At 57.7% G+C, this 135,225-nt stretch overlaps 8 protein-coding genes across 17 annotated transcripts in view; 5 read left to right on the plus strand and 3 right to left on the minus strand.

The window, feature by feature from the left end:
• Positions 1–2,812: 2,812 nt before the first annotated feature.
• Positions 2,813–26,797, plus strand: LOC128836841 (uncharacterized). 2 transcript variants are annotated; one of them, XM_054027504.1, is made up of 6 exons: positions 2,813–2,932; positions 6,658–6,729; positions 7,483–8,789; positions 11,495–11,621; positions 22,236–22,349; positions 23,541–26,797. In XM_054027504.1, exons 3-6 carry the CDS (start codon positions 7,737–7,739, stop codon positions 26,174–26,176), a joined length of 3,930 nt encoding a protein of 1,309 aa, XP_053883479.1. In that variant the 5' UTR covers positions 2,813–2,932; positions 6,658–6,729; positions 7,483–7,736; the 3' UTR covers positions 26,177–26,797. The 2 variants fall into 2 exon arrangements, with proteins under 2 accessions (XP_053883479.1, XP_053883478.1); XM_054027503.1 differs by lacking the exon at positions 6,658–6,729.
• Positions 26,798–34,743: 7,946 nt separating this feature from the next.
• NUDT8 (nudix hydrolase 8) lies at positions 34,744–45,084 on the plus strand. Its single transcript, XM_054028741.1, has 5 exons — positions 34,744–34,816; positions 39,029–39,297; positions 40,226–40,358; positions 41,358–41,435; positions 44,527–45,084. The coding sequence occupies exons 2-5, from the start codon at positions 39,035–39,037 to the stop codon at positions 44,746–44,748; spliced, it is 696 nt and encodes a 231-aa protein (XP_053884716.1). The 5' UTR covers positions 34,744–34,816; positions 39,029–39,034; the 3' UTR covers positions 44,749–45,084.
• A 939-nt stretch (positions 45,085–46,023) lies between these two features.
• NDUFV1 (NADH:ubiquinone oxidoreductase core subunit V1) lies at positions 46,024–51,278 on the minus strand. The gene is made up of 10 exons (XM_054025555.1): positions 51,154–51,278; positions 50,333–50,415; positions 49,524–49,694; positions 48,931–49,114; positions 48,493–48,682; positions 48,068–48,280; positions 47,533–47,699; positions 47,357–47,438; positions 46,658–46,803; positions 46,024–46,417 (listed from the first exon to the last, which is right to left on the minus strand). Exons 1-10 carry the CDS (start codon positions 51,223–51,225, stop codon positions 46,334–46,336), a joined length of 1,392 nt encoding a protein of 463 aa, XP_053881530.1. The 5' UTR covers positions 51,226–51,278; the 3' UTR covers positions 46,024–46,333.
• A 7,235-nt stretch (positions 51,279–58,513) lies between these two features.
• GSTP1 (glutathione S-transferase pi 1) lies at positions 58,514–61,748 on the minus strand. The gene is made up of 7 exons (XM_054028294.1): positions 61,658–61,748; positions 61,534–61,572; positions 60,832–60,938; positions 60,286–60,373; positions 59,826–59,929; positions 58,945–59,052; positions 58,514–58,761 (listed from the first exon to the last, which is right to left on the minus strand). Coding segments are annotated over exons 1-7 (636 nt in total). The 5' UTR covers positions 61,659–61,748; the 3' UTR covers positions 58,514–58,572.
• Positions 61,749–77,431: 15,683 nt separating this feature from the next.
• Positions 77,432–86,284, plus strand: LOC128836716 (calcium-binding protein 2-like). 3 transcript variants are annotated; one of them, XM_054027250.1, is made up of 7 exons: positions 77,432–77,735; positions 81,033–81,203; positions 83,021–83,051; positions 83,463–83,597; positions 84,340–84,449; positions 85,000–85,147; positions 85,406–85,521. In XM_054027250.1, the coding sequence occupies exons 1-7, from the start codon at positions 77,454–77,456 to the stop codon at positions 85,429–85,431; spliced, it is 903 nt and encodes a 300-aa protein (XP_053883225.1). In that variant the 5' UTR covers positions 77,432–77,453; the 3' UTR covers positions 85,432–85,521. The 3 variants fall into 3 exon arrangements, with proteins under 3 accessions (XP_053883225.1, XP_053883226.1, XP_053883224.1); XM_054027249.1 differs by lacking the exon at positions 77,432–77,735 and adding an exon at positions 78,749–78,852 and having other exon boundaries at positions 85,408–86,284; XM_054027251.1 differs by lacking the exon at positions 81,033–81,203.
• Positions 86,285–88,597: 2,313 nt separating this feature from the next.
• On the plus strand, positions 88,598–97,137 carry CDK2AP2 (cyclin dependent kinase 2 associated protein 2). 5 transcript variants are annotated; one of them, XM_054028460.1, is made up of 4 exons: positions 88,598–88,686; positions 95,501–95,601; positions 95,687–95,819; positions 96,761–97,137. In XM_054028460.1, the coding sequence occupies exons 2-4, from the start codon at positions 95,587–95,589 to the stop codon at positions 96,826–96,828; spliced, it is 216 nt and encodes a 71-aa protein (XP_053884435.1). In that variant the 5' UTR covers positions 88,598–88,686; positions 95,501–95,586; the 3' UTR covers positions 96,829–97,137. The 5 variants fall into 5 exon arrangements, with proteins under 5 accessions (XP_053884435.1, XP_053884436.1, XP_053884433.1 ...); XM_054028461.1 differs by lacking the exon at positions 88,598–88,686 and adding an exon at positions 89,066–89,169; XM_054028458.1 differs by lacking the exon at positions 88,598–88,686 and adding an exon at positions 89,176–89,555.
• A 3,221-nt stretch (positions 97,138–100,358) lies between these two features.
• Positions 100,359–129,996, plus strand: PITPNM1 (phosphatidylinositol transfer protein membrane associated 1). 3 transcript variants are annotated; one of them, XM_054028087.1, is made up of 24 exons: positions 100,359–100,662; positions 105,782–105,874; positions 106,039–106,253; positions 106,716–106,837; positions 107,480–107,704; positions 108,449–108,760; positions 109,431–109,526; positions 109,819–109,926; positions 110,956–111,017; positions 111,497–111,741; positions 113,729–113,918; positions 114,233–114,340; positions 114,986–115,146; positions 115,916–116,103; positions 121,024–121,194; positions 122,001–122,150; positions 123,457–123,605; positions 123,771–123,881; positions 124,331–124,447; positions 127,081–127,229; positions 127,544–127,693; positions 127,868–128,051; positions 128,336–128,464; positions 128,784–129,996. In XM_054028087.1, exons 2-24 carry the CDS (start codon positions 105,797–105,799, stop codon positions 129,036–129,038), a joined length of 3,675 nt encoding a protein of 1,224 aa, XP_053884062.1. In that variant the 5' UTR covers positions 100,359–100,662; positions 105,782–105,796; the 3' UTR covers positions 129,039–129,996. The 3 variants fall into 3 exon arrangements, with proteins under 3 accessions (XP_053884062.1, XP_053884063.1, XP_053884064.1); XM_054028088.1 differs by lacking the exons at positions 121,024–121,194; positions 122,001–122,150; positions 123,457–123,605; ... (5 more) ...; positions 128,336–128,464; positions 128,784–129,996 and adding an exon at positions 117,825–118,081 and having other exon boundaries at positions 115,916–116,162; XM_054028089.1 differs by lacking the exons at positions 121,024–121,194; positions 122,001–122,150; positions 123,457–123,605; ... (5 more) ...; positions 128,336–128,464; positions 128,784–129,996 and adding an exon at positions 117,825–117,914.
• Positions 129,997–132,227: 2,231 nt separating this feature from the next.
• Positions 132,228–135,225, minus strand: part of AIP (aryl hydrocarbon receptor interacting protein) — a 10,167-nt gene continuing 7,169 nt past the window's right edge. The window contains exon 6 of the mRNA XM_054027111.1: positions 132,228–135,225. This exon is cut by the window's right edge and continues 350 nt beyond it. The gene's annotated coding sequence lies outside the window, so the exon portion shown is untranslated.

Here is a 135,225-nt window from a genome sequence, read left to right on the forward strand (position 1 = left end):
CTGTAGTCCCAACCTTTGTACACCTGTGCAATAAAGATTTAACAACTCAAGTTGTCTCTGTTAGAATTTTTATTTTATGGGGAGGGTTACTGTGAACACAGTAGAATAGTTAGCAGACAGTCTAACCAGCTCTGCCCTCTTTTAGCAATGCCCCAATATACCATGTTACAGGTATACCTTTTTACTTGGCCAACCCCACAATTGCTGAAATGTAAAAGCTCCTTTTACCACTCATTCACAGGATTCCATCTGACACTATTAAAGGACAAAAAGGAAAAAACAAAGTTGCCCAACTGAAAAAGGGCAGAATTAAGGTTATGCTGGCAACCTTAACTCTTCATTTCCTGGTTTTCAGAAGTCTGAATTTTGTCAACTCAGCATTCTGAAAGGGCATACAACCAAGCTAGTTTAACTCAGCCTGAATGTAGTTCTTTTGACATTGAAATCTGGATTACCCTTGTTGAAAAGATATCTTTGGTGTGTGACATTGTTCTTGTAGGTTAAAAGTTCTTTTGGAGTGTGTGTAGGATTTTACGTGGGTCAACCTGGTCTGCTGCTGACATAATCCGGATGCTGTTGGAGCACGTGGCAGCCCTTGATCATTACAGCTAACAGAGTGGCTGCTTTTTATTTTGTTTTCCTTTTTATCCAGCCCCTTTGTAATTTTGTAGTTTTCCCATTGTGATCTAAAGAATGTCCAGTGGCTGAACACATCTCCTTTTGTGTCTGCTTGTTCAGGGACAGGGATTTGGCAGGTCACCAGGATTTTTGTTAGGCTTGGGAGGATGAGAGTTTTATCGGTAAATGTCAGTAAACGTCAATTTCTCCCAACACACAAACAGATGAAAAATGATTGCCACCAGTTATAACTGAAATTTACAGATAGGCAAAATAAGAAAAATGCTGCTGGAGGACTACTTAGAATTCAATTTAAGAATATTTACATTGTATATTTTGACATGTGGCATTGCCAATTTGTGTTTTAATGGTTATAAAACTTTAATTTTTTGAATTTCAACATCTGTCATTAAATAAGTATTGTCTGACCCACACATGCAATTTCCTGAAATTGCGAAAATGTAAATTGATAAAAATAGAAAAAAAAAATATTTAAAACCCACACATTTGTGCAAATATGGAAACTGAAATTGACAAAAATCTAAAAAAAAAAAAGCTTTAAAATAAGCACAGATATTATCCAGTGAAATTAGAAAAAAGAAAATTCAGTCCCGACAAGTCTAATTATTATTTCCTCTTTGAGTTTTGTTTTTCTGCAATATTCTTAGTTTTGAATCTCAGGTACCTCCTGACACCATGCTCAGTTTTCTAGCATAAGAGAAAGAGCTAAGGTAGCGCGACAGTCTGGTTTTATTCCTTCCACCACATCTCCAGTCCTCTCTCATCAAGCAATTACTGACCGTGGAGTTCTCTGCATTCCTAAACATTACCCTATATGAGCATCCTATCATACAATTGTAACAGCCCCCTGCGCTGGGGAGAGACCCCGCTAATGTGCTGGCTGTAGGGCAGAGCCAGCCTGTGGGGGCAGAAACCCTATCAATGTCTGCGTGGAGGAGGGGGCATGAGGGCAGATCACTTAGCCCCCAGTAGCCCCCCTATGACGATGGAGAGACCCCATCAATGTAAGGAGAGCTCCACAGAGCCAGTGACAGCCACTGAGCCATGGTGCTGGGGAGCCAGGGATCTGAACTGGGCACCCGGTGCTGCCCTGGGTCTGCGATCAGCCAGTGGGGGAGGGGCGGGGTGTCAGAGGCAGCCCCTGAACTCATGGGGCCCTGACACCCCCCAGCCTAGTTTGTGCTAGTCCCTGAGGCTGGGATGGCTCAGTCGCAGCACTGTCCAGCTGCTATTAATTGTAGGTTTTATTTCTAATCACAGTGGCTGGGAGCAGTTGGCACCACTCCAGCCCTTAGTCCCCAGGGAGACCTGGTTATGACTCATCTGCCAGTTTAGAGCTGGCTATTCACCCTGGGGGATGACTGGAGATGTCTCCTGGTCATATACTGCCAATACAAACACAAGTGCTGGACTCAGTGCAACGGTGCACTGGGCTGCCCCCAGCATCCCAGAGTGGCTGCATCTTAGCGCCAGGCTGAAGGATCTCTGCTTAAACAGCCTCCACACCCCACCCCAGAATCAGCTGCATCTCTGCACCATGCAAGGTATAAACAGCTGGCATGCCCCACTCCAGAGATGGCTGCAACTCAACATTGGACAAAGGATCCCTGTATAAACAGCCCCTGCAGCCCACCCTGGAGGCAGCTGCATCTCATATTGGGATGAGGGGCCTTGTATAAACATCCCTAGTGCCCCACCCCAGAATCAGCTGCATCTCAATGCCTGGCAAGGGATCCCTGGATAAAGGACCCCCAGCACCCCAGAATCAGCTGCCTCACAAAACTGGGCAAGGGATCCCTGGATAAACAGACCCCGTTCCCCACCCCAGAGTTAGCAGCATCTCAGCTTTGGCTGAAGGATCCCCGTATAAGCAGCCCCGGCACCCCACCCCAGAGGTACCTTTATCTTAGGATGGACTGAAAGAACCTGTATTAAGAGCCACCAGCGTCAGCTGCATCTCAGCACCCGGCGAGGGCTCCCTGTATAAACAGCCTCCATGCTGACCCCACCCCAGAAGCGGCCTCATCTCGGTGCTGGGCAAGGGACGTCTCTGGGCAGCAGGACCCGAGAGCAAGCTGGGGGTGAGCGAGCGAGTGGGGGAGGCGCAGCAGCACCCTGCAAGTTGCATGATGGGAAAAAGTCTCCTCCCTCCACACACACACACACACACACTCCCGGCATCCGGTCCAATAACTTCTGGCTGGGCTAGAGCGTAGCCCGGAGAAAGAGAGGGACAGACAGATCCCCACCAGGGAGCAGCCGCCCGGGTTCCCAGCGTGAACCCCCAGCCCAGGTAACCACGGGCCCGTATTCCCAGCCTGGATGGGTCTCCCAGCCGCTCCCAGCCAGCGGATCTGGCTCTGCCTTTGTCTGGGAGCTGGAAGCGACCTCTGCTTCCTGCCCCCCCGCCCCGGGACGCACCGAGGCACAGCTCAGGGAGGGAAGCGGAGAGCCCGGGACCCGGGGGGAGCCCGGCCCGGTTGGGTGAGTGCGGACCGGACAGGCGAGCGCACGCAGGCACCAGAGGCAGAGTGACGGGGGAGGGTGTGAGCAGCGCTGGCGGCAGGCAGCAGCAGACTCCTTCCCGAGGGGCTCCGTGGGAGCCGGTTGGGAGATTTGGTTTTGGTTTTTGTTTGTGGAAATGAAGCAAATCGTATTCTTAGGGGGAGGGGGAGATGGGGGCCCCAAAATATTCCTGGTGGCAGAGGGGCAGGAGAAGAGATGGGAGAGCCCACACCTGTGAAAGAGACCAGGTGCCTGTGACAGAGAGAGAGAGTGTGTGTGTGTGTGTGTGTGTGAGTGTGACAGGCAGAGAGCATGTACTCATGTGACAGGGAGAGAGCGTGTGTGTGGGTCTGATGGGCAGAATGTGTGTTTGTGTGACGGGCAGAAAGTATGCGTGTATGCACACATGTAACAGGGAGCGACCGAGTGTGTGTGTGTCGTGGGCAGAGAGTGTTGGTGTGCATGGGTGATGGGCAGAGAGCATGTGTGTGTGCATGTGACAGGGAGCTAGCATGTGTGTGTGTGTCAGGCAGTGTGTGGTTGTGTGATGTGCAGAGAGCATATGTATGCACATGTGATAGAGAGAGTACATGCGTGCGTGCCAGGCAACTTGTGTGTGTTTGTGTGATGGGCAGAGAACATGTGTGTGCGTGCATCACATATGACAGGAGAGAACATGTGTGGGCCAGGCAGAGAGTGTATATGTGTGTTACATTAATTTATTGAAATATATGGACTTAGAGTCACAGGTGTCCAATATTAAACAAGGTTCAGGGTTTGTTAGTAATAGTACTTAGTACCCTGGCAAACACCCCATTAAAGAGTCTTTTAATCCTTTAATAAAGATACAAAAAAGGAAGGGACAACAGTTAATGTTTGACATGTAAAGTACCAAATAAGGCTTTTGTTTTAACAAATTTTCTTTTTTTTTTTTAAAAAAAGCTGGAGGGAGTTTCTAAAAGGAGTGCTCCCTCTCTTCCCCCCCCCCCCAACGCCATCATTTGACAAACATTTAGATGATATTAAAGATAGTAATAACTATTAAAAAGTTAAGAGAAATGGGCCAGAGCTGTTATCATTAGTGAAGTTTGATTTTTGTTATTTAAAAGGCAAAGCAAGATGTGCACACCTCAGGGGACAGAAAAGAACAGCAGAGAGAGAACATGCAGTTTCTGTCTGTGTCATTGTTGACTTTTACTTGCAGTTTCACTGTTGGGTGTGACGGGCAACACGTGTTTTTCCATCTGATCAGTCACACTAAGACTTGGCAAACTTGTACCAGTATCGGGCTGTTTAGGGGATTGCTTTTAGCTGCCTTTTTGGTCTGAGGTTTACAGCTGTATTGCAAAATATACAGCCTCGGCTGGCTAAGCCAGACGATTATTAAATAGAAGGCAAAAGAAGAGGGATAGGAAAGAGAAATAAAATGGGGAAGGAAAACACCACATAAGAGTGGAGGGACAAAGTCTTAGGATCAGGATGACAAAGACCCAACAGTGTCATGGTGGATCCTGGTCATCCAGGAGACAATGTGGTTGGGCAGTCATGATGATAAATCTTGTTCCTTCCTGATCTTCTCTCTTTCAGTCTGCCTGCATCCCACTTTGCCGCTTTTCCTCCTAAAGTCTCTCCTTTTTTTTTTTTTTTTATTAAGGACCTCAATCCAGTGTCTGCACACCCCATCCCCTTTTTGGGGTGGATCTTGGGTGAGGGGGCACTGTGACAGACTGTTCTTGTGCTTAAGACAACACAGCACACAGGTTAGAGTCAATACATCTGCCCTCGGGTGCAAGGCAACCTAATGGGCAGAGTCAGGGGCCACTCTGGGAAGGGGAGGTTGACAGCTGGGGTAGGGGGCCCAGGCTCTCCCTGCTCCACCAGGTCCCAGCCCAGGGCCCTCTCAGCAGTGAGTGTGGTCATCCCTGAGTCAGCAGGGATCCTACTGCAACACGCTGACCTTTCTCAGGTGGGAGATACCAATCACTTCGCCCCCCAGGGCCACTTCCGACTGTGTCTCCTGAAACTGGGATCTGTACGTCATCAGGGTCTCCAGGCTCCTTGCACAGGTCACTCCCTGGGATTCTGACTCCAGTCAGCCCACCATCAACAACAGGTCTCTGGTCTGGTCCTGGGGATCCCGCAGTCAGGTGCTGAAGCAGCTTCTGGACTGGAGCCTCCACCAAACATCCTTCCCACTCAGTGGTCAGCCTAGAATGAACTGGGCTGCTCCCTTTTATACTAAAGCAGCAGTTGGAGCATGCTCAGAATGGTCTGAGGGGTGGGACTTCCTCCGCCCACAGTGTGGGGTTAACCCTTTCTTGCCTAGTGCGGGGTATGCACACCCTGTCACAGACTCCAAAAGGGGAGTGAGGGGTGGAATAGCCCATCCCCTCATTATTTTGTCCACCAATAGGCCCAAATCTGACACACCGATTTTGGTTCATTGACTTTTGGTCCCAGGCATGACTGTAGCACAGTTTTGAATTATATCAGTAGGCCTTTTTGTTTAGATTAATTCAGGCTTTCTGTCTCCCTTTTGCACCTTTTCCCACCATCATATATTGTTAGAGGTTATTGTAACATGTTTGTAAACTTTTGTTTACTTTTTCATAGTTAGGCTCACAATAATTGCTAGGCCCCAATTGTTCCAACAGTGTGTGTGTGACAGGCAGGGAATGTGTGTGTGTGTGTGAGAGAGAGAGAGAGAGAGGGTGACCAGATGTCCCAATTTTATAGGGACTTTGTCTTATATGGGCCCCTATTACTCCCCACCCTCTGTCCCGATTTTTCACACTTGCTATCTGGTCACCCTAGTGCGAGATGGGCAGAGTGTGTATGTAAGAGAGAGAGAGAAATGGGAAGAGAGCATGTGATTACAAAGACAATATTTTAGTGGGGAGAAGGTCTATGACGGGCAGGAGCATGTGTGGAGGACATGCAAGAGAGGTGAAGGCTAAGAACACGTGGGGGTGACACTAAAACAAGGTGCACATGAGAAGCGTGTTTGGGTGAGGGGTGGCCATGTGGGTGAGGGGACGTGTGTGTGTGTGTGTGTCAGGAGGGATACAGTGGGAGGCGTGTTCATATGTGAGGAGGCAAAGACTCATGAGGGGACGTGTGTGTGAGTGCAGCGGGGAAATAGGTGTGTGTGGGGGGGACGGGACACGGATGCTGCGATCCCATTCTCCTCGCCTGCGGGTTCAGATTAGTTGAATGCTGTCAGAGCCGGTGCATATCCCTCCCCCGGGTCCTTGCACAAGGAGGGTGGATTGTCATTCCCACCAGCCAATTTGCCCATGTAGACAGACCCTAATAACCTAGACATAACCCCATGTCCCCCAGCACTGGGCATGGAGGAGCCTGTCTGTGCTGGGTGGGGCAGGGAGCTGAGGGAATGGAAGGTGGATGGGGAGGTTAGAGAGGGGCCTGTCTGTGCCGGATGGGTGCAGAGAGCTAGGGGTATGAGTGTGGGAGATGTGCAGGGGTCTTTCAGTTATGACTTTTCTCTGGAAGCTCTGCATATGTGGTATGAGCCATGCAAATCCTGCCGGCACTGGGAACTTTCACTCACTCCCTTGTTCAAAGGTAAGTGCGGAAGAGCGTTCCCTGTTAACACAGTGTGTGAGCATCCCACAGGCCTTCATGCATTTATCCTCACACATCACTGTGAGCCAGGGCAGTGCAACTGCCCCCATGGTACAGGTGGGGAAACTGAGGCACTGAGCGACTAAGGCCTGGTCTACCCTTCAAAGCTTTACGGGCACAGCTTGGGAAGGGGATGGAGGGTGTGATACTATTACCGACATAGCTATATCAGTAAATGCCCTAGATGCAGTTACACTGATAGAGCTTATACCAGACACCAAACCAGCATTAGCTATATCAGTGCTATATGTTTTATACCAGCATAACTGCATCCCCACTCCAGGCTATTGGCGGTGTAGCTATGCTGATGTAATCGTACCACAAACCCCACCTCATGTAGACGAGGCTAGAGTGACTGTCCCAGACTCACACACGGAGTCTGACAGAGCAGGGAACTGAACTCGGATTTCCCACGTCCCTGGCTCGTGCCCCTCATTTCCCCATCCCCCCTCTGGGATGATTCTCTAAGAAGGAGAGGTGGTCACTAGCTGGCTGTAAGAACACAGCTTTTCTGGCAGGGAAGGGTGCGTCCACACTAGGAGGACAGGAGTGTTAGTGAACACGACGCACAGTCCCAGGGACAACTCGGCCATTGTCATTTTTACCAGGAGTTATCAGGTTGAGCTAAGCAGTCAAATCCCTCGGTACCACGGAATTGCTCCCTCACTGTCTGTGTTTCCCTTGCTCTCTCAGGAGCCCCGGGAGAAGCCCCTCTTTCCAGACAGCAGCATTGCCGGCTCCAGGAGGTCGCTCTGGTTTTACGAGACAGTTTGTGCTTCTGGGCCCTCGGACCTGATTCCCCACCCGGCTCACATGGTGTCAAAAACGAGACACTGAGGTAGGAAGCCAGAGGCTGGATGCTTCCTGCCAGGGGCATGAATGAGACAGAAAGGCCTGGGGTCTGGGCTCATCCCCTGCTGGGATAAGGACACCCCCGGGGAGCAGCCATGGCTGCAGGGCCGGGGGCAGAGGGGGCCCTGGACCTGCAGTTTCAGATCCAGGTGGAGCAGTCGGTGTGCCGCGCTGGGCTGACGGAGCAGCAGGTCTCAGCTGGGCCTGAGCCAGATGCGGGATTGGAGCGGTCGGGCGGGCTGCCTATTGTGGTGCAGTCCGGCACCATTGGGGAGCTGCTGAGATGGGTGGCGCCACAGCAGGCCCAGTATGCGTCGCAGAAGGAGATGCTGCAGCACTGGGAGGACGTCTGGCAGGAGGTGCTGCAGGCCCTGTGCATCCTCCCGGAGGTGGGGCCGGCTCCGGTCTGCGCCCTCAGGCCTGGAGAACCAGAGCCTCCTCCCAGAGTTGTGCCAGCACCGACTTGTGCACGTAGGTGTGAAAACCCCACCTCCCAGGGGGGCAGTGAGTCACCCAGGGGTCTGGAGCAGGCTGGGATCGAGCTGCCGGAGGAGACGGCACCGTGTCGAGAGGAGCAGCTGTCAGCCACGCAGACCCCTGCCGAGGTTAAGCCAACTCCAGCACCTGCATGGAGAACCCTGGAGCTGCCACAGCTGGCCCCAGAGGACGATATCGAGGTCTATCTGGCCACCTTTGAGCAGGTGGCTGACGCCTGCCAGTGGCCGAGAGGGGAATGGACAACCCGACTGGAGCTGTACCTCACCGGGAAAGCCCAGCTGGCCTATGGCAGCCTAGACATCACAGAGACAAGTGACTATGGGAAGGTGAAGGCCACTATCCTGCGTCGCTATGGCATCAGCCCAGAGACACAGCGCAGGCGCTTCAGGGAATTCTGCTACCAGGAGGCCGAGGGGCCCCGGGAAGCTTACAGCCGCCTCCGGGAGCTTTGCCATCGCTGGCTGGAGCCACAGAACCGCACCAAGGAGCAGATCCTGGAGCTGCTGATCCTGGAGCAGTTCCTGACCATCCTGCCGGAGGAAATGCAGAGCTGGGTCTGGGAATGTGGTCCTGATACCGGCGCCCAAGCGGTGGCCCTGGCAGAGGGGTTCCAGGTGGGGCAGCCAGAGGCCCAGTGGCTGGGGCTACAGGTGAGAGTTTAACTCCGGTTATCTCAGTGAGGGACCAGGGTGGAAAGGGGAGACAGACTGTGGAAGCCACAGGGGAGCCAGGGTTCCTGTATTTGTCCCTGTAAAGCCTTGCTCAAGATTCTCCATGGAGTGTGGGTGCTTCAGAGTTTGGGTGCCCAACATGAGTCAACCAGGGCTTCCCTGATGGTTCAGGTGCTGCCCAGTTACTGCTGTGTTATCCTTAGCACATCCCCCCTAGAAACCAGGCCCCACCCGTCTCCCAGCTGGACAACTAAAAACTGTAGTGCCCCAAGTTAGTGGCCACTCATGGGCATCTGAGCGCCAGAGAACATCCCTGAAATAATTCCTAGAGCAGAATTTTTAGAAAAACATCCAGTCTTGATTTAAAAATTGTCAGTGATGGACAATCCACTCCTCACTCTTGGTAAATTATTCCAATGGTTAATTACCCTCACTGTTAACAATTTACACTGTATTTCCAATCTGAATTGGTCTAGCTTCAACTTCCAGCCATTGGATCACGTTAGTCCTTTCTCTGTTAAACTGAAAAGTCCATTATTAAATATTTCTTCCCTATGTCAATACTTACAGACTGTGATCAAGTCACCCCTTCTCTATGGCTAGGTCTACACTATGCGGGGTGGGGGGGGGTGGTTTCGACCTAAGATACGCAACTTCATCTAAGCGAATAGCATAGCTGAAGTTGCGTATTTCAGGTCGACTTACCTGGCTGTGAGGACGGCGGCGAGTCGACCGCTGCCGCTCCCCCGTCGACTCCGCTTCCGCCTCTCGCTGCGGTGGAGTTCCGGAGTCGACAGCAGAGCGACCGGGGATCGATTTCACGTCTACACTAGATGCGATAAATCGATCCCTGATAGATTGATCAGGCGGGTAGTGAAGATGTGCCCAGATTGAGCTCCTTAAGTTTATCACTATAAGGAAGGTTTCCTTATCCTTCAATCATGTTCATGGATCTTCTCTGAATCCTCTCCAATTTATCTACATCCTTCTTGAATTGTGAGCACCAGAACTGAACAGAGTGTTGCAGCAGTGGTCGCACCAGTGCCAAATACAGAGGTAAAATAACCTCTCTGCTCCTACTCGAGATTCCTGTTTATGCATCCCAGGATCACATCAGCTCTTTTGGCCACAGTGTGACACTGGGAGCTCATGTTCAGCTGAATATCCATCACGACTCCAAAATCTTTTTCAGAGTCACTGTTTCTGAGGATAGAGTCTCCCCTCCTATAAGGATGGCCTCCATTTTTTGTTCCTAGTTGTATATATTTACATTTATGTGTATTAAAATGCATATTGTTTGCCTAAACCCAGTTTACCAAGTCATCTAGATCACTCAGTATCAGTGACCTGTCTCTTTATTACACCTCTACCCCGATATAACGCGATCCGATATAACACGAATTTGGATACAGCGCGGTAAAGCAGCGCTCCGGGGGGAATGGGGCTGCGCACTCCGGTGGATCAAAGCAAGTTCGATATAATGCGGTTTCACCTATAACACGGTAAGATTTTTTGGCTCCCGAGGACAGCGTTATATTGGGGTAGAGGTGTATTTACCACTCCCCTGATTTTTGTGTCATCTGCAAACTTTCTTAGTGATGATTTTTTGTTTTCTTCCAGGTCATTGTTAAAAATGTTAAATAACGTAGGGCCAGGAACCAATCCTTGTGGGCCCCACTGAAAACACACCCGCTCAATGATGATTCTCCCTTTACAGTTATATTTTGAGACCTAGCAGTTATCCAGTTTTTAATTCATTTAATGTATGCCATGTACATTTTATATCATTCTACTTCTTTAATCAAAATGTCATGTGGTACCAAGTCAAATGCCTTACAGAAGTTTAAGTATATTATGTCAACACAATTACCTTTGTCAGCCAAACCTGAACTCTCATAAAACAAAAAACAAGATAATTTGACCGGACCTATTTTCCATAAACCCATGTTGATTGGCATTAATTACATTACCCTGCTTTAATTATTTATTAATTGAGTCTTGTATCAGCCCCTCTATTATCGGGCCCAGGACTGATGTCAGGCTGACATGCCTGTAATTATTCAGGTCATCCCATTTACCTGTTCTATAAATTGGCACATTAGCTGTCTTCCAGTCTTCTGGAACTTCCCCAATGCTCCAAGACTTATGGAATATCAACACTAACGATCCAGTGAGCTCCTCAGCCACTTCTTTTAAAACTCTTGGATGCAAATTATCTGGGCCTGCTGATTTACAGATGTCTTACAAATAGCTTCTGTTTAACATCCTCCAGAGATACTAATGGAAAGAGTGTTATCATCAACATATGACGAGGCTAAATCATCTGTTTTTCTTTTCCCAATACAGCACAGAAATATTTACTGAACACTTCTGTCTTTTCTACATTATTATTGATAATTCTACCATTTCCATCTAGTAATGGACCAGTACTATTGTCAGGATTCTAACCCCCACCATGCTCACCCCAATTCTGTGGGTCCTGTTTCCTTGGCACTTGGCCCTGACCTGCTTCTGTGCCTGATCCCCTGATTTCAGGGATTGGCCCTGGAAAAGCTGGCACTAAGTGGGATGGAGGAGGACTGGCAGAGGTTGGGAGGGAAGGGCTGGTCCCTGGCACAAGCATTGGTGAGCAGGGGATAGCCTTGGAGTGGCCTGTGCTGAGGAGGATGTATTTGTGGTTGCAGGTGCCAGTGCAGTTTGAGGACGTGGCTGTGACTCTGAGTGGGGCAGAGTGGTTGTTGTTGGATGAGGAGAAGAAGCAGCTCTACAGGGACGTCATGTACGAGAATTACCAGAGCATCAGCTCATTGGGTGAGTTGCATTATGGTCCAAACTTCTTGCCCACTGTGGAAGCTCTGGACAGAGCTGCCAGAAAATCATAAACCTTTTCCACTGAATTTTATTTTTTAAAGAAACTGAAAATATTTAAAAAAAAAATTTTTCCCCAAAAATATTCAAAATTGTTCAACAAAACCCAAACTGAAAATCTAAATCTTTGCCTTTTCTTTTTCCCCCTCCTCACTCTGCTTTTAACCATCCTTTCCTCTCTCCTTCTGCTCCCTCTTTCCCCCATTTACTATTTTGCTACTGGGGAAAAAAGGGAAAACTGGAGATAAAAAACAAAAACTGGAAACTTCTTTTGTTGAAAAACTGGAAAATTGTCACTTGCAAGTAAAGTCTGTTTTTCATCCAAAGATGTTGCAGAACAAAAAAATTTGACCACCTCTGGCTGGCTTTGAGCAGAGCTAGACAGAAAATTGAGAATTTTTTTCAATAGAAAATTTCAGTGGCAACTAATATTTGTTTTAATTTTTGTTGAAGTTTTCAGTGGAAAATTTATACTTTTCAATGTAACCCCAACATTTTTGGTTCAAAAACTGCCCCCAAAAATTTAAAAATCAATAGAATCAAAATAATAGCCAAAATCTTTTGGCTGAAAATTTTAAATTTTGGGGACTTCGATGTTCAAATTTTTCTTTTTAAATTGACTAACGTACACATTCTCTGCTAAAATTTTTGCTCAATCAAACCCCAAATTTTCTGTCACAGAAAGAGTCTGGATGGATAGTTTTTGAGCAACTCTCACAGTGAAGTCTCTGCTACCCCGAAATCTGGCAGGCTGCAGAGAGATTAGTGATCAACCAGAATTTTTTACCTGTGAGAAATTTCACGTTTCTGAAATTTGAACAAAAGTCAGAAATTAGCGATTTCCCATGGAACCAAAATGTTCGGAAAATTCTGTTTATGAAAGAACTGAAATGGAATTTTATAAACATTTCTAGCTGGAAATAATTTTTTTTTTTTTTTTTTTTATAAAACTGATATTTTCACAAAACCTTTGCACCAAATATTCTTGGATTTCAGTCACTGAAAACCCTCAAATAAGTGTGTTTTTTCAACAAAAACCTGAAAAAGTTCTAAAAAAATCCTCCCCCTTAAAAAAAATTCACAGTGGGGAAAGAAAAATAATTTCCTGAGCCACAGGCACCGACTTTCTGATTTTCCTGGGGGTACTCGACCCCCCACTCTGCCCCAGGTCCCGCCCCCACTCCACTTCTTCCACCAAGGCCCCACCTCTTCCACCCCCTCCCCCAAGTGCGCCCCACCCCCGCTCTTTCTCCTCCCCCACCCAGGGCCTCCTGCCTCCAGCTTCTCCCAGCAAATATCTCCGAGGGTTTCAGCTGCAGGGGGAGCAGTTGCTGCTGTGCTGGTGAAATTCACCCCTTGGAAAGCGTGACCCTTCTGCCAGGTGTTGGTGGCAGCTCAGAGGGCCAGGGTCAGTTCTCCAGCGGGGTGGTTCGGAACTTACTGGCTGGGACACCCACCAAAATCCCAGCTTGGCCCAGGCACTTTGCCAGGCAAACTGTCCCAGGCCCAGCGTGTGGGGCTTGGACATGTGGAGAGCTTTGTGCCTGGGGGTGAGGGCAGGGCCCAGGCTGGAAACAACCAGCACTGGATCAGCCAGCCCCAGCTAGTGAGTCTGGCTGCCTTGCATAGCCTGGCCCTCTGCCCCCTCAGTGCACTGAGCTGTTCCCTGAGTGCCACCCCAGCACTGGAGAACCCATGGAGTCAGTGCCTATGTCCTGAGCAGCTCTGCGATGGGCTGGATGCAGGAATCAGTGGGTGAGACTCTCTGGCCTGGGTTATGCAGGAGCCGGTCCAGTCAAATCGCTGAAATTCCGTTTCACTCGACATTTCAAAATTTGTTTTCCTTCTGAATTGGAACAAAACCAAATGTTCTTGAAATGAAACACAAATTGTGGAAAAAAATATTTAGGCATTTATTTTATTTCTTTTTTCTTGTCAGTGTTGTACTATTTGCATTATTTTTACCTTATTTCATGACATGTAGAGCACACTATGGCATATCCTCTTGTGAGAGAGAAGTTGGGTGAGGTAATTTCTTTTATTGGAACAACGTCTGTTGGAGAGAGAGACAAGTTTTGAACTTACACGGAGCTCTTCTTCAGGTCTGAAGGTTACAACACCACTGCATACAACATGTCCTCTCATGTCAAGTCATATCATAATATGGCATATTATGACATAATATTCAAAATACTTTTATTTTATTTTTTAAAATATTAAGGGCAGTGCCTGCTTAGTACAGATTGAAACATCTTATTTTCTAGATCAAAGTGTCTCCTGTTTATGTTGTAGTGAAAACATTTAACACCTGTGGAACTAACATGATGTGAATCATAGAATCATAGAAGATTAGGGTTGGAAGGGACCTCAGGAGGTCATCTAGTCCAACCCCCTGCTCAAAGCAGGACCAACCCCAACTAAATCATCCCAGCCAGGGCTTTGTCAAGCCGGGCCTTGAAAACCTCTAAGGAGATTCCACCACCTCCCTAGGTAACCCATTCCAGTGCTTCACCACCCTACTAGTGAAATAGTTTCTCCTAATATCCAACCTAGACCTCCCCCACTGCAACTTGAGACCATTGCTCCTTGTTCTGTCCTCTGCCAACACTGAGAACAGTTGAGCTCCATCCTCTTTGATACTAGGTAGTTGAAGTACACATAGTAAGAATACTATGGACAATAATCCATTTTTCCATCCAACTCGATACAATGAATATCTTATATGAGCTGCTACCATCCAAAATTTCAAACAGTGCTTGGTTTGTTTTATTTATGTTATTCCTAATTTTAATTAATTGTGAATTTTTTCTTTAATGATTGTTTTAGCTGTAAAGTTAATAGTTTATATGCATGAAACACTGGAGTACTTTGTTCAATGAGATCCCGGTAATCTGGGTTGCTAAGAATGGCATTTGCAAAAACATTGGCGATATTGTCGTATGCCCAATAACTGTGGGTACTTGTTCCTTAATGCAAAAATTTGGATTTGTGCCCATACATCCAAGATGACCATAATAGAATTTCTTGTGATTAGTTACTACACATTTCGTAAAAGATTTCCATTTGGTTAGTTGCACTGGGCAGGATACCAGTGTTGCATTGCGTTGGTACCTTTCCAGCTGGTCACATAGTGGAGTTGTTACCTCAAACACATTATACCTACAGATCCATTGATGCCCCTTTTGAGAGCAGCAAGCAATCCATGGGACTTTCCATGTTTGGACATTTTGGTGGAGGTACTTGGATTGTTTCTTATAGATGTCCTCTTCCAGGTGGCCTATGGAATGGACAGCCAATTGATCACAGCATCCTTATCTGGATCGAACACTAGGAATGATACTGTGAACGAGACATATAAGGATCGTAAAATGTCACAGGTTTCATTTAAATAATGTGTCATAATTTGGATGCGACGTCACAGATCCCAAGTTTCTATTTGAACCAAAAGATTTTTATATATATATATAAAATATGGTTTGGCATTCAACTTTCTCTCCTCCATGTTTTGAATACAATGTGGACAATACCAATTCAAAATTGATTGATCTCTGATTAATTTGGGTACTTTTCTTAGTTCCAAGAATTTATAGGTATTATTAATAGTGTCTATTACATATTCACCATAAAATGAACAAATAATTTATTTTCCAAGTGAATGATTTTTCCATGATCATTATTATATTTTATCAATTGATCAATCTTATTTCGAGTTTCATTAAACAAATTGGTTATTTCATGCATATTATACACCATAAATCGTTTTATTTTGCTAAACCATAAAGTCCTTTAACATGGGGTTAATAACTTTTTTAGCTTCTTTTTTGAATCACATAATTGATATGCCTTTTGATTCTTTTAACATTAACCTTTATTTCAAATTAGCACTTCTGTACTAATAAACCTGTGATACTGTTCAGAACTTCAAAAAGATTCATTTATTGTTTTCTTCTGGCAACATAAAGATTAGTTTGTATTTTGATTCCTAAATTGGTAATAGTTTGTACTCACTGTTGATAAGCATTAAACTTATCTATGAGAAGTACTGAAAAAGTTGCAACCTTAGTATCCTTACAATAACTAAATTCACTTATTTACCAATTAGATTAAAGTTAATACAACAGGGATATGAATGAACTGAACTTGATTAATTAAGACCCTGTATAGATGTAGCTGTGAGACCACTAACAGGGCCTTCTTGCAAACTGAACAATTCACAGGGTTCTGTGAGTAATGGTCTTTTCCATTACTGTTGCTTGTACCTTTAAAATATTTATTAATAAACTTTTACAATAGCCGAAGACTTAATTTGGCTACAAGCTTCATATTCTCCTTTATATTTATAATTTTGGTTATATATATGTGGTCAATGTTTCAGTTTTTACTGAGCTTGGATATTCAATTTTGTTTTTCCATGATCCATATGGGATTCCATACTTATTGGTGAAGATTTACCTTCACTTGCAATATGTTTTATATCCTCCCACACTGGATTTCTTAATTAAGGGAGAGATTTCCCCCACCCCCAATCTACATAAGGCATGTGTTCATTTCTTTTTGTGTTATATTTAAGAACACGTTTCTTATCTATTACTTTTCTACCTTTTGATAAAATTTGTTATGCGTGGTTGGAAGAAGTATTTGACTAACTACAGGAGTACTTGTGGCACCTTAGAGACTAACAAATTTATTTGAGCATAAGCTTTCGTGGACTACAGCCCACTTCTTCGGATGCATATAGAATGGAACATATATTGAGGAGCTATATATACACACATACAGAGAGCATAAACAGGTGGGAGTTGTCTTACCAACTCTGAGAGGCCAATTAATTAAGAGAAAAAAAACTTTTGAAGTGATAATCAAGCTAGCCCAGTACAGACAGTTTGATAATAAGTGTGAGAATACTTACAAGGGGAGATAGAGTCAATGTTTGTAATGGCTCAGCCATTCCCAGTCCTTATTCAAACCGGAGTTGATTGTGTCTAGTTTGCATATCAATTCTAGCTCAGCAACTCCCACCTGTTTATGCTCTCTGTATGTGTGTATATATAGCTCCTCAATATATGTTCCATTCTATATGCATCCGAAGAAGTGGGCTGTAGTCCACGAAAGCTTATGCTCAAATAAATTTGTTAGTCTCTAAGGTGCCACAAGTACTCCTGTTCTTCTTTTTGCGGTTACAGACTAACACGGCTGTTACTCTGAAACTTGACTAACTACGTTTCTTTGGTTTTGGATCTCCAGTGGAAAATCCTTTCCATAATACAAACTTTCGATGCTAACCATATCCTTATCCTTCAATGCTAACCATATCCCAATCTATACGGACCTGATATATGACTTTGTATCTTATGTATTTTAAAAGTTGCACTATTAGTTAATGCTGAAAACAATGTTTTAACCCAAATCTTAATTATAAATTTTCCTTGTGCTAGCTGATAATTCCATTTGAAGAAAATTTCAGTTGAAAAGCGTTGATCTTTCAGTTCTTGATCTGGTTTTATTTGTTCCTGAGCCCAGATCACTGTTATAATTGCATCCTGAGCAACAGGCAAGTTTGAGTTTAGTTCCAACATAAAATTTTGATTGGCCTTGACTATACTTGGTTCTTGTTGTACTGGACAGTCTGTTTGGTTTGAAGTGCAGTATTAAGGCAATAATACAGCATCAGTGTTGTTAAGACATGCATTTTTTTTCTTTTCCTGCTACTGGGCTGGCTTTCTCTGATCCTTTACTTCCTCTTTTGTGGTCAATGTGTCTGATTCTTGTGCCTGTGGAGAAATATTTCTTTTCCGGTACAACTTACATTCTATCATGTTAATAGAATTAATCTACCTTTTTTTTTTTTGGTTTCTGATTCTGTATACAGAGGAAACTGAGTCTATTTATAATATAATGTGGCCCAGTTCATTGGTTACATAAATTGTGTTCTGTTACAGCATATTCTCACCTGATCTCCAATTTCCCAAGCATTCTCTCTTTGGCCTTTATTAAAATAAACCTTTGCCTTCTGTTTGGATTTTCCCAATTTGATAGCTGATTTAAGTGTTTTTTTTAGTGCTTGCACACAGGTTTTCCGTTTGACTTCCTCTAGCTGTGTGCCACTGGTATGCCACAAAAGATGCTTTGCCATTCACATGGTTTGCCCAGTCATCACCTCAAAGGGTGTATGATCTGTGGAAGCAGTGGGAGTTGCCCTGAATGCCATTAAAATGAGTGGAATCTGGGTATTCCAACTGCATCCATTGGCATCTACCAGTTTCGGCAGCATTAGTGTGATGGTGCAATTTGTTCTCGTTTGCATCCCTGATGATTGAGGTCTATATGAAATGTGCAGTTTTGTTGCACTCCCAACAACTGTACACATCTTTGGAACACTTGGGCCTGGTCTACACTCTGAGTTTAGTTCGAATTTAGCATTAAATCGAATTAACCCTGCACCCGTCCACACAACGAAGCCCTTTACTTCGATATAAAGAGCTCTTAATATCAATATCTGTATTCCTCCCCAGCGAGGGGACTAGCGCCGAAATCGGTATTGCCATTTTGAATTAGGGATAGTGTGGCCGCAATTCAATGGTATTGGCCTCCGGGCGCTATCCCACAGTGCACCATTGTGACTGCGCTGGACAGCAATCTGAACTCAGATGCACTGGCCAGGTAGACAGGAAAAGCCCCGCAAACTTTTGAATTTCATTTCCTGTTTGCCCAGCGTGGAGAGCACAGGTGACCACGCAGAGCTCATCAGCACAGGTAACCATGCAGTCCGAGAATCGAAAAAGAGCACCAGCATGGACCGTACGGGAGGTACTGGATCTGATCGCTATATGGGGAGAGGATTCCGTGCTAGCAGAACTACGTTCCAAAAGACAAAATGCCAAAACATTTGAAAAAATCTCCAAGGGCATGATGGAGAGGGGCCACAATAGGGACTCACTACAGTGCCACGTGAAAGTTAAGGAGCTCAGACAAGCCCACCAGAAAACCAAAGAAGCAAACGGAAGGTCTGGGGCAGAGCCACAGACATGCCGCTTCTACGCTGAGCTGCATGCAATTCTGGGGGGGGGAGGGGGGCGCCACCACTACCCCACCCTGGAGCATGGATTCTGAGGAGGGGGTAATCTCAGCCATGCTTGAGGATTCTGCGGATGGGGAAGATGTTCTCTGAAATCGTCGAATCGACCTGCAGTGAAAGAGCTCATCTGAATGAGTGGAAGGACGCGGTATCAAAGTACAGGAAAGATGCCAGTGAACGTGAGGACATGAGGGACCAACGTGAGGAGAGGAGAGATTCTCGAGATGAGAAGTGGCGGCAGGAAGATCAAAGGAGGCAGGATGCAATGCTGGGGCTGCTGCGTGAGCAAACAGACATGCTCCGGCGTCTGGTGGAGCTTCAGGAACGGCAGCAGGATCACAGAGTGCCACTGCAGCCCCTGTATAACCCCCCTCACCATGTTCCATAGCCTCCTCACCCAGACGTGTAAGAACGCAGGGGGGGAGGCTCCGTGCACCCTCCCACTCCACCCCAGTGGACAGCCCAACCAAAAGGCTGTCATTATTTTGAACTTTTTTAGTGGCCTTTTCCTTCCCTCCTATCCTCCTCCCAAACCCCACCCAGGCTACCTTGTAAGTTCTCTCCCTCTTTTTATAATCCATTAATAAAGAATACATGATTTTTAAACAATAGTGACTTTATTTCCTTTGAAATCAAGCTGTGATCAAAGGGGGAGGGTGGGTTGCTTACAGAGAACGAGTTAATCAAGGGGGCGGGTTTTCATCAAGGAGAAACAAACAGAACTTTCACACCGTAGCCTGGCCAGTCATAAAATTGTTTTTCAAAGCTTCTCTAATGCGTAGCACTTCCTGGTGTGCTCTTGTAATTGCCCTGATGTCTGGCTGCACGTAATCAGTGGCCAGGCGATTTGCCTCAGCCTCTTACCCCGCCATAAACGTCTCCCCCTTACTTTCACAGAGATCGTGGAGTACACAGCAAGCAGCAATAACAATGGGAATGTTGGTTTGGCTGAGGTCTGATCGAGTCAGTAAAGTGCGCCAGCGACCCTTTAAATGTCCAAATGCACATTCTACCACCATTCTACACTTGCTCAGCCTGTAGTTGAACAGCTCCTGACTACTGTCCAGGCTGGCTGTGTATGGCTTCATGAGCCATGGCATTAAGGGGTAGGCTGGGTCCCCAAGGATAACTATAGGCATTTCAACATCCCCAACGGTTATTTTCTGGTCTGGGAAGTAAATTCCTTGCTGCAGCCATTTAAAGAGAGTAGTGTTCCTGAAGATGCGAGCGTCATGAACCCTTCCCAGCCATCCCACGTTGATGTTGGTGAAATGTCCCTTGTGATCCACCAGTGCTTGCAGCACCATTGAAAAGTACCCCTTGTGGTTTATATACTGGCTGCCCTGATGCTCCGGTGCCAAGATAGGGATATGGGTTCCAAATATCACCCCACCACAGTAAGGGAATCCCATTGCATCAAAGCCATCCACTATGACCTGCACATTTCCCAGAGTCACTACCTTTCGTAGCAGCACCTGAGTGATTGCTTTGGCTACTTGCATCACAGAGCCCCCACAGTAGATTTGCCCACTCCAAATTGATTCCCGACTGACCAGTAGCTGTCTGGTGTTGCAAGCTTCCACAGGGTTATTGCCACTCGCTTCTCAACTGTGAGGGCTGCTCTCATCTTGGTATTCTGGTGCTTCAGGGCAGGGGAAAGCAAGTCACAAAGTTTCATGAAAGTGCCCTTACGCATGCGAAAGTTTCGCAACCACTGGGAATCGTCCCACACCTGAAACACTATGTGGTCCCACCAGTCTGTGCTTGTTTCCCAGGTCCAGAATCGGCATTCCACGGCTAGAACCTGCCCCATTAACAACATGATCTCCAAAGTGCCGGGACCTGTGGTTTGAGAGAATTCTGTGTCCATGTCCTCATCACTCTCATCGCCTCGCTGCAGTCGCAGCCTCCTCCTCGCCTGGTTTTCTAGGTTCTAGTTCAGCATAAACTGCACGATAATGCGCGAGATGTTTACAATGTTCATTACTGCTGTCTTGAGCTGAGCGGGCTCCATGCTTGCCGTGGTATGGCGTCTGCACAGATCACCCAGGAAAAAAGGCGCGAAACCGTTGTCTGCCATTGCTTTCACGGAGGGAGGGGTGAGGCTGTACCCAGAACGACCAGCGACAATGTTTTTTGCCCTATCAGGCATTGGGATCTCAACCCAGAATTCCAATGGTCAGGGGAGACTGCGGGAACTATGGGATAGTTATGGAATAGCTACCCACAGTGCAACGCTCCGGAAGTCAACACTAGCCTCGGTACATGGACGCACACCGCCGAATTAATGTGCTTAGTGTGGCCACATGCACTCGACTTTATACAATTGGTTGCCCAAAATCAAATTCTGTAAATTCGGAGTAATCCCGTAGTGTAGACATACCCTGGCTCAGTAAAATGTGTTCCTCTGCCTGACTCTACCCTAGCGGGGAGTTTCCAATGAGAGAAGACTTGTTTCACCACGGTTTTTTTGTTTTGGCTAAAGCAGCATTTGCCTTAAGGGGAAATACTTCCCACCCACCCCCCCATTTGGAGAATGGATCAATAGCAAGAAGATATTGGTTTCTCCTGATCATAATAATACATTTCTGTGATTTTTATTTTGGGAGGTATTGATGTGAAAATCTGGGTTCAGATTTTCCCTGGATTAACATCTGGGCACACACGAGGGTTCCCAGAATACAACAGGGCATCCGGCAAAGGAGATAGGGTCCATGTTATACCTTTGTCATGCAGTAACAAAGTCCAGTGTGCTAGCTGAGCATTAAACACCCGTCCATCCTTGATTCGATTAGAAAGCAAGAACTGGAGAGGGGTGTGTGTGTGTGGAATGGAGAGCTATTGGGTTTAAACCAATTAAAAATGCAAAACGCTTGGTTGTCCAGCTGGTGACCAATAAATATTTTTCACAAGTGGAATATTTAGGTTCCACTAGGCTCATTCTTTTAGAGCACAGGCTACTGGCCTAAATTTTTCCATGACTCTCTTTAGAAACTACTGTTGAAAGTGCAATTGCACTCAGAGACCTTTTAAGTGATACGGTTTGCTGGGATCTGGAGATGCTTGAATTACTGCTCACTTCAATTTTACAAACTGAACTGATCTGATCTGCCCTGGCCCAAGCAATCCCCTTTCTTTCAGAAGTTATACAGTGGACCTGCAATGAAAGCAAAGTTAGGAATGAAGTCTTGATGGTATCCTACCGATCCTAGAAAAGATCATAAAGAAGTTATGTCAGTCGGCATGTGCATGCACTGTTTGTACTCCCTGCGTGTCTGAGCTGGGGATCCTGCTCCAGCGGAGAGTGCTCTGGTCTGTCTCTGTGGGTTCAGAGTTGTCAGCGTTGGGTTGTGCCTGCCCCTCCTCCCACTAGTCATATGACTTTCCCATTGCCCTCTTTCCAGCAGAGAGGGCCCTTTGTACCAAGCCCTTGGGCTCACTGACGGCACCCTGATGGCTTCTCTTCTTTTCCCCATGGGCAGGTTTTCCGGTTCGCAAACCCACCCTGATCTCTCAGCTGGAACGAGGGGAGGAGCCGTGCATCACAGATCCCCCAGCCCCTGAGGAGCAGGAGACCCAGAGGGACGTCCCAACAGGTGAGGGATGAATCAGCCAGCTCAGAAAGCAAAATCCTGGGATCCCAGCCACAAGCTCCCATGGCAGTGCCTCCTGGCTGAGTCTGCAGAGCCATGGGGTAGACAGAGCTCAGCCACACAGCCAGGAGCTCCCCCAGCCCCTCCCCAGGGTCAGATCCACTGAGCCATGGCGGAGGCAGAACCACGAATTCCTGGTTCCCCAAGTTGCACTCTGTCCAATTTGGGTTCTGTCACAGACTCCCCGTGTGACCTTGGGCCAGTCACTTAGTCCCTGTGTGTGTCAGTTCCCATCTGTAGACTGGGGATAACAGTCCTGCCCTGCCTCCCAGGCGTGCATGTGAATAAACACATTAAGGATTGTGCGGCACTTGCATACTATGGTGCTGGGGCCCGTCAATACCAGAGATAGACAGACACTAATAACCTGTGTCTGTTAAAGAGCTGCACTGGGCTGTGTGGACGGCCTTGTTCTGGTTTTAACCAAGCTTCTTTTGGTTCAGTTCCATGCAAGTGGGAACAGGTTAAGGGTAAACCAAAGTAGGCGCCTCCAGGTGGCAGATTGCCCTGCTTTAGATAACGGGGTTACTTTGGCGCTGGCTGGAGATTTTTTTTCCATCACAAAATGACGATTTGCCAAATTTGAAACGTTCCATGGAAACATCTCAGTTCTGACAGAATTTGGGCAGAAAGCAGGCCGGGGACTGACAGAAACCTGCCTGGTGTCTCTCCGGCTCGTCCCTCCCCAGCACTTCAGCAGCTGCCACTGGTCTGGGGTTTCTGAACTACAGAGGTGCCAGGAGCCTAGAAGCCCTGGGATACCCGGCTCCCAGGGCCATCAGCAGCTGGCCTGGTGGCTGCCCCGGAGCCGGGGCTCCCAGGCGCTCCTGACTCCACGGCACCTGCCTGGACGGGCAGCCAGGAATCCCAGGGAACACATTTCATTTCACACACACACACATTCCTGCAGCTCGGTGTGTCCCAAACCAAGTATTGTGGGGTTCAAGTTGTGGGGAACATTTCCAGTTTTTGTTTTTTTGTCCCAATTCGGGACAAACTTTTTTCCAAAAACTCGAATATTTTTTGTGAACTTTGAATTCCACTTTCCCGCCACTGTTAGTTTCTATCCCTCTGCTGGCTTCCCCCCGCGCCTGGGGCCTGGCTCACGCACCACTTCTCTCTTGGTTCCCGCAGACACTGAGGAGCTGTCTGTGCTGCACCACGGGGAGGCGGAGGCACCTGTCAAAGCACCTCCAATGCCCAAGGCCTCACCAAGTCGACCCAAGAGGAAAGCGGCCCAGAGCCCAGGCCGGAAGAGAAAGAAACCCTCTCTGGATGGAGAAGAGCCAGCAGCCCCCTCTGAGGGTGGGAAACAGCAGCTCCCCACCTGTCCCATGTACATGCAACAGCCGCTTCCTTCTGTGCGCATGCAAAAGCCTTTCCTTCCTGTACGCAGGAAACAGCCACGGCCTGTTGTGCACAGGGAACATCCTGTCCCTTCTGTGTGCCGGGAACAGCTGCCCCCTCCCCTGCGCAGGGAACAGCCGCCCTCCACTCCTGGCAGGGAACAGCCGTCCCCCACTCCTGGCAGGGAACAGCCGCCGCCTCCCCTGCGCAGGGAACAGCCACCCTCCACTCCTGGCAGGAAACAGCTGCCCCCTCCCCTGCTCAGAGAACAGCCGCCCCCTCCCCTGCGCAGAGAACAGCCTGTCTCCCCCCTGCACAGGGAACAGCCGCCCCCTCCCCTGAGCAGAGAACAGCCTGTCTCTCTCATGCGCAGGGAACAGCCGCCGCCTCCCCAGAGCAGAGACGAGCCTGTCTCTCCCATGCGCAGGGAACAGCCGCCCCCTACCGAGCTGCCCCACCTGCCATCCCTGTCTAAGTCCTGCAGCAAGGAGCCAGCGGAACAAGATTCCCCTCCCAGCAGGAGCCCGCCCCCCTCTGAGAAGTCCTACCAGTGCCCCTTGTGTAGTCAGAACTTCAGACAGAGCTCGGACCTGCAGCGGCACCGGCGCATCCACACGGGAGAGAAGCCTTTCCACTGCCCGGTGTGCGAGAAGAGCTTCCGGCTGCAGTCCAACCTGATCGTGCACCAGCGCACCCACACCGGGGAACGGCCCTACCAGTGCGGGGAGTGCGGCCGCGCCTTCTCGCAGAGCTCCAACCTCCTGACCCACAGCAAGATCCACTTGGGCCAGAAGCCCTACGCCTGCTTCGAGTGCGGCAAGAGCTTCCACCACAGCTCCAACCTCATCATCCACCAGCGCACCCACACTGGTGAGCGGCCCTACGAGTGCAGCGTCTGCGCCAAGCGCTTCAGCGACCGCTCCACCCTGGTGCAGCACCGGCGCCTCCACACGGGTGAGCGCCCCTACGCCTGCTCCGAGTGCGGCAAGTGCTTCAGCCAGGCCTCACACCTGGTCAAACACCGACGCACCCATGCGGGCCCCTGCACCAAGAATAGCGCTGCCCCCAGAAAAGCACCAGTCACAGCGGTGGAGAGAAACAGCCCCAACAATGGGGCAGCCATTGGGGAGAAGAGAGCTACCCCTGCTCATGGGCTGAGTGAGAGGACTGCCACGCCCCAAAATGGAGCAGCTATAGGGGAGGAAAGAGCAGCCCTGAAAGATACACCCACTGTGGGGAAGGATAGAGCCACCCAGGAAGTGGGTTCAGAGGGGGAGAAGGACAAAGCGGCTCAGAAAGTTGCTTTGGCCACAAAGGAGATAGCCGCCCCCAAACACATGCTGGCCAGGGGGATGGAGAGGGCGGCAACAAAGGACCCGCTGGCCGCAAGGAAGGAAAGGGTGACCCTCACACCTGGGCTGGGTGAGTTGAGAGCTGCCCCCATAAACAGGCAGGGCACAGGGGAGGACAGAGCCACTCCAAAAGACGTGCCAGCCATGGGGCGAAAGAGAGCACTGACTCCAGGTGCACCAGCCGTGCATGAGGAGAGAGATGCCCTGAAAGATGCACTGAGGGCAGGGAAGGACAAACCAGCAACAAACCACCCATCAGCTGTGGAGAAGGGGAGAACTGCCCCCAAACTTGCGCTGACCATGAGGCAGGGAAGAGCCGGCCCCAAACACACACTGGCCATGGAGAAGGGGGGAGTCAGCCCCAAACACACACTGGCCATGGGGAAAGGGAGAGCCGGCCCTGAACACGCATTGGCCACAGGGAAGGAGAAAGTCAGCCGCAAACACGCACTGGCCCCGGGGAAAGGGAGAGCCGGCCCTGAACATGCAGTGGCCAAGGGGAAAGGGAGAGCCGGCCCTGAACACGCACTGGCCACGGGGAAAGGGAGAGCCGGCCCTGAACATGCACTGGCTATGCGGCAAGGGAAAGCCGGCCCCAAATATGCACTTGCCAAAGGGAAGGGGCGAGCTGGCCCCAAACACGCACTTGCCACGGGGAAGGGGAGAGCTGGCCCCAAACACGCACTTGCCACGGGGAAGGGGCGAGCCGGCCCCAAACATGCACTGGCCACGGGGCAGAGGAAAGCTGGCCCCAAACATGCACTGCCCACGGGGAAAAAGGGAAATGCCCCCAAAAACACATTGGCCACGGGGAAAAAGGGAAATGCCCCCAAAAACACATTGGCCACGGGGAAGGGGAGAGCCAGCCCCAAACACGCACTGGCCACGGGGCAGGGGAAAGCCGGCCCCAAACACGCACTGGCCACGGGGCAGGGGAGAGCCGGCCCCAATTACATACCAGGCACACGGGAGCACAGACGGCAGGGGAACCCTCTCATGTCACTGCGTGATAGGGGCAGGGATGGCTCACAGAGGGAACAGACTCTGAGGAGCTCCGTCACTGCACGGTAGGGTCCGGGCTGGCTTCTTTGGACATGCATTCAGCTGGCTTTTCACTGACTGGGTGTGAAACCCCATCAATGTGCAGGAGGGCAGTAATGCCAATGCCATAGGCTCACACTTAGGCAGCAGCGGAGAAGCCGGCCTGGCGTGGGATGCACTAACAGCTCGGAGAGGACGGGCAGCACGAAGGCACTTCTGGCACCGCAGAGCGTGTCCCCCCCCCCCGGGACCGGAGCTGACAGAGCAAGTGGCTGGCACGTAAAATGCAAACACAGACATCTCTCGCTTGGGGCAGGGGGAGGAGGAGGCTGAAATCTTGGCAGGCAACCGGAAGGGAGAGTTGGGTGAATTTTAAACTCTCAAATTGGGCCCTGAGCCAAGGGAGTGTAAAAGAAGCCCTAGAAATCTCCCTTTTTGTGGAATTAAAATGAGACGAATGGTTCCGGTGTGACCAACTCTTGTGATCTGTGGGCTGTCTCTTAAAGCCCCAGCTCTGCTTTTATATATAAAAAGAAAATCTGTGTCTAGCCCAATGACTGGGGAGAAAAATCAAGGAAACTCCAACCCCATTGGCTACGATGCAAATCACTCCATGTTAATTTATTTTATTTTATTAAATCTCACGATTTTTTAAAACGGCTTTTGTGATATTTTGGGTCTGACGCCATCTTTCTTTGAAGGCTTGGGGCTTTTGGGGGAGGAGGGGCTGATAAAGCCACAGGCGGCAGTTTTAGAAGCCCAGCGAATGTATCCTCCAGCGTCCATTGCAACCCACATGCTGCATCCCAGGTGAGCCCTAATGGGGAAATGGCCGAGACGTGGCAGCCCCATTCTCAAGGGGTATCTGCATCGTGCAATCTTATACCTGCATAACACTGTCCGTGAATTAAATGCTGCTTCGAGCCCAATATCTAGGACCCTGCCAAATTCACTGTCCATTTTCACAAATTTCACAATCAGAGCATTGTAAAAAATCTTGAATGTCACAGTTTCACCTATTTTAAATCTTAAATTGCACGGTGTTGTAACAAACACAAATATGTATTTAAACACAGCAAAATATAAACAGGCACATCCCTGAAGATTCAGCATTTCTCAAACTGGGGGTCCTGACCTAAAGGGGGTCGCAAGATTATTGTAGAGGGCGGCCGGAGAGCAGCGGCTGCTGGCCGTGCGCTCAGCTCTGAAAGCAGCGCTGCTGACAGCCGGAGCACAGCAGTAAGGGTGACAACACTGTGACCCCCCTACAATAGCCTTGCGACCCCCTTTTGGGTTGGGGCCCCCAGTTTGGGAAAAGCAGTGTACTTCTGTATACTTTTCCCCTATAGTCTAGGGAACTTTTATAATATAGGTAAAAGTACACAAAAGACCAGATTTCACAGTCCGTGATGCGTTTTTGAAGCTGTGAATGTGGTAGGGCCCTATTTATAAGCTATATTAGCTGACTAGATTGTGCTCCTTGGGTCTTTCACTGCCCCTTTCTCTGAGCCAGTCTTAAAACAACTCGGTTCAGCAATAAAAGGGCTTCACTGGGCTACCCCAGGGATGTACCAACAGAGGAAATCTTTATAACGTAGGGTACACTCCAGGGGATGAATACGTGTCATTCCCAGTCTCACAGGGATGCTGTGAGGGTCTTGTGACTAAAGAGCAGGCTAGGAATTTCCTGAGTTGATTTTTTAAGAAAGCATTTTTAAAAAACACGTGTGTGACAATGGACTGTAGATGATTTTATCTCCTTCGAGAGCGAGATTACGGTCTGGAGCCAGCTTCTGGAAGCCCTGATTCCAGGGAGTAGCACCCACTCCGAGGGCCTGATCTGTTGAAGGTTGCTGGAAAGATGTAACAGAGCTTTGGACAGACCCGTGGTCGCATTGTGTGCAATGAGACGACTCCCACGAATGAGGTTTTGCAGGCCTGGCTCCTACCTTTGCCCGTAGCTCCAGGTGTCGTGACATGCTGGAACGCCTTGGTCAAGGGGTGCGTCTTTACGGCAGGGTTAGCCCCCAGGTCTGAGTACTTGGGTTAGCCTAGCCTCAGTGTTAGCCACCACAATGCAAAGCCTGACTTAAGTTACTGTGTCCTGATGGGTGCTACCCCCCCCCCCCACAAGTGTTGTTAGGACTTCTGGAGACATATTCCATGGTGCTTTGAGCTGCAGCAAGCTGAGCTGCTCTATGATTTCCCCCCCCCAGAGCATTGTGGGAGAATTTTTGACCTTCTGGGCCCATGGGGGCATTGTGGAAAGGCAGTGGAGGACTATCAGCACTGCAGCGGGTTAACCTGCGTCCTCACTGCAAAGTGGGCAGGTTAGCAGCCTGAATGAAAGCTGCAACAGGGCTTTAACACCCCCTAGCAGCCAGGCCAGCAAGCCCGCCTGGGTTTAAAACACCTACATCGATCAGGAGAGAGGATTTTGCGTATGGACGGGGTCAGAGTAAGGACAACAGCTGGGTAAGAGCAGTGAAGACAGACCCTGTGAAACACAAGACAACGTACTAGTCGAATCGGCAGAGTCTGTAACCTGCCTGTCCTGGCGGAGCGTGGCTGATGGCATAGGCTTCGACTTCTGCTCCCACCGGTGGGTGCTCGACCCCCCCCTCTGCCCCCAGCCCCACTCCGACTCCCCCCCTGCCCCACCCCCATTCCAACCCCTTCCCCAAAGTCCCTCCCCCAGCTCCGCCCCCTCCCTGCCCCTATTCCGACTCCTTCCCCCAATCCCCGCCCTGGCCCTGCCTCTTCCCCACTTCCTCCCCTGAGCGTGCCAAGTTCCCGCTCCTTCCCCTCCCTCCGGCTGTTTTGCGGCGGCAAAGCGGGAAGCACTGGGAGGTAAGCAGAGGAGCTGGCAAGCCTGGGAGGAGGAGGAACATGGCGCGCTTGGGGAAGAGGTGGGGCTGGGGTGGGGATTTGGGGAGGTGTCCAATAGGGGCAGGGAGGGGGCGGAGTTGGGGTGGGGCCAGGGGGCACGAGCCCACTGACCTCAGACTTCGCCAAAGCAACCCGGTGGGCAGGAAACCACACATGGGAAGTTCCCAGTGGAAATTGTCGGCGTTTTATAGGAAACTGGAAGTGAAGGGAGCACAGCTTGAAGGTCTGCTTGGGATGGAAAATGAAAGGTGACTGGAAAGGGAAAATTGGCTGTTTATGATACTCAATTTTTTTCATTTTTTTTCCATTAGAAATATGGATTCCTGACTTCTGATTTTGCTAGGGGGTCCCTTGGGGAGGCGGAGAATTTAGCAGGGTTATATCACATGAAAGCACAGACTGAAATCTGAGGCTAAAGTGTTGCGGTCCCAATCACATGCCGAGGCACCTGTCTCTATCCGCAATGCCAATGGGGCTGCCCAGCCAATTCTCATTGCAGGCTGGTTGCATCAATAGCCTGTATGGTTCAAAGCTCTCACTCAGGCTTGGCAGAAGCCCTGTGGGTAAGAGATTCACCCCCTGCTAACTGAGGAATCATCCACCCCAGTTTTCTCCTAGCAGTTCGCCGGCAAAAATCAGCGAAGGCAAGAATTGATCACCAGGGCTCAGATTTTCCAACTAGCACCCAACTGGTAAGATTAAAAGAACAAGCAGAGAAGAGCTCTGTCTGAACAAAAGGGGAAGCCCTCTAACATCTTCTTCCCACATCTGAAGGAGCAGGAAGAAAAAAGCCCAAGGTGTTATTTCTCTCTTTGCAGGTCACCCAGGGTGGTGCCCTTTCAGAGCTGCTGTCCTTCTCTAGCATGAAACCTTCTTCCACTTTCATTTGATTTGTTTTAAAATTAGGATTACAGGTTTTAAATATCAAAATGATCTATTCATAGTAATGATATATATTGCCCTTACTGTTCTGTTGATGCAAAAATATTGCTACACAGGCTGTAACGCAATAAAACAAAGTGACTTTGGGTTCTTTTGACTCATTATTATACTTAGCTGGGACCTGATTTTTTATATTTGCATTAATTTGATTATGTTTAACAATTTATAACACAGATAAGAACCCAGGAGTCCTGAGTCCCAGCCCCACATGCCAGACAGCATTCTCACCGCCACTGGACGGCAGCCCCTGTGGATAGGACACCAGCTCTGCCGCCCCATCTCGCAGCATGGTCAGCAAATCTTGGGGGAGCTCCTCACTTGCATGGGCACCCGTCAGGTTCCCTCAGGCTTCCACGCCGAGCAGCTCAAGGATCGAGCTGTCGTCCCCCTGCACCATCCTCCAGGCAGCGGGATGGGAAAGAGAACACAGCACAGTGCCAGATACAGACTCTTATTGCCTGCTGGAGCTGTGGGCACGTGGAGGGAGAGATGGGCAGCAGGAGATCAGGATGCAGGGAGAGAGAAGGGTTTGGCGCAAATGGCTACATTACATCTGGGGTGTGTGTGGCTCCCTGCACCTAAGAGGGGGAAGGTGCAGCCTTGTGGGTTCAGGGACCCCACATACTCAGGGCACAGACACACACCCCAGCATTCTGGGTAAGGAGTCACTGATGCCGGCTGGGAATAGCCCTTAGTAACCTGGCCAGGGAGTCAAGGAACAGGCCAAGCACAGGCCTTCCCCATGGTACAGCTCCGCCCCACACACACCAAGGGGGTGAGCCACGGGAAGGAGCAGCACAGCAGCAGGAGAAACCACAGAGAGTGGTGGGGGGCTCTGAGCAGGGGCTGACAGTCTATGGGGCCATGGAGAAGCCCCGGGAAGACTAGTGGGCGGGGGGAACTGGGTGTCTGAACCACCACATCTCAGCAACTCTGGGGTACAGCTAGGGGCATCTACCAAGTCTTCCCCGATCATGGGCCCAGCACCAGCACACCTACTAGATTATGAACTCACCTGCACCTGGGATTGTTTGGATCAAGCAGTGCCATAGCTGGAAGGGCCATTTATGCATAGAGAGCCCCTCCCATGGGCCGGGTTGTGTCAGGCAGGGTGTAAGTGGTGCAGTACACAAAGGAAGGATCTGGAGTATGCTGGAGCTGTCAGTCAGGTCGTGTTGTAGATTTCAGGTTCAAGCTTTTAGAGCAGGGGTGGCCAATCTGAGCCAGAGAAGGAGCCAGAATTTACCAATGTACATTGCCAAAAAGCCTCAGTAATATGTCAGCAGCCCCATATCAGCTCCCCTCCCCCCATTCCCAGCACCTCCCGCCCACCAGCAGCCCCGCTGATCAGTGCCTCCCCTTCCCTCCCCCCAATCAGCTGTTTTGTGGTGTGCAAGAGGCTCAGGGGGGTGAGGAGTGAGGGCACTGCAGGCTCAGGGGAGGGGGCGGGAGGGGTGGAGTGGGGGCAGGGCCTATGGCAGAGCCAGGGGTTGAGCAGTGAGCATCCTCCGTCTAGCACATTGGAAAGTTGGCATCTGTAGCTCCAGCCCTGGAATCAGTGACTATACGAGGAGCCACATATTAACTTGTTGGCTACCCGCGGCTCCTGAGCCATAGGTTGGCTATCACTGTTCTAGCGTACAAGTTTCAGGAATGACACGAACTGGCTCGCAGAGCCTGAGTGGTGAGAAATCGAGTTTTGCAGGGAAACTCAGAAACATTCCCTCTTCTGCCCCTTTGGGCAGTTTCTTCAGTGGCTTGTCTCGCATGTCTTTTCCAGAGCCCTTTTGGGAGAAATTGAAACTGCTCTGGGATCTGCACTTGGCAACTTCCCCCCCAAATCAGGGATACACAGCCAGTATCACACACACACAAATATTCAAAAATCCTGTGCCTGTCCTACACACACGCACACACCACGACCTTGAAAAAATAATCCATGCTGGGTTGTGTTTACCTTGGAGCATGTGATTACTCTGGAGAGGCGATTTCAATAATACACTGAGCCACCACATGCAATGAGGCATAAACTGACCGCTCTTGTAGCTCAGTAGCCCCTTCCCTGAACTGACACAAATGAATCTAGCTGTTCAGATTTTACCTCTTTTAGCTGCTGTTTATATCCCCCGGTCCACTTGGCAAATATTATAGAGCGTGCAGCAGGCCGCTATGACCACAGGAATATTTTCTTAATTTAGGTCTAACCTGTCATAAAGGCAGCACCAGCGCGCTTTTAATCTGCCAAAGACATATTCTATGGTCAGTCTGCACCTGCTCAACTTATTGTTGAAGCTCTCTTAGCTTCTGTCCAGGTTTCCCATGTAAGGCTTCATGAGCCACAGGACCAAGGGTCTCCCAGGATCACTATAGGTATTTCAATATTCCCCGCTGGACTCTTCTGGTCTGGAAAGAAAGGCCCTGCTTGGAGCTTTTTGTACAGGCCAGTGTTCCTGAAGATGTGTGCATCATGCACCTTCCCAAACCACCCTGTGTTGATGTCAGTGAAATGCCCATAGTGAGCTACAAGCGCCTGCAATACCATAGAGAAGTATCCCTTTCTATTGATGTACTCCATCGCAAGATGGTCTGTAGGACAAAATTGAACATGCATGCAATCTATCACCCCGTCATAGTTAGGGAATCCCATTTCATAAAATCATAGAATCATAGGACTGGAAGGGAACTCAAGAGCTGATCTAGTCCAGTCCCCTGCACTCATGGCAGGACTAAGTATTATCTAGACCTTCTGCAAAGCCATCCAATATGTCAAGCACATTACCAAGAGTCACAGTCCTTCGTAGCAGGATGCAATTAATGGCCCTGCACACTTGTGTTACCGCAGCCCCAATGGTCGACTTCCCAACGTTAAACTGATTCGTGACCAACCAGTAGCAGTCTGCAGTTGCCAGCTTCCACACAGCGATCACCATGTGCTTCTCCACCGAAAGGGCAGGTGGCATAACCCAGAGGAGAGGGCTTGAGTGCCTGAAAGGCTGGTGGTGTTAGGGGGCTGACACCCACCTACCACAGGCAAGACTCCCTCTCACTGGGGGGTGGGAGGGGCGTAACAGGATGACTCAGACTCCTGGATACCCCAAGAACTGCCACAGCAGGGTTCCTGGGAGGCAGGGACACAATTCCCAGAGGGAAGGGAGGAGTTCTCAGGGGAAGCAGGTAGGGTTCCCAGGGGCAGGGTTCCTGGGGGAGTCTCAGGGCCCATACTGTCAGCAGTCTGACCTAGGGGCTGGAGCCCAGAGTAGAGTCAGGGTCATAGTCAGGAGTCACGCCAAGGGTCCCAGCTGGTCAGTAACTGGCGGCAGGGTGAGGAAGCAGGGACAAGGGACAAGGAGCAGGAGCCAGTCCAGAAGGCCGGGGTCTGCTCAGCCCAGCAGCAGCTGCTCAGAGAAGAGATTTGGCAGGAGCAGGATGCCCATATGCCCAGAGGGTCTGTGGGAAGTCAGCAGCATGTGCTGAGTCAGTGGGAGCAGGCCCTGTCTGCGGGGGATCAGCCGCAGTTTCCATGCTGGGCCTTGCTGTGGGTGGCACGGGCTTGAGAGCTGCAGGGCCTGATCAGGAACGGGTGGGGTTTCTGCAGGGTGGGGCTCCTGCAAGAACAGTTCTCGGGCAGAGGGGGGCTCAGGGGGCTCCCAGGATGCGATTCCCAGAGGCCAGGCAGCAGGGTTCAGGGGGCAGGGGGTGAGGGGGCTTCCAGGGGTTGGGTTTGTGGGGAGGAGTGTGGGGGTGGGATTCCCAGAGGCTGGCCGCAGGGCTGGGGAGGGGTGAAGGGGTTCCCAGAGGTGGAGTTTGGGGGGTGGGATTCCCAGAGGCCAGCAGCAGGGCTGGGGGGGGGGAGGTGAGGGGGCACTGGGAGGGCGGTTGTGGGGGGGGGGTGGGATTCCCACAGGCCAACAGCAGGGCTGTGGGGGAGGTGAGGGGACACCAGGGGGGTGTTTGTGGGGAGGGGGTGGGATTCCCAGAGGCCAGCAGCAGGGCTGGGGGGGGGGGGAGGGGAGGGGACACCAGGGGGGTGTTTGTGGGGAGGGGGTGGGATTCCCAGAGGCCAGCAGCAGGGCTGGGGGGGGGGGGAGGTGAGGGGACACCAGGGGGGTGTTTGTGGGGAGGGGGTGGGATTCCCAGAGGCCAGCAGCAGGGCTGGGGGGGGGGGAGGTGAGGGGACACCAGGGGGGTGTTTGTGGGGAGGGGGTGGGATTCCCAGAGGCCAGCAGCAGGGCTGGGGGGGGGGAGGTGAGGGGACACCAGGGGGGTGTTTGTGGGGAGGGGGTGGGATTCCCAGAGGCCAGCAGCAGGGCTGGGGGGGGGGGAGGTGAGGGGACACCAGGGGGGTGTTTGTGGGGAGGGGGTGGGATTCCCAGAGGCCAGCAGCAGGGCTGGGGGGGAGGTGAGGGGGCACTGGGGGGGTTGTGGGGAGGGATTCCCAGAGGACAGCAGGAGGGCGGGGGGAGTCTTTGGAAAGGGGTGGGGCTCTAAATGGTCAGGTGCTTCAGGGCTGGGTCACTGCCCCCAAGCTCGCCCCCAGACCCCCTGCCCCAGCGCTGCCCAAGCTCCCGCCCCACGTGCCCGCCAGGAGGCAGCTAGCGCAAAGCCCAGCCCAACCCCCAAGAGGGCGGGGCCAGCAAGGGGGCGTGTCCGCGCCGCAGCTCGCACTCCCGTGATCTGATTGGCTGTTAGCGGCGGGCGGCGGGGCTTCTGCCGCCATGTTGTTCCGGGGCGGAAGTCGCCAAGGGCGGTCCGTTAGCGGGCGGAGAGGCTGGTTCAGGAGCCATCTTTGTGGAGGGCAAGGCGGGCGGTTTGACCCCGCGGTGTCCGAGGAGCTGCCTGGTGAGCCTCGGCCCTGCGGTACCTGCGGGCGGCGGGGGCCTGGTGCCGGCTGTGCGCGGCCAGGGGCACCCCCCAGCACGTGGGGCCAGACGCTGCCGCGCGAGCCCCTGGGAGTTGGGGCCGGGGTGCAGGAGTGGGGGGAGGGTTGGAGTGGGGTGTGGAGGGTGCAGAGAGATGGAGGGGGGTGCATGGGGTGGAGGGGGCAGGGGTGGGGGATACAGAGATGAGGGGGTGCATGGGGAGGGGATGCATGGGGTGGAGGGTGCAGGGGTGGGGGACACAGAGATGAGGGGGTGGAGGGTGCGGGGGTGCAGGGGTGGGGGATACAGAGATGAGGGGGTGGAGGGTGCGGGGGTGCAGGGGTGGGGGATACAGAGATGAGGGGGTGGAGGGTGCGGGGGTGCAGGGGTGGGGGATACAGAGATGAGGGGGTGCATGGGGTGGAGGGTGCAGGGGTGGGGGATACAGAGATGAGGGGGGTGCAGGGGGAGGGGATGCATGGGGTGGAGGGTGCAGGGGTGGGGGATACAGAGATGAGGGGGGTGCAGGGGGATGGGATGCATGGGGTGGAGGGTGTAGGGGTGGGGGATACAGAGATGAGGTGGGTGCAGGGGGAGGGGATGCATGGGGTGGGGGTGCAGGGGGGTGGGATGCATGGGGTGGAGGGTGCAGGGGTGGGGGATACAGAGATGAGGGGGGTGCAGGGGGAGGGGATGCATGGGGTGGGGGTGCAGGGGGGTGGGATGCATGGGGTGGAGGGTGCAGGGGTGGGGGATACAGAGATGAGGGGGGTGCAGGGGGGTGGGATGCATGGGGTGGAGGGTGCAGGGGTGGGGGATACAGAGATGAGGGGGGTGCAGGGGGAGGGGATGCATGGGGTGGGGGTGCAGGGGGGTGGGATGCATGGGGTGGAGGGTGCAGGGGTGGGGGATACAGAGATGAGGGGGGGTGCAGGGGGGTGGGATGCATGGGGTGGGGGTGTGGGGGGTGTGTGCATGGGCTGTATGCACTGTTTCCTTGGCTCCCTCCAACAGAAAGGGAAAGGCCGGAGCCTGGGCCTGCCCCTACCCTGCTGGGTGTGGGGAATTCCCTGCGTGCCTTCTGCAAAGCCAACATGGGACTCCCAGCTGCAGAAGCCTGTTGGCTCCTGTTGGTGGGGAGCTGCCCAGCCCGGGCCCCTGTCCCTTGGCCAGGGTGGCTGGAGCGCGGCCGCTCCACCTGGACTTGGTGCACACGGTGACTCCAAGTCCAAATATTTCAGCATGAGCAAAAGGTGGAGAAACCACTCGGCCCAATTCATGGCTATTGTGAGAAAGTTTGCGAAGGTGGCGAATTGCGACAGAGCTAGAGAAATCGCAAAGAACAAGCGAGTGGGCCAACCGAGCTCTCAGGTGGGAACCTTTTTGCTGAATGCAGTGGAAAGAAGGAGGAGACGCCCAGAACGGACTGACTTTGGCTAAACATCTGTGATTGTTAGACTCAGACTCTGAGGATGAAGGTACTGATATTGCTGCATTGCCAAGTACATCAGAAGGAAGCTGGATCCAGGTCAGCCAAAGACAAGGAGCAGGAACTATTACGTTTTTTTCAATCATAAATGGTTTTGTAACAAAAACAATTCCAGAACTGAAACAAAAGAGTGACTGGAAAATTGCTAAATTTTTTTATAGCTGTAATATTCCCTTTTCTGTTGTTGAGCATCCAACTTTTCAAGCAATGATCAGCTGCCTATGGCCAGGCTACCAAGACCCAGTCAAAAGCAGGTAGCAGGTGAACAGTGAAATGCAAGTATCAGAGGGGTAGCCGTGTTAGTCTGAATCTGTAAAAAGCAACAGAGGGTCCTGTGGCACCTTTGAGACTAACAGAAGTATTGGGAGCATAAGCTTTCGTGGGTAAGAACCTCACTTCTTCAGTTCCCTTGCATCTGAAGAAGTGAGGTTCTTACCCACGAAAGCTTATGCTCCCGAAACTTCTGTTAGTCACAAAGGTGCCACAGGACCCTCTGTTGCTTTTTAGTGAAATGCAGTTACTGATGGCCTGAGGGGTGGAAGCATGCAACAAATTACATGGAAAAGCAGTTACATTATGGCTGGCGTAATGTGCACAACCAGCGATTGCTAACTGTGTGCAAATAGGGAAGACTGTGGTTCGTGCATCAGTGGTTGATACTGGATGGAATGAGAAGACTGGACAGTACTATGCTACGCTGGCAAGAGAAGCCAAGGCATTAGCAAATGAACTGTACGGTTGCATTGTGAAGAGCTACATGACAGAAAACAAGAAAAAGATGCAAAGGCTGATGAGTGATTTGGAAGAAGATGACGGCACTTGGGTTGATGAGTGATTTGGAAGAAGATGACGGCACTTGGGTTATGTATGGATGTGCATCATATTGACTCAATCTACTTGGACAAGAACCTACACCAAGTACTTTGATGAAACGTTGTAGATTGACAAAAGTATTTTGGTAATCGCGCCCAGCCTGGAGCTTGGTTAAAAGAATGCCAAATCCCCAGTGACACGATGGAACAATCAGATAACATGCCTGGAAACAGCAACAGAGGGTCCTGTGGCACCTTTGAGACTAACAGAAGTACTGGGAGCATAAGCTTTCGTGGGTAAGAACCTCACTTCTTCAGATGCAAGAAAGAAGAAGTGAGGTTCTTGCATCTGAAGAAGTGAGGTTCTTACCCACGAAAGCTTATGCTCCCAGTACTTCTGTTAGTCTCAAAGGTGCCACAGGACCCTCTGTTGCTTTTTACAGATTCAGACTAACACGGCTACCCCTCTGATACATGCCTGGAAACGTATGTTAAAAATCGGCCATATTATCTCAGGATGATTTAGTTGGGGATTGGTTCTGCTTTGAGCAGGGGGTTGGACTAGATGACCTCCTGAGGTCCCTTCCAACCCTCATATTCTATGATTCTAGGATTTTGAGAAATCATGAGGCAGAATTTGAAGATAGAGCAATCAGTATAATTAATACTCAAGGAATTTACCAAGAAGCAAAGAACTTGATCGCTCAGTTGAAACCAGTTGCTGTGGCACTTGACTCACTCCAAAGGGACACACATCAACAGTTGCTGTTACAGGCGAAGTATGGTTGGATCTGCAGATAAATGAAGACCTTGCACCACATAAAGCAAAAGTACAAAAGAGAGGTCATGAGTCAATTACTCCTGTACACATGTTGATCAACCTCCTTCATCCAAAATATGCAGGAAAGAAATCGTCAGCTGAACAAGAATATATTGCAAGGCAGTGGGTGCTCGGCAAAAATCCGGACGTTGTGCCATATTTACTTTCATTTAAAGCAGAAGAATCTCTGGATTCAAAAATCTACGTTTTCATCCACTATGAAGAAAAAGGATGGAAAAATCTGAAGGCTGCTGATAGTCCATCTAACGTCATAGAACGGGTGGTGCAATTGCATCAGTGCAAGTGCAGTAAGCATAGAATTCATTTTAAACTTTGGATACATCCATTCATAACTGAGGAATAGGCTCGGTCTATCCGCTGCATCAAAGTTGGTCTTCTGCTGCAGAATGCTGCATGGCCAAATGGGCCTAGACTGGTAGCCTGCAACTCTGCATGCTTCTGATTGCGTAATGCGTCAAGCCTTCACCTCTGCGTTACTGTCGCTTTCATCTCCTCAAGTGGCTTTGATTATTTGTATAATATTGAAAACCGAAATGAGTCATGACTTGTATGATTTCCTTGAGGAAAATACCAAACCAAATTGGACACAGGCATTCCGACCTTCCTAATTACATCTATTCGTATTATGCCCAGTGCAGTTTTACTTTTTATTTGTCCAACCCTAAATTAATCACTGAATCTACTGCCTTATGGAACCACAATTTGAATATGTAACTAAAACCAAGTATAAAGTGGTGTGCATTACTGAAACAGTGTTTAAAATGCCTTAAAGTGGGACTAAGTACTTGAATTCATCTGTCACAGACCCACGGGATCGGTGCTAGGCCCCAGTTTTTAAACAGTGCTTGGAACCCTTCAGTGCACCAGACCTCCAAGGGGTCCCACTCTTCCTTCAGGGCAGGCCACCCGGCCTCACTGCCTCTGAGATGGAGCTTCTGGCCTCCAGCCCCCTTGCTCCACCCAGTGAGCTCTGCCCTGCGAGCTGACGGGGCCGTGGTTCGGTGAAGGGCAGCTGGCCTCAGTTGCGCTGTCCTCTCGCTCTCTCTGCAGGGTGTGATGTTCCCTGCCCTGCACCATCTCCGCCTGGGCGCCCGCCTCACACTCGGTGCCACGAGGGCAGGTGGCTCTCCCCGGGGGTACCTGTCCCAGGAGAACGAGCAGCGGTGCCGAGGGCTGCTGGAGACCTCCACCAGACGCTACCGGCAGGAGGCGGTGGCAGCGGCTGTGCTGGTGACACTGTGTTCTGTGAGTGGGTACCCTGCGCTGCTGTACACGCTGCGCTCCAGCACGCTGACGGGCCATCACAAGGGAGATGTCAGGTACCCCGGCCCTCGACTCACTGAGTGCCCTGCAGCCCTGCTCCCCAAGCCCTACCTCCACTGCATGCACAGCGGCCGGTGCCCCTCAATTCCAGCCTGAACCCCCTGCCATCCCAGCCCTGGGCTCCCCCCAGAGCTCTGCCGGTGCCCCTCAATCCCAACCCACAGACCCTGCCATCCCAGCCCTGGGCTCCCCCCAGAGCTCTGCCGGTGCCCCTCAATCCTGACCCACAGCCGCTGCTATCCCAGCCCTGGGCTCCCCCTAGAGCTCTGCCAGTGCCCCTCAGACCCAACCCACAGCTGCTGCTATCCCCACCCCTCCCACAGCTCTGCCGGTGGCCCTCAATTCCAGCCTGCACCCCCTGCTATCCCAGCCCTGGGCTCCCGCCAGAGTTCCGGTGCCCCTCAGTCCCGACCCACAGCCCCTGCTATGCCAGCCATGGGCTCCCCTCACCCCTTCACAGCTCTGCTGGTGCCCCTCAATCCCAGCCTTGGGCTCCCTCCCACCCCCCTCTACAACCCTACCGGTGCCCCTGAATCCCACCTACATGCCCCTATTATCTCAGCCCAGAGCTACCTCCACACACCTCTGCCGGTGCCCCTCAATCCTGACCCACAGCCCCATTATCTCAGCCCAGGGCTCCCCACCCCCCAGCCCTACCGGTGCCACTCAATCCCACCTCACAGTCCCCTGCCATCCCAGCCCTGGGCTCTCCTCATGCACAGCCCTGCCAGTGCCCCTCCACCCCCCCGTTGTTTCGATAGTTAACGGAAGCTCTTCTCTGCGGTGCTGTGATAAGTCTGTGCCCCTTTCGCCAGTCCCTGAGCGTCCGGTGCCAGGGTGGAAGAGGCCCCTCCTGCCTGCCACAGCACCTGGGGCAATGGATTCTGCCTGCCCTCTAAGGAGACTCTGGTTTTCTTGCTGCAGTTTCCCGGGCGGCAAGTGCGACAGCTCCGACCAGGATGTGATCGCCACAGCACTGAGGGAGACGCAGGAAGAGCTGGGCCTGCACTTGGGGGCTGAGAGCGTCTGGGGGGTCATGAAACCCCTACCCACCGGGGTAACACCACTCCGCTCCCCTAGCAGTGTTAGGGAATCACTGGGGCAGGGCAGTGTGAGGGAAGGGGGGGGGAGGTGTCTCTCTGGGGCAGGGTCCTGTGAGGGGAGTGGGGGATCACTTTGGGGCAGGGCGGGTTTCTCTGGGGTGGGATCATGTGGGAGGAGCAACATGAAGGGTGGGGTGTTGCTCTGGAGCAGGGTCCCATGGGGGGCAGCCATGTGAGTTGGGGTCCCCTTGGGGCTGAGGTCCACTGGGTGTGGTAATGTGAGGGGAGGTGCTATGAGGCAGGAGGGTTCTTTTGGGGAGGGGGTGTACTGCACAACAGGGAAGGGTCCTATGGGGGGGTGCACTGTAAGGTGGGGATGTCCCATTGGCAATGTCTCTGAGGTGGGGTGTGTCCTGGGGTGGGGCGCTGTGAGGTAGAGGGCCATAGGGGCATCTCAGAGGAGGGAGGCTACTGTGAGATGAAGGGGGAGATGCTGAGATGGAAGGCTATGGGGGGGATCTCTCTGAGGCAGAGTGAGTCCCGTGATGTGGGGGTGGTGAGGCAGAGAGGCTATCGGAGGGGGCCCTCTCTGGGGGGGGGGTCAGCATTGTGAGGCAGAGGGTCTATGGGGGGTCATCTGAGGAGGGGAGAATTCAGGGGGGTGGTGCTGTCAGGAGGAGGGTCCATGGATGGTCTCTCTGAGGAGGGGGGTGGCACTGCAAGGCAGAGGATCCATGGGGGGCTCCCCAAGTAGGGGGGAGATTCTGGGTGGGGGCCAGTGCTGTGAAGCAGAGGGTCCATGGGTGGCTCTCCAAGTAGGGGTGGGTTCTGTTGGGGCTGTGTTGTGAGGCCGAGGGGTCTCTTAGGGAGGATTCCAGGGCGGTGGTGCTGGAAGGTGGAGGTGGGTCCTGTGGGCAGGGGTTATCTCTGTGAGACAAAGGTGGGTCCTGGAGCGGGGAGGTTCCTAGGGAAGCCAGTGTCAGTGGTGGGGTCTCACTCTGGTTTCCTTCCAGAGGGGACTGACTGTTGCTCCTGTCCTGGCACATCTGGGCCCCTTGGAGTGTATGTGTCTGAGCCCCAACCCACAGGAGGTGAGCCCCACGCAGACCCCACCCTGCCATGGCTGTGCCGCTTGCAGCTACCCTTAGCACGTGCAGGGCCCCCACCATCCTTCGGGTCCCTGGCCAGAGGGCAGCGCCCCAGCCTGGTTAGCATGCTGGCCTCCTGCAGGGAGGGAGATCAGCAGAGCCCCTGGCCTATGGGCAGCTGGGGCCAGTGGCACCGTGGACCTGGCTGCCTGCCTCAGGCTCCCCCTGCGCGGAGTGACTCATGGTCTGGCCAGAGTGGAGCTTCCCAATCACCCTGGCTGAGTTCCTGCCCTGCCCTGCCCTGCCCAGCCCAGAGACCCTCAATCCAGCAACCCAAGACCATCCCAGTGCCCCTTGCTTGGGGACCCCTCTGCTGCCCAGCAGCTCCCCTCCTGCAGCAACTGGAGCCCCCCACCTAGCAACCCATTCGGACAGGAGCGCCGCCAGCTTTTCTGCCGCATTAGGTGGCGGAAGGTCCCGCCGCTGAAATACTGCCGGTTGTCGCCGCCCAAATTGTAGTGCCCTAGGCGACCTAGGCGGTCGCCTAATGGGTTGCGCCGGCCCTGCACTCGGGCAGTGGTGTCCTGGCTGGGGGAGAGCCCATCTCCTGCAAAGAGACCCTGAAGCCTGCTGGGCTACACTTAAATGTTAGGGTGAGCTATGGCTCTCAGGGGTGTGAAGAGTTCCCCTCCTGCCCCGAGCACTACAGCTGCACCAGCCTAGTCCCTGGAGCGGACAGGGCTAGGTCGACAGAAGACTTCAGAGGCCCTAGCAGCCGCTGCTCAGAGAGGTGCAGTTCCCGCAGCGATGGAAAAATCCCTCCGTGTAGGAAGTGTCTCTGCTACAGCGGCATAGCTGCAGCACCCTTAGCGTAGACATGGCCTGAGAGTTCACTGAAGAATGATGGGGAATCCACCCTGCCCTGGGCACCTTGTACCAAGCATTATTTCCCCTCCCTATTAGCCGTTTGTGCCTCATTTTCAGTCTGACCCCAGCCCTGGGGCCTCACTTTGCCTGTGTCCTTTGGAGATCCTTATAGACCAGAGCAAGTCGCCTCTTCGTCTTCTGTGACTGTGGGAAATTTTTGTAATATGTTTATGAATGCTATGTGTGCCTCAGTTCCCCGGCCACGTACTTTGCAGTACTACCCAGTGGTGGAAAATGTTAAATGGGAAATTGTGTTTCCAGTAGTCCCATGGGAATTGGTCCTTGGCCCTACGCTATTTAACATTTTTGTCAGTGACCTGGAAGAAAAAAACAGAATCATCACTGCTAAAGTTGAAGATGACACAAAAATCAGGGAGTGGTAAATAACAAAGAGGACAGGATCCCAGATAGCGAGCGATCTGGGAAACTGGGCGCAAGCAAAGAATGTGTTTAAGTTACAGGTAAATGTATACATCTAGGGCCAAAAAAAGTAGGGTGTGTTTACACGATGGGGGACTGTATCCTCAGAAGCAGTGACTCTGAAAAGATTTTGGAGTCGGTGTGGGTGGTTAGCTGAACGTGAGCTCCCAGTGTGATGCTGTGGCCAAAAGAGCTAAGGTGATCCTGCCTAATCTTGAGTAGGACAAAGGAGGTTATTTTACCCCTTTAGTTGCCACTGGTGTGACCATGGCTGGGTCCAGTTCTGGAGCCCACCCTTCAAGTAAGATTTGGATAAGTTGGAGAAGGTTCAGGGAAGATCTAAATGATTACCTGCCCTATAGTGATAGACTCAAGGTGCTTGATCTATTTATCTTAAAGAAGATTTTAAGGGGCGACTCAATCACAGTCTATAACTACATACATGGGAAACAAATAGTTAATAATTGGCTCTTCAGTCTAGCAGAGAAGGTCTAACAGGATCCAGTGGCTGGAAGTTGAAGCTGGACAAATTCAGACTGGAAATAAGGTGTCAATGTTTAACCGTGAGCATAATTAACCATTGGAACAATTTACCAAGGGTCATGGTGGAGTCTCCATCTCTGGCAATGTTCAAATCAAGACTGATGTTTTGCTAAAAGCTCTGCTCTAGGGATTGTTTGGGGGCAGTTCCCTGGCCTGGGTTAGACGGGAGGTCACGTGAGATGATGACAACAGGCCTTTCTGGCCTTGGAACCTATGGAAGAAGAGTTAAATTTGCATGTGGGGCAGCACAGGAGACATGAGGTGTGGGTGGCGTTTTGCTGTGTGGGGCGTAATGAACAAGGAACGGGCTAGAACCGAGCCATATCAATGCCTAAGCCAAAAAAGACAATAGGAAGCCCTAGGGCCGAGAACGTGCACACGTAGCAACCAAGAGACATGAGGAAGGAGGTTTCCCCCACCCCGGCAGGGACGCAGAGCCGAGGCCAGCTCGAGAACTGAGGAGAGAGAGGCCGGGAAGGGATAGGAGGGGGCGTTTGAGAGACACAGTGTGCTCACGTGAGACAGGACAGACAGAGCCTGAAATGAAGGCCATGCTGGTTGATGGCACTGGCTTGGCCAGATGGACAGTGTCTTAACCTTTATTTCTCTCTGCTGCCCCAAGAACCTCCCCAGACTGGTTCCAGGTGACTAATAAACCCTGCTGTGTGTGGAAAAGGCTGCCTGGTGTCGCTGCAAACACTGGTTGGGGTGAATTAGTCCCTGCAGGGTGTAAAAGTCTCTGAGCAGGGGTCTTGCTCAGTGGGATGCGCTGGGCAGAGCTCATGGGATGGAGCCCAGTGGCTCCCTCTCAGAGGTAGTGAGGCCACATGGCCTGCCCTGGAGGAAGAGTGGGACCGCTGGGGAGGCTAGCACACGGCAGCTCCTAGGGGGAACGGGCAGATGCTGTCCTGCTGCAACTGTATCTGTGCTCGAGAATACACTCCTCTAGGGGGGAGGGAGGAGGCGGACATGGGGCCAGAGAGGCTTGTCAAGGAGGGAGCAGCCGTGGTCCCAGCTGTTCCTTTCCTGGGTCCCTACTCAACTGTAGGAGGTACCACGTGCTGGGGGCGTAGGGCACTCGGGTGTGCTGCTTTCCTAGCCCAGCCCAGCCCAGCAAGTGGGCTGAGGGCCAGGCGCAGTGGTAACGGGACCCTGCCGGGCAGGGCAACACCAACATGCCCTTTCTGTCTCTCTTTGCCGCCAGGTTGAGGATGTTTTCACCATCCCCTTGTCTCACCTGCTGCAGGCCCAGAACCACGGTTACACCCACTTCTGCCAGCAGGGCCGCTACAGCTACACGCTGCCCGTCTTCCTCAACGGCCGCTACCGGGTGTGGGGGCTGACGGCCATCATCACGGACCTCACGCTGGAGCTGCTGGCGCCCAGCGCCTACCGCCGGAGAACACACCCACCCAGCACCCGCTGAGCCCTCAGCCCACCTGCGCTATGGCCTGCCCTGGCCCCACAGCATGGACAGAGCCAGCTGGCCGGGCTGGGCGAGGGCCCCCTGGAGGCAGAGAGAGCCAGCGGGGCAGGCTAGGCGAGGTGTCCCCCCCATCTCAAGGGCAGAAAGAACAAGGGGGGCAGGCTGGGCGTGCCCCCCCCAGAGGCATGGGACAGAGCTGAGGGGGTGACCCCAGCAGGGAATTGGGGGCAGTTACACGGTGTCTGGAGGGGGGATGCTGACGAGACCTGCGTGAGCCATGATGCTGGCGGCTGCTGTATTTCATGTGGGGTCTACTCATAAACAAGCCTCCCTGAGCTCAGCGTGCCCTCTCAGTGCTGGGGGACCCAGGGCCAGGTCCTGCCCCCCACTGGGCCTCAGCTCCTGCCCTGCAGGAGACACCAACAGGAACTCACAAACAGCCCCCTTCACCCCACCCCTGCCAGCAAGGGGGGCTGGAGCCAGCAACAGAGACTGGGGGAACCCCTGGTGCCCCAGCCTGGCCCCCTCCCAACCACATGTGGGCCCCAGCCAGGGCCTCTGGGGCCAGTCCTCACATCCACCAGACACTGTGGATGCCCCGCCCACACCCATTGCCCCCGGCTCTGCCCCACCCACACCCATTGCCCCCGGCTCTTCTCCCCCCACCCCCCCACATGCAGTGCCGCTCCCCAACCACACACCCCGCCCTCCCCCCACATTGCAACCTGTTCACTGGGGCCCGGTTTGGGTGAAGTGAGGTCAGAAAACAGCCCAACCCCGTGGGCTTCAGTCGGATCTGACCCCCACCTGCTGCCCTTGGGGTTGGCACAGCAGCAGCCACCTGCCCGTCTCTTGCCAGTTGCCGGCCACACTGCGTGTGCTGCAGAGTGAGCGTGCCGACGAGTCACAGCACCTCGCCGCCGCGCACCCAGGCAGGAGCGGGACATGGCCACTGCCACATCGAGCTCCCAGGCAGGAGGCAGTGTAGACAGATTGCAGGCACAGGGCCTGGGGGCAGGAAGCCCCCAGGACAAGGAGGTGGCAGCAGCAGTGGCTCAGGCTTGGGGAAGTGTCAGGTCGGGCTTTCAAATGAGACCCAAGCAGAGCTCAACTGGTACCAGATCACCCCCAAGAACAGCCAGACTGTCACAGCTGTAAGGGAACCCAACCTGCCGCTCTCCTGGCAGGGAAGGGGTGGCCGTGTGAGGGACGGCAGCCTGTGGCTCGGCGCCCGGCTGCGCCCTGGCGTTACACAGATGCACGTTCACACAGGAAGGAGATACCGGCTGCCACCACAGCACGTTTATTGGAGAGCTCACCCAGCAGGGGAGGGTGAGAAGACAGCACAGCCAGGGGGGTCTCCCCCTCACGCAAGAGAAACCCCAATAGACACACAGGTAAGTCACCCGCCCCGCACACGCGAGAAAAACCCATCACCACCCAGAGGCACCGAGGGCTGCCCCCATGCGGATCCCAGCCAACGTGTCAAGTGCTCAGCCCCTCCCGGACGTCGTCATGGGGGAGGGGCACTGACCACACACAGAGAGGCGGGATCCGGTCCCCTCCATCACCGGGCACCCAGCCCTCACGCAGACGCTTGCCGAGCCTGGGTCTCCTCGTGACGCCGCATCCGCTGCTCCAGCTCTGGGCGGAAGTGACGGATCAGCCCCTGCAAGCAAGGAATGAGTGCGCAGGGCTGGCAAGGTAGCGCCCCACCCCCATCCTGCATCTGCCACCCACCCCTCACCACACACAGAGCAACCCACCAGATGTACCCCCCCATCTGCAGGAGCCTCTTCCCCCCAACTGCCCTTCTGCCAGGCTAGTTTATGAGCACACCCACCATCTACCCACACACCTCTCCCGTCTGCCAGGCCACCCCCTGCCCTGGTGCCCAGCCGCCCGCTACCTGCACAGGCCAGGCGGCCCCGTCGCCCAGGGCGCAGATGGTATGGCCCTCAATCTGCTTGCTGATCTCCCAGAGCGCGTCGATCTCGGCTGCCTGCGCGTTGCCTTGCACGAACCGCCACATCACCTTGTTCATCCAATCCACACCTGGGGGTGGGCACCACAGCCAATCACAGCCTGCACGCCGGGGGAGAGGCTCCATCCACAGAGCTGCCCTCCCCCGATCCCACCCACAGGCCCTGACAGCTGGGCATCATCCCGCCACACCACAGATCCAGCCAGTCCAGCATCCTCACCCCCACTTCCACCCATGGTCCCAGCTAGTCGGATATCCTCCCTCCCCCACCCTACCCCCACTTCCACCCATGGTCCCAGCTAGTCGGATATCCTCCCTCCCCCACCCTACCCCCAGTGACCCCAGCCAGCCCACCCGGCATCCTCCCCACCACCCCCAGTGACCCCAGCCAGCCCACCCGGCATCCTCCCCACCACCCCCAGTGACCCCAGCCAGCCCGCCCGGCATCCTCCCCAACACCCCCAGTGACCCCAGCCAGCCCGCCCGGCATCCTCCCCAACACCCCCAGTGACCCCAGCCCGCCCAGCATCCTCATCCCCCACCTCTGATCCCACCAATGGGCAGTCTGGCATATCTCCCCCCAGCCGTACCCAGATCAGCAGCAGCCCAGCTCCCAGCACTCACCCTCCCTGCAGGGGGTGCACTGCCCACAGCTTTCGTGCTTGTAGAACTCGATGAGGCGGGCGATGGCTCGGACAATGTCTGTCTGGGGGAGGAGGAGAGGGTGAGTGCCCTGCTGCAGGAACCAGGCCAGCTGGCGGGCAGGGAGAGGGGGGTGCCACAGGGGGCAGGGGCCTTACCGATTTGTCCATGACGATGACGGCAGCTGTGCCGAGCCCGGTCTGCGCCTGCACCAGCCCGTCGAAGTCCATGGGCACCGTCTCACACACCGACTTGGGGATGAGGGGGGTGGAGGAGCCTCCTGGGATCACCGCCAAGAGGTTGTCCCAGCCCCCACGCACACCTCCTGTGCACAGAAGGGGCAGGGTTAGGCCTAGGCGCTCCCCCTCCCCACAGCAAACCAGATCCATGATGCCCAGTGCTGTCCCCTTCCCCCCAAGCCTCCTCCTAGTGCGACCTGCTACTCCAGGATCTGGGTGGAAGCGACGGATCAGCCCCTCTGCACAGGCCACAAGCAGGGTTAGCAGGCCAGCATCTGTCCCCCCCAGCCTTACTTTTGTAGGGCGAGCCACCCACAGCCGCAACAGCTGGAGCTAGACCTGTGGGGCAGCCCGGAGACGAAGTGGCCTAAGACGGGAAGTGGGGGGGGGGGGGGGAGGTCCAGCCCTGTCGCTCACCCAGCAGTCAGGGGAGGGCCAGGGTTTGGCATCTCACCCGCATGCTTCTCAATCAGCTCCTTGAGTGGCACCGACATCTCCTCCTCCACCGTGCAGGGCGTGTTCACGTGCCCGGAGATGTTGAAGAGCTTGGTGCCCGAGTTGCGTTCACGCCCAAAGCTGGCAAACCAGGCTCCCCCGCGCCGGCAGATGGTGGGCGCCACAGCCACCGTCTCCACATTGGCCACGGTAGTGGGGCAGCCGAACACCCCTGGGAAGGAGAGGGCAGTGACGTGGACACAGAGCAGGCTGGGTTATCCTGGTGCCCCCAAAAACAGTGTGAACCCCCTGCCCAACAAGCAGCTGGGCAGGGGGACCCAGCTAGAACACCCCACTGTCCCTCAGTCCCCTAAAGAGGGCAAGCGAACCCCCACTAAGGCATCCCCCATCTCCCCAACAGCACAGTTCCCCGGTGGGTCGTACCAATGTCAGCCGGGAAGGGCGGTTTGAGGCGTGGCTTGCCCTGCTTGCCCTCAATGGATTCGATCAGCGCTGTCTCCTCCCCACAGATGTAGGCCCCGGCGCCCCTCACCACAAACACGTCGAAGTCGTAGCCTGAGCTGCAGGCGTCTTTGCCCAGCAGACCTGCCTCATAGGCCTCGCGAATCGCCACCTGCAGGGAGACAGGTCAGCACAGCTGCTCCCCCGGCCCTGCTGCTCCACACCCACCTGGCCTGGCTCCCTGGCCTGCCTTGCCCTCTGTGCCCTGCAGAGAGACTGGTCAGAGCAGCTGCTCCTGCCATCACAACCCCAGCCCTGCCCTCTGTGCCACATGGGGAAATGGGTCGAAATGGCAGTTGCTGCCCCCACCCCCAGGCTCTGTGGGTCAGTGCACCTGCTCCCCCTACAGCTCCTGCTTACCTGCAGGTTGGAGGCTTCATTGTAGAACTCCCCACGGATGTAGATGTAGGCAGCCCGGGCCCCCATGGAGCGCCCTGCCACCAGGCAGCCCTCCACCAGCTTGTGTGGATCATGGCGCATGATCTCGCGGTCCTTACAGGTGCCTGGCTCCCCTTCATCCGCGTTCACCACCAGGTACTTGGGCCTGGAACACAGACCCCATCGGACCGACCGCAGAAGCCCTCCCCGCGTGAGCTACCATCCCACAGCAGACCCAGTTCCACTACCTTGCTGCCAGCAGGGAAGGCTCGTTGGGCCAGCACTGCCAGCTGTCCCCACCCCAGGGAGCCAATGGGGCCCAGACACGCTGCAGCTCAGCGGCCCCATGCCCTGCAATGGGACTGCCCCCGGGGTAGAGGTATTCTGGGAACGCTTGTTAGTGCTGGGGGCTTGCAGCCAGGATGTCTGGGTTCTATGCAGGCCCCAGCACTGCCCACCCCCCAAGCCCTGCCCCACAGGGATGTTTCAGACTAGGAGAAGGAGCTGTACCGCCCTGAGCCATTGTCCACCCCATGCTGTAGAGGGCCCAACAGTGGCAGCCCTGCCCCACCCACCTGCCATCTGAAGGCTTGTTCATGAAGCTCCATTTGAGGCCTGTGGGGAAGCCAGCCCCGCCCCGACCTCGCAGGCCCGAGGTCTTGATCTCGTTCAAGATCCAGTCGATCCCTTTCAGCAGGATCTCCTTGGTTTTGTACCAGTCACCCCGGCTCATAGCCCCCTTCAGCCTGGACAAGAGAGAAGGCAAAACAGCTGGCTACATTATGGGGATCAGCAGTACCAAGCCTAGAGCACAAACCTAACAGATATAGGCTCTTTTACCTCCCTGGGGCACCAGCTCCGACCCAGCCCCAGGACAGGGAAGGGGGACTGGCAGACTCAGGGTTGGGGAATGGAATGCAGGACCTCGCCCATCCAGGGGGCACTGACTCCAATCTGATTCCAGGGCGGGGGAATTGGTTGGCTCAGAGGGGTGGGGAATGTGCAGGGTTTTTCACCTGTAGGAGGTGCCAGCTCCAATCCAGCCCCAGGCAGGAGGAGGGGGTCCAGCAGGTTCACCTGGGTGGAGAATGGGACATGGGGCCCTTTCATCTTTGGGGGGCACTGCCTCTGATACAGCTCCCTTCCTTGGGAAGACAAGGAATGAGACATGGGACTTTTCCTCTCTAGAAGGTGCCAGCACCCATCCAGCCCTAGGGCTGGGAGTAGCAGGGGGGACTGGAACATGGGATCTCCCCAACCCATCCCCAGGCTGCTAGTGCCCACTGGTCCACACTCCAGCTGCAACCAGAGTAGAAGTACACGGCAGCATCCAATGGTCCAGGAGCGAGGAGTCATATTGTAGGCTGTGCAGCTTGGATCTCACCTCCAGTCATGGCGTCCGTAGAGATTTGTGAAGATCCGGTCCTCGTCCTTCAAAGAGCCAAACTGGGTTTTCTTAGGCGCTGTCTGCAGAAGACACATTGCCAAGGTGAGTTGCTACCAGCCCCACAGCAAGCAGCACCGCTCCCTCATGGGCAGGCATTAACCTGGGACCACCCCCCAGCACTACCCCAATCTAGGGTGATCAGATGTTCCAATTTTATAGGGACAGTCCCGATTTTGGGGTCTTTTTCTTATATAGGCTCCTATTACCTCCCATCCCCGGCCTAATTTTTCACTCTTGCTGTCTGCTCACCCTACCCCAATCCTACCCAGGGCTGCCCTGGCACCCAGCGGTAGCAGAGGAGGGACAACGTAGTGGGGGATAGCTCAGTGGTTTGAGCATTGGCCTGCTAAACCCATAGTTGTGAGTTCAATGCTTGAGGGGGCCCATTTAGGGAACTGGAGTAAAAACCTGTCTGGGGATTGGTCCTGCCTTGAGCAGGGGGTGGAACTAGATGACCTCCTGAGGTCCCTTCCAACCCTGGTATTCTATGATTTTTTGTAATGAGAGACAGTGTTGCCTAGTGGCTAGAGCAAGGGCTGGGACTTGGGTTCTATCCCTGGCTCTGCCACTGCTGGGGGGGGGGGGGGCAGTCTCGGGCTGGGGCCAAGCCACTGCCCAGCTCCGGCCCCAGCCCTGCCCTGCCCTGCGGGGGCTCCAGGGCACTGGCGGGTGCAGGGGCGGGGCCGGCGTCACTCGGCTCCAGAGTCATCGCCTGGGGGGGCGGGGAGAGGACGGCCCCAGGCCCCGCCCCCACTCACCGAGCCGGCGGCGGCGGAGAAGCGGCGCAGGGCGGCAGCCCCGCGGGGGCTCAGCAGCTGCCGCGCGGCCATGGCGGGCGGGCGGGGCCGGGGCTCGGGCCTGTCCGGGCCGCGCGCTTCCACCCGTCACCTTCACCCAGCTGTGGGGGGGGGGAATGTCGGCGTCGCGCGTAAATAACGTCACGTCGCCGGGACCCACTTCCGGCGCAGCGGGCCCGGCGTCACGTTCCCGGAAAAGAGGCGGCCCAGCGCGGAGCCTGCTGGGAGCCGTAGTCCGGGGGCGGGGCTGGGGGAGCCCAGGAAGCCGCGCCCTGAGCACTGGCACGCGCTGACCGCGTGCTCTCGCCTCTCTGGCCGCTGATTGGCCAGGGCGCTCTGCACCCTGCAGCCCGGCGCGCTGGGCTTGGTTGGTCTTGCCAGCGAGCGGGAGAGCCCAGAGCCCGGGGAGCGGGGTGGGCACCGCCACGTGGCGCCGGGAGTGACAGACAATGGGGGGACGGGGGGGTTAGGTCAGCCAGTCCCTCTTCCATTTTTTGTAAAATCACCAGGGACCTCACACTTTTTCACCATTGACACTCGTGTCCGTGTACGGACGCGTTGCTGAGCCCTGCGGGCTGGGGCGGCGCGATGGATTTTGCCGCCCAGAAGAAAGAACACACAAAGACTTAGGAAAACGAAGAAAAACAGGAGCGAAGGCGCTATACCACGGAGTGTGCTGGACCGTAAACAAAAGACGGCGGCCTTCCGGCTATTACCAGCCAAGGGGGACGCTATGCAGGGTGTCACTCCTAGGACGAGTCCCATACGAGTATGAGCGTGGCAGGATTGCTTCACGACACTGCCATCGCCGACCTCACATTTTTCCCGAATTTATCGGCAGTGCAATTATTTATTTATTTAAATAAGGGATGGAGGCACGGTCAGAATTTTACCAGTAGCAGCTCGCCAACAAAACGCTGCCTTAAGAGACTGATAGCAGATGTATTTGTAGAAATAGTCATTTTACCAGTGCAATTATCGTTCTTTTCTCAGCCCTGGCTCCCACCTGTCAATAATGAACAATTAGCGAAGGGTGAGGGTGAGGGTATGCGTGTAGCCAGATGGGTATATTTTTGTCATATTTGAACGAAAATGTCTCTGTTTAGCGAGAATCTTCTTTTTTCCCCTATCTCCTTTATTTATCCACCAAGTTTGATAAAATCTGAAATGGGGTCAGTATTTTCTTTTTCAGAGGCCCCTCGTACTGGTAGGCCCAATCTGTAGTTTAGTTAGTTTATGTGTTAATCTGGCACTGACTGGCCACAGCTGGAGAGCGCTGGGTGATGGAGCAGGATGGCCCCTGTGAAGTGGGCTGGGGGCTGGGAGTGCTAATTGCAACTCCTGTTTCATGGGCTGCCTCTGCATGGTGAGGGGGACCGGGGTGGGCGTTGGCAGGTATGGGGCTAGCCTGGTGCTGGGGCAGATAACAATCCAGGCTTTGGGAGCATCTCCTGATGAGCTATCCCTCCCCATCTCCTGGCCAGGCTGTGCTAATCCCCTTTCCATCTCCCTCCGCCAGCCCCGCCACGCTAATCTCCTACCATCCCCCCTAATCCTCCCCGTCTCTTTTGCTGCTCTTGTCCAGAGCCTTGCTGTCCTTCAGCTCCAGATTAACGAATTAGCACTATCCGGCTGTGCTAACCCCCTGTTAAATGGACTAAGAAGTGGCTAATGGACGGCGCTCAAAGGAGTGGTCAATGGGGAATCGCCGTCCAATAGGCGCTTCTGCAGGGATCGGCACTAGGCCTGACCCTATTTAACGTTTCCATCGACCCGGCAGCAAATATTAAACCTCTGCTGAGGAGCTGGGCGGCTGGCGCCACTGGGGGTGTGGGAAAGAGTGAGGCGGCCGGGGCAGTCAGACAGCGCCATCGGGAGCGCCTGGTAAGCTAGGCGCATTCGAACAAAATGCGTTGTAACCTGGCCAGATGCAAAGTCAGCGTGCGGGAGCAAGGCCTGCAGCCCACACCTACAGACCGGGAGTCTGCAGAGGATTTAGGGGGTAGCACGAGTCTCACACAAGCCCCCTCTCTCCGCTGCTCACTAGACTGCTGGGGGCGGGGTGGGATCCAGTTGCTGGGTTTCCAGGTGTTTTAAGCCTCAGTCTCAGTCTGGGGGTCCCTAAGCCAACTCTTGGGGTGAAGACCCTCTGGCTAGCACCCCCTCCTGTCCAGGAGCCCAGGCCCTGGGCTCAGAACTGGGCCCCTCCACCCCGTAGCTTAAATCCCTCTCCCCTATGAGGTTGCCAAGTTTCTAATTGCACAAAACCGAACACCCTTGCCCTGCCCCTTTCCCGAGGACCTGTCCATTCCCCTGCCCCTTCTCTGAAGCCCTGCCCCCACTCACTCCAGCCCCCCTCCCTCTGTCGCTCACTGTCCCCCACCCTCACTGGGCTGGGGCAGGGGGTTGGGGTGCAGGAGGGGCAGGGGCGGCTCCAGGCACCAGCACAGCAAGCACGTGCCTGGGGCGGCAGGCCGCAGGGGGCGGCGTGCCTGTCATCGTGAGGGCAGCAGTGAGGCTGCCTTTGGCGGCATGCCTGCGGCAGGTCCGCCGGTCCCACGGCTTCGGTGGCAATTCGGCGGTGGGTACGGCGAAGGTGTGGGACCGGCAGATCACCTGCAGAAACGCTGCCGAATCTGTGTGACCGCGGACCACCCGCAGGCATGCCGCTGAAAGCCGCCTGACTGCCATGCTTGAGGCGGCAAAAAACATAGAGCCGCCCTTGGGGAGGGGGTGAGGGCTCCCACTGGGGGTGACGGGTTCAAGGTCCGGGAGAGGACTCCAGGCTGGGGCAGGGGTTTCGGGTTGGGAGGGGGTGAGGACTCCAGCTAGGGGTACAGGCTCTGGGGTGGGGCTGGGGATAAGGGGTTTGGGTTGCAGGAGGGGGCTGCAGGCTGGGGCCAGGGGGTTTGGTGTGTGGGAGCGGGCTCAGGGCTGGGGCAGGGGGTCGGGGTGCAGGAAGGGGTGTGGGCTCCAGGAAGGGGTGTGAACTCTGGGGTGGTGCTGGGGATGAGGGGTTTGGGGTGTGGGCCCCAGGAGGAAGTTTGGCTATGTGAAGGGGTTCTGACTTGGGAGAGGGGATTGGGGTGGGGGTGCAGGGCCTGGGAGGGAGTTAGGGTGTGGGAGGTGGGGCAGGGAGTTCGGGGTGTGGTCTCTGGCCAGGCAGCACTTACCTCAGGCAGCTCCCATTCGGCAGCGCTGCCCTGCCTGCCCTGGCCTTGCGCTGCGCCCACAAGCGGCCGGCATGTCCAGCTCTGGCCCCTCAGTGGAGGTGCTGCCAGGTGGCTCTGCACAGTGTGCACTGCCCATGCCTGCAGGTATCGCCCCTGCAGCTCCCATTGGCCAATGGGAGCTGTAGGGTTGGCTCTCAGGGTGGGGGCAGCGCGGGGAGCTTCCCTGAACACCCCTGTGCCTAGGGGCCAGACATGCCGTCAGCTTCTGGGAGCTGTGCGGGAGCCAGGGCAGGCAGGGAGCCTGCCTTAGCCCTACTGCGCCACTTACCAGACTTTTTACGGCCCAGTCTGCGGTGCCGACCAGAACTGCCAGGCTCCCTTTTCGACTGGGCGTTCAGGTCGAAAACCGGATGCCTGGCAACCCTACTCTCCCAGCACTCCACCGAAGGGGTGAGCCGGCTGGGTTCCCAGAGGCCTGCGGTATGTGAAACAGAGACACACGCAGCCCCTTTGAGTCTCCCCCATGGCTTCCCTTGAACAGCACAATAGTCAGACAACAACAACCTTGTCGAGCATTTCCCTGCCACAGCATCCTCCCCACTCGGGCACATTCTTGGGCTAGGATCAAATTCCTGTGGGCCAGCCAGGCCCTTGTGCTACAGAGCAGAATTTGTCTGCTGCCATTTGGCGCTTTCTCCCCCAGCTCAGCTCCTCTCACGTGGCTGTCTGCACCCTCTGTCCTGCCCAAACTTCCTGCGTCTCACCCCAGCTCCCTGGGGGTCTGTTTAATGTACCCCCCCCCTTTGGGGTCTTTTTGGTGATTTCCCACTGCCCCCAGCACAGCTGGGGAGGAAGGAAGTGTCTTTGTCCAGCAACCCCCTTAGCCAGTCCTGTTATGATCTGAGCATTCCCCATTGTCCTGGGCTGGGATGCAGTTCTGCTAGACAGTGGGGCACAGACAGGAGGGTATTTATGCTTTCCATAGCAACAGCGTCCCACCATCACCTGACCAGATGAGGCCCTAAAATCATCACAGGGCAGGGCCAGCTCCAGCCACCCACTAAAGAAGCAGGTGCTTGGGGTGGCCAATATCAAGGGGCGGCACTCCAGCCGCTATTGGGGCGGCACGTCTGTTGCCGCCAAAGAGTGGAGCGGCGCGATTGCGCTGCCACGACTTTTTTTTTTTTTGCTGCTTGGGGTGGCAGAAAACCTGTCCCAGGGCCAAACGTCCTGTCATCCGCTCCCGGTGTGATGCTGTGGCTAAAAAGGGCTGGTGCAACCCTGGGCTATATAAACATGGGAGCGGTGAGCAGGAGCACGGAGTTGGATTTACCTCTGCGTCTGGCACTGGGGAGATCCACACTGGGATGCTGCGTCCAGTTCTGGGGGCCAGGTTTTAAAACGGATGTTGAAAAAAATTGGAGAGGGGGCAGAGAAGAGCCACCAAAATGATTCGAGGGCTGGCGAAAATGCCTGACAGGGAGGGACTGACAGAGCTCAATCTGCCTAGCTTCTCAAACCCACGCCTGAGAGGTGACTCGATAACAGGGGTGAAGTTCCTTCAGGGAGAGAGAATACCAGGTACAAAAGGGCTCTTCGATCTAGCGGAGAGAGGCGGGGCCAGACCCAGTGGCTGGGCAATGGAGCCAGGCACGTTCCCCTTAGAAAGGAGGCACAAACATCCAACAGTGCAGGGGAGGAACCCCTGGAGCAAACTCCTGAGGGCCGGGGAAGAGGCTCCATCGCTGCTGTCTTCAGAGCCAGGCTGGAGCCTTTTGGGACAATGCTTTGGTCAAACACCAGTCACAGGGCTCAGTACAGGGGAAGCGGCTGAGCCAATGGGCCCATCTGGCCTCTCCATCTCAGTCCCCTAGCACCATCCCCGGGGCTGGCGTGGTCCCTGGGCGTGGCCCACAGCAGCTCCTCCTTCCACCTTTTCCCATTGGAGGGAAGATCCCCTGGCCTTGGGGTCCCCATGGGGAGTCTCCTGGGTGGCTGCACCCCCCCCCCCGCCCATGGCAACCCCCTTCCATATGGCTGGGAAGAGGAAAGGGCACCATGCCTCTTAGATCCCTCTGGGGTGGCTGTGACCAAGGACCCCCCCACCTTAGGGAAGGGGTGGGGTATGTGCCCTGGGCAGTGAGACAGAGCAGTGGGAACGGATGCGGGGGGAAGGGGATCCCAGCACCACGGCACATCCACAGTGACAATTCTCTCACCACACCGGGCAATGGGACCCCTGGCTGGGAGTGCCAGTCCTGCTATGGAAATGCCCTCCCCCCGCAAACCAGACCTGCTCATAGGGCAGTACTGACCGTGTGCCAGGGGAGCCTGTCCTAGCGGGCTGGGGTCTGTCTATGCTTCACCAGCAACCCCAGCTCCCACCCAGCTCCTCCCCTTGGCAGCCAGCCTGGATGAGAGATGCCCAGGGGCAGCAGTGGCTGAAAACAGGGAGACATGCTGTGACAAAGGGGGAATTCTTTGTAATTTTTTTTTATGAATCCTCTGTGTGCCTCAGTTTCCCCCGTAGTTTGCATGTGGCTACCCACTGGGGGAAACAGGATGAAGTTTGCTCTCAGGGCAGGCTAAGAGATGTGGCAGGAGGGTTGCCTAGCTGTCTGAGTGGATCATTAAAGAAGGACCAGTGAGGCCGACCCATATCAGCGGAAAATGTGAGGAGACAATGGGAAATCCAGTCACAAGGACCGGGACACCTAGCAACCTGCGCCCCAGCGGGAGGATTTTGCCGCCTCTCAGCAGGGAGGCTGAAGGAAGGACTGTGCTGGGAGGTGGGGGAGAAAGGTTAGCTGCTGGAGGAAGCCGGGGGGCTCTCTTCTGGGAACTGAGGAAAGAAGGAAGTCAGAGGCACAGTCTGAACATGGAGTTTGGGTGAGGTTGGGGGCAGGTTCAGGATGGCTTTAGGGGCAGGGTTGGGCTTGGCTGGTGAATTGTGGCTCGACCAGAATGGATGATGCTTTAACCCTCGGGTCTTCCTGCTGACCTAGGGCCTCGCTGGGCCGTGGAACCGGTTTGACAATGCTGCCGACTGTCACTGCAAACAGGGGCTGGGGTGTCGGAGCCCCCGAAGAGCAGCCAGGTCTCTCCAGGGGTATGGCTCAGTGGGACACGCTAGGCAGAGCTCGCCGGGTGAAGGAGGGTGGAGCCCAGAGGCTCTGCCGCTGAGGCCACGTGGCCAGCCCTGCAGGAAGAGTGGGGGCCCTGGCGCACTGAAGGGCTCCTCCACAGGACAGTGTAAACGCTGGGGCCTAGCGCTGATCGTGGGGAATCTGTAACACAGGGGCTGCCAACCGCCCATGGGGCCACGCCAAGGGTAGGTCCCATGGAGGAATCACACACCCACTCTAGGGCTGCCTGGATTCTATCCCCAGCCCTCAAAGGGTGGGTAGAGTCTAGTGGGTTAGGGCAGGGGGCCAGGACCCCGCACAGCTGGGTTCCACCCCTCCCTGGTACAATGCGGATAGCCCCGCTAGCACCAGGGGCCGAGGGGAGGCAGATGATCGGCCTTTTCATTTAGACTGAAAGAGAATTGGATTTTATGGGCTGAGAACCTGCTAGAGCAGCCCCAGCCCCTGCACAGGGTGACCTGCCCTCAGGTGTGCTCCGCCCTGCCTCTCCCCACCCTGGATCCCTTTGGAGGGGGGTTTGCCCTGCCTCACCCTGAGCCCTCAGGGCTGGTGTTTCCAGGCTTGTGGGCATGCAGCTGGCAACACAGCCTGCCCCCAGCAGAGCCTGGGCTGAGGGAAACAGGGCAGGATAAATGCAGGGCACATTATGGGCACCAGTCTGGGTCAGGGCACTGGCCCCAGTGGCTCCTGCACATCCCCCCCCAGAGGTGGCTGCATCTCCCCGCTGGGCAATGTCCCATCTTGGGCACAGCCACCAAGCAGAGTAGCACTGGGGCTCTGGGAGGAGGTTGCCCATGTGCCTGGGTAACACTGCCCCACTCCTGCCCCCCAGCTGCACACAACAGCAGCACCACGGGACCCAGGTCCCAGCACGGTCCTTGAGCCCTGGGCAACAGGTGCCTGCTGGAGCAGTGTGTGGGGCTGCTTCCGGGACTGGAAATGGGTTTCCTCTCTCATGCATTAAACATCAACTTTCCCCTGCCCCCCAACAACACACAGGGGCCTGGTCTGGGAGCTGTTTATTGAGCCACGGGAGTGCCCCCTCCGTCCATCTATGGGGGTCACTGCTTGCCATTGCCATTGATGGGCCGGTCACGGTGGGCAGCCGACTCCAGGTAGGTGCGCAGGCGGGGCCGGGCACTCACCCGCTCCACATAAGCGGCCAGCAGAGGGCAGGAGGCCAGGCAGCCGGGTGCCAGCACCAGGTGGTTCCGCAACAGCTCCACCAGGTTATAGTCTGCAAAAGAGATCTGGGGAGAGAGGGCAGAATCAGCACATGGCCATGCCCCCAGGCAGCTGAGGAGACCCATCGGTTTCAGGGCCAGGGACAGTAAGACCCTGGTCACCTGGGAAGGAGGAGACTGATGGACAGATACCCCAGCCACTGTGGGGGGCAGGAGTGGGGAGACAGCCCCCGCCCCAAACACACTCACCTGATCTCCGACGATGAAGGCCTTGCCGGCGCGGTTCTGGGACAGCAGGGTCTCAAAGGGGCGCAGCTGCGCTGGCAGTGCCTCCACATAGGCCGCTTTACCGTTCTCCTGCGGGAGACAGGGGTCAGGGCCCAGCTGCTCCCCCAGGAACCCACCCCCACCCAGGGCCGGCTCCAGGCACTAGATGAGAAAGCACTTGCCTGGGGCGGCACATTGTAAGGGGCGGCATTCTGGCCAATTTTGGGGCAGCCAGCCCTGCAGGGGCACGAACTAGCGATCCCCGCCGCTCACTGTGCCGCTGGGCTCCCCGGGACATGCCACTCCCCGCCGCCTGCACCAGCCTCCGCCTCCCGCGCCGCTCTGAGCCCGGCCCGGCCGAGCCGGCTTTAAAGGAGCGGCTGAGCCAGCAACTCCTGCAGCCCCCGGGGGCTCCACCTGCCCAGCCAGGAGAGGCACCCCAAGGCCGGAAGGCTGCCTACGGGCGGAGGGAGCGGGTGCGTGCCGCCCTTCACCCCCCTGCAAGCCCCCTTGACTGCCCTCCATGCCGCCGGGTTTTTTTTGCCTGGGGCCCTGCCCCCACCACAACCTATCCTAGTGCTGGACCCACCCCCAACACGACAGGGCCCACCCTCAGCTGGACCCACCCCCACCAAGACCTGTCCTAGCACTGGACCCACCCGCACCACAATGGGGCCTGTCCCCAAAGCTGGGCCCATGCCCTCACGCCCCATCCTAGCGCCAAAGTCAACCCTGCCCTCACTGCAATGGGGCCCACTCCTGCCTCCAAGCGCAGGAGCCACCCCCACACCCCGACCAGGCCTATCCCCCAGTGCTGGAGCTGCCCCCTCCTGACCCCACTTCTCCCTCCGGCCTTGGCTCACATAGTTCTGGTAGATGAGCTGGATATATTTGAGGCGCAGATCTTCCACCCCGTCATTCACCATGTCCAGCAACGCCGCCTCCCGCTGGTCCTTTCCGTATAGCCCTGCCAGAGCAAGGGCAGCCATCAGCAGGGGGAGACCTCCCGCTACCCCCAGCCCTGCCACCCGCTGGTCCTGCCCCTAGAGCCCTGCCAGAGCCACCATCAGCAGGGGGAGACCTCCCCCTACCCCCAGCCCTGCCACCCGCTGGTCCTGCCCCTGGTGCCCCGCCAGAGCCACCATCAGCACGGGGAGACCTCCTCCTCCCATCCCCCTCCCCACACCTGCTCCCTACACCCAGCCCTACCTCCCCAAGCTCCTTCCCATATAGCACTGTCAGAGGAGAGCTGTGGCCAGCACAGGGAGCCCCCCTACACCCAACTCCCCCCAGCTGCCCAGTCCCTCCCTCCCCCAGCCATACCATAGGTCCTGGCCAGGTGCCGCAGGAAGGCGTTGGACTGGTACAGGGTTAAGTCGCCATCCCGAAACTTAGGCAGCTGCCCGAACAGCTGCAAGGAGCACAAGGTGAGGAGTCACAAGCCCCAGATTGGGCCAACAGGGTGAGGCCGTGGGACGGACGGACAGACACAGCAAAGCAGCCACCCCAGCGGGGCAAAAGCAAGATGGGCCAGAAAGCCATCGGGGGAGGGGACTCTGAACCAGTGCTCCAACCTCTGCTGGGATCCCTCTCATCACCCGCCAGGGGGTCATGCCTCTCCCCCCGCGAAGGGTTCCCCCACACCTGCCATCTCCCCCAGTAACCCCTCCCCACTCCCATGGGGTCACATCCACGATCTCCCCTGAGATGCCCCCCCACCTCCCCTGGGATTCCCCCATCCCCACAGGGTCACTTCCCCCAGCAGGGGATCCCCTCTCCCCCACAGGGTCACTCCCCCCACCTCCCCCACTCCACTCAGGGACACCCCCCCACCACTCTGGGCCAGCCACCCCCAGGGGTTTCACTCACACAGGATTTCTTGAGCTCTCCCTTCTGCCACAGGTCCATGGTCACTACATCCTCCTGCCACTCCTGCCCCTGGTCGCTCAGCAGCATCCGCACGGCCTCGCAGCGCCCTGCGCCACGGGATGGGCAGACCCTCACTGGCTGCCCCCGGGCACAGACAGACCCCTCCGGCGCCCTCAGCCCCCCAGCAGCCCTCCTGGGCATAGACAGACCCCTCCAATCCCATCCCCCCCACAGCTCCCCAGGGCACGGGCATCTCCATCCTCCTCACCACCCAGCCCACGGGGTCATGGACGCCCCTGCCCCACGCCCCCCCACCACCCAGCCCCCACAGGGCAGAGATCGGGCAGAACAGACACCCCCAGCCAGCGCTGCTCTCTGCATCCAGGGCACCAGTAGAGCTAGAGGGGACGGGGGTTGTGGGGGAGCCCAGGGCAGGGGTAGCAGGGGCTGTGGGTCAGGAGCGAGGGACACCGGCAGGGCTGGGAGAGGGAGCCCAGGGCAGGGGTAGCAGGGGCTGCGGGTCGGGAGCGAGGGGCACCGGCAGGGCTGGGAGAGGGAACATAGGACCGGGGTAGCAGGGGCTGTGGGTCTGGAGCGAGGGGCACCGGCAGGGCTGGGAGGGGGAGCCCAGGGCTGGGGGCGAGCAGGGGCTGCAGGTCCGGATCGAGGCCCCCCCGGCTGGCTGTGCCCCCCAGCACTCACCGCGCACGGGGAAGTAGGTGATGGTGAAGGGCCCAGGCACTGCGGAGAGAACAGAGCGGAGTTAGCGGGGTGCGGGGTCTGGTGCGGGACGGGGGGGACACACCCCAGGGCTCCGCGGACTCACTCTCGGGCTCTCTCGCTGCAGCTGCGGAGCAGATGGATCCCGCCCTGGGTTAAAGGGAGCCAGGGAAGTGCTGAGTCACCTGCCCCCCGGTGCCTTAAAAGCAGAAGAACAAGCCCCACCCCGCCCCCCCCCCAGCCAGGGGGGCGGAATTTGCTGCTGGGCGGGGACTGTGCAGCGCCTAATCCGCTTCCCAGGCTCTGGTCTTAAAGCGCCAGGCTGGCCAACGCCCGCCCGCCGTGCATGGCGCTGCTACGGGAGACTGGAGTCCGTGACATAGTTTACATCCCCCCCAAATACACTCTGCAGACATTTCCAACTCCCCACTCCGGCTCTGGGTCTGCAAAGCTCGGCGCTGTTCTGTCCTAGCCGCTGTCCCCGCGGGTTCACGCCCTGGCACTACCGACTTCACAGAATGTGCTTTTCATTACTCGTGGCCCATCGTCCTGGACCTCCGTTCCCGTTGTGCAGCTGGAGGCCCCAGGGCGTCTTGTGACTACCGGGGAATGGCTGTTCCTACTTGGCTCCTCGCTCCAGGCAGCGATCACACTGATTCTAGGGCAGCACTTCCTGTTTGCCTGGCATTCTACACTTTTGTTCTTTTTTTAATTGTATTTTACTTTTTTTAATACCCAGGGTTATTCTTTGGCATCATCTGACGTCCAGGCTGAGTGATTTCCTGGCTTGGTGTCCAAACTTTTTCAGGTTTCAGAGTAGCAGCCGTGTTAGTCTGTATCCGCAAAAAGAACAGGAGTCCTTGTGGCACCCTAGAGACTAACAAATTTATTTGGACGTAAGCTTTCTTGGGCTAAACCCCACTTCATCGGATGCATGCAGTGGAAAATACAGTAGGAAGTAATATATACACAGAGAACATGAAATAATGGGTGTTGCCATACCAACTGTAATGAGACTAATCAATTAAGGTGGGCTATTGTCACTACAAAAGTTTTTTTTTTCTTCCTGCTGATAATATGATATGATTATGGCATAATTATGGTGTATTTTGTACAAGATAAGTCATGTGAGGTGCCATTGGAGAAGTGATGATTTGCCAAATATGATTATCCTATTTGTGTGCATGTATCAGTTTTGTATCTGAAGTTATGATAGTGACTATGTGTCTGTATTTCAGATGTAGTTACACCTGGGTAGCGGCCACTAGACAAGATGCTTTCAGTCTAGATAGCTGGGGATGAGAAGGGCCCATTCCTGGTAATGGGCCATTAGGGAAAACCATCGGTCTTAGGAGATGTTTATCCACCACCTGAGCCTTTCTGAGGACACTCCAGACAACTGGTGAGTAATGCCTGCTATGACTCAGCAAGGTATGCAAGCGCATGTGACCAGGTCACATGATTCCAGACTCCATCTTGGGATGTCCGTGTTTTTCCACAAACTGAGTTTGGGACAAAGGGTTCCCGCCATCTGCTAACGCTCTATTAGGCAGGAAGTGGCATTATCTGTGGTTATTCACTCCCCACCTAAGAAAACTCCTGGAAATATATAAGGAACAAAGATTGAACTAGGGGAAGTGCTGGATCCAGGCTAAAGGGGTTTCTAGCCTGTGCAAGAAAGGGCAGCTTGCTCCTTAAGAATCTGCAGCCCACTTGTACCATCAGTTAGTGTGAGAATCGGCTGTTCATATCCAATCTATTTCGTATACCAAGCTTAGTTTGTGTTTTTTGTTAATTGCTAGGGAATCTGCTTTGATCTGTTTGCTAGCCCTTATAATCACGTAAAATCTATCGTTTGTAGTTAATAAACTTGTTTTTGCTTTGTCTAAAGCAGTGAGTTGGAATGAAGTGTATGAGAATCCTAGCTCAAGGGGCAAAGGCTGTTGCATGTTCTTCTCCACATTGAGGAAGGGGGTGAACTTTATGAGCTTACACTGTACAGTTCCCTGTGCAGCACGTGACGGTATTATTTTGGGTTTTTACTCCCATGGGGGTGCATGCCTGGGGAGCTGGGAGTTGCCTTAGCTGTAGCCTTTCTGTTGTTGGTTGATTGCAGGGGCTGGATAGAGAGTCTGCATGTACTGCATCTGGATGTGTCCTTACTTGTGTGAATGCTAGTGAAAGTTCAGGCTGGAGGGCTTTGCAGCTTGTCACCATAGCATAGTGAGAGAGGGAGCCCAGGCTGGTGGGTCAGAGAGCTCAGTGGTACTTCAGTTCCAGGTGCACCCCTGCGGGAACCCGTCACAGTGGCATGGTCAAGTAGGGTGATATGCACGACTTGTTGGTCTGAGTGAGATTTGCACTTCATACACGGGTGGTGATTTTAAGTGGGAGTTTAAGTGTAGTGGCTTGAGATTAGTCAAAGTGGTTACCGGTTGTTATTTTCTGTTTGCTTATTTCAGGCAAGGGAGGTAGGGATAGAAAAGCAGCAAGATAAGTGAAAATAGTGAAACCATTGTGAATTTGGAGCTGTGCAGAGTGCAGGCAGAAGAAAAAGAGGGAGAACCCCAAAGACTGTTGGAGATAAAAGAATTACAGAAAAAAAGTAATTGAAGCCCAGAAGCAAGTCATGAAAGCACAGAATGCAAGGCAGGAAGCCACACACCAGAGTGTTTTGGAACTGAAACAGATAGAGGAAGACAAAGAAATTAAGATCCAGAAATTAGCCGTGGGGGTGGGGGAGAGAGAGAGAGAGAGAGCAGCAACTAAACTTGCGAAAGAAGCAGAACCACATAAAAGATTTATTGAAAAAAAGGATTGTACATTTTTAAAAAAAGTGTAATCATTTGCGTATTAAGCTGAAACCCCAGAGGAAAAGGATAAAGTCTCAGGTACTGCTGCGCTAAGGGAGAGTGTCTCTCTAATTCCTCTGCAGCAGTGAGGAACTGTATGCTTCCGGGGTGAGTGTGGTTGAGACCAGCTCTCGCACGGTATCTGAAGGCAGCATTTCCCCAAGAAAGGAGGTCAGGGTGGTGTTGCCTGCCAGTGAGAAAACTGTCCAGGGGTTGCTGGCTGCAGATAAGCAAGGGACAGACCTCACATGCATAGGGAGATGTGTCCTAGAGGGAAGCCCAGTGGAGGGTGGTGGAATTGTAGAGACCACTTTGGTGGGTGAGGGTTCCATTGACTCTGTAGCTGGAGGCAAACCCAACTCTGAGAGGAGGAGGAGGGTGTAGTGCCTGCCTGTGAAAGAACTGTTCAGGCTGTTAGCTGCGAGCTCATCACAGCTGGATAGGGGATAGATCCCACTCTAGAGAGCACAGAGGTGCGTGTTTGGGGGGGGGGGTCAGAGGAGGAAACTGAAAAGAAATTAGTGGGAGTACAGGGATGTGTCCTCACTGATCACATGGCGGGAGGGGTTTGCCCAGGAGAGAAATGCCAGGTCAGTTTCTGTGCAGCCAGGCACCCAACCTGTGACTCCGGTTTTAAGAGGGAACTGTGTAACTGATCTCCCAGAGTGGAGCAGTCACACAACAGACCTCTTGGGGATAATGAGAGGAGTGACAGAGGATACCCCAATCCAGGTCCCACTTTTGCAAAATGGTGTTCCTGATGTACTTGTGGAAACTAACTCTGTCTCTTTAAGACAGGATGAGACTCCTACTAAAGACTTGAGTGTCAGTGAAAATGCTAATGACCCACCTGAGCAAGGGGAGGAGGAAACAATTTCCTGGGTGGGTAAGATACAGCAAGCAGCAAAGGAAAAGCTGCTGGAGGATCACAGCCCGCTAGGAAACGAGGGCGGGGAAAGTCCCGGTGCTGGGAGGGTAAATCACAAGGAAATCCTAGGAGCGGGGTTGTGGATTTTTTTGCATGGGCATAACCCTGGAGATCAAATGCAGCTCCACAGAGGGGCGACACAATGCAAGGTCCCCTCATACCCTTGCCTCACCAAAACCCCAAAGACATATATAACTGAGAACCCTTTGTGACATTCTATACCTTGGGGGTGTGTCCTGGAACTCCCATAGTCCTCATTTTTATATAATGGTGATCTTACATATAAAACATGCCTTGTAAGGTACCAGGGGAAAGGTTATGACTTGCTGAAAGTCATTTCTCTCTCCATATATGTGTATCGTTAATGCATATGAAGTTATGAGAATTGTGTTGTATAGTGGTCACTAAAACATGCTGTAAATTGGGGAATCAGGCAGATATCAGCTCCTGAGAGGCAACAGCAAGAAAAGTAACCAACCCCCGGGGCGGGGTGTCAAACAGCCATCAGCAACCATTGTACGATAGCAACAACCATAGCAAGGGGGCTACAATGCAATGACTCACCTGCATGAGGCCCCACTAGGAGAATTGCTCAACATTGCCTGGGGACTCAGCAATGCTCTCCCCCTCTCCCCAGATGTGCCTGGACTTGTGCTCCCCAAGCACTTAGGACTCAGAGTATAAAATCGAACACAGGGGGCCCATGCTTGGCCTTTCTCCCACCCTACTGATACTGCAAGCAACAAGGACACTCTGAAGACTCCAGCTGAGGGGCTTGGCCCAGATTTCAAGGGTGAAATCTGTGTACTATGAACTGCAATATGCAGTGGGGTGAGAAAAACTGCTGAATCTAGTTGTTGCCCAGTCTAATAGGGTTGAGAGTTCAGACTGCCTGGTTATATTTTATTTCTTTTGGTAACTCTCTGACTTTTTGCCTATCACTTAACATCTCTTTTGCAGTCAATACACTTGTTTTACTGTTTATCTTTACCAGTGAGTTTGTAGGAAGTGTGTAGGCAAATCTGCTCAGGTTTTGTAAAGGCTGGTGTATACCCACTTTCCATTGATGAAGTGGTGAACCACTTCATAAATTTGCACTGCCTACCTTGAGCAGTGCAAGAAGGTATATTCCTGAGATACAATGCTGGGAGCTGGGGGGATTTGGCTAGTGCCTTTCTCTGTGTGATTCATGAGTGGCTCTGGGAGCATTCATGCAATCTAGCGGGGTGTGGGGCTCCACTTTCTATTGGGCTGAGTGATCACAGCACCTGGAGGGGTTTTCTGCTGGTCACTAGCAAAGCATAGTGAGAGACCGCCTAGGCTGGAGAGAGTTAAGGGGGAACAGCGGTCTCACAGTCCCAGGCTGCACCCCGGGGATCGCATCACACCCTTCTGAAGGGGACACTGGAAAAAAACACTAACTGGGAAGAAAGACCAGTATCTGAACACCTGCTGTGGTTCAGGGAGCAGTTGGAAAAAAACAATGAGAATTAAACAAACCAGACTGTTTAAACAGAAGGCGTGGTACTTGGAAACACCTCCCTGTCATGAATTTGCTGGTACTGTTAAGTTTCATAATACACAGTTTGTTGGTTATATTGAATCCTTTGAAAAGGTGTAACATGCATGATTGTGGGGAAGAACTTTTGAACATGCCAGGAGTGGAATCGGGGAAGTCCTATAAGGATACTGCTTCTCAACTAATACCTGTAAACAGGATTAGAGCTTGGCACAGCAGAAAAAGCATAACAAACCCAGTCTGCTGTGTGGAAGGGGAAACTGAGGCACACTATCTCATGGCATGGGTGGCTAAATGCCAAGACACCTACACTCTAAAATATATTGATATCTGCACTGTGTTAACAATGCTACACACAGGAATGTTTTCAGGCAACCTGGGGAAAAAAACACAAAAGAAACTGGGTGACAGGAGAATGTTTGGTAACACTTGAGAGTTGTAGAGCCAAAACCTAAAGAGGGCATTAGGCATACTGCCTCCGCATTAGTCAGTGACTAACCCTCTGGCAGTGATCTAAGGGGCGAGGTGTTGCACCGTGCCCCGTATTCTTCACAGTGATATTATGATATGATTGTGGCATAATTATGGTGCATTTTGTACAAGATAAGTCATGTGAGGTGCCATTGGAGAAGTGATGATTTGCCAGATATGATTATCCTATTTGTGTGCATGTATCAACTTTGTATCTGAAGTTATGATAGTGACTATGTATCTATATTTCAGATGTAGTTACACCTGGGTAGCGGCCACTAGACAAGATGCTTTCAGTCTAGATAGCTGGATGAGAAGGGCCCATTCCTGGTAATGGGCCACTAGGGAAAACCATCAGTCTTAGGAGATGTTTATCCACCACCTGAGCCTTTCTGAGGACACTCCAGACAACTGGTGAGTAATGCCTGCTATGACTCAGCAAGGCATGCAAGGGCCTGTGACCAAGTCACATGATTCCACTTTGGGATGTCAGTATTTTTCCACAAACGAAGTTTGGGACAAAGGGTTCCCGCCAGAGGCTAAAGCTATGTAAGAAAGGGAGTGACATGATCATCTGTGGTTCTGCCCTCCCCACCTAAGAAGACTCCTGGAAACACCTGAGGAACAAAGACTGAACTGGGGAAGGGATTTTTAGCCTGTGCATGAAAGATGTGGGGCATCCAAGCTGTAAAGAAAGGGAGTTGTCTTAGCTGTAGCCTTTCTGTTGTTGGTTGATTACAGGGGCTGGATAGAGAGTCTGCATGTACTGCATCTGGGTGTGTCCCTACCTGTGTGAATGCTAGTGAAAGTGCAGTCTGGAGGGCTTTGCAGCTTGTCACAGCAGCATAGTGAGAGAGGGAGCCCAGGCTGGTGGGTCAGAGGGCTCAGTGGTACCCCAGTTCCAGATGGCACCCTGGGGGGAACCCGTCACACTTACCTCACCTAGTTTGTCTTTTGGTGAAACTAACATGCCTTGTCTCCACAATGTTTTTACGGTGGGGTAGCTAATACATGTTATTCATAGCTTGATTGCTCGGATAATGATTGTGTGGCTAATGCTGCCCCGTTGCCATCAGGATATGATGGAATACAGCCTTGTGTTCACACCCCACACACTATTGTGAATAATGTTTGTACAAAGTATGCCTGGTGAGGTATCATTTGAAAACTCATAATTTTCTGGTCAGTATTGTCCTGATAAAATAGGTGTGACAACATTGTATGGGAAGTTATAAGATTTTCCTGTATAGTGATTTTGAGAGATGTTCCAACCCCCCCAGTCCTACCCAAACAAAAGTCAGCAAACAGGTCTGTCCTAAACAAAGGAATGTATGCTTGCCTTTATTTGCATTTAAGCCATAAACAGAGTCATGAAGCAGGAAGGGAAACAAAGGAAACTCAAACAGATGAAAAAAAACTCTTTGACTCCTGGTTCGTGGCTGGAAATGTTTTTCAAGAGTGGGACTGGAACTATAACAAGCCGGGAAAACACCCCAAGCCACCCTCCCTCTCTGCCCACTTCATTCGCTGCACCTAAGAAGACAATTGAAATAGCCATTGGACACTAGGGTAGGGGTCCTGACCTGAAAGTTTTGTCAGTAGTCTGCTGCAGCATGTGGTGAGAAAGTTTGCTTTGCAACTGAGGTAGTTTCTTAAGCAGATACTAGTAAGTTTCTCTCTATTTTTCTTGTAACCATTTCTGACGTTTATGTCTCATTACCTTAGGCGCCGAGTTTCTAATCTGCTGGGGGAGGGGGTGTTCCCCCCTGGCTCTGCCCAGGCCCTGCCCCCACTCCACCCCTTCTCCCAATGCCCCGCCCCACCTCTTCCCTGCCCCTTTCTTCCCCCTTCCACTCCCCCCCCTCAGTGTCTCCTGACGCCATGAAACAGCTGATCCGTGGGAGGTGCTGATTGGTGGGGGCCCCCATCAGGCAGGATGCCCTGGGGGGAGGGAGAGGTGTTGATGGGGGGGGCTGCCGGTGGGTGCTCAGCACCCACCATTTTTTCCCCGTGGGTGCTCCAGCCCGGGAGCACCCATGGAGTCAGCGCCTATGCTCATTACTTGTACTCACTTAAAATCTCTCCCTCTCTGTAGTTATTAAACTTGTTTTACTGTTTTATCTAATCCAGTGTGTTTAAATTGAAGTCTCTGGGTAACTATTTAAGGTAATAAGCTGGCATATTGTTCCCTTAAAGGAATAATGGATTTAATGTATTTGTCCTGTCCAGGAGAGGGCTGGGCAGTACAGGACATACATTTCTGGGGGAAGTTCCAGGACTGGGAGTGTGTTGGGGTCACCCTGCGATATAACCAAGGCTGGTGAGAGCCAGGGTGGAGCTGGCAGGCTGCAGTTACACACAGACACTCAGGATGTGGCTTGCATGATGGGAGTCTGTTTGTGAGCAGCCCAGATGGGAACTACTTCAGCAAGGCATTGTAAGGCACCCAAGGTTGCAGGGCAAGGGTGCCACTGCCCCCCACTGGCCTGAACTGTACCCTGGTATGTCACAGGGAGGTATTTGCATCTGAATGCCCCCTATTTGTGTGGATACTATGGAAAACCAGTTAAAACATTTTTAACCGAAGGAATTAACAGAGGCTTTCGTCCCCTGAATTTCCCTTATTCAGAGCCTGTCTCGACGATGTGACCCTACGGGAGTGAAGTTGACACACGTACGTTACAAGGCCTTAAACCCCTGTGCGGACGCTCTATTTCAGAAGCGGCCTCGGTTTCGACAACAGGAGTCAGGGCCGCCACAGAAGATTGCAGGAGTTTTCTCCCAAACACTGTTCAGCATCAGGCTTTTGAGCCGTCTTGAAGCTTTTGACAGATTTGTATAGTCCAGGTGTGTTCCCTGTTTGACTCTTTAAGTTCAAGGAGAAGGCAGGCAGCCCTGGTGCCCTCATCTTAACTTTCCTGAGTGTTGCACTGTGCGGAAAAGTCTGTGCAATATTTCACAGGCATCAATTTTGGGCTGACAAAATTTCAATAAACGGTTTAAGGTTAAAATTGTAGGTGATCTTGCTCCTTCTTTCTGTCCTGTGCCGGTCAGGCCATCTTCCGTGAAGGCCCGACAGTGGTAGGTCCTGCTACACATACTCAGGGTGTTGGCCTGGCTGTATAGTGATTCCCTCTATAAGCAATGCATACAAAGGGCTGACCCTCTTAGCCCATTAGAAGTAACAGTTGTTCCGTGTTTTTGGTGCTTTAACTGTAAAGATTCCTCTTTGATCGCAGCCTCTACCTGCTCGCTAATGACACATAATATAAACATTTTCTTTTACTGACGATGTGATCACAGGAAAATATAACTTACAAATGCATTTGTTGTGTTTACACGTTCCTTATGTTCTGATGGTGATGTTAATGAATCCACGCAGGGCTTAATTGGTAATGAAAGAGGTGCCGGGGCTCAAGCAATTTTTGTACTTTCATAACTGATGCAGTGAGCCCAGAGGGGCTGGGGCTCTGAACTGCCAGGCCCAGAGGGGCTGGGGCTCTGAACTGCCAGGCCCAGAGGGGCCGGGGCTCAGCCCTGGCACAAATGAAACACTGAGTCCACGACTGCGATAGCCACAAGGTGCCAGGATGCAATCGGATAAGCTGCCATGAACATCTTTGCACCTCACTTAAACCATCATGATGTTGTGTCCCAGCACATAGGCGGAGTACAGGGCTGATCCCCTGAGCCAGAAGCAGCCAGAGGCAGAGGGCAGAATTTACTAGACGTGCTCCGTATTTGTTTCTGAACCCATATAGGATGTTTTCCACCTAATCTCCCTCAGTGCCTATGTTTTCAGGGTAAGAGTTCCATAGGTGCCAAAGTGTCTGCCTCTGAGCATGCGCACCACTGCCTTATCCTAGGCATCCAGATGCAGATATCCTATGCACTTCTACAGACTAGGGACCGAGTGGCGAGGCAACAGTTCTGCAGAAAAGGGTTACAGTGGACGAGAAGCTGGATACGAGTCAACGGTGTGCCCTTGTTGTCAAGAAGGCTAACGGCATTTTGGGCTGTATAAGTAGGGGCATTGCCAGCAGATCGAGAGATGTGATCATTCCCCTCTATTTGACATTGGTGAGGCCTCATCTGGAGTACTGTGTCCCTATTGGTTGACGGTTCCAAGATGGCCAAGATGGTCTAGACAGTATTTGGTCCTGCCATGTGGGCAGGGGACTGGACTCGATGACCTCTCGAGGTCCCTTCCAGTCCTAGAATCTATGAATCTATGAATCAGTTTTGGGCCCCACACTACAAGAAGGATGTGGAAAAATTGGAAAGAGTCCAGTGGAGGGCAACAAAAATGATTAGGGGGCTGGAGCACATGATTTACAAGGAGAGGCTGAGAGAACTGGGATTGTTTAGTCTGCAGAAGAGAAAAATGAGGGGGGATTTGATAGCTGCTTTCAACTACCCGAAAGAGGGTTCCAAAGAGGATGGATCTAGACTGTTCTCAGTGGTAGCAGATGACAGAACAAGGAGTAATGGTCTCAAGTTGCAGTGGGGGAGGTTTAGGTTGGATATTAGGAAAAACTTTTTCACTAGGAGGGTGGTGAAGCACTGGAACAGGTTACCTAGGGAGGTGGTGGAATCTGCTTCCTTAGAGGTTTTTAAGGTCAGATTTGACAAAGCCCTGGCTGGGATGATTTAGTTGGGGTTGGTCCTGCTTTGAGCAGGGGGTTGGACTAGATACCTCCTGAGGTCACTTCCAACCCTGATATTCTATGATTCTATAATCTAGCCCCAGAGTGATTCATGAACCAGGGAAGATTTCAGGGGGGGGGGAGGGGGCGCAATGCTTATCTAGTGTGGGGGGCCCAATTCGGTAGGTGTACTCAGAGGCTGCCTACTGGATCGGGTCCCATTCAAAATCTGGCTGGAGGAGGAGTTTAGATTCCACCCACCTTATAACTTCTAGCCCAGTGGTTAGAGTCCTTGCCTGGTATGTGACACCCCCTCCCCCCGTTCAAATCCTGTCTCCCACAGCCCAGGTGAGTGCTCTGACCACTGGGCTAGAAGCTGCAAAGCAGGTACCACCCCCTTCTGTGCCTGTCTGGTGGGGAATTAGGCACCTGCTAGCTCTGTCTCACAAGAAACAGCTGAGAGGCACCTAAGCCCCCTGACTCCTGGAGACGGGTTCCCGTTTGCCAGGCAGAACTAGGCTCCTACCTGCAGCGGGGACTTAGGTACTGAACTTGGGGGGGGGGAGTGTCTTTCTGTTCAGCGTCTGCTATTGGCTGGTTTAGGCAGCTCCCCACCCAGCATGCTGGCTTTTGAGGTTCCTGCTCTGAGGCGCCTCTCTCCTGCCAGTCATTGCCGAGGGAGCTCTGGCACCTCGCTCGGGATCTGTGATTCGCAGGGTGGCCCTGTGACTATTTTGGTGCCTAAAAGCTAGTGAGGCTGAGCGTTCAGTGCCTAAGTCCCTTAGGCCTCCTCCTCACTGCTACAAAAGGCGATCTTTGTTTTGTTTAACGCGGGGGAGCTAATCTGAGCTAAAACCACAGTGAGGACAAGGCACTTGGGTTTTTGCAGTGAGGAAAAGGCCTGAGAAAATGTCTTTGGAATAGATGGTGGGGGTGGGGAGCACGCACCCATATGGGTGTGTGCCAAAGGAGAGAAGTGCAAATTTTGTTTTGAAAATTGGATCAATGTGTGTAACCGTGTCAAAAGGGGAGGGTAGGGTGGGTGTAAAAAGCAACGGTGGATTTTCCTGCCCAACCGCTTGTGTTTAAAAGTTATTCATGAGTATTTCAAATACTGTTTACAACGCTTCCCGCTAGTTACAGTGTTTGGCGTACATTAGAAACTGTCCAGCCGGCGGTAAACAAAACACTAATCTACAATGGAGAGGGACAAAAAGGGGACAAAGCCCTTCCGTCAGGGTTTTACATAGAGCAGCCGTGCACACTGCTTCTCCGGCTTACAGAAATACTGGTCTTTATTTGTGTCCACATTTAAACGGGAGATTTCATCACGGTAGCAAAGGGGGCGGCAGTGGCCCCAACCATCACAACAGGCCACTCCCGGCCCAGGAGATGGGGAACGGGGAGAGGTAGTGGATGGTGAGGGCCTCTAAAAAAGCTGTAGCCCAAGAAAGCTTATGCTCAAATAAATTTGTTAGTCTCTACCGAGTACTCCTGTTCTTCTTTTCTAAAAGAGCTGCTAGCCATCAGTCATAGCTACCGGTAGGACGTTGTGCCGGTAGCAGTTTCTAACATTACAGCCCCAGCCAGGACCTTGCCCCGTGGACTGTCTTATCCTTGGGTCTGTGACCCACATCTTCCCCATCCCGCAACATGGATTGCGCTGCACCCCTGGCCCTTCTGCCTCCACTGGCATAGGCTGGGTTCAGTGCCCCCACAACCAGGTCAGACTGGGCTCGGGTCTCCCACCCACCCTTGCCCCACTCTGGGTCACGCCGGGCTCTGTGGCCACCCCTCCTCCCATCAGTTGATGCTGGACTCACTGCCTTGCCCCCCCGGCTCCTCTCCGCATCAGGTGATGCTCCGCTCGCTGTCTTGTTTCCCCGGCCCCATCACTCCCCCTTCTCTGGGTCACGTTGGGCTCTGTGCCCCTGGCCACTCCCCCTTCTCTGAGGGCGGGAAGGGGCAAGGTACATTAGATTTATTTCCTGGACCGGTTTAGTCCCTGGATGGCAATTCTGCCGTTATCTTGCATAATTTCATACTTCACCCATGCACAGAACCAGCCCTCTGCCAGCGCCCATCTGTCACAAAGAGGGATGGTTCTGTAATATTCTTATGATGCTGATGTGTGCCTCAGTTTCCTCCCATGCCTTGCATGGCTACCCAGTGTGTGTGTGTGTAGGGGGTGTGTTTTGATCTGCTCTCAGGCGGACAGGTGTCACCTCCCTGTCTGGGCCATTACAGAACAGCTGACCCTGACCCAAATTCACGGAGGGGCCAGCCAGCCAAAGAGGCCCCAAGGCCTGAGAAATCCACATCAAGGCCAGCTGGGAGGTGGGAACCGAGCTGGGGAACACAGGGGAAAAGGTGTCAGGGGCTGAGGAGAAGGGCAGGACCCCTCTGGGGGTGGGGGCTCAAAGGGGGCGGGGACTCCTGTGGTTTCACCTCAGCTTCTCTGGAGGAAGAGAACTGATCCCCCAGCCCCATGGGGCAGCCTTTTGTTCCCACATACTGAGTTCAGGGACTCCCCTCCCCCATCCGTGTGTGTGTGTGTGTGTGTGTGTGTGTGTGTGTGTGTGTGTGTGAGAGAGATGTCTTCATAGCCCATCAGGCCGTGTGCGGGGGGGGGGGTCCCCCTCCTTACTGGCTGTAATTACCTTGGTCATTCCCCCAGGCTGCCTTCCTGGTATTAGTTTCCACACCCTGGGAGGTGACCTGATTTCTTGCAGATACTGCGGGGAGGGATGCCCCTCCCTGGCAGCCACCCCACATGCATTGCAGCTAATGCAGGCAGGGCTATTGGGGGTGGGGGTCTGAATCACCCCTTCTGCTCCCAAAGCAAACAGATGGCATGTCTGACACAAACCCTACACCCCACATGCAGCCCCGCAGAGCTGGAGGGAGCTCTATGCTGCACGCAGAGTGACTGCTTTTCCCCAGGAGCCTTCCCCCACACTTCACAGCCAGGGCGCATCTGATGGGGTAGGGGGAGGGCTGGGGGGGCAGGTAGGGGTTGGGGGGCAGGGTGGGGGTTGAGAGAGATGGAATGGGTTGGGAGGCCTGTGGGGGGCCTGGGTGGGGGTTGTGTAAAGGCTGGGGGGATGGAAGGGGTTGGGTGTGGCCCGTAAGGGGGCAGGTGAGGGTTGGGTTAGCTGGAGGTAGTTGGGGGGGCTGGGTGAGAGCATGGTGGCTGGCAGGGGGTTGGAGGAGGGCCGGGGGGAGGGTATGCAGGCCACAGGAAAGGGAGTGGGGGAGGCTCTGTGGGGATGGTGGATGAGTGGGGTTGTGTGGGGGAGCTGGTCCAAGGACTAGGGGGGCTGCAGGGCTGTACTGGGGGGAGGGAAGATCTGGTGGGAGCTCAAGGGATCTGTGTTGGGGGAGGCACTGGCAGGAGCTGAGGGAGGGAGCAGGCTGTGGAGAGCTGTGGGGGGAGAGTTGTGTGTGTGATGGGGGGGCTATAGGGGGATTTGGGAACAGAGGTGTGGGGGGGTGCAAGCTGGGGGCAGAGCTAAACTGGCTGGGAGAGCTGTGGGGGAGTATGGGAGCAGGCCGTGGGCAGGGAGCGGCTGCGGGGCACTGTTGGCAGAGAGTGGCTGTGGGGGGAATGGGGTGTGAGCAGGGAGTGGCTGCGGGGGGCTGTAGGCAGGGAGTGGCTGTAGGGGCAGTGGGGTGTGGGCAGGGAGTGACTGCGGGGGGCTGTAGGCAGGGAATGGCTGTAGGGGCAGTGGGGTGTGGGCAGGGAGTGGCTGCGGGGGGCTGTAGGCAGGGAGTGGCTGTAGGGGCAGTGGGGTGTGGGCAGGGAGTGGCTGCGGGGGGCTGTAGGCAGGGAATGGCTGTAGGGGCAGTGGGGTGTGGGCAGAGAGCGGCTGTGGGGTGAGTGGGGTGTGGGCAAGGAGTGGCTGCGGGGGGCTGTAGGCAGGGAGCGGCTGTGGGGGCAGTGGGGTGTGGACAGGGAGTGGCTGTAGGGGCAGTGGGGTGTGGGCAGGGAGTGGCTGCGGGGGGCTGTAGGCAGGGAGTGGCTGTAGGGGCAGTGAGTGTGGGCAAGGAGCAGCTGGGGGGGCTGTAGGCAGGGAGTGGCTGTGGTGGCAGTGGGGTGTGGGCAGGGAGCGGCTGTGGGGGCACTGGGGTGTGGGCAGGGAGCAGCTGGGGGGCTGTAGGCAGGGAGCGGCTGTGTGGGCAGTGGGGTGTGGACAGGGAGCAGCTGGGGGGGGCTGTAGGCAGAGAGCGGCTGTGGGGGGAGCAGGATGTAGGCAGGGAGCGGCTGTGAGGGGAGTGGGGTGTGGGCAGGCGGGAGCGGCTGGGGGGCTGGCGGGGGGAGCTGGGCCGGTGCCCACTGTCTCGGATTTCACGGTGCTGGGCAGGTGGCATCCAGTTACGGATGCACGAGGAAGCTGGCTGGGACTGCACGGGTCTCACAACCCGACCCGCAGCCCGGGACCCCCCCTCCCTGCAGCCAGCCTCACAGCCACTACCCCCTCAACCATCTCTCAACAGACAGCCTCCCACCTCCTCAACCCCCACAGACAGCCTCCCACCCTACCCCTCCGAACCCTACCCCCTCCGCTGCCCTCCCGCCAACCAGCACTCCTGCCCCGTGCCCCACAGCACCCCCTGCTGGGAGAGGCTGAAGTAGCTGGGAGCTCCCCCCCACAACCTGTGCCCCTGCCCCAGTCCTTACAGCGCCCCCTGCTGGGAGAGGCCAGGTGCTGTAGCCAGGATGCCCCACTCTCACCATCCCCTTGGCAGCCCCAGGCACTCTCCGGTTTCGGGCCGCACGGGTAGTTTTACCTGGCGGAGAAGGGGCCGGGTTGCGTGTCTGACCCCTCAGATCCGATTTCCCCCTCCACCCCCCTGCAATCTCACTCCCGGCAATGAGGGAACCTGATTCGGAGAGGCGGCAGGAAGGGGACCCGGGCAAGGGGGGCGGGGGTGGACAGAGCTGCCAGCTGGAGCCTGCCCTTCTGGGAGCCTGCATTGGAGTCGCAGAGAGAAGGGAGCCAGGAGCTGCCCAGCACGGCCAGAGGGAGGGTGCCAGGGTGTGTGGCAGGCTGAGGGAAGGACGGAGGGAGCAAAGGAGTGTGGCAGGGGGAGAAGGGAGGAAGCCTAGGAGGGAGGGAGGGAAGGCCTGTGTCAGGAAGAGGGAGCCCAGTGGTGGGAGAAGGAAGGAGGAAGAGGAGGGAAGGAGGTAGCGTGGCAGTGGTGGGAGGAAGAAGAGGGCAGGAGGGAGAGTGGCAGTGGTGGGAGGAAGAAGTGGGAAGGAGGTAGCGCGGCAGTGGTGGGAGGAAGAAGAGGGCAGGAGGGAGAGTGGCAGTGGTGGGAGGAGAAGGAAGAGGAGGGAGTGTGGCAGTGGCAGGGGGAGGAGGAAGAGGAGAAAAGGAGGGAGCACAGTGGGAAGAGGCGGGAGGAAGAAGAGCAGGAGAAGGGAGCTCAGCGTCCCTGGCATGTTCCTTTTCCTCCGTGAGTCGCAGCGCCTGAGCGGCGAGATGCCCGAGCCCCGGATCTCCCACCCGGTCCCCCGGAGCAGCTCCCGCCAGCGGCCAGCCAGCAGGCAGGGCTCGCGCAGGAGGGGTGGCCGCAGCCGGCGGAAGGAGGAGCCGCCTGGCCCCGCAGAGCACACAGGGAGGGGGGCCATGCCCGGCTGGGACCCGCACGGAGCCTGCAGCCCGGAGGAGGAGGCGGCGGAGGGCAAGGCCAGCTTGGCCCCTGCAGAGGGGCCCCAGGGTGCCGAGGACCTGGTGCCCATGCTCAGCTCCATCTTTGGGCAGGTGACTGGGCGGGGAAAGATTGGGGAGCAGGGTGGCAGCGGGGATGGGGCGGGATTGGGGGCAGTGGGAAAGATGGGGTGGCAGGGAGGGAGCTGGGGCAATGGGGGAGGGATGGTGGGGTCAGGGTGAGAGACACCAGGGGAGGGGCTGCCTGGCACAGGGGTGGGGGTCCCTGGGGTGATATCCCAGAAATGCCCCTAGCCAGTTGCCCAGGCCAGGCCCCGCCCTGGTGGAGTTACCCTGAGCCAGGCAGGTAGGGTCAGGCTCCCCCGTGGGGCCTCCTGCGGGCAGCATGGTCAGGCTGTGGCGCTGCGGGGGTAAGGTCCGAGAGCTTGCTGGAGAGGCGGGGTGGACTGGGCAGTGGGGTGGGGTAGGCCAAGGCTGGGCGATGCTCCCTGGCCCTGCTGGTGGGGAGAGCCAGGCCGGGCTGGGCGATGCTCCCTGGCCCTGCCGGTGGGGAGAGCTGGGCCGGGCTGGGCTGGGCTCTCAGAGTTGGGGGTTGTCTCTCCGCCAATCCCTATGGTGCCGCCTTGGGGGGCTCTGGGCCCCAGCACCTGCACAGGTGCCTTGCGATGCCCCAGGCTTAGCCCTGACTTCCCCTCAGCGCAGCAGCCGCACAGAACCGGGCCACGCTGCAGGCTGGAGCAGCAGCAGCTGGGCGGTATGGTGAGACCCGCCAGCACCGTCATGGATCAGAAGGCTCTGGGCTGTGACCCAGCTCCACAGGGGCAGGCCCACGGCCTCCACTGGGTCTGTGCAGGCACCAGTCACCCCGTCTCTCTCCGTGGCTCCCTGCAGCGAATGCAGCCGAGCCGGACGCCTGCCAGAGGCTTGCTTGGACCAGGTCCCTGCTGGCGCCATGCCCCAGTGAGCATTTGCAGAGACACCGGCAGCCTCAGATAGAAGCTGTTGCTAAACGCAAGGCAGGGCCAGCCCCACCGCAGCCCCTGGGCAGAGCCCCTGCTACAGGAGCGGGAGAGTGGCCCCTGCCCTGCCCGTGGCATTCACACTGGGGCTTCAGCAGCAGGGAAGGAGAAGCAGCCCCATGTATGGGGGTGCTCAGCCCGCAGCCCACCGCCTTGCTGCTCCCTCCCTCCCCGTGCTGCATGGACACATGGTGAGTGCCGCCAGGGGGAGCCGCTGCCTTCTCACTGCTGGGCATCGCCCAGAGGCGGCCGGAAGCCCTGCCCACCCCCCGTGCCCTGTGGGGCAGTCTGTGGCGGCCCCGCTGGATGGGTCCCCTCAGAATATTTAGCTGTTGCTAAATGGAAGGCAGAAATTGGAAGGGGGGGCATGACTCTGTGTGCCCCCCCACATGTCGCCTCTGGTGTCCGTCCTGTCCCCCCCCGGTGCAATCACAAGGGATGGTGTACAGGGCTCGGGGCGGCACCGCCCGCCGCTGGGAGATATTTGTAAATCCCTGGTGATTGTCATTGGAGATTAGGGCTGCATGCCAGCTGGGGGAGCAGTGCCCCTTTGGCAGGTGCCCAAGTGGCAGCAGGCCGGCCAGCTGGCCTTGGGGGAGCAAGAGGGGCCGTGAGCCCCTTGGGTGTCAGGTGGTGGGGAGCAGGGCCATGTGGGGACCAGCTGGGGCTGTCCCTGTGCCCGGAGCGGCGTGACTGAGAGGGGAGTAATCCCGGGATTATGTGTGTGTGGGAGAGAGCCCCCCCGCGCCCTGCATATCCAGAGATATTCAATAAAAACCTCAAATCCCCACGCAGCCACCGGCCCCTGTTACTATAAAAAACCCCGCCCCGGCCAGAGCGCCAGGCACAGCGCCAGGGCCGGGGCCAGCGCCAGGCCCGCACAGGCATGCTCTCTGGCACGGGGGGGCCCGCAAGCCATGGGCAACTGCACCAAGACCCCTGAGAGGAAGGTCTCCAAGGTAAGACCAGGATGGAGCGGGGCGGGCAGGTGCACACGGGCACTGATCCCTCTCTCCATTCCCCTGTCTGTGTCAGCACCTGGAGCCTGTGGCTCACCCCTGCCTGCCCTGCCCTTCACCACCCCCACGCCCAGGTTCCTCGTCCTTCTGGGCATCCACACGGCCCACCCTGCTCGTGCCGGAGACACCTCCACCCCAGGGCCAAGGGCACCAGGTGGCAGCATCTACGAAGGGCTCTTGTCCTGCCCCACTCCCCTTGTGCCAGTCGGCTCCTCCTGCGTGTTGGGCCCTGACTGGATCTTTGCTGCAGGGAGCAGGGGGTCCTGGGTCCCTGATGTTCATTGACCCCTCAGTGGGGCCTGTTGGTGCCAGCTGGGTGTGATGGGGATGGGGGCCCGGCCCTGTGCGATGCACAGCCTGGGGTTGCCCTGAGTGGTTTGCTTAGGGGGCAGTGAGCGATCCCAGTGGGAATGGGGCAGGGAGATGCCAGACTCCATGCCCACCTGCGGGCCTCTGCCCCATACCTGCCCATGGGCGATGGTCTCCCCATACCCCCTTAAAGCCCAGTCCCTAAAACACCCCACACTCCTGCTGCCAGGTCCCTGTTCCATGCTCACTATGCCCCCCCCTTTGCCCATGGGCTCCTGTCCCACTTGTGCCCACAGGGCCCCACTTCACTCCCACCTCCAGGCCCCGCCTTATGCCTGCCTGCTGATAGGCCCCTGACATCCCGCCAACAGGCCCATCCCCCCAAGACTGCCTGTGCATGGTCCCCCCACCAAGACCAGCCCCCACGGGGCCCCGTACACACACACACACCAGTGCCAGTGTACCAGGCCCCCAGTGGCAGTGGGGTACCACGTGTACATTCCCCCTCAAGCTCTGCCGTCTCAGCAGCTGAGGATGGGATTGTGGGTCTTTGGGTTTGTGTAACCACCTGTGTGATCGGGGGCTGCAGTGTCGGCGGGTTTGTGTCGTGCACATGGGGGCAGGGGATGTGAGAGTGGCGGGGGGTGGGGTGGGGGGCAGCAAGGTCTGTGCCGTGGGTGTGTGGTGTCAGTGCTGGCCTATGGGGAGTAAGGGGACGTATGGGGGTGTCAGCAGGGCTCATGGATTTGGATGCCATGCAGGTGTGTGGTTGCCAGGCGAATGTGTTAGTGCCATGCGGGTGTGTGGCTGCCAGGCAGGTGTGTTGGTGCCATGTGGGTGTGCCAGTGCAGGGAGCGGGGCACTGGTGGCTGAGGCATATGGGAGCCTCGCTTGGACCCGTCCATGTTCCTCTGTCTGTCTGAATCCCCCCCTCTCCTGTGTGTGACTTGTCAATACAGTCCACCCCAGATCTGGGTCCCAAGTGCCTGCCGGGCTGGGGAGGCGCGGGCCCCGCTCGCTGCTAACTGCCCGCTCTGCCGTAGGACGGCAAGCAGCGCTCAGGCGCCCCAGGCTCCCCGGCCTCTGGCAGGCACGACCCCGACGACCCGGACGCCACCGCGCAGACCCCGCCACTGCAGAGCTACTCGGTGCTGCATGGGCTGGTGGGGCCGGCCTGCATCTTCCTGCGCCAGAGCATCGCCATCACCCAGCTCGTACGTACCCGCACCCCTCCCACGCCCACTGCCCCACGCCCACCTCCACCTGGCCCCCTCCCTGTGCCCACCTCCCATGCCCACCACCTACGCCTACCTCCACACGGCCACCTCCCCACACCCTCCGCCTGCACCCACCTCCCCACAGCCACCGCCCGGCGCCCACTTCTACACGGACACTGCCCCATGCCCACCTCCACACGGCCCCCTCCCTGCGCCCACCTCCCACACCTCCATCTTCCTGCACCAGAGCATCACCATCACCCAGCTCGTACGTACCCGTACCCCTCCCACGCCCACTGGCCCACGCCCACCTCCACCTGGCCCCCTCCCTGTGCCCACCTCCCATGCCCACCACCTACGCCTACCTCCACACGGCCACCTCCCCACACCCTCCGCCTGCACCCACCTCCCCACAACCACCGCCTGGCGCCCACTTCTACACGGACACTGCCCCATGCCCACCTCCACATGGCCCCCTCCCTGCGCCCACCTCCCACACCTCCATCTTCCTGCACCAGAGCATCGCCATCACCCAGCTCGTACGTACCTACACCCCTCCCACGCCCACTGCCCCATGCCCACCTCCACCTGGCCCCCTCCCTGCGCCCATCTCCACACGGCCACTTCCCCACACCCACCACCTGGCGCCCACTTCTACACTGCCACTGCACCGCGCCCACTTGCTTCTGCCCACCGCTCCATGCCCACCTCCCCACGGCCACCACCCAGCACCCACTTCCATACAGTCACCATCCATTGCCCACCTCCCACGCCCACCCCACCACAGCACCCTCCTCCCACACCTCCATCTTCCTGAACCAGAGCATCACCATCACCCAGCTTGTACGTACCCCGTGCCCCCTCCCACACCCACTCTGCCCCTCGCCCACTTCTACCTGGACACTGCCCCGCGCCCACCTTCCTCTGCCCACCTCCACATGGCCTCCTCCCCACACCCACCACCTGCACCCACCTCCCCACGCCCACCTGCTCACAGCCACCGCCCTGTGCCCATCTCCCATGGCTTAACTCTGACCCTGGGCCTGCAGGCCCCAGCCACTCTGTCTCTCTCCATAGCACCTGCAGGGAATGCAGCTGAGCCAGCGCTTTGCAGGGTGCAGCGACCCCCAGAAGCCTTGGCCACCTGGCTTAGAGGCCTTAGGTTGGCACAGGGAGCCAAAGTGGCCAGGCTGAACCCTGGCTGCACATGCCAGAGCCTCCTTGAGCCATGCTGCTGGAGAAGCCAGCCTGGCCCCTTCTTCCTGCCACAGGGGATCCCCTGGTCTCTGCAGGGTCTGCCGTTCCCCCCAGACAGTCCCAGTGGCTCTGTCGCAAATCCCCGGCCTGAGCTCCCATGGCCAGGGAGCGAACAAGTGATGCCAAGGGGCGGGGACAGAATCCTACGGATAGTTTATCCCACATTCCTCACAGCTTGAACCTGCCCCTCTGTACCGCGCCTTGCTCCCACACCTCCTCCCCGTCGCCCAGCTCAAAGGTATGTATGCTCACCCTTGCCGGTTCCTCCCCCCACGTCCCCCTCCACCGGCCGGTCCAACCCACGCCCCCACTCTCCATCCAGCACTTGCCCTGCAGCGCCCCATGCCAGCCCTGCCCACGGAGCTGCCAGCACCTGCGTCGTGCAGCCACGGAGAGGCCACCCAGGGCACCCATGACGTGGACCCAGGGTCTAGCAGAGGGGTCCCAGATGCTGAGCTCAGGGGAGCCCTCGGGCAGGCTGAGCCAGGACCTGGCTGGGGGAAGGATCCGCAGCAGCCGCTACCCTCTGACCGCTCCCAATTCTCCTTCCTCCCCAGGACCGAGAGCTGCGGCCGGAGGAGATTGAAGGTAAAGGAGGGAGCGGGACCATGGGACGGGGCCAGCCTGCCCTGCTGGGGATCCACCCCCAGCCACCTCCGAGTGCTGCACCCACCCACCACGCCCAGGGACATGGGGCTGTGCCCCTCTAGGCAGTGCTGGCTCCGATCCAGCCCCAGGGCAGGCGACTGGCTGGCTCAGGGGGGACGGGGACTGGAGCACGGGGCCTTTCCCCTCTTGGGGTCTCCTTCAACTATCCTGCCCCCGTGGAGCACTGTGGGATATGTAACAAGTTTGGTGGGTCTCAACCCAGATTCCTGTGGACCCATGTCCCTGTCCGTGGCTGGTGCATGGGGCACCCTCGTTGAGGGGCAGGCTATGGTGTCGGGGTGCCCTGTGGTGCCCAGCACCCCACACAGTCACGGCGTCTCCCCTGCCCAGAGCTGAAGGAAGCCTTCCGAGAATTCGACAAGGACCGTGACGGGTACATCAGCTACAAGGACCTGGGCGAGTGCATGCGCACCATGGGCTACATGCCCACCGAGATGGAACTCATCGAGCTGTCGCAGCAGATCAGTACGTGCCCATGCCCGCCCGCTGGGGGAGGCACAGTGCCCCTGCCAGGGAGCTCCCTGCTGGGCATGGCCCAGCCCCTGCAAAGCTGCAGACCCCTCACCCTTGGCACAAACCCCATCAGGTCCCCTTCCACCCACACCCGCCCACCACCCTGCGCCCACCTCCACACGCCCACCGCCCTGTGGCCCTTGGGTCCCTCGTCGCCCCAGGTCACAGATCCCATCAGCCCCCCATAACCCTGGGGCACAGACCCTATCAGACCCCCTTCTTGCAAGTCACAGACCCCATCGAGTCTCCCATCACCCCAGGTCACAGATCCCGTTAGCTTCCCCACTCACCATAGTCCCAGGTCACAGACCCCGTCAGCCCCCAGGTCACAGATCCCGTTAGCTTCCCCATCGCCGCAGGTCACAGATCCCATCAGCCCCTGCACAGTATAGCCCTGGGTCACAGACCCCATCAGGCCCCCTTCCTGCAGGTCACAGACCTCGTGAGGTCGCCCCCTCACACACACCCCATCGGTTGCCCCAGGACAGAGACCCCATCAGACCTCCCTCCCATGGATCACAAACCCCACAGGCCTTCCCTCCCATGGGATACAGACTCCGTCAGGCACCTCTCCTCCAGGACATGGTCCCTCAACACCCCTGCCTCCCATGGGGCAGAGTCCCCCGCCAGGACCCCACACTAGGCACAGTTCCCATCCCTCCTCATCCTGCGTAACAGCGTTCATGTCTCACAGCTGGGGGGAAGGTGGATTTTGATGACTTTGTGGAGCTGATGGGCCCCAAGATGCTGGCAGAGACGGCCGACATGATTGGGGTGAAGGAGCTACGGGACGCCTTCCGTGAGGTGAGAGCCCGGCGTGGCCCCATGCGTCCCACACACTCTGTGTGGTCCAGCCATGGGCTTCCGGTGGCGCCCAGTTGTGTACCCACAATGGCACCACCCCATTGATGCCACAGCCTATAGGGCAGAGCAGGGAACAGACACAAGGCAGCTGAACTGGCTCCCGGCAAAGGGAGGGAGTTGGGCAGTCGGGCCAGGCATGAGGAGGGGAGCCGGGGCAAGGGGTGGGTGGCTGAGGTAACGGGGTTAGGCGGTTGGGGCAGGGCAGGGGGCAGGTCTGGGAGTGTGACAGGGAGTAGGGGGGCAGTGGGCCTAGGAGGGCGGTGTGGGGGGTGGCTCATGTGAGTGGGTAGGCCTATGGATGCGGGGGAGGTATTGGGGGTGGGTGGGCAGGGCAATGCCAGGGACAGGCAGGGCCAGATGCGGCCAGGGCTGTCTTGAGGGTGCAGCAGGGCGGGTTGGGCCCAGGTGTGGGCAGAGGTGCCCTGGGGCAGCCCAGGGACAAGGGGGATCTGCGCCCAGCCCAGCTATCTGCCTAGCGTTCTCCCTGCAGTTCGACACCAATGGGGACGGGCGGATCAGCACAGCCGAGCTGCGCGAGGCCATGCGCAAGCTGTTGGGTCAGCAACTCAACTACCGCGAGGTGGACGAAATCCTCAAGGACGTGGATCTCAATGGGGACGGCCTGGTGGATTTCGAAGGTACTGTGTGGGCAAGGCAGTGAGCTCTAATGGTTAGAGCTGGGGGGGCTGGGAACCAGGACTCCTGGCTTCCATCCCCAGCTCTGGGATGAGAGTAGGGTCTGGTGGGTTAGAGCAGCGGAGGCTGGGAGCCAGGACTCCTGGGTTCCATCCCCAGCTCTGGGAAGGGAAGGGGGCCTAATGGGTTGGGGGAGGTACCAGGATTTCTGGGTTCTTTGTCTTCACTGCCCTAACAGTGTCCTTGGGTTGCTCTGGCAGAGTTTGTGCGAATGATGTCACGCTGAGGCAACAAGTGCCAGTGCAGGGTACAGGGTGCGGGACAAGAGCCCTGTTGTGCCTTACGGAGAGGAGGGGGCTGCAGAGAGCTGGCTCCAGCGGCAGCTTGGAGGGTCCGGACACCAGAGCAGCACAACGCGCAAGCACTGAGCAAGGACCTCACCTCTCCAGTGCCGGCCCTGCCACAATGCACCCCGATCCCCCATGCCGGCCCCGCTGCTGAGCTCTGCCTGCACCCCAGTCTGCTCATCCTGCATCCCAACCCCACACTGGCCCCTGGTCCACTCTGCCCACACCCCCAGATGGCTCCGCCCGCACCTCAGTCCATGCCATCCCTTGCTCCTGAGATTGGCCTGCACCTCCAAGCCCTGGAGCAGGCCAGTGCCTGGAACACGGACTCAGCCAGGCATATACCTTATATCAAAGTGCTGCTCCCTGGCTCCAACAATGCTGCCCCTCTCATCTCATCCCTGCTCCTGATCCCATCCTTTACTCTGCCCCACCACCCTGACCTTGCCCCTGATGCTGCCCCTAACAGCCCCCACACACACCAAGCCCCCCCCCCCAAACACTGCAATCCAACCCAGGTAACACTGTTCCCAACACCCCAAACCTGTCCCCGACCTAGGGCTGTCCCTGGCATGACACCCCGGCAATCTGCATTCACCCTAATGCTGTCCCCCTGACCTTGCCTTCCACACCCTGGCCCCACTCCCCAACCCAAATGCTGCCCCCTGCACCTGTCCAATTCTCCAGACAGGTTCCCAGTAGGTTTAGAGTGTGTTTCCCCATGACTCTGCCCAGCCTGTGCCCCTTGCTTGTCCCCCAAGGTGTTCTGTTTGTGAGCCCAATAGATGATCTAATAAAGAGTTGTTCTTCTTCACACCTGAGTAGGGAGAGTGCAGAGGGGGCACGGGGGGGGGGGGCGAGGAGGGCAGCCCTTCCCAAGCTCTCACCATCACCACCCCCCTAGGTGCTGCTGCCAACTCTGGTGCGAGTGGGGTCTGGGCTACATGGGGGGGGGGGCAGCTAGGATCAGACATGGGGTGGGATCTAGGTTTTGGGAGGGTCAGAAATTGGGGGGGGCAGGATCAGTGCTAGGCCCCAGCTTTTAAACAGTCCATTGGAGGAGTCCCTCAGTGTGCCAGCCCCCAAAGGGTCCCACTGTTGTACTTAAAGTACTGCACAGGATCTTTTCAGGGGGAATAAGACAAAACGCCACATTTATTAGTAATACATGTATTCATTAACACTGTATCATATGCATATAATATATTACACTTACATTCACACACACACACAAACACACTCCGTCTTGTTGTTACCAATTAGTTGCTCCCCTTAACTTCACTGGCCAGGTGAGTTAGATGGGAGAGGGGGTGGAGCCGGGCTTCTGCCGATCCGGATCGATGCAGATCAATCTCTGATAATTTTCACCACTCTTCCTCCAAGGCCGGCCCTGCAGCCTCACTCCCTCCAAGATGGAGCCCCTGGGCTTCACCCCTGAGAGCTCTGCCCGGCACGTCCCACTGAGCCAGACCCCTGGAGAGACCTGGCCGCTCTTTGGGGGCTTCGACACCCCAGCCAGCATTTTCAAAACAGTTGGGTTTATTAGTCACCTTTCACACAGCCCAGGGAGGCCTTAAGTCAGCAGACAGAACTGAGGGTGGTTAAAGAATCAACCATTCTGGTTGAGCCACAATTTACCAGCCAAGCCCGACCCGGCCCATAAAGCCGTCCCCCACCTCCCGAACCTGCCCCCGACCTAGCCCAAACTCCATGTTCATGCTCTGGATCTCTCTGATTTGGTGAGAGCCCCCAGCTTCTTCCAGAGCCCATATGTGTTCCCTGCTGGACCCATCTGTCTGTTCTCCAGGCAGGGCCACGCTGAGGTCACAGCCCCCCTGGCCGGAGCATCCTGCTGTTGAGTGTCGATGTGCCAGTCATGGAGCTTGCGCTTTCTCTCTGGCCCCCTTGTCGGTCTGGGTCAGTTTCAGCCAGTACGTTAATGACTCTTTGTTCCACCCAGACAGGGAGGTGACACCCACTCCTATGTCTCTGAGTCTGCCCTGAGAGTAACTTAATCCTTCGCCCCCACACTGGATAGCCATGGCACATATAGGGGAAACGAGGCACACACAGGATTCATAAAACTCTTACAAAATATTCCCACTTTGTCACAGGACAGGGTTCTGGCCGGAAGTGCTGGTTAGGGGGCAATAGGCTGCAGCCATTCCTGCAGGGTGCTGGGGGAGAGCTCTATGTCCCAGCTGTCCTCTTTTGGGGCTTGCTCTGGTGAGTTCCCAGTAATCACTGGGTTTGGCTATGTCGCAGCCATGGATAGTCTGCTAATGTTCGACACTGGGATCACTGGGACATCAGATTTCAAGGCCAGGCCAGTTGCTGCATGGTGGTGCTCCTGGCTTCATAACAGTCCCCTTCTAACTGTTCTCTTGTACCCTGGGTGTGACTCATGCAGCAAAGCTGCCTGTCTCCAGAGAGCCTGACCCATCACTGGGGTGGGGGGAGCTGCCCCAGGTGTGCCCAACCCAGTGATGCTGCGTGAGTCTGCCGAGAGCCTGACCCCATTGCTGGGCATGGGGAAACTACCTCAGGCATGTATCAGAGGGGTAGCTGTGTTAGTCTGAATCTGTAAAAAGCAACAGAGGGTCCTGTGGCACCTTTAAGACTAACAGAAGTATGGGGAACATAAGCTTTCGTGGGTAAGAAGTCTCTTGCACCTGAAGAAGTGAGGTTCTTACCCACGAAAGCTTATGCTCCCCATACTTCTGTTAGTCTTAAAGGTGCCACAGGACCCTCTGTTGCTTTTTACCTCAGGCATCACCATCATGGGGTTCGGCAGGTAGTTCCTGCCGAACCCTACGAAGCCAATTGCGCTGCCAGCGTTGTTTCCTGCCAGTGGCGTTGGCCGCGCCATCCTGTGAGCGTGGATCCATCGCTGGCCGATGCAGGGGCAGTTACTGGGGTGAGGGGCAGGTAGTTGCAGGGTGGGAAGGAGGAATTCATCCCTGCACTCAGTGAAAGGTCCCCCCCCCCCGCAATCCCTGCCCAACAAAGAGGAGATGCCCCCGCCCCTGAGTGCCCCCATGCAGCCAGCCACAGCGCCACTCCCTGCTCACCAGCTGCGGCCGATGGCCGGCGAGGAGCCAGGCGCTGGCTCCCCTCTCTTGACCGCGGGCGGCCCCGGCCATGCCCCGCCCCCACCCCCCGAGCAAGCGGGGTCTCGAGCAAACTGCGAGCAGGTGGGTGCCCAGTGGCTCGCGGGCTGATCGGGGGCGGGGCAGGGCCCGGGTTCGGCTCCGGCTCCGGCTCCAGCGGGCGGGTCCCGTCCCTCGGGAGCCCCGTCTCGGAGCCCGCGGCCCAGCCACGTGGCGCAGCGGCCCGAGAGCCGGGCGGGGACACCCGGCCCCGGCCTCCCTGCGCGGGCTGGCCGCGCTGCCGCGGGTCGGGGAGCGGGGCCGGGGCCGGGGCCGGGCCGGCCGAGCGCGCCTAGGCCGCAGCTGGGCATCTCACTGCTCTCCATGGAGACGGGGAGGGGGGCGCGCGCGGGCGCCATTACGTATGAGACAGACGTCACAGAGGGGGGCGGAAGACGCAAGCGCGGGGGGGGGGAAGCGTCATCGCGAGCGGACGCTGCGGGGTCCGAGCGGAGCGAGCCAGGCGGCAGCGGCGCGCGCCGGGCCTGGCGGGCCCAGGCCTGTGGGGACGGGGCGCGAGCAGGAGGGGTGAGCGCCAGAACGCGCGCGCTTGAGGGGCTGGGAAGGGGCCGCGCGCCCACCCAGCGTGAGGACAGAGCCGAGAGCGGCGTCGGGACCCGGCGGAACGGTGAGGCTGCGGCCAATCAACTGCGAGGGGTGAGCGGGGCCGGCCAATCGGCGCGAGGAGCCTCGCCAGCCGGCCAATCAGCGGCAGCGTGCGGGATCCTCCCACTAGCCCGGGAGTCGAGGCGCCCCGCGCCGGAGCCGCAGCCAATCAGCGCCCAGGAGTCGCGCGCCGCGTCAGGGAGGGGACACGGGGATGTCCTACAAGCCCATCGCGCCCGCCCCCGCCAGCTCCGGAGCAGCCGGCACCAGCAGCAGCGCCAGCCCCGCCCCCGGGGCCCCGCCCGCCGGTGAGCAAGAGAGGGACCCCCCCCGCCCCGAGCGACCCCCCCGGAACAGCCCCTCCCCCGGGAGCACCCCCCCCCTTACCCGGGGAGCGACCCCCCCCGCCCCGAGCGACCCCCCCGGAACAGCCCCTCCCCCGGGAGCAACCCCTCCCTTACCCGGGGAGCGACCCCCCCGGAACAGCCCCTCCCCCGGGAGCAACCTCCTCCCTTACCCGGGGAGCGACCCCCCCGGAACAGCCCCTTCCCCGGGAGCAACCCCCCCTTCCCCCGGGGAGTGACCCCCCCGCCCCGAGCGACCCCCCCCGGAACAGCCCCTCCCTCGGGAGCAACCTTCTCCCTTACCCGGGGAGCGACCCCCCCGCCCCGAGCGACCCCCCCCCGCAACCTCCCCTTACCCCGGGAGCGACCCCCCGGAACAGCCCCTCCCCCGGGAGCAACCCCCCCTTACTCGGGGAGCGACCCCCCCCCCCGGAACAGCCCCTCCCTCGGGAGCGACCCCCCTTACCCGGGGAGCGACCCCACCTCGGAACAGCCCCTCCCCCCAGGAGCAACCCCCCCCTTACCCCGGGGAGCGACCCCCCGCCCCGAGCGACCCCCCCCTCGGAACAGCCCCTTCCCCGGGATTAACCCCCTCCTTTACCCGGGGAGCGACCCCCCCCGCCCCGAGCAACCCCCCCCCGAAACAGCCCCTCCCCCGGGAGCGACCCCCCTGCCCCGAGCGACCCCCCCCCGCCCCAAGCGACTCCCCCCAAACAGCCCCTTCCCCGGGAGCAAACCCCCCCTTACCCGGGGAGCGACCACCCCGCCCTGAGCGACTCCCTCCAGAACAGCCCTTCCCCCGGGAGCAACCCCCCCACCCGAGCGACTCCCTCCGGAATAGCCCCTCCACCGGGAGTGACCGCCCCCCCCCCGCCTCAGTATGTCCCCGGTAGCGACATCCCCCTCCGCGAGTGAATCCCCCAGAACAGTCCCTCCCCGGTAACAACCCCCAGTGCCCAGCCTGCCAGTGAGCAAGACAAGGACACCCCCTGGGAGCAACCCCCGCTCCGGGAGTGACTCCCCCCAGAACACCCCTTCCCTTGGGAGCAACCTCCCCTCCCCCGAGCGATTCCCCACCGGAACAGCCCTTCCCCCGGGAGTGCTCCCCTCCCACTCCTGAGTCCTCCACGGAACAGTGACCCCCCCCCCCCCGAGGAGTGACCACCCCCCAGAACAGCCCCTCCCCTGGGAGTGACCCTTCCCCTGGGCGTGACCACCCCCCAGAACAGCCCCTACCCGGGAGCAATCCCTCCCCTCCCCGAGTAACACCCCCCCCCCAGAACAGCCGCTCCCCCAGGAGCAATCCCCCCTCCTGGAGAGACTTCCCATCCTCCCCCTGGAACAGTCCCTCCACCAGGAGCGACTCTCCCCAAGAACAACCCCGCCATGGGAGCGCCCCCCCCCCCGTCCTTTCCCCTGGAACAGTCCCTCCCCTGGGAGCGGCACCCCCTCCCCCAGGAGTGCTCCCCTCCTCCTCGTGACTCCTCCACGGAACAGCCCTTCCCCTGGGAGCAACCCCCTTCCCCCCAGTTACTTCTTCCCAGAACAGCCACTCCCCTGGGTGTGACCTCCCCAGAACAGCCCCTCTCCTGGGAGTGGGGACCTTCCCCCCTCCCCCTGACAGCCCCTCTCCCACAGGAGCCAGTGATTTCCCCCATCCACCAGTGAAAAGCCAACACCCCTCCTGTCCCCCCCCCCCAAACCCGGAAGTCTGCTCTCCTTTTGTCTGGCCTTGTTTCCTTTCACCAGTGAGAGACCAGCCCCATCAGAGAACAGCCCTCCCCTTGCCAAGGACCCCCCTTGGGACCAGCCCCCTCCCAGCCTTACCCCCCTGCCCCAAGTAACTTTATTGTAGATCTTCCCCCTTCCCCCAGGACCCCAGCTCCCCAACTGATCCCCCCCCACCTGCCATTGACAGACCCATTCACAGGACCACTTCCCCCCTACAGCCCTACCTGGCCTCCCACCCACCCAGCCCCTGAACCAAACCTCCCAGGGCACCACCTGCTGGGGAGCCCCCGCAGCCAGGACCCCTTCACAGTAACTCTGGTTCATGTCAACATCCTGAATCCCCCCTGCCAGACAGTGCCACAGCTCTGTCGCCCGCAGGCCTTCCCTTCCCCTGCCCTGCGCCATTGGCATAGGCTGCTTGTGGCTCACACTGTTTCTTCAGTATTACACCGGTTGGGGACTTTTTCCACTTCCCCTTGGGTAGACACGTGGGCACTGTGGTCAGAGAAGCTGATGTGGTCGCTGGCAGGTCTGTCTCTGCTGCCTTTGAGCTTTGACACCGTGTATTCTCCTCGCAGCTCCTAGGTAGCATTTCTCATTCTGAGGCCTCAGAGCACTTTAATAAGAAAGTAAAGTCCAGGTGCCCCTATCTTACAGATGGGGAACTGGGGGTGGAGGGAGGGGGAATTTGCTTCTCCAAGGTCTACGGCATAGCAAGGAGTGGAACTAAAATCTTCTGACACCCACTTCAGTGCTTTTTCCCCTGGACCAGCCTGCCATGTGAGCTATGCGCCAGGCCAGGCATTTGCTTTTCAAACCACAAGATGGCCTTCCTGGAGTGCAGCTTGGCTGTGAAGTGAACTGGCCTGTCCCCACTCACTCCTCTTGGCTGTGTGGGTCGTTCAGCGGCTTGCTTGTCTTCCATTCAGTGCCTTGGAGAGCCTGCTTGTCTGTAGCAGATGCTGCACGCTTTGGTAGCCTCTGAGCTGAAAGAGCAGCTTGTTGTTTGAGAAATAAGCTCGGATTGTGAAGTCAGACTTGTTATCGTAATGCTGCCTGCGGGTGACAGGCTAGTGCCTGCAGCTGGGACTTGGGCGTTCCTGACTTCAGAGCAGTTAACTGTGCAATCGTATACACTCCCTCCTAAGGAATTAGGAGGCTGAATGCAGAAAAGCTGCATTTGTAGCTGGTAATAAACTAGAAGTTTACCCACGAAAGCTTCTGCCCAAATAAATCTGTTAGTCTTTAAGGTGCCACCGGACTCCTTGTTGTTTCCATTAGAAGTGTCAATTCTGTTCCTGGAGTGGGAGACTCCTGCTGATTGGGCACTTCTGAGGGACCTAACGACGGTAGGGGAAAAAAGCAGCACCATGGTAGATGGGATTCCAGGGGGACAGATGCTAAGTAATGCACATTGGAGGGACTAATCTGAACTCACCATCCACTTTACTGGGCTGTGTATTAACCATCGCCACTCACGGCACTGCGGTGTACTGCTCTCCGATTCCTCTGCTTGCTGTGCAACAACTGTGCGAATGGGCTGGGGAATACTATTGAAATCCTCGGCATGCCCTTCCGTAAATCAGTGGGGAGCCCTCCCTTGGAGATGATGTGCAGTACTGGTCAACCCATTGCAGAAGGGACACTGCCGAATGGGAGGGGCTTCAGAGATGAGCGACAAGAAACTCTCCGCCCTGGAAGGAGGTTGGGATAGCTCAGCTTGGCAGAGAGGGGATTTGACAAAAGGGTACAAAACACTGAATGGACTCCTAGAGACTGTCGAGCAGGACTGTGTATTTCCCTTGTTGTAATGCAAGGAACAAGGGCATTCAATGACATAGGAATGTGGCACATCAGGCTCGCTGCTTTTAACTCCAGGAATCTTTGGTAAAGGGAAATACTTTTTTACGCAATTAGCTTGTGGAAATCACTGCCCTGGGATATCACTGAGGCCAAGACCTTAGCTGGATACAGAAAAGGATCAGATAGTTAACAGGATTCCTTTCATCCAGCCAGAACCAGTTCTTACTATTTAATAGTTACTATTCTATCTGCCATGGGGCAGGCTCTCCCATAACTGCTGCTGCAGAGTATCTTGCACCTTCTTTTGAAGTAGATGCTGCATATTTTAAGCATGCAAAAATCAGGAAATGTCACAGTTGGGGGGGTGGAGGGGTATTGGCTTTTGCTGCTGTATGATGTGTAAAGAAAGCTGTACTGTGGTGGGGGTTTGATCTGCTTGTGTGACTCATGTTCGATATTCAGATCTCGTCTTCCATTTTTTTTCCTGTAAGACTCTCTGACCCCTGGGACAGTCCATAGGCATGTGACCTCACCATAAAAGTGAATCCTCAGCTGTGGGGCTTGGAAGGGAAGCTCAGAGCATGTCTACACATGGAAGTCAACCTGGAAGAAACTGGCATGTGAATCAAAACCGGATTAACTCTTCCTGATTAACTGCATGTGTGAATGCCTTTAATCCAGAACAAGAGTTCCTTGTTCTGAGTTAGTTTAATCCACATGGGAAGTGGATTAAACTGATTTGGAGAAAGAGCATCGACACATGGAACAGCTATTCTGGAATACCACCCTGTGTAGACAAGGCCTTAGTCAGCAGGTTTAAACATCTGGATTTTGTCTCATGCCAATGCCTGGCATACAGCTGGGAGAGAAGATATTTTGTGAAGCCATAACAGTCAAACCGTTGCATGAAGGACCCAGGAGTCTCCCACTTCTCTGGTCCAACAAGGAGTTCTCTAGGCCAGGATTGATACTGCAGGTGGCTTGAGGCAAATGGAGATGCTTATAGCTGAGACTTGACGTGAGAGAAGTTGGTGACGCAGACGATGGAGGATGTGGGGGAAGCTCTGACATTGACCCTTTTGTGAGGAGCTGGTGCCAGACAAGTGGAGGAAGCGGGGGAGGCAGAAGATAGCTGGGCTGGGTGGGTTCCCTGGCCTGTGCTATGCAGGAGGCCAGACACGGATGGTCTGAGTGAGACAGCAGGCCAGTAGGGAGGCTGGAGTGGTGTCGAGAAGGTGCTAGAGAGCAGGGTGACTTGTTGGGAGCTGGAGGGAAGGCGAGTGAGCTGCGTGCACGGAGGTACCCATGCTGCTTTGTGCCCAGAGGAAGGCAGCTGCAGCATGCTAGAGCAGGGGTTTGGGGTGGTGGGCCGATCTGTAGAGCCAAGGCAGGGGGAGCAGAGAATTAAGGGTCACAGACGATGCCCAGGTTCTGGGCAGTGGAGCAAGTGTAGGCCGGGAGTAGGAGGAGGGGCAGTGGAGATGGGGTTGTGGGGCGGAGGCAGCTCTTGCCCAAGATAGGCTTTTGTTCCTTTGCAACACTTGGCTGCAGGAAACTGAGCTAAACCCGTCAGCTCCTGTGGCCAAGGCCAGCAGGGTGTGTGGGGAGAGGGGCCCGTGGTGCTGCTGTGAGCCGGGGGTTAATGCTCCCAGTACCTGGCAGAACTCGGTCAGTGGCACTCTGCCCATGGCACAGCTGGCAAGTGGGGTTGCACAGGGAGAGGGCGAGAGCCCTGGTCTCCTCCCAGCCCTGCGCCCAGCCTCTCCGCCCCAGGAAGGTGGCGAGAGCTGAGACTGGAACTGAGCCCTCCATGGAGTGGGAACACTATAGGGAGGGCCATAGTGTCAAAGGCTGCATTGAGCCCAAAGGAAGGGGGAAGGGCAATCCCTGCAGAAGCCCTGGTACCATGGTGATAGCGCGAGTGTAGGAGCCCAGCTAGACAAGCTTGGAGGGGTTGGCGGGGCGTGCGCTGTAGGTCTAGCAGTGAGGCACAGCCTGGGTGCTATGATATAGGCAGGGGGTCGATAGATCGCGGGGACATTGGAGCAAAGGGAGGAAGCAGCGGATTCTTCCCCTCTGGTTTGTGGTGGCAGCGAATGGCACAGGCCAGATATCACTGAACAGCACAAGGGCTGGAGCCCTGCCCCAACTGAAGCCCAGCAGATCCAATCCACTACCCCACCCAGCCCGCACAGCAGGGGGAAGGAATACCATGTGCCATGAGTGGGATATTGCGGCCTCTCTAGCATTGCTGCAGCCCACAGCAGGGTTGGGAGGGGCCTGTGTGCTGGATGGTGCTGGCCACAGGGCACTGGGTCGGGAATAGGGATGCTATTTCCTGGGTGACCTCCCCTCTCCTTTCCCATCTCTTTCAGCCACGAGTGTCCCATCGCCATCCGGATCTGTCCCTGGAGCCTCTGCCCCCTTCCGGCCCCTCTTCAACGACTTTGGCCCCCCGTCCATGGGCTACGTGCAGGTGAGCTGCTGCCCCCACCTCTGCTGCCTGGCCCTGCATGGCCTGGGGAGGGCTGGCTCCCTCATGCTCTCTCTGCCCCTTGCAGGCCATGAAGCCACCAGGTTCCCAGGGCTCCCAGAGCACGTACACTGACCTACTCTCAGTCATTGAGGAGATGGGCAAAGAGATTCGACCCACCTATGCAGGTAGCAAGAGTGCCATGGAGCGGCTGAAACGAGGTACGAGGCGCTGGGTGTGACTGACTCGGTGACCCAACCTGAATGTCTGAGCCATCTGCTGAGAGCCTGAGCTACCCCGGGTGTGACTGATGTGGCCTGAATCTTCAGAGAGCCTGAGGCCATTTCTGGGGGAGAGGGAAGGAGCTGCCCCAGGTGTGATCAGTGCAGTGATGCTGACTGAGGCTGCAGAGAGGTTGCTGGGCCGTGCGGGGCGAGTCTAAGCCCATTGCTGGTGCTGGGGGTGGGGAGCTGCCCTGGGGGTGGCCGACGCTGCCTGAAACTGCAGCGAGCCTGAGTCCATCACACGGAGGGGACCATGGGCTGCCCCGGGCATCTCAATGGCAGTTCTTGCCAAACCCCAGGAGGACAATTGCCCTGTCAGCGTTGTTTTCTGCCAGTAGCATTGGCAACCCCATCCCGTGAGCGTGTATCCATCGCTGTCGGATGCAATGTCAGATACTGGGGTGAGGGGCTGTGGGGCAGCTAGTTCCCGGGTGGGAAGGAGGAGTTCACCCCTCTGCCCGCTGTAAGGTCCCCTCCATCCCTGCCCAACAGGGAGGCAAAGAGGAGAGACATCCCCCACAGGCTAAAGCCATGAGTGCCCTCGTGCAGCCACTTAAAGCTACAGCTCCCCACCAGTGCCTGCGGTGCTGATGGCCCAGCGCCGTGAGAGTGGAGTTGGGATCCACTCCGTCCTTCCTGTGCTGGGGTCGGGGGGAGGAAGGGGGGGCTGGCTGGTGCCTCTCCCGCAAGTGCTACCCTTTCAGCCCTGCCGGTGGGCATTCTGCTCCTGGCTGTGAGCTGGTGCCAGACCTCATCGAGCTTCAAAAGTGCTTGGATCCCTGCGGTGGCCTAGGTGTGGCCCCGGCACTGTGCCCTGCTGGGCTGGGTTCGGAGGCCATTCGGCAGGTCTGAGGCTCCCTTGGGTTTTCCCCTTGCAGGCATTATCCACGCCCGGGCGCTGGTGAGAGAGTGTCTGGCAGAGACAGAGCGCAATGCCCGTACGTAACAGCTGCTGCCCTGCCCCATGGACCTTCCCACCAATGAGCATCTGAGAACCTGCAGATCTGCCCTCCCACGGACCTTCCCACCCAAGACCTGGCTCTGCCATACCCCACACAGACCTTTCAGCATTCGGCAGCTGAAAATCCGGAGCAGGTCCTGCTGGAGTGCAGCTGTTGCCGGCAGTCAGCGCTGGGGAAGCTGGCGCTTGGGCCATGCTGCAGGGATCTCCAGGGAGAGGAGCCAGCGGCTTTTCTCACATCTTTATAACGTGTTTGTTTTTATAACTCAATAAAAGAAAGCGTTGGGATTCTGACCTGCCTCTGGCCCTTGTGGTTTGTGCTGCTCCCGGTGACGAGGAAGGATCTGGCCCCTCCTACGGCACATTCCTGGGGCCTCCCAGGGCCTTGGAAGCAGCAGCAGCTCGTAGGAGGGAGGCTGCCTTGCACCGGGGGCAGGATGCTGAATGCCCTGGGCTATCTGGAGAGAGCCCACAGCACCTGGAGCCTGGAACTGCATCACGCGGAGCCATGTCACCTGCTACATTCCCCAGCTGGTGGTTGGGAGTGTGCCTGGGGCATATGGCTCAGTCGCCGAGGCTGATGGGAGAGCAGCATGGTGGTGCTGGGTTTGCATCTGGGAGGGGCTGTGCTGGTCCTACTCTAGTCGCACCTGCACTGCTCGACCCCTCTGCGTTCTGAGCGTGTGTTCTGCCTGCACCGCGGCCTGGCCCTGCCTCCCCACTGCCTTAGCCAAGCATCCTGCTCGCTCAGCATGACCAGCCAGCTGGCAGTGTGAGTGGGTCCAGCACTCAAGTCTGGCCTCATCCTTGGAGCCCTGCAGGGTTAGAATCCCAGATCAAGGGCATGTTCCAGTGGGGCGGAGGGGGGAACACCCGGCTGTTACTGGAGGGGGTTAGGGTGGGGTGGCAGGGCCACTACAGCTAAGGGTTAGGCTCACTCACTGGTTAACAGCCCATACTTGTAAGTGCTCTAAAATCCATGTTCTTACCTGGATTGGCTTGAATCTTGCTGTACCCTGTGGAAGCCTGGGGTAGGGTATTGGTCCAAATTTGGGGTTGTTTGAGCAAGGCTGGGCGATGCTGGTGGCCTGTGATGATCAGGTTAGACCAGATGATTTGCCTGGTGGTTCCTTCCTCTAGGATTCTGACAAGGGCCTCCCAAGGTGGGAGTTGTTTTGATGGAAAAATGGGTAGATGAAATGTTTTGCACAAAGTGTCTGCTTCCATGTTCAGGCCAATGGTAGTTCGAGGTGCCAGCCACCATCATGCGCTCAAAGGGGTTTCTCAGTTATTGTCTACCCTCGTAAGAATGACCATACTGGGTCAGACCAAAGGTCCATCTAGCCCAATATCCTGTCTTCCAATGCCAGGTGCCCCAGAGGGTGACATCCCCTGTCACCTATTCCCAGCTTCTGGCTGACAGGCTAGTGACGCTGTCCCTGCCCATCCTGGCTAATAGTCATTGATGGACCTGTCCTCCAAGAACCCTGTTATAGTCTTGGCCTTCACAACATCTTATGGCAAAGAGTTCCACAGGTTGACTGTGCATTGTGTGAAGAAATGCTTCCTTTTGTTTGTTTTAAACCTGCTCCCTATTAATTTCATTTGGTGACCCCTAGCTCTTGTGTTATGAGAAGGAGTATATAAGGCTCCCAATAAGGAGCTGACTTTGATTATTAAAGTGCTTAAAATCCCTATACAGAAGGAGATTGTCTTGAAAACTGCTGCAACAGAGCAGGGACTGGGGTAGACTTTGTGGGGAAAATCTGAGGTCGTTCAGTCAAGGGGTCCTGAGATCCAGCCCTCCCCCCAAATAGCTACTTTTGTCATTTCCAGATTCGTACAGATTCTTTGGTGCCAGGTGTGGGGCAGTCGGGGGCTCTGTCCCCCAGCCGGCCGTGCGCTTGGCTATTCAGTGGCACCAAGGGCCAGCTCGGGCACTGCTGAGGTACACGAGCTTGGGTCGATTTACTTGTGGCTGGTTGGCGTCTCTGCCAGCGATTGCTCCTCAGCAGCTGTGTGTGAGCCGCGTGCTCCTGCTCTGATGAATGGATCAAGAGCTGTACCAGCAGCCCATGGCCTGTGCACTGCAGCCCTCTCCTGGATGCTGGGCGTGATAGGACACTCCCAGCCTTTGTGCCCAGGGTCTGGTCCACAGCTGGACTCTTGGGGTGGGGATGTGTTTTTGAGAAGTTCTGGCCCCCCTGCCTCATACCCATCTGCCAGGGCCATGAGGCCTGGTGGGGCTGGGATGGGTTGTGGTGCATGGAGAATGGCACCAGTGATACCAGTGCAAGAGATGCAGCCAGGACCAATTCGTTTCTGCTGGGCTCCTGCTGAGCAGAGCTAGGCATGAGGGGCTGAGTCTGAGCCGGGCACTGGGGATGGGCAGGCCCATTGCATGGCCCAGGCACCCAGGGCTGGAGCTGGGGGGAGGAAGCTGGGGATGGGCAGGCTCGATGCCTGGTGTCACAGATCCACAGGATCTACTGTACGTGCTAGCTTTTAAACAGTCCTGTAGCAGAAAACTTCAGTGTGCCAGGCCCGCAAGGGGCCCCATTCCTCCTCAAGTGCTGGCCATGCAGCCTCACCGCCTCTGAGATGGGGCCTCTGGGCTCCAGCCCTCCTGCTTCACTCTGAGAGCTCTACCCAGCGCGTCCCACTGAGCCAGACCCCAGGTGGGTCTGGGTGCTGCAGAGGGCTAGAGCAACCAGATTCCTGTGGGCAGGGGGGCTTTGCTTCTGTAGCTGGGACTGGCCCCTGGCACAGGGGTGCCTGATTACCCTATCACTGCCAGGGCAGGGCTCCTGAACCTTCCCCCCAAGCAGCTGGCATGGGGCACTGAGACAGGAAATGAGCTGGGGTGTGTGCCACAACACCGTGCCTAACAGCAGCTCGTGGCAGGAGTCAGGCGTGAGGGGCGCTAGCAGAGCTATGGCAGGGGAGCCCAGGGTTGCGATCGCGGGGGCGGTGGGTCAGGACTGGGGTACTGGCAGAGCTGAGAGCGTGGGGCCAGTCCCTGGCTGCGGAGGGAAGGATGGCGGCTGACACTTTAAGTGAGTCACACTTGTCTCCCCCGCCCCCCCCAACTGTTTATTCCCTTTCTGGGCTTGATGTCATTGGCCCCTGATGTCACAGCTGTTTCCGTGGCAACGAGCTGTGATGTCACAGGCAGAGAGGATGGCGTGCTGATTTCTTAAAGTGCCCCACGTGTCGGTTGCTTGGAAGGGGGGAGGGGGGTACCCTGCCCCCCCCCCCCCCCCCAGTTCTGGGCCCCTGGGCGCTGTCCCTGCGCTGAGGGAGTCTCCCCCTCACAGGGAGAATCAGACTCCAGCCCAACCCGGCAGCCAGGGAAGCAGCGACAGCTCCATCACCAGCAACTTAGCCCTGAACAGCCCCCCCCGCTCCCTCCTCTGCCCCGCTCCAGCTTTGCCCTGCGTGCCCCCCCCCTTTCCTTCCGCCCCTCGGTCCCCGCCCCCCACAGCTTCCTCCCCTCGGTCCCCGCCCCCCTCGGCTCCCGCCCTGACCTGTCCTCCCCTGCCCCCTGCGTCCGTCCCCCCGCTTTCCCCTCGGGCTCGCTCCGCTCCCCCCGCCCCTCGCTCCCCCCGCACGGAGCTGGCCGCCGGAGGGGGGGGGCGCGCGGCGGTGACGCGGGCAGGCAGCGAGCGGAGCCGAGCCGAGCCGAGCGCAGCGGCCGGGCTGCAGCAGCCGAGCCCCGCGAGATGCTCCACGGCGCGGCGCGGAGGGGGCCGCGCTGCAGCAGCCGCGGGACGGCGAGGGCCCGGCCGGTGCAGTGAGAGCAGCCCGCGCCGCCAGCAGGTGCGACGGGCCGCCAGGGGGCGGCTGCGACCCGGGCGGGAACGGAGCGCGGGGCCTTGGCCTCTAGGGGGCGCCGACCGCGACGTGATCGGAGGGGGGCGGCATGGGGCAGGGACCTTCCCCCTCTAGGGGGCACTGCCTGCAACCTCATGGGGGGGGAATGGGGCAGGGACCTTCCCCCTCTAGGGGGCACTGCCTGCAACCTCATGGGGGGGGAATGGGGCAGGGACCTTCCCCCTCTAGGGGGCACTGCCTGCAACCTCATGGGGGGGGGGAATGGGGCAGGGACCTTCCCCCTCTAGGGGGCACTGCCTGCAACCTCATGGGGGGGGGAATGGGGCAGGGACCTTCCCCCTCTAGGGGGCACTGGCTGCAACCTCATGGGGGGGGGAATGGGGCAGGGACCTTCCCCCTCTAGGGGGCACTGCCTGCAACCTCATGGGGGGGGGGATGGGGCAGGGACCTTCCCCCTCTAGGGGGCACTGCCTGCAACCTCATGGGGGGGGAATGGGGCAGGGACCTTCCCCCTCTAGGGGGCACTGCCTGCAACCTCAGGGGGGGGGGAATGGGGCAGGGACCTTCCCCCTCTAGGGGGCACTGGCTGCAACCTCATGGGGGGGGCGGAATGGGGCAGGGACCTTCCCCCTCTAGGGGGCACTGGCTGCAACCTCATGGGGGGGGGGATGGGGCAGGGACCTTCCCCCTCTAGGGGGCACTGCCTGCAACCTCATGGGGGCGGCGGAATGGGGCAGGGACCTTCCCCCTCTAGGGGGCACTGGCTGCAACCTCATAGGGGGGGGAATGGGGCAGGGACCCTCCCCCTCTAGGGGGGCACTGGCTGCAACCTCATGGGGGCGGCGGAATGGGGCAGGGACCTTCCCCCTCTAGGGGGCACTGGCTGCAACCTCATGGGGGGGGCATGGGGCAGGGACCTTTCCCCTCTAGGGGGCACTGCCTGCAACCTCATGGGGGGGGGGAATGGGGCAGGGACCTTCCCCCTCTAGGGGGCACTGCCTGCAACCTCATGGGGGGGGGAATGGGGCAGGGACCTTCCCCCTCTAGGGGGCACTGCCTGCAACCTCATGGGGGGGGGGAATGGGGCAGGGACCTTCCCCCTCTAGGGGGCACTGCCTGCAACCTCATGGGGGGGGGAATGGGGCAGGGACCTTCCCCCTCTAGGGGGCACTGGCTGCAACCTCATGGGGGGGGGAATGGGGCAGGGACCTTCCCCCTCTAGGGGGCACTGCCTGCAACCTCATAGGGGGGGGAATGGGGCAGGGACCTTCCCCCTCTAGGGGGCACTGGCTGCAACCTCATGGGGGGGGCGGAATGGGGCAGGGACCTTCCCCCTCTAGGGGGCACTGGCTGCAACCTCATGGGGGGGGGGATGGGGCAGGGACCTTCCCCCTCTAGGGGGCACTGCCTGCAACCTCATGGGGGCGGCGGAATGGGGCAGGGACCTTCCCCCTCTAGGGGGCACTGGCTGCAACCTCATAGGGGGGGGAATGGGGCAGGGACCCTCCCCCTCTAGGGGGGCACTGGCTGCAACCTCATGGGGGCGGCGGAATGGGGCAGGGACCTTCCCCCTCTAGGGGGCACTGGCTGCAACCTCATGGGGGGGGCATGGGGCAGGGACCTTTCCCCTCTAGGGGGCACTGCCTGCAACCTCATGGGGGGGGGGAATGGGGCAGGGACCTTCCCCCTCTAGGGGGCACTGCCTGCAACCTCATGGGGGGGGGAATGGGGCAGGGACCTTCCCCCTCTAGGGGGCACTGCCTGCAACCTCATGGGGGGGGGGAATGGGGCAGGGACCTTCCCCCTCTAGGGGGCACTGCCTGCAACCTCATGGGGGGGGGAATGGGGCAGGGACCTTCCCCCTCTAGGGGGCACTGGCTGCAACCTCATGGGGGGGGGGATGGGGCAGGGACCTTCCCCCTCTAGGGGGCACTGCCTGCAACCTCATAGGGGGGGGAATGGGGCAGGGACCTTCCCCCTCTAGGGGGCACTGGCTGCAACCTCATGGGGGGGGCGGAATGGGGCAGGGACCTTCCCCCTCTAGGGGGCACTGGCTGCAACCTCATGGGGGGGGGAATGGGGCAGGGACCTTCCCCCTCTAGGGGGCACTGCCTGCAACCTCATAGGGGGGGGAATGGGGCAGGGACCCTCCCCCTCTAGGGGGCACTGGCTGCAACCTCATGGGGGCGGCGGAATGGGGCAGGGACCTTCCCCCTCTAGGGGGCACTGGCTGCAACCTCATGGGGGGGGCATGGGGCAGGGACCTTTCCCCTCTAGGGGGCACTGCCTGCAACCTCATGGGGGGGGGAATGGGGCAGGGACCTTCCCCCTCTAGGGGGCACTGGCTGCAACCTCATGGGGGGGGAATGGGGCAGGGACCTTTCCCCTCTAGGGGGCACTGCCTGCAACCTCATGGGGGGGGAATGGGGCAGGGACCTTCCCCCTCTAGGGGGCACTGGCTGCAACCTCATGGGGGGCGGAATGGGGCAGGGACCTTCCCCCTCTATGGGGCACTGGCTGCAACCTCATGGGGGGGGAATGGGGCAGGGCCCTTCCCCCTCTATGGGGCACTGGCTGCAACCTCATGGGGGGGGGGAATGGGGCAGGGACCTTCCCCCTCTAGGGGGCACTGGCTGCAACCTCATGGGGTGGGGGAATGGGGCAGGGACCTTCCCCCTCTAGGGGGCACTGGCTGCAACCTCATGGGGGGGGGAATGGGGCAGGGACCTTCCCCCTCTAGGGGGCACTGGCTGCAACCTCATGGGGGGGGAATGGGGCAGGGACCTTTCCCCTCTAGGGGGCACTGGCTGCAACCTCATGGGGGGGGGGAATGGGGCAGGGACCTTCCCCCTCTAGGGGGCACTGCCTGCAACCTCATGGGGGGGGGGAATGGGGCAGGGACCTTCCCCCTCTAGGGGGCACTGCCTGCAACCTCATGGGGGGGGGGAATGGGGCAGGGACCTTCCCCCTCTAGGGGGCACTGCCTGCAACCTCATGGGGGGGGGGGAATGGGGCAGGGACCTTTCCCTTCTATGGGGCACTGCCTGCAACCTCATGGGGGGGGGGGAATGGGGCAGGGACCTTCCCCCTCTAGGGGGCACTGGCCGCAACCTCATGGGGCAGGGACCTTCCCCCTCTATGGGGCACTGGCTGCAACCTCATGGGGCAGGGACCTTCCCCCTCTATGGGGCACTGGCTGCAACCTCATGGGGTGGGGGAATGGGGCAGGGACCTTTCCCCTCTAGGGGGCACTGCCTGCAACCTCATGGGGGGGGGAATGGGGCAGGGACCTTTCCCCTCTAGGGGGCACTGGCTGCAACCTCATGGGGGGCGGAATGGGGCTGGGACCTTTCCCCTCTAGGGGGCACTGGCTGCAACCTCATGGGGGGGGGGGGGAATGGGGCAGGGACCTTTCCCCTCTAGGGGGCACTGGCCGCAACCTGACCCCAGGGGCGGGGGAATGGGGAAGGGATCTTTTCCCTCTAGGGTGTGCTGGCTCTGATCCAGACCCAGGGCAAGGGACTGGCTGGCTCAGGGGGTAACAAGTGGGCCACTAGGCCTATCCCCTCTAGGGGCGCTGGCTGGGAATGGTCCCGCAAGAAAAGGCTGGGTGTCCCATTGCTGGGCTCTAGTCAGCAGCTGCCTGTGGTGAAACTGGGAGAGGGGTTCAGGCTGGGTGGGGGGTGTTGGTATCCCAGACCCAGGTGCTTGCTTTTGGAGGGAGAAGGATTGGCCGCCAAGGTGGAGTGGAGGGGAGGTTTGGTGCCCTGCCCAGGTGCAGGGAATGTGGGGCGGGAGGTTTAATGCCCCAGGCGGAGGGGGAGTGTGTGTGTGTGTGAGGTTTGGTGTCCCAGGCCCAGGCAGGGTCTGTGGGAGGAGGTTTGATGCCCCGGGATCATGCAGGGGCTGAGTGGGGGAGGTTTGGTGGCCCAGGTCCAGGCAAGAGTTGATGAGGGAGGGGAGGTTTGGTGCCCAGGTGGGAGTTGGGGGGAAGGGAAGGTTTGGTGCCTCAGGCAGGGGCTGCGGGGGAAGGTTTGGTGCCCTAGGCCCAGGAGAGAGTTGTGGGGCGGGAGGTTTGGTGCCCCACACAAGGGTTGTGGGAGGGAAGGTTTGGGGCCCCGGACCCAGATGAGGGTTGTGAGGAGGTTGGTGCCCCAGGAAGGATTTGTGGGGGAGAAGGTTTGGGGACCCAGGTGAGGGTTGTGTGTGTGGGGGGGAGGTTTGGTGCCCCAGGCAGGGTTTTTTGGGGGGGGTTGGTGCCCGAGGCAGGAGTTGGGAGGTGTTAGTGCCCCGGGCCCAGGCAGAGGCTATGGGGGGGAGGTTTGGTGCCCCAGGCCCGGGGGGAGGTTTGGTGCCCCAGGCCCAGGTGGGGGGAATGTGGGGAGGAGGTTTGGTGCCCCAGGCCCAGGTCGGGGGAATGTCGGGTGGCAGGTTTGGTGCCCCAGGCCCAGGTGGGAGGAATGTGGGGCGGGAGGTTTAGTGCCCTAGGCCCAGGCGGAGGTGGGCTGTGTGAGGAGGAGGTTTGGTGCCCCAGGCTCTAGCAGGGGCTGGGTGGGGAGGTTTGGTGGCCCAGGCCCAGGTGGGAGTTGTGTGGGGCAGGTTTGGTGGCCCAGGCCATGGGGCTGTGGTGCCAGCACTGCTGTGTTCCCTTGGCTCCGGGAGCAGCCCCCCCACCAGCCTCGGGCTGCCAGTAGCATCCAGTCAGTTGGGGGGTTGGAACTGGACAGGGGCCTAACCTTGCCTGGATTGGGACCCAGGAGTGCAGACCTGTCCCTTGATATTGCAGGGCTGGGCAGGGTGGATGCGAGAGGACCTGACAGCGTGTGTGTGTGTGTGTGTGTGGGGTGGTGGTGGGGATGCACCCCGCCCCTCTAGCGCCCCCCCCCATTCCCTGCGCATTGCCATGGAAACGCATCAGGCAGGATGGATTTTTAAGCAGGTCACATGGGGATTTGCTTCTGGTTCCCCATCCCCCATCTGGGGCCAAGCAGCCAGAAGGGAGGGAGGAGGGCTGGGGCAGGAGAGGAGCAGGGATGGCCCCCTGGGGCGGGGGTCTGTGCGGGGCAGGGGCAATGGGGCTTTAACTTCTCGCCCCTGTCCGCAGGCCCCACCAGTCACCATGCTCATCAAGGAGTATCACATCCTGCTGCCCATGAGCCTCGAGGAGTACCAGGTGGCCCAGCTCTATATGATTCAGGTGAGGGGAGGGGTCTGTGGGTGCAGGGCGGGGTGTCTGTCTGTCTGGGTGCAGAGCAGGGACTGGGTCTGTCTGTCTGGGAGGGTCGGCACCGGGGGGGCGGTTGGGGTGGGACTGGCGCCAGGGCCCAGGCTGGAACCAATGGGTCAGTGTCTCCCCTCCAGAAGAAGAGCCGGGAGGAATCCAGCGGGGAGGGCAGCGGGGTCGAGATTCTGGCCAACCGGCCCTACAGCGACGGCCCGGGAGGCAGCGGCCAGTACACCCACAAGATCTACCACGTGGGCTCCCACATCCCCAGCTGGTTCCGTGCCCTGTTGCCCAAGGCTGCCCTGCAGGTGGAGGAGGAGTCGTGGAACGCCTATCCCTACACGCGCACCAGGTGCAGCATGACGGGGGGAGGGACAGGGTGTGTGAGGCCAGCTGAGGGGCAGGCAGGGGGGAGGGCAGGGAGCTGAGGAACATCGGTAGCCGTGTTCAGGGGCCTGCCTCCTTGCCCTGCCCCCTTGCCCCTGCTGTGTGGGTCTGTTGGGAGGACTTGTCCTGGGGCCGCCCCAAAGTCCCTTGCAGGGCCAGGGGACTGGCACAGAGCAGGGGACAGCCTGCATCACTGTGGGGCCCCACCTCATGCTGCACTGATGGCCCCAGGGAGTGGGATGTGGGGTGGGGCGGGGCAAGACCAGGGGAGAAGCTGTGTGGGGTGGGGCTGGTGCAGGCCTGGAGTGGGATGTGGGGAGAGTGAGGCAGAGGGGGAGGTGGGTGGGGCAGGGGCTGGTCAGAGCTGGGGCAGGGCAGAAGCTGCCCGTTTTCACCCCCCTGTTCCCCCATCTCTCCCATCTCCCAGATACACCTGCCCCTTCGTGGAGAAGTTCTCCATCGAGATCGAGACCTATTACCGGCCCGACGCCGGCAAACAGACCAATGTCTTCAACCTCACGGCGGCCGAGAAGAGGCAGCGGATTCTGGGTAAGTACTGCTTGTGGGGACACCCGATACTGGCTGGGCCAGTCTGCGCCTTTGCACTCGGGGCACTTGGTGCCGGCGCAGCACCGGTGCTGCTCCACCAAGGCGGTGAGGATCAGAGCCAGCCCCCAGGGGAGGGAGCCTGTGACCTGCCCAGGCTGTGCTCCGTACTGGGACACGGGGTACAGACCTGCCTCACAAGTGCCTTAGTTGTACGGGAGCTCAGTGCTGGGGAAGGTCTGGCGGGTGGGGCCCAGGGGCTGGAGCCTGGAGAGCTCCCATTCCCTGCTTCTGAATCTGGGGTTTGCTGGAGTGGGGAGAAGCTGTTGTCTTCAGCCCTGATGCTCGCGTGTGCTCTGTCCCAGAGTGCCATGGGGCAGGGAGGGCAGAGTGCTGGGAAGGCAGGAGTTCTCCCCACTCTGCCACCCACTAATCTCCCTCCCTTCTGTGCACCGCCCCCCCCCACACTGCTCCAACCCCCCTGTTCCATTGCTCTGCAACAAAAATATTGGGGAATGGGCCCCAGGGCATTGTGGGGAATGGGGCTGGTATTTTCCCTGTCCCTGGGGGGCTGCAGCAGGTGAGACCCCTGGCACTGGGGCAGGCAGGTGCTGTGTGTGGGTGCTGACTCCCTGCTGCCCCCAGACACCATTGACATTGTGCGGGACCCCATCTCGCCCAACGAGTACAAGGTGGAGGAGGACCCCAAGCTGTATCGCTCGGCGAAGACAGGCCGGGGGCCGCTGGGCGATGAGTGGCTGGAGGGGGCCATGGCGGCCGGGCCCCTCATGTGTGCCTACAAGCTATGCAAGGTGGAGTTCCGCTACTGGGGCATGCAGTCCAAGATCGAGCAGTTCATCCACGACGTAGGTGAGCGCTGGCCCCCGTCCCCCCCACGGCTTCCCTGCCCCATAGCGCTGCCCCCCATCCACCAGCGCTCTCCCTTAGCCGTGCCGCTGGTGCTGCTCCGTAGCACTGCGCCGTGCAGCGTTGCCCCTTAGCTCTGCCCTGGTACTGCCCCCTGGTGCAGCCCCCGCCCCCCTTATCCTCCAGGCCAGTGGCACTACCTCCCATACCCAGCACTGCCCCTTCCTTGGTGCTGCCTCCCCAACCCCCTGGCATTGGCCCTCCTACCACTGCCCCTTGGGCACCACTCTTGACCCCTTGGCTTTGCCACCCTACCTGGCATGACCCCCGATGCTGCTCCTAGTGACTCCCCAGCCTTCTGATATGAGGCTGGGGGGCCCAACCAGGGGAGGGGGGAGCTGCTCACATAGCCTGCTGGGTCACACTGATGTAGCAGAGCCTTGGCAGGGAGACCCCAATTCCTTGATCCCTCCATGGAGGCTGCATGAGCCCTGGCATGGGTCACTCTGGCTCAGGCTGGGGGAGGGGGCAGCAGGGGAGGGGTGCTCTGGCTCAGACTGGGGTGGGGGTGGAGGAGGGATGCTCTGGCTGGGGGGGCCGGCGTGGGAGGGGTGCTCTGACAGGGGAGGGGTGCTCTGGCTCTGACTGGGCGTGTTTGTTGGGGAGGGGCATTCTGGCTCTGGCTGGGGAGCCACCGGGGGAGGGGTGTTCTGGCTGCGCCGCACTCCCCTGCCCCTCCCCCCACAGGGCTGCGCAAGGTGATGCTGCGGGCACACCGCCAGGCCTGGTGCTGGCAGGACGAGTGGACGGAGCTGACCATGGAGGATATCCGGCAGCTGGAGGAGGAGACGGCCCGCATGCTGGCCCAGAAGATGGCCAAGTGCGCCGAGGCCGAGGAGGCAGCGGCTGCCCCCAGCGCCGAGGGCCGGGCTGAGCTGGGCAGCGCTGACGGGCAGGACCGAGCTGAGGGGCAGGGGCCGCCCGACGCCTCCCCCGACGACGCCTTCGCCAAGCAGTGGTCTACGTCCTCCCGCTCCTCCTATTCCTCCCAGCATGGAGGTGAGGGGGGCAGGGCGGGGCGGGGTTGGGTGCTGGGGGCATGTGGGGAGTGAGCTGGCGGGGGCAGGAGCGGGACGGGAGGTCTGGCAGGAGGTGGAGCTGCTGGGGGTGGAGGCGTTGGCATGGAGCGGGATGGGAGCACTGGCTGGAGGGTTGCAAGGGGTGCTGCAGGGAACAGGGCGGGGCTGCTGGCAGAGGCACTGGGGGCAGAGGGATGGGGTCTGCAGAGGTCCTGGGGGCCGGGGCGCTCGGGGGACAGGGTGGTGCTGGCAGAGGTGCTGGGGGACAGTGGCGCTCGGGCAGAGGGGTGGGGGTGCTGGCAGGGACGCTGGCAGACAGTGGCACTCGGGTGGGGGGTGGGGGTGCTGGCAGGGGCACTGGGGGACAGAGGTGCTCAGGCAGACGGGTGGGGGTGCTGGCAGGGGCACTGGGGGACAGAGGTGCTCAGGCAGACGGGTGTGGGTGCTGGCAAGGCCACTGGTGGACAGGGTGCTCGGGGGGAGGGGTGGGGTGCTGGGGGCTGTGGTGTTCAGGGGGAGGGGTGGGGTGCTGGCAGGGGTGCTGGGGGACAGTGGCGCTCGGGCAGGGGGGCTGGGGTGGGATGCTTGTGAGAGAGCTGTGGGGAGGGCTCCCCAGTCTCTGGTATCTGACCCCTGTCCCATTCCCCCAGGGGGGGTATCGCCCCAGAGTCTCTCAGAGTGGCGCATGCAGAACATCGCACGGGACTCGGAGAACAGCTCAGAGGAGGAATTCTTCGATGCGCATGGTACGGAGGGTGGAGGGGAGTGGTCCCCATTCCTGGCGGTTAGTGCGCCTAGAGGGTGTTCCCCATTTCTCAGAAAGCATCTCTGCTGCGGGCGTCCCCTATTCCTACTGGCAGGTGTGCAAGTGGAGTTCTGCATTCCTGGGGGGTATCTCTGCTGGGAGGTCCCCCATTCCCAGGGGCAGGTGCAAACAGAGTCTCCAATTTCCATGGGCGTCTCTCCCAAGGGTCCCTCATTTTTGGGGGGTGTCTGTTTGAGGAGTGTCTCAGTCTCATGACCCACCCTTCCCTCCAGAGGATCTGTCTGATAGTGACGAGGTCTTTGCCAAAGAGATGACCAAGTGGAACTCCAACGACTTGCTGGACACGCTGGACCGGCCAGGCGAGCTGGACGAGGGGCTCGGTAAGCAGAGGCAGGGGAGGGTTGGGGCAGGGTAAACACAAGAATGGCCATAATGGGTCAGACCAAAGGTCCATCTAGCCCAGTATCCTGTCTTCCGACAGTGGCCAATGCCAGGTGCCCCAGGGGGAATGAACAGAACAGGGAATCATCAAGTGATCCATCCCATCGCCCGTTCCCAGCTTCTGGCAAACAGAGGCTAGGGACACCATTCCTGCCCATCCTGGCTAATAGCCATTGATGGACCTGTCCTCCATGAACTTATCTAGTTCTTATTGGAACCCTGTTATAGTCTTGGCCTTCACAACATCCTCTGGCAAGGAGTTCCACAGATTGACTGTGTGTTGGGTGAAGGAGTATTGCCTTAGGTTTGTTTTAAACCTGCTGCCTATTAATTTCATTGGGTGACTCCTAGTTCTTGTGTTAAGAGAAGGAGTAAATAACACTTCCGAAAGGACAGGAGAGTGGGAGGGTGGGGGGCAGGATAGGGTTGGGGGACTTCAGGTGGGCAGGAGGGCGGGGGTTGGAATAGTGTAGAACAGGGGTCGGCAACCTTTCAGACGTGGTCTTCATTTATTCATGGTATTTTAAGGTTTCATGTGCCATGAATACATTTTACATTTACAGGGGCCGGCGGCTGGGACCCCAGGCTGTCAGTGGGCTGAGCAGACTGTCTGGGGTTCCTCCGCCAGCCCTTGCCAGCCGGGGTCTCGGCCGCTGGCCCCGCTCAGCCTGCTGCTGGCACGGGGTTCCGTCCATCCAGGCCAGCAGCGGGCTGAGCGGGGCCGGCGACGGGGACCCCAGGCTGGCAGCAGCGTGCCACAGTAAATCAGCTTGTGTGCTGCCTTTGGCACGCATGCCATAGATTGCTGACCCCTGGTGTAGAGGAACAGAGTGGTGTGAAGGTGGCAGGTGGCATGGGTGGAGGGTGGCAAGAGGGTGGGAGGCAGGGGAGTGGGTCAGAGCACAGCAGGGCCCGGCCCCCAGGGCACTTCCCGCACCAGCACGCTCACCTGGGCTTTGTCTATGCAGGGGACGGGACCGGTGTGGCCAAGCCCAGTGACAATGGACTGACTGGGGCCAGCTTTGCCGAGGTGTGTGTGGCCCCCTGCCCTGGCCCCGGCCCTGCCCCCCACCCCACCTGCGGCCCACCTGGTGCTGGCTCCAGCCCTGCCACCTGTCTTGTCTCACCTGCCCTACCCCATCTGGTCTGGCCCTCTCCTTGCAATGCAGATGCCACTTGTCTTTTCCACTAGGAATCACCAGTCATGGCCTCCCCCGGCACAGACACCCCCGACCCCAGTGAGGGGCAGAGCTGGCTGCTCACAGTCCAGTGTGCCGAGGGCAGCTGCGTGGGGCCAAGCGGGGGCTCTCTGCCCCCAGCCCAGAGCTGCATAACCTGGCTAACCTGGCCTTCAGGGAGGTACTTCCCAAGTGCCCACTGTGGGCATCGTCTTCCCCTGCACCAAGGGGCACCATTATCTCCCCGCCCATTAGGGCCACGACCCCCCTCCCCCCCCGCGCCACGGGCACCTGTCCCTGCCTCCCCCACTGACGGCATGTGTCTCCGCAGGGTGGCTCTGTGGAGAGCGTGGCGCAGGCCTGCCGAATCCACGCACTGTTCCTGATCCTGCACAGCGGGAACATCCTGGATCAGGGTGCGGGCGAGCCGGGCTCCAAGCAGGCTGACGTGCAGACGCTGGCTGCCACCTTCGACGCCGTCGCCCGTGTGCACTTCCCCGAGGCGCTGGGCCACGTGGCGCTGCGCCTGGTGCCCTGCCCGCCCATCTGCGCCGCCGCCTACGCCCTGGTCTCCAAGTATGTCCTCCCTCCTTCAGGGGGCGCTGCCTGCAGTCAGGGCTGGCCCCAGTGCGGCGCTAAGGGTGCTCTGCAGCAGGGAGTAGGGTGGGGACTCCATCGGGGGCGCTCTCCCTCATGGCGCTAGAGGGTGTTGCACTCCCGTATCAGCAGATGAGGTGCCTGCTGGGCGTGGTGTTGCCCAGCGCTTTGTCAGGGTGAATAGTATCAACTGGCAATCAATGCAGTTATTAATGTAATGAGCTGGGGGCACTAGGGGTCTCATCCCAGAACCAGGCTCCGCAGAATTAAAACGGACAATGCAGTATCTTGTAGGGAACCGTGGGGGAATGGCAAAGACTCTCCCACTGAGGGCAAAGCAAAGCCGTGGCGATTTTTAGTCACGCAGACTCTAGGCAGCAAAGCTCCAACCCCACACAGATAGCAGGACATTTGGTGCCATTCCCTGCATGTGCTCATCTACTCACACCCTTCCTTGGGGACCTGGTGGGGAGAGCGAAAGGAGCAGCCGTGTCCCTGGCCTGCCCAAGGAGTCCGATGGTCCAGACCCCCGACGCCCAGGTGGGTGGTAGATAGCAGTGGAGAGTTGAAGGGTCGCTGATGGAAAGTTAGACCCCCGCTGCCTGGTGGTTTGGCCTGTTCTAGAGCCTGGGCAATATCACGAACATTCGCTCTGATGCCCAGCCTTCCGTGTCCAAATCTGTCTTCCTCACCCTTGTAATATTGGGGTGCCCTTCTCCTGTCGGTTAACACATCAGTGCCTTTTAGCTCATTGTCATGTAGGTCACCTATTGCTAGGGCCCTACCAAATTCTTGGTCTGTTTTGGTCAATTTCACGGTCGTAGGATTTTAAAAATCATAACTGTCATGATTTCAGCTATTTAAATCTGAAATTTCACGGTGTTGTAATTGTAGGGGTCCTGACGCAAAAAGGAGTTGTGGGGGGCCATAAGGTTATTACAGTGGCGGGGGGTGGGGTGCGGTATTGCTACCCTTAGCTTCTGCACTGCTGCGGGCGGCAGCACTGCCTTCGGAGCTGAGCAGCTGGAGAGCGGCGGCTGCTGGCTGGGAGCCCAGGTCTGAAGGCAGAGCTGCTGCCAGCAGCAGTAAGAATGGCCTGGTATGGTATTGCCACCCTGACTTCTGCGCTGCTGCCTGCAGACCTGGGCCACCCTCCAGCCGCCCAGCTCTGAGGGGAGCAGTGCAGACGTAAGTGTGTACAAGGTATAGTATTGCTACCCTTACTTCTGCACTGCTCCTGGTGGGGTGCCGCCTTCAGAGCTGGGCGCCCAGCCACCAGCCACCGCTCTCTGGCCACCCAGCTCTGAAGGCAGCGCCGAAGTAAGGGTGGCAATACCGTGACTCCCCCTAAAATAACCTTGTGACCCCCTGCACCTCCCTTTTGGGTCAGGCCCCCCAATTTGAGAAACGCTGGTCTCCCCCATGAAACCTGTATAGTAGAGGGTAAAAGCACACAAAAGACCAGATTTCAAGGTCCATGACACATTTTTCGTGGCTGTGAATTTGGTAGGGCCCTACCTATCGCTCAGGCAAGTTGGTGGTTAGACCTCTGCCAGCGATTCTGTCCCCAAATACCCCAGCCCGGGATCAGTTCAGCGCTCCTGCGGTCACCTGGTACCGTTATGTCCCAGCTCTCTCTTGAGCAAGCTATTCCCAGCTCCCCAAACCTCGGGTAACGGCCGGGCCATTTTCTCTATGCTGAGGGCCACGGGCCTGCTTTACTCATGCTAACTTGCTCAAGCCAGTGTCTTACAGGACACAGGCCTGTGGTTCCTTGTGTTACTGCTGAGCTAAATCAAAGGCTCCATGGGCTACAGTGGGTGGTGGTCCAGGGCGGGGGGCCCTGCCCAGCTGCTTGCGCCATCACTCCGCTGGCATGGGAGGGGCTGCCTTCCGGCAATGGCACAGGGGCGTGGGGGTCTCCAGGCAGCAGCCGCCTCTCTCACCACTAACCCCTCACCCCCAGCCTCAGCCCCTACAGCCATGATAGGGACAGCCTGTCCAGCAGCCAGGACCACATCCCACTTGCTGCCCTGCCCCTTCTGGCCACGTCCTCCGGGAGCTACCAGCATGCCGTGGCCACCACCATCGCCCGTGCCAACCAGGCCCACAGCGCCTTCCTGCACTCCACTGAGGGTTCCGGCTTCTGCGGCCAGGTGCGGGGGCGGCGCTGGGGGAGGCGACGGGGGGCACAGTTGGGAGGAGGGTGGGGCTGAAGCTGTGGGGATCAGGGTGGGGGTTGGCTGTGGGGAGTGGGATGAGGGAGTTGTGAGGATGGGGGTCTCTGGCTGTGGGGCTGGAGAAGGGAGCACTGGCTGTGGGGAGGCACTGTGAGGAGTGGGGGCTGTGGGGGACGCTGTGGGATGGGGCGCTGTTGGGAAGGGGGCTGTGGGGGTGGGGCAGGGCTGGGTGGGCTACGGCTATAGGGAGTGGGGTCCCTCCCGGATCTGACGGTCCCTCCCTCCAGCAGGTGGTGCTGATCGGTGACTGCGTGGGGGGCATCCTGGGTTTTGATGCCCTGTGCCAGAGCCGGGCGGGCACTGCAGGGAGCTGGAGCAGCAGCCGCCGGGGCAGCCTGGTGAGTGCCTGGGCCCCTCTTTGCCAAGGGAGCTCGGGTGGCTCTGGCAGCCCCTCTGTAGGATCCCCCATTTTCACATCACTCTACACGGCCCTGTACCCATCCCCCTGAGCGCTGGAGCCTGCTGGGCTGTCCGTGACCCCGACCCTTTACATAGTGGGGAGGGACCAGCAGCTCAGGGAGCCCTGGTCTGGGATGGGGATGGGCCTCTGAGGAGTGACGGGGTCCAGGGCATGGAGGGCCCTCTGAGGTGGGGACGGTGCCCACGATGGGTGAGGGGTGGTGCTGGTCCTGTGATGGGTGAGTTGGGGTGCCCGCAATGGGGTGGGTGGCACTGGCCCCGTGAGGGGTGGGGTGCCTGCGATGGGGTGGGTGGCACTGGCCCCGTGAGGGGTGGGGTGCCCGCAATGGGGTGGGTGGCACTGGCCCCATGAGGGGTGGGGTGCCTGCGATGGGGTGGGTGGCACTGGCCCCGTGAGAGGTGGGGTGCCTGCGATGGGGTGGGTGGCACTGGCCCCGTGAGAGGTGGGGTGCCTGCGATGGGGTGGGTGGCACTGGCCCCATGAGGGGTGGGGTGCCTGCGATGGGGTGGGTGGCACTGGCCTCATGAGGGTGCTGCCCTCTCACTGCTCACCCACTTCCCAGAACATGGAGCCGATCTCCCCGGAGCTGGGCAGCAGGAAAGACCCACTGGCTGAGGGGGCAGGAGGGACGGGCCGGGTCAGCCCCGAGCCTGGGGTGCTCCTGCCCCCCCAGGAGCAGAGCGACATGGACTCTGTGCACCAGCAGCACAATTTCCTGTGCAGGTGAGAGCACCCGGGGTGGGGGAAGGCTGTCCTCAATGCGTGTTGGGGGAAGGCATGGGAGGAGGGAAGGAGGAGGGGTGACCCCTACACAGGAGGCCACTGGCAGGATTGGAGCAATGGCTCTGGGCCCTATGGCAGGGCTCACCCCTGTCAGGGGCAGGAGATTGACCGCGTGAGACAGCTGCACCCCAACACCATGGGAGCAGCACCATGTGGACATGCACAGAACCAGACCCCAGCCCTGGGGCCGGATAGGAGCCGGCGCCCCCTGGAGGGGAAAGGCCCTGTGTCCCATTTCCCACTCCCCGAGCCTGCCAGTCTCCCTGCCCTGGGGCTGGATCAGAGCCGGTGCCCCCTGGAGGGGAAAGGCCCCGTGTCCCATTCCCCACTCCCCGAGCCTGCCAGTCCCCCTGCCCCGGGGCTGGATCAGAGCCGGTGCCCCCTGGAGGGGAAAGGCCCCGTGTCCCATTCCCCACTCCCCGAGCCTGCCAGTCCCCCTGCCCTGGGGCTGGATCAGAGCCGGTGCCCCCTGGAGGGGAAAGGCCCCGTGTCCCATTCCCCACTCCCCGAGCCTGCCAGTCCCCCTGCCCCGGGGCTGGATCAGAGCCGGTGCCCCCTGGAGGGGAACGGCCCCGTGTCCCATTCCCCACTCCCCGAGCCTGCCAGTCCCCCTGCCCCGGGGCTGGATCAGAGCCAGTGCCCCCTGGAGGGGAAAGGCCCCATGTCCCGTCCCGGTGCCCACTGGAGCCTGCTCTTCTGTCCTCTCCAGCCTGCAGGCCAGCGTCCCCCAGGGGGAGGTGGAACTGCGGCGCAGCAGCTACTCCTCGGGCTCAGCGCTGGACGGGGCCGAGGGCGCGGCCGCCCGCCTCGACTTCAAGGTGTCCGGCTTCTTCCTGTTCGGCTCGCCGCTGGGGCTGGTGCTAGCGCTGCGCAAGACGGTCATGCCAGCCTTGGATGGTGAGGGTCCCTCCGCGCCAGCCTGCCCCGGCCCCTGCACCCCCACAGAGCTCCCCCAGGTCTGACACCGGGCCTCCTCTCTTCCTCCAGCGCTGACCCCCCACCCCATGCTCCCCCGGCGCAGGCACTCCCCCCTCCCCCCACACACACACTTGTGCTCCCCCCAGTGCAGGCACTGTCCCCTGGCACAGATTTCCAGGGGGTTCAGTGCCCTGGCTGTTACCCAGCGTGAGGGTAACTAAACCCACGGCCATGCCTGGGTCGGTGTACCCTTAGTGCGCCAGGCCCTCAGCTCAGCTTTTTCCAAGGGCGAGGCCTGTGACTTCAGCCCTTGAGACTGGGCCCTGCTTCTCCCCGGGGCTCCCCAGTGGGTCCATGGGAGCTCAGGCCCCTGGCAGAGCAAAGGGCCCCACAAGGATCTGCAGGGAGAGCACGCGCCCTCTCCCACAGTCAGCATTTGGCAGGCCACTTGGGACCGCATGAGGAAGCCAAACTTCGTCACAGTGCCATTCCCTGTCCTTGTCCAGAGCCTCTGGGGTCCAGTGCCCCTGCCCATGCCCTGGGCAGCCGCGCTCTGATCATAGCAATGTTGGGCTGGAAGGGGCCTCGAGAGGTCGAGTCTGTCCCCTCACACTGAAACAGGGCCAGGTAACCCTAGACCATCCCTGACAGCCGGGGCTTGTCCCACCTGCAGGGATGGGGATTCCACACCCTCTCTTGGAAGCTGTCACGGTTCCCCAGGATCTGTGCTGCTCCCCAGCTTGTAAATCGTCGCTCAGAGGAACCCTTGAGTGCACCAGCCCCCCAGGGACCCCACCCTTCCTCCAGTGCTGGCCACGCAGCCTCACCGCCTCCGAGACAAAGCCTCTGGGCTCCAGCCCTCCTGCTCCACCCTGTGAGCTCTGCCCGGTGCATCCCACTGAGCCAGACCCCTGGAGAGACCTGGCCGCTCTTCGGGGGCCAGTGCCCCCAGCCGGTGTTCACAGTGACACGTGGCAGCCTTTTCAGAACAGTGTCGGGTTATGAGTCGCCTGGGGAGGCCCTTAGGGCCACAGAAAGACAGGTGAAGACACTGTCCAGCTGGCCCGGCCATGGCCCCTCCACCCCAGCTGAGCTGCCCTGCGATCCCTTTGCTGGCTCTCTCCCCGTCTTTGCCCATCCTGGGTGAGAGCTGCTGAGTCTCCCCAAAAGCCAGCTCTTATCCCAGCCACGTGGCAACTTTCAGTCCCTTGTCTGGCTCCTGCTGAGCTCACGTGTGCCACCTGCCGGCTTCCCTGGATCCGTGTCAGTTGTTCGGTCCTTGGGGCTCTTGTGGAATGGGTCAGTTTCAGGCAGTCCTTTACCCCACCGCACCCCCTTCGTACCACCCCAAGGAGGGACGTGACACGACACCTCGGGTTCCCTGCTCTGCTCCAGGAGCAGCTTAACCCTTTTGTCCCCATTGGGTACCGGCCCCATGACAAGTCAGTCCCTGCTATGCAGATCAGTCATCAAAATACTGCAAAGAATTCCCACTTCGGCACGTCCGCCTTCTCCAGAGCTTCACTAGCCCTAGACTTAGAAAGGCCTGACTAATACCTAGCCTAGATCTCCCTTGCTGCAGGTTAAACCCAGTGCTTCTTGCCCGCCTTCAGTGGGTGTGGAGAACCGTCCTGGTTATAACAGCCCTTAGCATAGCTGAAGACCATTATTAGGTCCTGCTTCAATCTTCTTTTCTCAAGCCTGAGCATGCCCACAAGGAGTGTCTGTCCCCAGTCACAGCCGTGCTGGTTCTGCGTCCTCTCACGTTGGCTGCCGGGCATTCATGGAACCACATCCAGTCGCTGGGCCCGCCCCCTGCTCATCAGAAGATAGTCCTCAGCATCATCTTCAGGATCCCATAAAATCTCTCCACCCGCCCATTGGACTGAGGGTGCTATGCAGAAGCCTGGCTGTGTTGGTACAAATAGATAAATTAAAAAGTGGTAATTCACCAGCACCAGAGGGTATCACCCAAGAGTTCTGAAGAAATTCAAATATGAAATTGCAGAACTCCTAACTGTGGTAAATCAGCTTCTGTACCAGATGACTGGAAGGTAGCTAATGTAATGCTCGGCTCCAGAGGTGATCCCAGCAATTACAGGCCGGTAAACCTAACTTCAGTACCAGGCAAATTGGTTGAAACTGTAGTAAAGAACAGAATTATCAGGCTCATAGATGAACATGATGTGTTGGGGAAGAGTCAACTTGGCTTTTGTAAAGGGAAATCATGCCTCACCAATCTACTAGAATTATTCGAGGTGGTCAACAAGCATGTGGACAAGGGGGATCCAGTGGATATAGTGTACTTAGATTTTCAGAAAGCCTTTCACCAGTTCCCTCACCATAGGCTCTTAAGCAAAGTAAGCTGTCCTGGGATAAGAGGGAAGATCCTCTCACGGAACAGTAATTGGTTAAAAGATAGGAAAAACAAAGGGTAAAAATAAATGGTCAGTTTTCACAATGGGGAGAGGTAAATAGCGGGGTCCTCCAAGGATCTCTACTGGGAGCAGTGCTGTTCAACATGTTCATAAAGGATCTGGAAAAAGGGATGAGGTGGCAGTTTGCAGATGATATAAAATTACTCACTGTAGTTAAGTGCAAAGCTGACTATGAAGAGCTACAAAGGGATCTCACAAAAGTGGGTGATTAGGCAACAAAATGGCAGATGAAAGACAATGTTGATGAGCACAAAGTGCATTGGAAAACATAATCCCAACTGTGGATACCAAATGATGGGGTCTAAATTAACTGTTGCCACTCAAGAGAGAGATCTTGGAGTCATTGTGGATGGTTCTCTGAAATCATCCACTCAGTGTGCAGCGGCAGTCAAAAAAGCAAACAGAATGTTAGGAACCATAGGAAAGGACTAGATAAGACAGAAAATATAATGCCACTATGTAAATCCACGGTACGTACACACCTTGAATACGCCGTGCAGATGTGGTTGTCCCATCTCAAAAAAGATATATTGGAATTGGAAAAGGTTCAGAAAAGGGCAACAAAAATGATTGGGATATGGAACAGCTTCCATACGAGGAGAGATTAAAAAGCTAGGGACTGTTTTGACGAAGGGAGGCTGTGATAGTGTTCTATAAAATCATCAGTAGTGTGGAGAAAGTGAAGAGGGAAGTGTTATTTACCCCTTCACATACCGTAACATAACCAGGGGTCACCCAATGAAATTAATAAGCAGCAGGTTTAAAACAAACCTAAGGAAGTGCTTCACACAATGCATGGTCAACCCGTGGAACTCGTTGCTGGGAATATTCTGAAGGCCAAAAGTATAAGTGGGTTAAAAAAAGAATGAGATAAGATCGTGGGGAGTAGGTCCATCCCAGGCTATTAGCCAAGGTAGTCACAGACGCAACTAAACTTCTGACCACCAGAATCTGGCACTGGATGACAGGATGGATCACTCAATAATTGCCCAGTTCTGTTTGTTCCCTCTGAAGCATCTGACACCAGTCATTGTTGGAAGACGGGATACTGAGCTAGATGGACCATTGGTCTGACCCAGTGTGGTCGTTCTTATGACCCACAAGCACCAGAGAAAGGTTGACATGAAATTAGCCCACTGGCTGGTAACTGCCTTGCTGGGGTAGCCCACTGCTCAGGGTAGCGAGTGGTGACATTCTTCCCTGAGCAGAGGAGGGGGGGGGGAGCTGTGCTGTGGGACCCAGGCCGGCAGCCACCTTCCGAAAAGGTTCCTTTTGGGACTGTTCATAGTCCCCCCCATCAGCCCCTCCCAGTTGGCCACGTGGCTCAGGGAGAGAGAGAGGCTACACAGCCCACCTGCAGGGGAATCTGGTTCACAGGCTGCCTCGGAGGGAAAGGATGCACCTTGAACAGGGTCGCCAATCCAGCATCTCTATCCCAGTGGATCTCTTTGGCTGCTTGCCCCGCTCAGCCAGCTCCTGCCGCTGCAGCCCCGGATGCCGGCCCTGCTCTAATTCCTGGGCTGGTGCCACTGCAGCTGTCACCCTTGGGCTCTCGCCTCTCCTCTGGGGCGTCTGGGTCTCCATCCCGGCGGCTGGTGAATTGGGCGGCTCGCAGAACCTCGCCTGGGATGGAACCAGGGTTCTTTGCCAGATGGTCCTGGAGCAGGCCTCCCAGTGTCTGCACTGCTGTGCCATCCCCCTCGTGGGGAGTTGTTTAGATGTCACTTCTCCTGCCGTTTCTTTTTTCATAGGCTCCTAGATTCCCAGGCCAGAAAAGCCCATTGTGATCAGCTAGTCTGACCTCCTGTCTAGCACAGGCCGGAGACCGGCCCCAGAATAATTCTGAGAGCAGAGCTTTTACAACAAACGTCCCATCTTGATTTAAACAGTGGAGAACCCACCACGGCCCTTGGCAAATTGTTCTAAGCCGGTTTCTGTTGCTGAGGCCACTTGTTGCGGGAAATGACTGCTGCGTTTAGCACCCACCGCTGGCGTGGATTTCCAGGGTCTCTGCTTTGCCCCAGCCTTTATACAGACACCTCTGGGGTGTCCCCTTCATTGAGCCAGGGCCAGCACCATTGCTGCGAGACAGGGCCTCTGGCACCCCTGCTTCTCCCCGCAGCTCTCCAACAGAGAGGGGGGCCCCTCATTCCCCTAGGTGCCAATCCCACCCCCTGAAACATTGGTTCCCCTGCTGCACTGCCCCCGACCCCAGTGCATGGGCCTCTCTCCCCCGTTTCGCTCACTCCCCCTGGATTGCTCACATCCCCCCAGGCACAGGGGCTGCTGCCCCCCATTGCTTGCCCCCCTGCATCACTGCTCCCCTCCCCTGCTCTGCTCACTCAGTGGGTGACTTCCCGCATTGCTTGCTCACCCCCCATTTCCCCTCCCAGCCGAGGTGCAGGGGCTCACTAACGGTCCCCTCCTCCGGTGCAGGCATTTAACCCCCCTGTCCCTGCAGTGGCCCAGATGCGCCCGGCCTGTGAGCAGATCTACAACCTGTTCCACGCAGCTGACCCATGTGCCTCGCGCCTGGAGCCCCTGCTGGCCAAGGCCTTCCACGCTGTGCCCCCCCTGGGCGTACCTCGCTACCAGAAATACCCGCTGGGCGATGGCACCTCTGCACTGCTGGGTAAGGGCTGGGGGGAGGCAGGATCCCTTTGCGGCAGTCTCATTGGGAGCACGGGGGCCCCAGGGGCTGGGGTAATATTGTGGGGCAAGGAGGGGACAATGGGGTTTGGGGGTTCCCTCTAGGATGTCCCCATGAGGTGGGTAATTAGGGGCAGAGGGGCCTGGGACAGTGAGGGCTTGGGGATCCCCTCTGGGATGTCCCCTTGAGGTGGGCAATTGGGGGTAGAGGGGCCTGGGACAGTGGGGGTTTGGGGGTCCCCTCTGGGATGTCCCCTTGAGGTGGGCAATTGGGGGTAGAGGGGCCTGGGACAGTGGGGGTTTGGGGGTCCCCTCTGGGATGTCCCCTTGAGGTGGGCAATTGGGGGTAGAGGGGCCTGGGACAGTGGGAGTTTGGGGGTCCCCTCTGGGATGTCCCCTTGAGGTGGGCAATTGGGGGTAGAGGGGCCTGGGACAGTGGGGGTTTGGGGGTCCCCTCTGGGATGTCCCCTTGAGGTGGGCAATTGGGGGTAGAGGGGCCTGGGACAGTGGGAGTTTGGGGGTCCCCTCTGGGATGTCCCCTTGAGGTGGGCAAGTGGGGGATGACACAATGGAGGTTAGGGGGTCCCTTGGGGCCAGTGAGGGTAAGGGGGCCCCTCTGGGATGTCCCTCAGGGGGGCAATAGGGGCCAGTGGGGGGCGGGGCCAGTGGGGCTTGGGGGTCCCCTCTGGGTTGTCCTTCAGGGGTCTGTGAGGGGCAGGGTCCCTGGGGTTGCTGTGCTAACCCTGCTCTCTCTCTCTCTCTCTCTCTCTCTCTCTCTCCCTGGCTCAGCTGAGGCCCTGCAGACTCATTCCACCCTCTTCCTGGGCGACTTGGAGCTGACGGCGCCCACCACCCCTACCAGCTGTTTTGGGGGCTTCTGGAGAGGCAGCGAGACAGGAGAGCCTCCTGCTCCCTCCAGCACCAATGAGGTCGTCAAGAGTGAGTGTGACCCCTCCCCCGTCCACCTAGCTCCTCGCCTACCCCCCCCCCCCCCCAGCACCAGCAAGAGTAACATGGGGGAGTTGAGGGGATGGGGCATTGAAGGGGGTACAAGACAGGAGGCTGTGGGATATGGGGTAGGTCTGGGGTGCTGGGCTGCAGGGCAGGGATTGAGGGGTATGGGCAGATCTATGGTGAGAGGTTTATTAGGGCAGGGGGTGAGGGGTAGGGGCAGGTTGGGTGAGGGATGCAGGGTGGAAGGGGCAGAGTACAGGGCAGGTCTGGGGTGGGGGCTGCAGTGCAGGGGTGAGGGGTTGGGGGCAGGTGGGGTGGCTGCAGGGCAGGAGGCATCTCAAGGGTGGGTGGTGTAGGCCAGGGGATGAGGGGTAGGGGCAGGTCAGAGGTGAGGGGCACAGGGTAGAAGGGGCAGAGTATGGGGCAGGTCTTGGGTAGCGGGGAGCAGGGTAGAAGATGAGGGGGTAGGGGACAGGCCTGGGGTGGGGGTACTGGGTGGAGGGAGTGGGGTACAGGGCCGATCTGGGGAGGGGGTACTGGGCAGAGGAAGCGGGGTACAGGCCAGCCTGGGATGGGGGTACCAGGTAAAAGGAACAGGGTACCAGTCCAGTCTGGGGGCGGGGGTACCAGGCGGAGGAAGCAGGTTACCGGTCCAGTCTGGGGAGGGGGTACCGGGCGGAGGAAGCTGGGGAGGGGGTACAGGGTGGAAGAAGCGGGGTACCGGTCCAGTCTGCGGAGGGGGTACCAGGCAGAGGAACCAGGTTACTGGTCCAGTCTGGGGAGGGGGTACCAGGCGGAGGAAGCTGGGGAGGGGCTACCGTGTGGAAGAAGCGTGGTACATGTCAGTCTGCGGAGGGGGTACCGGGTGGAGGAAGCTGGGGAGGGGGTACTGGGTGGAAGAAGCGGGGTACATGTCAGTCTGCGGAGGGGGTACCAGGCAGAGGAACCAGGTTACCGGTCCAGTCTGGGGAGGGGGTACCAGGCGGAGGAAGCTGGGGAGGGGGTACCGGGTGGAAGAAGCGGGGTACATGTCAGTCTGCGGAGGGGGTACCAGGTGGAGGAAGCTGGGGAGGGGGTACCGGGTGGAAGAAGCGGGGTACATGTCAGTCTGGGGAGGGGGTACTGGGCAGAGGAAGCGGGGTACAGGCCGGTCTGGGGAGGGGGTACCATGCAGATGAAGCGGGGTACTGGTCCAGTCTCTGGAGAGGGTACCAGTCCAGTCTGGAGTGTGGGGACCAGGCGGAAGGACCGGGCCGGGGTACGAGTTCTCCTGATACCGCTCTCCCCACAGTCCTGGAGCGGTGGTGGGGCCCAAAGCGCATTGACTACTCCCTGTACTGCCCCGACGCGCTGACCGCCTTCCCCACCATCACCCTGCCGCACCTCTTCCACGCCAGCTACTGGGAGTCCTCCGACGTGGTAGCCTTCATCCTGCGCCAGGTGTGCTGGGGGGATCCGGGAAGGGAGGGGCCAGCGGGTGTCGTGAGCATGGTGGGGAGCGAGCAGTGGCCGGTGCCCTGTGGCCGGGGGGCTGGTGCCCTGCGGCGGGGAAGGGCGCGGGCGGTGGCCGTGGCTGGGGGCGCTGAGGCCGTGCTGCTATTGCAGGTGATCGAGAAGGAGCGCCCCCAGCTGGCGGAGTGCGAGGAGAGCTCCATCTACAGCCCCGCCATCCCCCGCGAGAAGTGGCAGCGCAAGCGCACGCAAGTGAAGATCCGGGTACGCCGTCTCCACCCGCCTGTGCCCGAGCAGGGGGCTGGCTGGGGGGTGACGGGCCTGGGCAGGAGATGGTGCTGCTGGGGTGGGTGGGCAGAGGAGAGTGGGGGTGAGGGCGGTGGGGGCCCAGGTTGAGGGGTCTGGGGGGAGCGAGTGGGGAGGTGGGATTGAGTCCTAGGTTTTGATGGCTGGGTTATGTCATTGGGGTGATGCAGGGTCAGCAGTACACCCCTGGCCCCCCAGGTGTGCTGGGCCGGGCTCCGGGGGCACGGGGCTCTGGACAGGAGGCTGGACTCAGCCCCAGCTGGGCTGGGCCGGGCTCCGGGGGCACGGGGCTCTGGACGGGAGGCTGGACTAGCTCAGGAAGGCCCCTCTGGGATGGGGGGAGAGACCCCAGCAGCCCTGGGGGGGAGGAAAGCAGGCGCCACTAACCCCCCTGCCCTGCCCCGCAGAACGTGACGTCCAACCACCGAGCCAGCGACGTCATCGTGTGCGAGGGGCGGCCCCAGGTGCTGAGCGGGCGCTTCATGTACGGCCCCCTGGACGTGGTGACGCTGACCGGGGAGAAGGTACTGGCGCTGTGGGGAAGAGGCGGGGTCCCCCAGGAGGGCTGGGAGGGGGAACCCTGGCACTAGTGCCCTGGGGTGCCATGCAGCTGTGGACTCCGTTCCTGGCTCCCTCCCTCTGTCTGCCAGTCCAATGCCAGAGCCCCAGGTCTCTCCAGCTGGCATTCCCTGCTATTCGGTGTCCATTGAGGTTCTCTGTTTGCATTCTCCGTTGGTCTGGGTCGGTTTCGCCCAGGCCTCCGATGACCCATTCCCCCCCCCCAGGCAGTCGTGTGACACGAACACCTCAAGTCTCCTGGTCTCCCCACCGAGCAGATTTAACCCTTTTGCACCCACTGGCCAGCCATGCAAAGTACAGGGGGAAACTGAGGTACACTTTGGACTCATAAAAACATTAGAAAACTCTCACTTTGTCACAGAGGATGAGGAGGATCAGGAGTCCGTCTGGGTGCCTCAGCAGGTGCAGGGTGTGTGTGTGGGTCTGTCTGGGTGCCGCAGCAGGTGCAGGGTGTGTGTGTGGGTCTGTCTGGGTGCCGCAGCAGGTGCAGGGTGTGTGTGTGGGTCTGTCTGGGTGCCGCAGCAGGTGAAGAGTGTGTGTGTGGGGTCCGTCTGGGTGCTCCAGCCTGTGCGGGGGGGGTCTGGGGGGGTCTGGGTGCCCCAGCAGGTGCGAGGTGTGTGTGTGGGTCTGTCTGAGTGCCGCAGCAGGTGCAGAGTGTGTGTGTGGGGGGGTCCATCTGGGTGCCCCAGCCAGTGCGGGGTGTGTGTGGGGGGGTCTGGGTGCCCCAGCAGGTGCGAGGTGTGTGTGGGGGGGTCTGTCTGGGTTCCCCAGCAGGTGCTGCCCCCATGTAAGCATGAATGGAGGAGTCAATGTTCTGAATTTGCCACCGTGCTGGTTTGATTTTAAAGCTGAAATCTAATGAACTGGGTTTTCCTCTTTGCTGGGTGTTGTAGCCGATATTCCAGTGGCAGCTAAGAGGAGAACCCCTTTTACTGAGCCCAGGGAGCCTTAGCTACTAATTAACCCTGGCCTCTTCTCAGATCAGCGCTCACCTCGGACAGCATTTCTCACAGCAGGACACGCGGTTCTTCCCAACCAACCCGTTTAGTAATTGGCCAGAGCCACCTTAGCACGCCAGCAGCAGTGCACCACTTGAGCGTAGCTACAACCAGCGTTTCAGGCCTATCCCGCACAGCCTTGCAAGCAGTACCGCAGGGTTGAGGACGAGCGGTTAGACCAAGGAGCAATGCAGAGCACCCGGGTTTCTTTATAATCATCACTCGGCAATTCTTCCGCCCCGAACGCATGGACGCCCCTGCCCAGTAGTTCGCCCAGGAGGAAGGAAGCGCTTGTCTTTAGAGCCCGTTACACTGTGCTCCCTGCTTAGGGAGTGGATTGGTCCCAGCTTAGATAGCAGCAGAACTGCTTCACGTTAGAGTTCAATCCTCAGGCCTACAGAGCACGCAAAACGCGGCGGTTAAATCCAGCACACGGCTGCCCAAGGTATTGCTGGGGTGTGTAGACTCACCAAGCCAACCTGTAGCTATGTCTGTTAAAGAACAGCAGGGAAATGAAATCTCACCACTTCTTCTTCTCCTGCGAACCCTGGGCTGGGGGCGAGTCGTTCATCTCTTGGTGCCGGGACCGTGGCTGAGGGGAGAGGCTGCCCACGAGGGTTCAGCTAGCTCTGGGGTCCCCCAGGGTGACCTCGGTTTTATATGCCACTTTCCAAATTGCTCTGAGCTTTCCAGCTCTCAGTTCCTCTGCTGTCCAGGAGATGGCGGTGATGTATGACACATTGCAGAGAGAGAGGGGTGTTGCTTTGATTCATGGCCAGGCCTGGTTCATAATTAGCCCAGCCTGGGATCCCCCCTCTCGAGCAATTTCTCTTAATGTTCCAGAGTCCGACCCTGGTGAGGGGCCTCTCAGCCACCTTCCAGGTGCTGTGCAATTCCTGTCACTCCTAGAGAGCCTCAGCCACTTCCAAAGTGCACACACCAAACCCTGACTGATCCTTGCAGTCTGGTGGGCCCAATCCCCCGGCCCCAGATGATCCCTGATACCTTTGCTGCTTCACCCAGGGTCTGAGATGTCCCAGGGAGGAACAAGACGGAGGGTTGGCGAGGAGAGGGGTGTCTCTGTCTCCCAAGGCAGACGGCTGCACACCGGCGTCAGGGAGGGCTGGTTGGTTAAGACTTCTTGGGGTCTCAGGAACTTTTTTGGGTCACCCAGCAAGCCGGTCCCAGCTGCCTTAAACTTACCTCTTCTCCCCTGGCCCTTGGCTCACACCTGGGAGCAGCTGCTCTTCTCTGTCACCTGGCAGGGGCTCTTAGCTAGACGAGGCAAGCTGGGTGTCTCGTCCATGAGTGAATAAGGGCAGTCTTTGGGGTGAGGGTCTGACAGCAGCGGGGAGATCCCTTCGCAGGGATCACTCGCCTTTCCTGGGACCAGTGTCATTTAGCTTTAGCTTAATTCTAGACTCCGAGAGGTAGCCGGGCTCTCCAGACGAGAGGTCTCGGCCACTCCAAGGGGAAGCTGGACGCCTGCACAGGGTGATCTCGGATCCTGGCCGGGCCAGGGAGCCGAGAGAGCGGTGGCTGTTAAGAGCCGACGTTAACGTCTGTGCGGCTCCCTGCAGGTGGACATCTACATCATGATGCAGCCGCTGTCGGGGAAGTGGCTGCACTATGGCACCGAGGTGACAAGCAGCAGCGGGCGCCTGGCCTTCCTCATCCCGCCCGACAAGGCGCTGGGCATCGGCATGTACCCCGTGCGCATGGTGGTCAGGTGAGACCCACGCCCTACCCTGCCCGGGTGCATGTGACCCTGGGGAGGGGAGACACAGGGCCCAGGGGGGACGGACGTACTGGGGAGTGGGGCTGTACCAGGAGCCTGGCAGGGAGAGCCCTCGGCGGGGAAAGCAGTGTTGGGAATGGGTGAGGGAGGCTGTTGGAGGCAGGGGACCACCTCTGGGCAAGGCTTGCGGGACACCACCCTCCCCCGCAGTGTGTTTGGGGAGGAGGGGGAGATCTATGTGCGGGGGGGATGTCTCTGGGCTCCCCTGTCCTGCTCGGTCCCTGACGCCCTCCGCTCTCGTGCAGAGGGGATCACAGCTATGCCGAGGCCTTCCTGACGGTGGTGGCACGCAGCACCGAGGCGGTTGTCTTCAGCATCGATGGCTCCTTCACGGCCAGCGTCTCCATCATGGGCAGCGACCCCAAGGTGCGGGCAGGCGCCGTCGACGTTGTGCGGTAGGTGCCCCCAGTGACCCCTCTCCCCCGCCCCGGGTAAACCTCCCACTCCTGTCCCTACGCCCAGCAACCCTCTACCACCCTGCTAACCCCCTTCCCGCTGCTGTCCTCTCAGCTCCTGCCCCCCCACCTCCCCACGCCCTCCCCCGTGATGCCCATGTCGTGTCTCTCCAGGCACTGGCAGGACTCAGGGTACATGATCATCTATGTGACGGGGCGGCCCGACATGCAGAAGCACCGCGTGGTGGCCTGGCTGTCGCAACACAACTTCCCGCACGGCGTCGTCTCCTTCTGTGACGGCCTCACCCACGACCCCCTGCGCCAGAAAGCTGCCTTCCTCCAGAGCCTGCGCACCGAGGTGGGGCCTGCGCCCAGCGCCGCGGGGGACAGGGCATAGCCAGGGTTTGGGGGTGACGGCGGGCAGGCCAGGCCGGGGCTCAGTCAGTGTCAGGAGCGGGCTGGCGCAAGGGGGCAGGGTTTGGGTGGTGTGAGGGGTGGAGCTTGGGAGGTGCAAGGGGGTGGGGCTTGGACAGCACGAAGGGGTGGGGCTCAGGTGTTGCTAGGGGGCGGGGCTCGGGCAGCGGGAGGGGCTCGGGTGGTACGAGGAGGTGGGGTGCCAGGCTGAGTACCCATGTACTGCAGGCAGAGGTCACCATTGTGGCTGGCTATGGCTCCACGAAGGACATCTCGGTCTACAGCTCCCTGGGGCTCTCGCCTACCCAGATCTACATCGTCGGGCGCACCGTCAAGAAGTTCCAGAACCAGTGCCAGGTACGCGGGCACCAGGGGGTATAAGCTGCAGTCCCCGGACAGGGCACTGGCTGGCTCAGGAACTGGGACATGGGGCCTTTCCCCGCTAGCGGGCGCTGGCTCTGGTCGGGCCCCAGGGCAGGAGACTGGCTGGCTCAGGGGGGTGGGGAATGGGACACGGGAGCCTTCCCTTCCAGAGGGCACAGAGCCCCTGGGCCAGAAGGGTGGGAGGCAGTGGTGCCCATGGCCCTTGGGGGGCTGGCATGGGGACAGTGGGGGCTGGGCCCCAGCGCTCCCCCGTCCCTCTGTCCCCACACTCGGTCCGTGCGTCTGTCCGCAGTTCTTGTCCGAGGGCTACGTGGCGCACCTGGCCCAGCTGGAGACGGCATCGCTGGCACATTCGCCCAAGGGGGCACCGCGGCCCACGCTGGGCAAAGGCACCTACGGCTGCCCCGCCCCCGTCGACTTCCTGCGCAAGCAGAGCCAGCTGCTGCGCTCGCGGGGGCAGAGCCAGGCGGAGCGTGAGGGGGGTGCCCCGGCACCGCCCCGCGCCAAGGCCCGCAGCATCAGCCTCAAGCTAGAGAGCGAGGAGTGAGCCCCCCGCGGCTTCGCGGCCTGGAGCGAGCGCCGAGCCCGCACGAGGAGACGAGGGCGCCCGGCACGGAGAGGGAGCTCCCGACGGGACCACGCGCTGCACCGCTGCCCCGGCACGGGGCGAGAACTGTGCGTGGGGGCCCGAGGAGCCCCCCAGCACTGGGCATGGCCAGCCCCCCATCCCCCTGGGCTCCCCTCCCCCACCCACAGCCCACTGCTCTCTTGGGCATGGCCTGCCTGCCACCCACAGCCCCCTGCTTCCCCAGCCCTGGGGTCCCCTCCCCTGCCCACAGCCCCCCCCCACTCCCCGAGCCCTGGGTCCAACCCCCCCCCCCCAGCTCTGCTGGTGCCCCTCAGTCCCAACCCACAGACCTCTGCCAGCCCAGCCCTGAGACCCCCTTGTTGCCCATGCTGCTCTGTCTGGGAGTCTGTGACTGGGGTTCCCAAGGGAAGGGTGAGTCGCTCCTGGGAATTAAGGGGTTGGGCCTCTCCACCCTGCCCCCCATGCAAGGCCTAGATCTGGCACATTTGCCCCTGGGCCCTGCTGTCCGCATCACAGCGACTGGGAGGTGGGCCCAGCTGCCCCTGTCTCTGGGCAGCCCCTGTACCCCGCAGCCTGCATGACCCAGCCCCCCTGTACAGAGACCCCACCCATGCACCCAGCCCCGGCTGTGTCCAGTGTGAAGCTGGATCCCAGAAGCAGGGCCAGATAGCCTGGGCATGAGTTTAGCCCACGCCCACCCCGCTGGGCACGTTACACCCCCACCCAGCGGCAGGGGGGGCTCATTATTTATTTTTGTTGGTGTCAGAGTTAGCAAGTGAGGCAGGGAGGGGCCAGGCCCAGAGGAGGCGGGGCCTGGTGGGGGAGGGGCCGGAAGGATTCATGACTCTTGTTTTTTTTTTAAAAATTGTGTAAATGTGGAATAAAAATGTAAAAATAAATAAACAGAGAATGGTACAAACAAGAAGGGCCGGTTCCTGGGGGCGGGAGAGGGCAATACAGGGCAGTGGGGGGGCAGAAATTTATTTGACTGGAGTGTTAAAATCACTGGTTATAACCTATTTAGCCGGGAGCGAGAGGGGGCAGGGCCTTGTCAAAAATGGGATTAGCTGATCCAAGGGTCGGTCCTGGGGCCGGTTTTGTTCAATATTTTCATTAATGATGTGGAGAATGGCGTGGACTGCACCCTCAGCAAGTTTGCAGATGACACTAAACTTGGAGGAGTGGTAGCTACGCTGGAGGGTAGGAATAGGATACAGAGGGACCTAGACAATTTGGAGGATTGGGCCAAAAGAAATCTGATGAGGTTCAACAAGATCGAAGAATCCCATGCACCTCTACGGACTAGGGACTGAATGGCTAGACAGCAGTTCTGCAGAAAAAGACCTAGGGGTTACAGTGGACGAGAAGTGTGCCCTTGTTGCCAAGAAGGCTAACGGCATTTTGGGCTGTATAAGTAGGGGCACTGCCAGCAGATCAAGGGACGTGATCATTCCCCTGTATTTGACATTGGTGAGGCCTCATCTGGAGTACTGTGTCCAGTTTTGGGCCCCACACTACAAGAAGGATGTGGAAAAATTGGAAAGAGTCCAGTGGAGGGCAACAAAAATGATTAGGGGGCTGGAGCACATGACTTATGAGGAGAGGCTGAGGGAACTGGGATTGTTTAGTCTGCAGAAGAGAAGAATGAGGGGGGGATTTGATAGCTGCTTTCAACTACCTGAAAGGGGATTCAAAAGAGGATGGCTCTAGACTATTCTCAGTGGTGGCAGATGACAGAACAAGGAGCAATGGTCTCAAGTTGCAGTGGGGGAGGTCTAGGTTGGATATTAGGAAAAACTTTTTCACTAGGAGGGTGGTGAAGCACTGGAATGCGTTACCTAGGGAGGTGGTGGAATCTCCATCCTTAGAGGTTTTTAAGGCCCGGCTTGACAAAGCCCTGGCTGGGATGATTTAGTTGGGGATTGGTCCTGCTTTGAGCAGGGGGTTGGACTAGATGACCTCCTGAGGTCCCTTCCAACCCTGATATTCTATGATTCTATGATGAGGGGGTTGGAGTGCAGGAGGTGGCTCCAGGCTGGGATTGAGGGGTTTGGAGGGCGGGAAGGGGGTCTTACCTCAACCAGCTCCCGGAGGCAGTGTCATATCCTGCCTCCGGCTCCTACGTGGAGGCGTGGCCAGGCGGCTCCGCACACTGCCCCGTCTGCAGGCGGTTCCTGGCCAATGGGAGCTGCGAGGGTGGCGCTTAGGGCAGGGGCAGCGTGTGGAGCCCCCTTGATGCCCCTACGTGTAGGAGCCAGAGGAGGATATGACGCAGCTTCTTGGGAGCCGCATGGCGTGGTGGCTAGCAGGAAGCCTGCCAGCCCTGCTGTGCGGCGCCGCCAACCAGACAGTCAACGGCCCAGTCAGCAGGTGCTGACTGGAGCCATCAAGATCCCTTTACGACCGGGTGTTCTGGTTGAAAAACAGACACCTGGTCACCCTACCCCCATCCCAGCGCTGTGTACCAGGGCCCCGCACTCGGCCTCCTTTCCCCGGTCCTAGCGCTGCAGGCCCGGGCCCCGCACTCAGCCTCCTTTCCCCGGTCCCAGCGCTGCGGGCCCGGGCCCCGCACTCGGCCTCCTTTCCCCGGTCCCAGCGCTGCTTTTATTATTCCCATGGGAGAAGAACTATGCGGTGGTAGAGGAGGCCCTTGGGTAAAGTGGGTTTGTGATGCCTTGCGTTACTACGTCCTCGGAGACCCATTCACGCTGGTCACTGACCACGCCTCGCTCCAGTGGCTGGCCAGAATGAAACATCATAATATGAGGATAATGCGCTGGTACTTGGCACTACAACTCTATGCTTTTATGGTTCGCCATAGGGTGGGGAAGGACCATGCAAATGCAGATTTTTGGTCCTGCCTGGGAGGGGCCAGACGTAAGGGGTGTGTGTGTGTAGCGAGGCAGTGTGGTTCCCCACCACCCCAGGGAGGGACGAGCCTCTCCAGATACCAAAGTGGACGGAGCCAGTGAACCCTGCACCCGCCCCCCAGAGGTCAAGGCACAGGACAGGAAGTATAAAAGCCCAACCCCACAGCTCATTAGAGACGTGGCTGCTGCTGGAGGTGCCAGATGCCTGTTGTCATGGAGTGTGGGGGAGTCAGGGCCCTGCACCCCTCTTCCTGAGATTCACCGTGACTCTCAGCCAGCCAGTAAAACAGAAGGTTTATTAGATGACAGGAACACAGTCCCAAGCAGAGCATGTAGGTACAACCAGAACCCCTCAATCAAGTCCTTCTGGGGGGTTTAGGGAGCTTAGACCCCAGCTTGGGGTTCCCTGCATTTTACCACCCAGCCCCAAACTGACAACAAAACCTCCTCCAGCGGCTCTCTTCCTCCTCCCCCCAGCTCCTCCTCTTCTTTGTTCAGTCTCCCGGCCAGGTGTCACTTCTCCCAACCCCTCTCCTGGCTCAAGTTACAGATCAGGTAGCTTCCTTCAAGGGAAATCCCCCATCCCCAATGCAACCCCCCTGCAACATTCCCAGGTCAAATCCACCCCGCTCCCTGCTCCGGAGGCCCCAGCAATTGGCGGCTGACCCGAGGACTGGCCAGACCAGCCGATGCCTGATGCCGACCCGAGCCCAGAGAAGCAGTCAAGCCTGCCCTTCGCAAATTACCCAGAGGAGCTCTCAAACTTATTGCTCGCCGGTTGCCCTGAGGAACCCATGGTGCTTGACCCCTTGGGAGACACCGTCTGGATGCAGATACCTCTGCGGGGGAGTCAGGAAGTAGCCCGGGGGCAGCTGACCCTCGTCTGGCTGCAGCACTGCCAGAGCCAATGTCAGTGTGTTGCGGTCAGGATCCCCAGACACAGCAGCAGGTCCTCTTCCACTGCTAGGGTCCTGGGCTGGGACGCAGTGGAGTGGGTGGCCCTGCATCCCCGCTGCCACCCGTGTGGGTGGCCGTCTCCCGCTCTTGCAGGCCCTTGGAACCAGGGCTGGGGCCTATTGCTTAACTGTTTGCTCAACCCCGCCTGAGCCACTGACCCTTTGCTGTCCCGCCCTGACCCAGGGCAAGGGCCCGCTCGTTATATAGCAGCTACTCAGCTCCGAGGACCGGCGCGCGGGACTCACTACTGCCCGCCAACCGGACGTAATCCTTGGTTGTGCTTCTATCGTGGGCCATGAGACCCCGTGGCCAGACTAGTTCCCCCACCCAAATGAACGGACGTAGCGAGGCGGTGTGCTTCCCTGCCGCCCCGGGGAGGGACGAGCCCTGGCCGAACCCTTCTACAGCTGTCTACACTACTACTTCTATCAGTATAAGGTATGTCGCTCAGAGGTGTGAATAAGCCACCTCCCTGAGCTAAATCATTTACAATGACATAAACACCGGTGTGGGCAACCTCTCGTGCCAACGTCGTTATCACTGCTCATTGGGGGTGTATTAATCAAGCTGACAGGAGAGCTCTCTCCAGTTGGCTTCAAGTGGTTAGAGCTGCACTGCTGTAAGCTCTCTAGTGTAGCAACAGCCTAAGTGGTTTCAAAACAGAGCTCGATCAGTTGATGGAGGGGATGGCATGAGACGGCCTGCAATGGCATGTAGCCGATCTGCGACTGCTAGCAGCAAATGTCTCCAATGGCCAGAGATGGGACACTAGATGGGGAGAGCTCTGAGTTACTACAGAGAATTTTTTCCCAAGTGTCTGGCTGGTGGGTCTTGCCCACATGCTCAGGGTCTAACTGATGGGCATATTTGGGGTTGGGAAGGAATTCTCCCCCGGGTCAAATTGGCAGAGGTTTTTTTGTCTCTCTGCCACATTGGGGCACGGGGTCACTTGCTGGTTTGAACTAGCCAGAGTCAATGGTGGATTCTCTGTCACTTGACTGGAGGACTTTGGTAACTCAGCCAGAGGTCCTGGGTCTATTACAGGAGGAGCGAGTGAGGCTCTCTGGCCTGCGAGGTGCAGGAAGTCAGACAAGATGATCACGATGGTCCCTTCTGGCCTTAAAGTCCAGGAGTCATCTGACCAGGATAAACGTAGCTCAGTGGGGAGGGCTGGATTCATATCCCAGCACCTGCCTGGTCCCTGGGGGGGGGGGGGGGGGGGGCGGCACTTTGACAGCCCAGCTCGCCGCACTCAGGGATTTGATGGCACTTTGGAGAATCAATCCTTAATCAGAAAGGTCCACATAGCCATCACTGGGGGAGCTACGGCCCTTGCTGAGCTCCCTGTCCCTGGGCAAACTGGGCCCTAGCCCCAGGCAGGAATTGAATGCACAGCCCTTGGCAGTCGACTTCAGGGCCTCTTAGCTGCTCCCCTAGCCCCCTTGTGGCCAATCTGGGCACCCCCCAGAAGGAAGCACCAGCACTCCCAAGCGGAGTGAAGCAGCATTGCTGAGAGTGAGGGCACGGCTCCCTACAGGCCAGTAGATGCCAGCCACCAGCTCAGGCTGGCCCCTTGCGGGAGGTCAGCCTGGTGGAACAGTGCCAGGGCCTGAGCCCGCAGTACCCACCACTCCCCTCCCCCCACAGCACCCCCTCCTGCCCCTGCCGACACAGCAATTCCAGATGCTCGCAGGTTGCAGGTGGATTTTAGAGACTTGGACACATCAGTTGGTAACAGGCAGCCCCGCTCCCCCTGCCCCTCCCTCTCTGCAGCACAACTGGGGGAGCTGCCCCCCCCCCGCCACAGGCCTTGCCTCAGGAGCTGCCCCCACCTCACACAGGTAGCAGGAGGAGAAGGAACCTCTCCCGTCACTTGTCCCCAGCCAGGGCGGCCTGGGGCTAGAGCTTAGGGCCAGTCCCCTCCCCCTAAGTCAGCACAATTAGAGGGTGGGGTTCCCAAGGCCCACGGCCCCCCCTCTTGTGCTGTGAAGGGCTCAACTCAGCGCCAAGTGCCCAGCTGGGCGACAGCACTGCAGCCACAGTCTGGGGGCAGTGCCAGGCTGAGAACTGCTTGCTGGGCATTAGGAGAGTGGGGATAACCCCATGGGGGATCAGCAGTGACCTGCAGATAAACCAGCTACAAGGCACCAAACCCAGCTCACACACCCATGTAACAGGGGCTGCAGGGTGCCCAAGGGCAGCACTAATGTGGAAGCGGTGGAGGGGGGCATGGCAGCGGCTCTGGGCTCCTTGGCCTGGCTCAGGCGGGGAGGGCAGAGCCCATGGATAAATATCAGTTTATTGGCTACAGAGCATGG

This window comes from Malaclemys terrapin, chromosome 4 (genome assembly GCF_027887155.1).
Source record: "Malaclemys terrapin pileata isolate rMalTer1 chromosome 4, rMalTer1.hap1, whole genome shotgun sequence".
Lineage (NCBI taxonomy): Eukaryota > Metazoa > Chordata > Testudines > Emydidae > Malaclemys > Malaclemys terrapin.

Excerpts from the sequence above, each read along its gene's own strand:
- LOC128836716 (XM_054027249.1), top strand. The coding sequence starts at position 78,781 with ATGTATGGGGGTGCTCAGCCCGCAGCCCACCGCCTTGCTGCTCCCTCC. Across the intron at positions 78,853-81,032 it reads CCGTGCTGCATGGACACATG|GACGGCAAGCAGCGCTCAGG; the intron begins GTGAGTGCCGCC and ends GCTCTGCCGTAG. Across the intron at positions 83,052-83,462 it reads GCGGCCGGAGGAGATTGAAG|AGCTGAAGGAAGCCTTCCGA; the intron begins GTAAAGGAGGGA and ends TCCCCTGCCCAG.
- CDK2AP2 (XM_054028458.1), top strand. The coding sequence starts at position 89,462 with ATGTCCTACAAGCCCATCGCGCCCGCCCCCGCCAGCTCCGGAGCAGCC. Across the intron at positions 95,602-95,686 it reads CGTCCATGGGCTACGTGCAG|GCCATGAAGCCACCAGGTTC; the intron begins GTGAGCTGCTGC and ends TGCCCCTTGCAG. Across the intron at positions 95,820-96,760 it reads CATGGAGCGGCTGAAACGAG|GCATTATCCACGCCCGGGCG; the intron begins GTACGAGGCGCT and ends TTCCCCTTGCAG.
- NUDT8 (XM_054028741.1), top strand. The coding sequence starts at position 39,035 with ATGTTCCCTGCCCTGCACCATCTCCGCCTGGGCGCCCGCCTCACACTC. Across the intron at positions 39,298-40,225 it reads CATCACAAGGGAGATGTCAG|TTTCCCGGGCGGCAAGTGCG; the intron begins GTACCCCGGCCC and ends TTCTTGCTGCAG. Across the intron at positions 40,359-41,357 it reads TGAAACCCCTACCCACCGGG|AGGGGACTGACTGTTGCTCC; the intron begins GTAACACCACTC and ends GTTTCCTTCCAG.
- LOC128836841 (XM_054027504.1), top strand. The coding sequence starts at position 7,737 with ATGGCTGCAGGGCCGGGGGCAGAGGGGGCCCTGGACCTGCAGTTTCAG. Across the intron at positions 8,790-11,494 it reads CCCAGTGGCTGGGGCTACAG|GTGCCAGTGCAGTTTGAGGA; the intron begins GTGAGAGTTTAA and ends TTGTGGTTGCAG. Across the intron at positions 11,622-22,235 it reads CCAGAGCATCAGCTCATTGG|GTTTTCCGGTTCGCAAACCC; the intron begins GTGAGTTGCATT and ends CCCCATGGGCAG.
- NDUFV1 (XM_054025555.1), bottom strand. The coding sequence starts at position 51,225 with ATGGCCGCGCGGCAGCTGCTGAGCCCCCGCGGGGCTGCCGCCCTGCGC. Across the intron at positions 48,683-48,930 it reads ATGAAGCCTCCAACCTGCAG|GTGGCGATTCGCGAGGCCTA; the intron begins GTAAGCAGGAGC and ends GTCTCCCTGCAG. Across the intron at positions 47,700-48,067 it reads GCTGATTGAGAAGCATGCGG|GAGGTGTGCGTGGGGGCTGG; the intron begins GTGAGATGCCAA and ends TTCTGTGCACAG.
- GSTP1 (XM_054028294.1), bottom strand. Across the intron at positions 60,374-60,831 it reads GAGAGCTCAAGAAATCCTGT|CTGTTCGGGCAGCTGCCTAA; the intron begins GTGAGTGAAACC and ends TGCTCCTTGCAG. Across the intron at positions 59,930-60,285 it reads GCACCTGGCCAGGACCTATG|GGCTATACGGAAAGGACCAG; the intron begins GTATGGCTGGGG and ends TTGCTCTGGCAG.
- PITPNM1 (XM_054028087.1), top strand. The coding sequence starts at position 105,797 with ATGCTCATCAAGGAGTATCACATCCTGCTGCCCATGAGCCTCGAGGAG. Across the intron at positions 109,927-110,955 it reads CGAGCTGGACGAGGGGCTCG|GGGACGGGACCGGTGTGGCC; the intron begins GTAAGCAGAGGC and ends TTGTCTATGCAG. Across the intron at positions 128,052-128,335 it reads TCCAGAGCCTGCGCACCGAG|GCAGAGGTCACCATTGTGGC; the intron begins GTGGGGCCTGCG and ends CATGTACTGCAG.